Here is a 144,179-nt window from a genome sequence, read left to right as displayed (position 1 = left end):
ATGAAATGAAGCACCAAAATCTAAAACTCATGAATCATCAATACTTTCTAAAAAAAAAAGCAAAGCATTCTCTTCGGATTTGTTACTAACCAGATTTGCTTCCTTGTTCCCTTCTGGTTTATCTCCTTCATTGTTCCTTCGAATTCAACAATCTTTCTTCGTGTGCCCTAGTTTACCATAGTACCAATAAGCTCTTGGCCCTCTAGATTAAGACCTCTTCCCCTTTGACTTTCCTCTTGATTTCTCACAATTTCCAAAATTATTTCCTCTCCTAGTCATTTTGCCTCTACTTTGTGCATTCAAAGAACTTTCTGATTTAGATTTGGCCTGAGGTTTTCTTATGAGTTTCCTCACTTAGAATAACACAATCACATCATCAAATTTTAGGGTATTAGATCCAAAAATTATATTACTCACAACCATTACCAAGCCATTCCATCTTTCAAGCAAAGAACACAAAATCAAGAGAGCCCTACTTTCTTCATCAAAATTAATACCCATGGAAGATAACTAGCTAGTAATAGTATTAAAATTATTCAAGTTATCTACAATAGATCCACCTTCTGTCATCTTCATATTAAATAAATGCTTCATGAGAAATACCTTGTTTGAAGCGGAGGACATTTCATATAGTTTTGCTAGGGTTTGTGTCAACTCTTCTATCATCTTTGCTTTTGTATTGTTAAATGTCACCGATGGTGTCAAGCATAATCGAATGCTTCCAAGTGCCTTTCTGTCTAAAATCTCTCAATCATTATTTGTCATAGTTCCATGTTTCTTGGATTTTCCTTCCACCGACTTCCATAAGTCCTTCTAATAAAGATAGTCCTCCATTTGCATTTTTCTGTAACTGAAATTTTTGCCCATTAAACTTCTCCACCTTTATCTTACCCTCATCTACCATCACTCCCACTCAACCATGAGACCTTCCTACTTTATAAAAAAATGATGGTCTAGCTAAAAAATGACAATCTGAGCTTAAAATTAAAAAATCACGACTATCTAGTTCTAATACCACTTGTTAGGAATAACCTCAGACATAAATTATAGTTACATGTAAATATAAACAATATCAAAAAATAATAGATCACACATAAGAGAACACAAGACACCAAGATTTAACGTGGTTCACCCAATCTCTAGGATACATCCACCAATAGCAAGTCCAATATTATTATTATCTAGTTATTACAATCCACAATCCATTACAAATCAATATCACCACAAGAAGCTGCAATATCACCATTACATTATGAAATCCTTAAGCCTAAGCTTTTTTATATAAGCTTTTTATCACTTACAAAATTAGAGCTAGAATAAGTCATCCAATAGGAAAATAGCAACTGACACCTTTTACAATATAAGGTTATTTTATACAAGCAGCACACCATGACCCCAAAGGGGTGATGTCCCCAAACTTGCATAGAAATAATATGGGGAGAAAACTGCACCAGATAAACATCTGAGTTTGATTAGGCTCCACATCACAATAGGTACTGTATGATCTCAAACAATATCCACTATTATTTTCATGGCTTTCTCATTATTCTCAATCCATAGATTTTTCTTTGGACCATCTTTTGGTTCTTCCTTTTCTTCTTTTACAAAGGATTCTAATTTTTTTCTCTTTTAATAACATCATTATTCAAAGTTTCCATGATTCAAAGTTGTCAACACCTGTAAGGTGGTGATCGAATCTTAACATGTTTGTCATTTTTGAAGAATAGTAAGAGACTACAACTCAATGTGAAAATTTGATCTCTTATACTTAATAAGATCTCTCCTTAACAAGGCTCTGATACTATGTAAAGTTTCTATCAGATTTCAGAATAATGTTGACCGATGCATGATTTTATTTGCAAGCTCAAACTCTAATGGCAATGGATCTGATTTACTTCAGAATGTATGTATTACTCTATTGTAATATAAAAGAGATGTTCTTAAAAGTGTGATGCTTATGTTCCTTCAGATATGCTTGCATTAATAGATTATGGTGCTTAGCAAGCTCAAGAAGATTGAACATATATATGCCAAGGAAAGGGTGTGAGAGTGAATGGACATGTCTTCAAATGGAGACATGACCATTCACTCACATACCCATTTGATGTTTGACAATCATACCCGCTCAGTAGACATAACAAAAGTCTAATCATATATCAAAGACCATAATGATGTTGATTCAATCGTAGCCTAATAATAATAATTATGCAGATCAATATTGATCTAAATGAATAAGGATCAGAACATATCTCGATTATTATGGAGATACGGTCTTGTGTGTGTGTGTGTGTGTGTGTGTGTGTGTGTGTGTGTGTGTGTGTGAACATCGGTCTAGATGCAAAGATCATCATATGTAGAATACAATTCAATTTGGATTATAAATATGTATGTATATGTATATATCAATATGTAAATGATACTGGTGTGTGTGTTTGTATATATATACACACATGTATATATCATTGATCACAGATATTGTCTGACCAAAATTACATACTTTAACAAGATTTGACATGTCTGGTTCACGAAGAGGATAGATTCATTTTAAGATTATTTTATTTGTATTCATCAAAATTGAAATGGTGATTAACTTAGAAAGAGTAGTTGAAAACCTTTCTTGGAAAAAATAAATTTTAATGTTGACTTTTACAACAAATAAATAAACAATATTTATTTAAATTTATTTAATAGAATAATAGAATGGTTAATATTATTTAAATATTTAATTTATGTAGTTTATTTACAATTATGCAATTAAAACTATTTGCTGAAATGAAAGAATGTAGTTTATAATACTGAATTATAATTCAATCCAAAAAGAATTGTTGGGGTTATTTTGAAACATTTAACTTAAGTTCTATAATATATTTTGAATGTAAATCACTTTGAAATGAATTCAATTCAAATACTAACTTAAATTCAATAATATGTTTTGACTATAAAATAATTTAAAAAGAGTATTTAAATTCAAATATTAAACTTAGAATATCTAATAATTGTTTAATGTAAATTAATTTAAAACAGATAATATCTATTTAAAATAAATCTTGATGACCCGATTGGAGAAATAGTGATGATATATTGATTTCCATAATAAATTATACTAAAATATTGGTCAATTTAATTTATCTTCATATTCATGTTCCCATAAAAGTTGATCTGTTGGATTTACTAATTTATATAAATTAAAATTTTATAATTTTGAATTGATCTCTATTTAGGGGAGCACAACACCTTTTCTTCTCCTATGATTTCACTTCATTTTCTTATCATACAAAGAACATATTATGTAAACATTACCAACCATGAAGTTATGTTGTCCAAATAGCTGGATAATGGTGTGGTTAGTCTTTCAAAGGCTTACCTTCTCTCATCAATTATCTTAAAGTGGGTGAAAATGGAAACACAGATAAATTTAACCAATGGAAATAATATATATTAAATTTAAATGAAATTATAGAATTAAAAAGTGTAATCTAAAAAAAATTAGAAAATAAAAAGTTAAGAAAATTAGTGGAGGGTGAAGAGTATAGTAATATTTTTAATGTTTGTGTTTGGATACTTATGTATTAAAAATAGTCTATTGATATTTTTGAATAATTTAAAAACAGTTTTTGAAGGGATCTGAAACCTTTTACAACTATATGAGCATAAAGATATTCAACGAAAGCCCCAAGAAAAAATGTTGTCAACAAACACAAAGTAGCAACCCAAGACAAACCAAAGGAATAATGCAAAGGACAACGCTATTCAAGACCAAAAGAAATTGATAGAATAGATGAAGAAAAATAGAAATCCTAATCTGCCCAAAGGTTTTAAATCTAGGAGCCCACATTCTGTATAGACCAAGGAAAAAATTAGAATTTTCTCTTGCCTCCCTTCTTCTAGGAGTGCAATGTCATGTCAAAATGAGGAGAGGACTTATTATGATGTTTTCCAACAACTAGGATCCACCCTTCCTCCACTATAAAAGTCTTCTCTTGCCAATCCTGAGATACCAAACCTTGAGACCCCAAGATCAAAGCAAGACAATAACCAACCACAATAGAACTAGCAAGAGAGTTCTAGAAAAAACCACAATGGGACCCTCCATTAGAGGAATGAAATTGTAATGAAAAATAGTAGAATCAATGACCGAACTAGCCATAATAGGACCAACAAAATTGATGTTCTATGTTGTAGGAGAGACAATGAGATTATGTTAGATAGAACTAACAAAACTCACAATAGCATCATGCCTGGTAGTGCCAAGAACAACAAATATCTTAGCGTGATCTAGTCTTGCCTCCGTTAGCAAAGGAGAAACACCAGATCCATCATCACAAAATTAAATAGAGAGACCAACATGATCAACACTCCTACCACATGTAAAAGAATTTGAAGATGCATTGAATAGCATGGAGCTAGCTAGAGCAATACAAACAAAACTACCAAGAACATACAACAACATCAATTCCAGTTGGAGAGCCACCAACAAAACCATCACTAGAAGACACAAGACTCATAGAGCCAACATGCAAGATTCCAGTAGAAATAGAACCAACAACAATAAGGTTCACATCTTTGGGAGACTTCTGTGCAAAAATCTAGGAAAATCTCTTCTTAACAACAACCTAATATTTCAAAGAGGTGCCCTTCCACCAAGAAATATTTTTTTTGTCTTATCCCTCTAATCCGCAATGGGCCGCCAAATGACCCATTTTAAAGCACTCCCTCGATCTGAAGGGGAGCCCTTCATAGTCTAAATTTTGAATCCAATATCCTTTAAAATCATCTAATTTAATCATTTCTAGAAACCCCTTAGAGATTTGCATCCCTACCAAGATCTGTGCATAAGTAGAATGCATAAAATTAGATGACTCATTACCCACCATTAAGAAATCAACAAGAGAATTTCCTATTGCTTCCAAAAAGGAGTCAACCCAATGATGAAGAGGAAGATAGGTAGGAGTCACCCATATCAGAAACTTGGAAAAGTATTCAGAAGAGGGGGAGAAATTGGGGTGTCACAATTTCACCATGAATGCAAAATGATTTTTCCAAGCGAAAGAATGATTGCACAAAATCAACTTTCTATTATGAGCATTTTCAAACTTGGCAATAAAAAATACCTTGGCCATAGGGAAGATGTGAACAGCACCAGATAAAATAGGTTCCCACATAAAGAAGATCCACTTGTTCAAAGCAGAAGACTCAACTAGAAACCTTTAAAATGACATATTACAACATGATAAGAAAAAAAAAAGGAAAAAAAAGGAGGTAGACCTATTGTCTTTCACCACATTCTCCTCCAAAGTGTTGTGGATAGGGTTTGAAATAGGGAAAGTCTCTTCACTTTCACACATACACCACCACCAATCTATATCCCACCTAAAAGAGGGGCAAAAGACCCAGTCTAGATCTTACATGCAGACAACAAGGTCCCAACAAATAGAGAAGCTCCAACATATGGAAAAGGCCCAACATGAGGCAAATTTCCAGTGGGTAGAACCCCAATTGAATCCTAACTAGTAGACAACAAGGATCCAAAAGTATAAGATGGCCACTAATGTCCAACAAATGGAGAAACTCCCACAAATGAAAAAACCCCAATGAAAGCAAGATCAGACAAAAACACTCCAACTAAAAACAACAACCTAGGAGATGAAAAAGCACCAAAGGATGACAGAATCCCATATGTTGACTACAAAACCCCAACTTAAGCACCATCAAATGAAAACACTCCCACTAAAATAATTAGTAATGATCTAGTAGACAATGAAGCACCAGTGGATAATAGAACCCCATCTACAGAAAGCACAACCCTAATTGAAACCAAAAATACCAAAATAGACGATGAAGCCCTTGCAGAGAGCAATGCCCCAACTAAAGCGCCAATAGATAGCATAGCCCTAACCCTAGTGGAGCACATGTCATAAAGATTATAGCAAAGCCCTAATTAAGTAGTTTACTAATGCTATAAAATGTTTATAACATTATGAGTGAACAATAGAAAATTGAATAAATAAAAAATTAGAACTTTGATTGATTATAAATATGATTAGTATTTAGGCAAGGGCCCACAAAGCAGTGATAAATTGTGAGCTTCTCATCGAAGGTCTTGGGTTTGAATCTACTCAAAATTAGCACATAATAATAATTAATATTAACAATAATAATAAATGAATGATAAATAATCTAGGCTTCAGTCGATTACCTATAAAAAAATATTATGATTAGTATTTAATAAAATATATAAATTTAGTTTATCTAAACCTTTGCTTTATGCTTTTTGAAGCGACTTTCTATGGTTTGTTGGGGCACTAAATTCAAGTGCTAGAAATTTAGGTTTGGAAAGTGTTTTGGCCCATATGTTTCAAGTGAAAATCCTTTATTTATCACACTATTTTTCATCCTTCCTTCTTAGTTCCTTATCTATTATCATGCCTTGTCTCTTTTGGCTTGTAGAAACTATAACAGTCGTACCATATATTCTTGGATAGATAAGCATGTCTATGTTGTAATTAGGAATGTAAAGTGCTTTCACTTCTACATTTGAAATCTCACTTGATTGTTTATGTTCCTAAAGAAATCATAAATATTAAGGTGACTTCTAAATTGAGCTTTGGTGCATTTGTTGATCCCTAGCTCAAATATTGGTGCTAAAATGAATTGACAAAAAGTAATAGATATAAAAACATGTCAAAATTAGATCAAATCTACACATAAGTGATTGAAATGTTATTTGATAGCACTATTTATGGTAAAATATTGTGACAAGTATAATGCATATGGAAATGCCTCACTCTAACCAAACAAGCATGTGAACATGATAGAGCTTGGAAATTGTATCAATTAATGCCTCAAGTAAAATCATTGTCTATATATTGTAAATATCTTATTACATGCTCCTTACACTATGCTAAGGATTTAGAAGTGGTTTCTATATATAAAACATATTATTTCTTGCTTCACACAACTTACCAAAGATGTATTAGCCTCGACTTTGGCTCTTCCATCATTTATGGCTGCAACTATGTCTCTCCTACACCTTAAGAGGTACTTTTATTGTCTACATGTTCATAAACTTCACTTTATCTAATTTATATTATGCAGTATTACATTTAAATATATTCTACAATTGATCCTCTTCATATTTTCTAGGATCGTGTGTAAATGAATTCAATAATTTATGATGAGGTTGAAACCATTGCAAAATAGTTGAACATAACATTACTCTCTATTGAACTAAAATGTGTGTGATTTATATGTAAGTTTGAATTAAACATTGCATTATCTATCTCAATTTTATTTTAAAGAACCCTTTTACCGAAACTATCTCTTCCTCAGCCTAAAATGCCCACCAAAGAAGAAGACAAGCAATCCCAATTAAGCATCATGGTTGATGAAGCAAAAAATGAGGAGAGAAAAATGAAATTAAGGCTCAAAGGTATAAGACAAGATAAGATAAGATAAATTTATTAATGTCCAACAAGAGACCAATGAGGGTTTGAGGGACTGGAAATAGTACAAAGGGCAAACGAAAGCAAGGGGAGCACCAAATGGTGTCCGCAGAAAGAACATGAAAGAAAAACAACAAAAGAACCAAGAAAAAGAAATAAAAATAGATAAGAACTCCTCGCAGGTGAGAAGTAGTCAAAAATGGAAAGGTAGACATTAGGGAAATCAGGTACTCTGGAAGGTTGCCTCCGAGGTCTACTCAAGGGATGTTGTTGAGTGTAATCTCTTCATGGTCTCACAAATCTAGTATGAATCGAGATAGTGTAGAGAGGCCACTTTGATCCAAGAACAATAGGAATGAAGAAAGAGGTGATGAGTTGTGTAGGAGTCGATGTCGAGAAAAGATGGAGCTATATAGTGTGCTTGCGATGCCACATGGTCTCCCAAAGGTAGAGTACAAAACAATGCTAGCCAATATATTTGAAGAATGAGGAAAGAGACCAACACTCTTTGAAAAATAGTAGAATCTCCTCAAATCTCATAATAAATGGGACAATGAAAAATAAAGTGACACTCGGTCTTGACCTCCCCAAAGTGACAAAGCTAAAAAATCCTGTCCTCCCTACCAATCTGGTGATCAGTTTGAATATGTAGCTGATGAGATCCCATCCTAAAAGATCCCAAGGAGATGTGAAGAGTGTGAGTCCAATGATGAGTGAAGTACTAGGGACATAAGATGATCCCATCCTAGATATCAAGAAAGTGCTCATCATAGAAGGCCATGTGCAGATGGAGCCCACCTGGGGATTCCTCCATGTCATGATAACATTATATCTGTAGATGTCAAGTCTAACATGCTCATTCAACTCTCGCTGAGGTGGAAGAAGATGGGTAGGAGCGTCCAATGAAAACTAGAAGGGGGGAAGATGATCCAAAATAATACCAATTGAGCCCAAGAGAGTAGAGACCTAGGTGTAAAAACAACAAGACCTATGACCAAAGTCTGAACCTACAACCTTCATAGAGGAATAGTAAGCCAAGTAGGAATATCTATGATGATCGTTGAAGGAATTAGTGAAGCTCTAGAGTCAGTGAAGACACCAAACTAAATCAAAGATGGTCCCCAATCTGAAAGGGTGAGCACCAAACTCATCCAGAATGATGTTGTGTGGTGTGAACTGGTGACATTTGATAATGCACCAAAGGAAAAGAGTTTGCAGTCAAGAAGAGACATCTTATTTGTGGTCTGCTAGAAGTGGTGTTGAAAGCACTATCACTCAAGAATAACAAGGGAGTCGAGCCCCTTGTTGACTCTAGACTACATGGCTAGCCGGTCTCAGGCTGAATTGAGGTCTAGAAAACTTAAACCCCAAGTAAGTATATGAAGATGAAATCTTGATCTCGGTACCTTAGAAGTAAAAATGGAGATCTGATGTCCTTAAACAATTGAAGTCCATAACCAGAGTCTTGCCTAGATTTATAACTAGCTCACGAGAGTTGCAGAAAGAGGCCAAGCCATCAAGGAGCCATTGAAGACCATCGGGAGAAGATGTAGCAGAACCACATCATTAGCAAATAGGAGAATAGAAATCAATACCCAATGTAAATAAATACCATTTCCAGGGAGCGAGCAATCATAGAGAAATGCTTCAAGCTCGTTGATGTAGATGCCAAAGAGAGTGGGGGAGAGAGGATTATTTCACCCTAATAGTGCTATGGATAGGATCAAAGAAGCCATGTGAAGTACTGAATCTTCCCACAACACACTTGTATAATCTCATAATAGTTGTAAGAAGAATCTCTGAGATCCAAATGTCCCTAAGATACTGAAAGAGAGTTTCCCGAGGAACGGAGTTGAAGGCTTTGTGGAAGTCAACAAAATAACAATAAACTTTTGTTGAGTAGTGGTGAGCCTCCTCAATGATGGCCCATAAAATCAAAATGCAATCAGTGGTATCAAAATCTATAAAAAAAACCCAACCTGACCTCTAGCCTGATAATGTCATTGATCAAGCTCATTGGATAAGATGTCGTTCAACATAGTCACATAGAGTTTGGTGAAGGTATGCCCAACCATGATGGTCTTGTAGTTTCTAAGGTTAGAGGCTTGCCCAAATTTATGGACTGGATAGATAATATGTTGTGACCAAGAGTCAGGGAAGCTGACACAAACCACTAAATTAAAGAGCACTATAAGAAAGGAACCCAGGTTAGAGATACCCAACTTGAAGAATTCAGATTGAAATCCTTCCTCATTTGGAGTTTTGCTACTATTCAAAACTCTAACTACCTCACTAATATGGAAAAGGGAGAAGTGGTTACAATGGGTGGGGGAGAGGATGAGATGGAGAGGGGGTTGGCCAAGAATATCATAAAGGGTGGAGGTGTGGGAGGTAAGGGAGTGAAGGTCTAGAGTAGAGGGAGGGAGGTGACGAGGAAACATGGTGTGCCAAAAGAGCTTTGGGGACTAGAAGAACATGGCACAAAGAGACTTACACTGTAGTAAAGTGAACTTCTATTTCTTATGGCGAAGAAAGCGATGATAGTCGAGCCTCAACTGAGAGGAAGAGGAGGAAGAAGTAGTGGGTGGAGTAGAGCAAAGAATGCGATGAAAGGATTTGTAGCCCTCATCAAACCACTAGGTCATGGGGAAATACCTATGAGTAGGGCAAGGAGTGAGTGAGGAGGTGTAGTAGGTAATGGAGAGAAGGACAGACTCCCACAAGGTGGATGCAAGTGAGTGGAACATGGAGGTGATTTCCTTGGAGTTAGTGAAGGGGTCCTAGGGATATCTTAGATGATGGATGAAGAGCTTTGTGTCACCATCAGAGAAGAAAAAAGAAGTGTGAGCATGGGGGAGGGAAGAGGGGGGCAAGAAGAAGTAGATAACTAGGGGGGAGAAGGTGTTAGGGGTCCCCAAAGGGTGATGCTAAGGAAGGCATGGTCAGCTAGAGGAAGGCGAGGGATGGTAAAGCGAAAGATGAGAGGGATGAAGGAGGCAGTAGAGAGAACATAGTCAACAATGCTAGCAGCACCACTATGTGGCCAACAAGTGAAGAGTTCAGATCTAGGAAAGCAAGAGATCCCATTCAAAATCACTAAGTTAGAAGACTCACAAAGTTGTAACAAATTATGACTATACCTATTGAAGGGCCCCTAAAAATCCTTGGAGAGTAGAAGCATACCTACAGAACCAGGATTAGAAGCAGTCGTACACATGGGATCATACCTCTGATCATGGAGAGAGGTTGTAGGTCTCTAGTTCACACATAAAGTCTCCCAAAATAATGATGTCCCCCATGGTAGAGAATCTGATAATGTGCTCAAGAAGGTCCTCATAGGGGTCCCCACCCTCAATGCTATGAACTACATAGTATGAAGATGTTGGCGAGAAGTAGCTGACATCAATATAGGTATCTCTATAGAGAAAGGTTCCTCAATTAATGCAAATCCACATGAATCTAGCATAGTTTTCAAAGTGAACCAAGGAAATTTTACTAAAAAGGTGGTCCAAAAAAAGACAAGTGACCCCACCAGAGCATCTGACCTCATCTCTAAAAGAGGAGAGCCATTGATAGCCAAAAATACTAGGAAGAGGATGCATGGGGCTCTCATGTATCTGTGATAAAAGGGTCAGCATAACCAATAGCATCATTAAGTAAGTCAGGCATGGACCAGAGGATACCATTACCGTTCTAGCAATTGAGCCATAAAGAGCCTGTGCTCAACTGTCATTGAGCTAATCATTTGGCCTTAAAGCCCACCCTCAAAACCCAACCTATAAAAAAGGTGTCATGGATTACTACTTTAAGATCTCTAATGATCGCATATTTACCCTCTTGTCTTGCTGCCATAATGAAGGTACGAGCTTGCTTGAGCTCTGCCACCTTTGATTGGGTGAGGTCCTCATCTAGGCAGATCTTAGGGGAAAGAGAGAATAACTTTTTCTTTTCCCTAAGAGACTGTGATCTATCAGAGAGGGAGAGGAACTAGATGAAGAGAGTACCATCAGGGCCTAACCAACACCTATCAAGAGTGATGTTTGAAATGTCCAACTGATCCTTGAGGAAAGAGTATCCAACAGTAGAGGGATCATCAATGGAGGAGAGACCACAGACTTGTAAGTTTAGTTCACAGGTCTACCTGACCCACTCATCATCCATCTTCCCTTGTACAAACTTCTCAATGCCTGAAAGGGGAGCCTCAACTGCAAAACTGCATAAAGAAGCCCAAGACTTCACCTTTAATTCAGTCTTAGTTAACAGTGAAGAATGCCTATCGACAATCTCTAATTGTTTCTCCTTGATAGTGTCTAACTCCTTGAGCCAGATGGTAGTAGATTCCAGATTAGCCTTGAGGCTTGTATTTTCAACAACTAGAGAATGCACAATATCTCATAGAGTGTGGTTCTTGGATTCCAACAAAGCCAACCATTTTGTGATTTTAACATAAAATGAAGTTGACTGAGCAATAACACTTTGTAGGAAAACATTAGTAGACTCCACTCTAGTCAAGTGATCAATGAGCTACTGGAGTGTAATTGGATCAAAAAAGGGTGCCATGGATTATAAAGAAGGAAGATACACCTGCAAAAAGAAGGTACCCCAAGAAGCTCACAACCTTACCATAGATTAGGCATTCTGTCAAATAGTTTATAGATAGTTATCTAATGCACAACCCTAGCTCACGCCAGAGTCCATGGGACATGGAAAATTTTCAAAAGATACTATAGAAGACCACATGAGCAATGACTCATGGCTCACGGGCAATAGGGTTATAACAAAGCTCGACTCATGGGTGACAGCTCATGGGAGGCATGCCAAAGTTAATGTCGTCAAGAAAAATGGCTCCAACAATGACAAAAACACTTTCACACTACTGGAATAGCATGATTTGATGCCATTGTTCAAAAAGTTCATTGAGTGGCCCACAATGTTCAGATCTAGGTCCACAACAAAACTAACAGCTCCAGAGGTCACAATTCTTCACTGCAAGATTGAAAACTCCCATAGCAAGCATGACAAGGCACAATCATGGCACAACAGGAAAAAGCATGCCACAGCACGAGAAGCTCACGACACAACACTAGAGTTGAACACTAGCAAGAAAGGGCACTGTAGCAAGCTATTGAAATTGGGGAACTATCAAATGTAGTAAGCAACAAGGAATAGATTTTAGCTATGGTGCAAATACTAGATGGAAATTATTTTTTCATAGCCCTAGCAAATAAACTTGAAGGTGACCAAGACCAACACTCAAAGTATTGTGGCATGGTAATGGAGTACATTATGGAGTACCATTCAAACTTTGAGCCTTTTTTCTCTCAAAAAGATGAAATGACTTTTGAAGAATACTATGAAAAAATGATAGAAGATGGGACTTGGGTAGACTATTGTGAGATTTGTGCAAGACTCAAACCAACATTCATGTGCACCACTAGAAGGGCCAAGTATACTAGATCTACAATTTTGAGAAGAGATACTCCCACACTTAATGTCTCATATCATGATGGAAATCGTTGTGGTCCCACAATGCACACCCCATTCCCTACTAGGAATGGGGACCCCCTACCTTTTCAGATCCCTGGACTCACAATTTTGGATATTTAAAAAATTCAAAGAGTCAAAAAGTAAAAATTTGAAAAAATCGAAAAGGCCAAAATATGTATATATATATATATATTGAAAAAATATAAAATTTTAGAATTCAAAATTTTAAAAAAATTAATTAATTAATTATTAATAATGCACTCATGCACCACACATATGTGTGGGGTGCGCACCACCCACGGTGGTGTACGACGCGCACCTGCACGCTTGTGCAGAGGTGCGCCATGTACCTCATGGGTGGGCGCAGCTATAAAGCCCCCCACATCTTCCAAAATTATTATCCTTTTCAACACTTTGTTGAACTTTGAAGTGTTCTTCACAAAGGTGAGACCAAGTGACATTTGTGCAGCATGCGCATTTCATGTTGTGCCAAACAAAAAATTCTCCTCACCTAAGCTTGTGTGCTATGCCCACATGTGGTGCTCTGCACTTTTACATGTACCATGCGCCAAACACAAAACCCTCCACACCCGCGTGCATGCTCTATGCCTCCAAAACCTTACCTCCTTGCTATCACAAAAAACATAAACTTGTGCATGCCTTGCTCCATGTAGGCACTCCAAAACAATGTCATGCACCTCCGTCTACCGCGTGCGCTCCAAAACGAAAAAACGCACCCTTCTTCTATCATGTTGCATGGATTTTGTGCCATGATTGTTAAGTGTTACACGTGTCACCATATACTTCGCACATGCTCACTTTCTTGTTTGCCACCACTACGCGCCTCACAAACCCTAACTGCGTGTGCCACCTCGCGTCAAGCACACCACATAGCGGTGCCCACTCATCTATCTCCACAACCTAAAAAACATTAAGTAAAAAATTTAAAATTAATAAAAAATAAAAAATATATTCAAAAATAATAATAAAAGGACCCATCTTTTAATTTTTATTTTCCATCAATAGTTAATTAAAGAGTAATTGAATGCTTTTACATTTGTTTAGGTTTTCATTATTTTGAGCTAATAAATGTCTTTCCTATATCATGCAAATTAAATGACATCCACATCCGGAGAGAAAATGGCACCAAAGCCCATTGTGTTCAAGTTATAGGGCATGCCATTGAAATCAAGGTTCCATGATGATCATGCAAAAATCAAAGATACCAATCTAGAACATATAGATTTGGGAGAATCCTCAAAATCTACACAAACCCACAAAAAATCTACTCATAATATCCTATTTGATTCATTTTAGGTTGGTAATCACGGTTTCGCATCCAATATCAGTGTAGTCAGTAGAATTGATTATGACATTAGCTCAACATTCTGTTTTTGAAGAGAGAGTGGTTAAGAGTGTAACTAGAGAAGTGGTCCTTGACCTCCAACCCAACCACATTGAGAGGGTCTTCCACCTCCCGAGGGTAGATTAGTTTATAAGACTCTCCTATGAAGTAGCAGAGAGGTGGTATAGGGAACACCAGAAGGAGGCGACATAAATTATCGAATCATCTTACCTCATTGAGAAGCCTCCTTGGGGTAGGATAACAATAAAGGTGGACATGACTCAGGGATACACGAAGGAGGATATTGGCTATTCCATCATTCTTTTGAGTAGAGTCATGTGTCCACCTACAACTGGCCACCTTAGCGCTTTCATGGTCAACTTTATTGAGACAATTAGTATAGCAAGGATGCCACTAAACTAGGCCACCACACTAAGTGAAAACTTGTGTGAGCAATCGGGGGTAGTTAAAGACAAGAAGAAGTTATATATGACTTCTTACATGATATATCTACTTGCAGCAAGGGAAAAAACTACCTTGGTTTGTACAAGAGAGGCAATATACAGGATCCAAATGCCTGGCCATACATTGTCTACCCTCAGCTAGTAAAGAAGTAGCTCTCAACATAGATTAAGGAGTACAGAATCATGAATGACCCATTCATTTTTGTGATCATCTAATTCATAGAAGTTGATTATGCAAAGAGGGTATCTGATGTGGCAATAACACAAATAATAGCTCTCAAGGCCTACTTCATCCACTTTAAGACATTCACATATCTGTGGGTAGTTGGTGCCACTGTTAACCCCAAAAAGCTCCCCAGATATCCTAGTGAAAAATTGGTGTTATTGGAGATTACCTAGTAGATTGAATCTTTATATGAGAGGGTGAAGAGACAACGAAGACCTTGTTGCACATGGCCCATGGTCATAGGACCATACCAAGTGATATAGAAACAAAATATTCCATCCTTTGAATGAGAATGGGAGAATTATCCCCTCGTAGAATACAATTCCCCTAGGCCCTACTTTGATAATATTGGGAGAGCAGAGAGTATGGCCGGTAAGGAGTTCCATCATGAAGATGTTGTTGAAGATCATTGGATGAACACAAAAAATGACTACGATGTCCGCATAAGGGACTATTGTAGGATGACTTTGTATCTAGTAGAGAAGGCTCTCAAGCTGAACATCCCAGAAGAAATAAGGCAACAAGATTCACGAGAGTTTTTGGACCCCCTGTTCAACTCGAACAAAAAAGTAGAGAGGCCCTTCATGAATGTCGAGGTTGACAGGGAGGAGGGCGATGATATTAATCATCGGGTGAGGCATGTTGTTAGAATGACAAAGGATTGGATCAAGAAGCCTTTTCAACTTGATCCAATTCCTAACACCGTGATCTTTCATGCACAAGCTTGCCTAGAGAAAGGTAGAGGGAAGAAAGTTACAATTCCTAACTTTGCGGCCTAATCTCCCATTAGGCCAAAGACAGTATACCAACTTGACCGCCCAATTGGATACTATCATCCTCCAAATAGGAAAGGAAAGAACAAGAGGAAGAGGCCCTCCCCTCAAAGGATTCAAATAGAATAGGTCGAAGCACAAGCACCTTCCTAGCAGCAGGAAGAGAGTGTGCAAGGATCCAAAGATACTAGAGCTACTCAAGTCCAGGATAATCCCCAATTTCCTCCCTTTGTGCCTAGCCAATTAGAAGAGGGAGAAATTCGGCAAGTTTCCATTCCTCCTTCACAAGAAGAGCCAGCATCCCCTTCTACCTCCACAAAACCAAAGAGGATCAAGATCCAAATGAAGAAAAGGAAAAGGGTGACTAGGAGAATGGTGCCTTTTTTTGTTTATTACTGAGACCATTCAAGAAGGAGAAGAGGAGGAGGAAGACGAGATAGATGAAGAAGAATAGTTACCCCTGCAAAGAAGCACCTGGCTAGCCAGAGCCATTAAGCAAGAAAGGAGAAGTACCACGGGCGTATTATCATCCACCCAAGTAGGACCCTTGGAAGTCTATTCTTTAGAAGATGAAGTAGAACAATGGGTGGATGAGCAAAGTGAAGAAGGTGATGACATTTTCAAAATGTTAGATTTTGATTTTATGCCAGTGGGAACAGAGCTAGTTGGGGATAAGATCAGGGATACCCCTATAGGTGAACCTCAACAAGAAGACTGGACATAAATACCACCAAATTCACATGGTCTTGATCTTACTCCCCCATCTCCACCACAAATCACAGTGGTAGATAAAGGCTCGGTTACTCCTCTACCCTTGAGTTTAGAAGAGGAACAAATTCAAAAATCATCAAAAGGGGAGGAAATAGAACAAATAGCAATCAATGAAGTATCGAAAGAGGGACAAATGGTGGAATATTCTCAACCACCTTCCCAAGACATTGAGGTGCAAACTGCAAGTGTAGACACCTAAAAACCTTTAGAAAATAAAGTATTTTTATTTTCTGAAAAAGTCCTGATGACATCATCATTTATTAATTAATTAATTACTTAATTAATTAATTAATTTTTATGCCATTAAATCCCTTTATCTTAATTAAAAATATTTAATTAAGGAATCCCTCCCAAAAATGTTTAAATCTTATTTAAACATTATTTCTTTATTTATTAATTATTTAATTAATAAATTGACCAAAAATCCTAAAATAAATAAAAAAATTATTTTTTGCCCAAAACTTGGCCAATTTTCTTATGACCAATAACCTCTTCCAAAATCTTCTAATCCTTCTTTAATTTCGATTAAAGGCTAATCTCATCATTTCCTACCCCTAACCCCAACTCAAAATATTTAATTAAAATTAAATATTAATCCTCATGTTTATTAAAAAAGTTTTAATAAATATCTCCTCAACCCAAACCCTTGAAATAAATAAAACTTTGTTTATTTCCTAAAAATCTAATTTATCCTCATCCTAAGAAGTTCTAGACTCTTCTAGAAAGTCTTCATCCTCATCCTAGGAAATTCTAGACTATTCTAGAAAGTCTTTATCCTCATCCAAAATCTAGACTCTTCTAGAAGATGTCTTTAAACCTAATCCTAATCCCCTCCTAACCTTGTCACATTCCCTAAACATGGGTTAAAACTTACTAACCCAAGCCAAAGTTAACAAATATCTCCTCCTTCACCCACCCTCATTAAATGCCATCCACTTGCCTATCCCTAAGCTAATCCTAAACCATCCTAATCCATCCTCTAATCATTTGCACAAGCCTAAACAAGCTTAAAACCTTCCTAATCAAGTCCAAGTCGAAATTGCTCTCATCACCCTCAAAATATCTCAAGCATAAAACTTTATGAAGTCCACTAGGTCATAAATGACTCTTACAAGCCCTTTTATTGCTCTTACAAGTCATTATGAGGGTCTTTATGAAGATTTTATCCCTTGAGCCTCCTTTGTTGACTCATCCTTCCCCTTTCCTCCATCCTCTCACCATGTGACATGTGTCACTCCTTGATTGGTTGTAAGGAAGCACAATCCATGTGCTCTCCTCTCATGCAATCTAAGCCCTCCATGAGCTTTTTCCCATCCTTGCATCCTAGCCCTTGATCCCTCAAGCCCTTTGCCTATTTAAGGAATCCTCTCCCAAGCCATTTTAACACAATCCATGAAGTAAAGTCATAATGCCATTTTGAGAAGTCATTTTACATCCAAACCATACACTCACATCCAAATTCCAACTCCATTTGAAGCCCTTTTTGAAGCATAAGCTTGAGCATACATCCTATCTATTTAGACAAAGCCACTCAACAAGAGAGCTTCTCATTGAGAGAGTCCATTAATGGCTCATATTCTCAATTGAGAGTTCATCTTAGTCTATCTTGAAGTTTATGAATTTTGTTTAGTTTGTAGAAGCTTTATTTAAATTTGGTTTCTATTAGCATACTAACATTGCTCATATACAGCAAGGTCTACTAAAACAGAGGTCGTAGAAGAAGAGCCTTCGCAGAGGAAAACAACTCCAAGGAGGAGCGATAAAGGGAAGGAAGTAGTAGAACATACTCCTTCATCCTCGAGAGGCAGGTCTTTGGCTGAGCACATCCCAAGGTAGCTCCAAAAAGAAATAATGAGGAGTACTAGACCTCAATTTTGTGCTTCAGAGGAAGACATTTTTGAAATTGCAGAGATTTTGAATAAACCTGAGTCCCCATCACACGAGGCAAGATTGTTGGCATTTGTCACCAATACACAGGACCAGAAGTTGTTTGTGCAAGTGATTGTTCCTCCTGAAGACACAGATGTAGAAAGCCTTGGTCCTAAAGATTATAAACTCAAAGAGGTTATGCTAGGAAGACCCACACATGATACAGCCTGATTGATGGTGACCATGGGAATCAAAGAAATCCTCAAGAGCATGGAGCAGGAAGAGGTTGAACTGCAAACACTTCAAAGGCAAAATGAGATTCTAAGGGGATATTTGGCAGAAATGGTTGGTCCTCTAGATCCTAAGCACCCCGAGGAGACATTGAATACCATACTCAAAGAAGGGGGAAGTGTATAATCAGACCAATTTCTGAAAGCTTCTCAACAGTGACGAGAAAGTTTTGAAGAAAAAAGAATTTTGATAATTTAGGGGAACCTAAAGTTACTGCATGCTACACAAGAGAATGTGAATAAAATGGTAGTGATTTTGAAGAAGGACTTTAGCAGTATGGATGAAGTAAGGGCCTAGTGTAAGGACTTAAAAAAAATTTAAGCCAAAAAAGGGAAAAGGTACAGAGTTTTGATAGATGTATATATAGGGGAAGAATTGGATATGATTAATGATTGGATAGAGAAAATTGTGAATAGTAATAAAGTGATGGAAACATTATATGTGAAGATCCATAGGCTTAAGGACCAAGCTTGAGAGCAAATTATGGAAGCAGAAAAGCATTACAGCAATGCTTGCTTGGATATTTTTGAAGATGAGGAATGAGAGAAGTTATTGCCTGTAAAGATAGTGGTAGATAATTTTAGGAAGATTTTTGTGGATGCTATTGATGACAAAGATATCCAGCAAGCCTTCAAGATTGAAGAAGCTTTATTAGAATTGGATACCAAACTCGAGGATTTTTTTTTATACCTGAATTCAGGTAGACAATTAAAGACATAAGGTCAAGGAAAAATACAAGGCTTTAAATTTATTGGATGTAGCTAAAATTATTGAGATTATAGAGAAATTCAAGGGCAAACATCCAAACATAGCTTTGGGATGAAGGGGAAATAAACCCAGAGGCCAGAATTTCAATTTTGACACTTAGTAAAATTTTGAGATTTTGGACCATTTTCAGTTGCGTAGGTCCGTAGGTCTGCAGCTTCACAGGTGTGCAATTTCAAAAATTCCACTGATAGTTAACTACCAGTTCCAAAAATAGAGCTTTCCATGCATCGAAAATGCATTCTGATGGTAGTTTAACTATGAAAAATGCCTTATGAAGGATTAGCTTCCAATTTTGGCACTTCCAGACACTTCCACTTCAACTTAGAGCTTTCTCCTTCTTTCTTCTCTCATAATTCTTTGTTTTTCAACATGTAAAGGCTCATGCATCCAATTAATGAATAAAATATGAATGGAGTCCTTCTTAGCACCAGTTAGATTGATAATTTGTATATAATTAATTTGTTTTATTGATTAGAAGCATTTTATTTCATGAAGATATCTCTTACTCTCAAAACAAATTGAGGAGATGATTTCTTATAAATACTCCATTGTAATATGTAATTGGGGTCATCGTTATTTTGCAATAAAATTATGATTTTGGTGCTCTTATTTGGAGTGTAGTGGTTCTTGCTTGAATGTGTCATATTTTTGCGAATTTTGTTCATGGAATTGTGATTGAGCCAAAGGTTTATTGCTTTGTTTCTGGTTGTGCGATCTTTTAGTTCTCGTGTTTGCTACAATTTGATGAATTCCACTGACATAACTAGCTTAAGAAGAAATCATCGAATTGTGCCTGCATAACTCTCTATCTCACATGAGCGCACTTTTCATGGCCTTGCAATTTGATGAAGAGTGAAATATCATACAATTACTAAAATTCTCGCCAACGATTGCATCAATGGAATTGAGGAAGTGTTGCTCCTACTTTTATTGGTTACCTACTGATTTCTTTGAAAGCTTAACTCACAGACATGTTGTTTTCTAGAGCTTATGTCTGTTAGGATTTCAATTCCATGTTATTTTCTTAAACTTCTTGTTACCTTATCTTTTTTATTTTCTTTATTAACCCCATTGTTAGAATAGGATTTCATACTAGTTGCACAGTTAGATTGCATTCATCAAAAAATAAAAATACAGAAACATAGTTCTTTTTTTATTGTTTTTGAAACAATGTGCAGATTATCCATTTTATTCGAAGTCAAAATGAACCAACAAAGGCCTCCTCATGAACATTCACATTTATCTTTGACTTAGCGGATTCTAGTAGGTCACAAGATCACCCAAAACCTTGGAGTCAATTCACAAAATCAACTTTTCAAGAGAGGAGTTCACAAGAATTCCTGCCATTTAGCATCATGTAAAACAACACTTCAACATAAGTGGCACTAGAAGGAAGGCCACACTTTTGATTCTCAGAAAAGGAAGTAAAAATTATCAAAGTTTCAAAATTCTGCACTTTTTGCAAAAATTTACGCTTCGCACAGGTTCAAATTTTTTTTTGAGTTTTGAGGTGCACAGGTGCGCAAGTACATAGATCTGTAGCTATGCAAATTCACTGGTGCACAAAATTTAGTGAGGTTAGAAACTGTACTTTTACAGAGGTGCACTTTTTCCAGAATTGATGCAAACTAGAGGATTCTGATCTAGAATCCCCATTTTAGCGAGTGTTGAGGTCTACGCCAAGTGCACCCAAGTTTCTTAAGCTTACCCACTTCCACAAACCACGTAGTGATAAGGGAATACCCCAAATTCAACCACTTTCATTCAAACTTTCATCATCTTCTTCAACTCCACCTCCACTCCAACCTCCTTGTGGACCACCACATATTCCAATAGCTACACGTCAACATCCACCGTTAAGTCTACCAAACCCTCTGATGGCCTTTTTCAAAAATGTTGTACACTCGCCAATAAACTTGAGAGGTGCACTCCATGAACTCCCTAAGAATCCTAAAAAGTTTTTCCCAAGATTCATCTATGGTGAGACATGAACTACCGAAGATCACATCAAGTATTCAAAGAAATTTGCAACTGCAAGCAAGTTGCTGATGAGGATGCGATTCTTCGTTTATTCCCCTACTCTTTGGGGAAAATTAGCTTTAATTGGTATGCTAATTTGCCACCTAGATGTATTGGAGATTGGAATACTTTTGAAAAATTATTCCTGGAACAATTCAAAACATTCATCAACCCAGTTGTGATACACCAACAATTCATATCAATCAAAAGGGATCAAGCTAAAACAATTTCTCACTTCAACCATCGCTTTCATATGGCATATCACAAGCTAGAGGTGTCATACACTATAGCAATTGAAGCCACTATTCAGATTTATCTGAATGTTATGGATCATCTTACTACTATTTTCTTGAGAAGACTTCCTGTAGTAGATATTAACACATTGGATAAAGTCTTTGTAGAAGTGACTACCTTCACTAAGCAAGCTAATCCTAACAGAGGAGGATTAATGCCTCCAACTCCAGCTATCAAAACATTACCAACATACCCTACCAGAGTACCAATGATGCCTAGTCATTTCATACTTGTGAATCCAGTTCCATTATAATAGGCAGCCACTTTGCAAAGTTCTGCTCTAACGTATCTAGGGTTTGAACCTCTGAAGGCTACCTTCTTTGAGCAAAAGGCATCAACACCCACTGAAGTAGACAATGGTTTTGTTTCTAAATTTGGTCAGATGAAAAAGACTATGTCCCAAATGAATAACAAACTAACTTGTCTACAGTTGTCACAAGGACAAAACAACTTCCAAAGGAACAATGTTGGTCCTTACTGTAGACACCTAAAAACCTTTAGAAAATAAAGTATTTTTATTTTCTGAAAAAAATTTGATGACATCATCATTTATTAATTAATTAATCATTTAATTAATTTATTTATTTTTATGCCATTAAATCCCTTTATCTTAATTAAAAATATTTAATTAAGGAATCCCTCCCAAAAAGGTTTAAATCTTATTTAAAATTTATTTTCTTATTTATTAATTATTTAATTAATAAATTGACCAAAAAACCCAAAATAAATTAAAAAATTTATTTTTTGCCCAAAACTTGGCCAATTTCCTTAAGACCACTAACCTCTTCCAAAATCTTCTAATCCTTCTTCGATTTTGATTAAAGGCTAATCCCATCATTTCCTACCCCTAATCCCAACTCAAAATATTTAATTAAGATTAAATATTAATCCTCATGTTTATTAAAAAAAGTTTTAATAAATATCTCCTCAACCCAAACCCTTGAAATAAGTAAAACTTTATTTATTTCTTAAAAATCTAATTTATCCTCATCCTAAGAAGTTCTAGACTCTTCTAGAAAGTCTTCATCCTCATCCTAGGAAATTCTAGACTATTCTAGAAAGTCTTTATCCTCATCCAAAGTCTAGACTCTTCTAGAAGATGTCTTTAGACCTAATCCTAATCCCCTCCTAACCTTGTCACATTCTCTAAACATGGGTTAAGACTTACTAACCCAAGCCAAAGTTAACAAATATCTCCTCCTTCACCCACCCTCATTAAATGCCATCCACTTGCCTATCCCTAAGCTAATCCTAAACCATCCTAATCCATCATCTAATCATTTTCACAAGCCTAAGCAAGCTTAAAACCTTCCTAATCAAGTCCAAGTCGAAATTCCTCTCATCTCCCTCAAAATATCTCAACCATAAAATTTTATGAAGCCCATTAGGCCATAAATGACTCTTCCAAGCCCTTTTATTGCTCTTACAAGCCATTATGAGCGTCTTTATGAAGATTTTATCCCTTGAGCCTCCTTTGTTGACTCATCCTTCCCCTTTCCTCCATCCTCTCACCCTGTGACATGTGTCACTCCCTGATTGGCTATAAGGAAGCACAATCCATGTGCTCTCCTCTAATCCAATCTGAGCCTTCCATAAGCTTTTTCCCATCCTTGCATCCTAGCCCTTGATCCCTCAAGCCCTTTGACTATTTAAGGAATCCTCTCCCAAGCCATTTCAACACAATCCATGAAGTAAATTCATAATGCCATTTTAAGAAGCCATTTTACATCAAAACCATACACTCACACCCAAATTCCAACTCCATTTGAAGCCCTTTTTGAAGCATAAAGCTTGAGCATACATCCTATCTATTTAGACAGAGCTACTCAACAAGAGAGCTTCTTATTGAGAGAGTCCATTAATGGCTCATATTCTCAATTGAGAGCTCATCTTAGTCTATCTTGAAGTTTATGAATTTTGTTTAGTTTGTAGAAGCTTTATTTAAATTTAGTTTCTATTAGCATACTAACATTGCTCATATACACTTACAACAACAATTATGGCTAAAATTATAACAGGAACTTCAGTAGAAACAACAAAAATAATGCAAGAAACAACAATGGGGGGAACAACTTCAATCCTCCTTATCATAATAATAGCTTCTAAAGATAGAACTGACCATGGAACACTCGGCCAAATAATGGAAGCATTCCTACCGACAACAATAATAACAATGTTCAATATGCAGATATTAATCAGCATGACAATAGTCAGAATGCATCTAACAATGATGGCTCATATTACAATGGGAATCAAGAGATGACTCAAAGCTCACAAGCAAATGGCAATGCTGTTAGATTAGGTGAAAAACTAATCTCCCAAGAACATCTGCATGCATAACCCTGTCACATGGATGAAGCAAAGAACAGAGGCTAGGAAAAATCAAGGAGGCCAAAAAGCCAGATCCATCTTATGGACATGCAAAGAGCAATATCTCATATAATCCAATAAGTGAATGAATAAAATACAAAGAGGTGAATCCTTATAAACGAATCATGAAACCTGAAAAGGGAAACTAAATCCTAAAAAAGCTAGGTTGCACAATATAATTAATAAAATATTAATTATATGCACCTACAAGATAGCTTAAGAAAACAAGAGTAATAGGCAACTTAATTAATTATACCAAAGTGATTTAATTAATAAGTGCGAACAACTAATTACTCTAACACCCCCCCTTAAGCGAAGCTTGGGAGGAAGCTAACCTAGCACAACTATGAAAGAGAATTGGGTCCCGACAACAAGGCCGGATTAGGTACCCAATCACAAAAAAATCTCTATAAAGAGGAGAAATAGAGAAAATCACATGGGAAAAACCCTACTCCAAAAAGAGATAGCAAAGAATGTTCCAGAAGAAGGAACAAAGAGATCAGAAGAGAATCATTGAAGCATGAAGAACTGCAAAAATCTGTCAAAATGCTAATCTGTAGAACCTCCATGGAAATAGAAGGCACGAACCATCAACCAAAGATGCATAGAATAGCAATATAACCTCCCCTTAAGGCAGGTGAGCTGACAGGCAGCTGAAAAGATGGGCCAAGAATCTCCTACAACACAGGAGCCAAACACATTGAGAGTGAGGTATAAAACACCAATAAAGGCACGCGTCATCGACATTGCATGAGGAATTAGAGAAAGAGGGCCTATAAGTGGCAAACAACTATCCCCCCATGGCACTTTATAAAATAGTGCGAGTACAACGAATCACAATGATGAAAAGGATCCTGAAACGCAAGAGTGGCACTTTATCTCAGTGCGTTGCATAAAGATGCTTACAATGAATATCAAAAATGATCAGAAAAAACATAAGGCTGAAACAACAGAAGGTAAAGCCCAAAACGAAGCAACTGAAGCAACAAAATCGATCTCCGGACCTAAAACAAACAGAATATCCACCAGAATGCTAAAATGAAAAATACTGAATAGGATGTGCCTAGAATAGAATCTGGAACAACAACCAGCATCAATGGAAAGAGCATAGAAAGATCTTTCCAACGATATAAAGAAGTCCAAAATTGGAGATCGAAAGCTCAAGATACGCCTCCCGGAGTGTAAAATAGAACATCCAGCTTTGACTGTCAAAACAGGCAACCAAACTGCATCAAAACTCAAAAACACCTATACCATCATCTCCATCTCGGAACCATCTTTCCGGCACTTTTTTTGGATCAAAAAAATACGTCCGTATGCTTAAGTTATGGAGAAAAAACCAACAAGGCCTCTGAAAATGCAGGAAAAATTATTTTTTTAATAAAAAAATAATAAAAAACTTAAAAATCCCCAAAAAAAATGCGCCACCCATGGAGTGGTAGCTGAGCGGAGCTTCTAGTGGCCACGGTGGTGGGCTGGGGGCGCCACTGGCGGCGAGGCCGCTGAGCGGCGGCGGTCACCGGAGCCGCTGCGGTCAGCAGACCGCCAGCGGTTTTACCGCAGGCGGTTACCACTAACCGCTAGCAGTCTCTGTGACCGCAGGCAATTTTTTTAAATTGCTGCAGCAAATAAAATGTCATTTTTAAATTTATTTATTTATTTTTTTGTACTTTTGCGCCTCGATCTACGTGCAGGGGGCCGTACAGGCCTGTTGGACAAAAAAAATTTTGCCTCCCAGATCAACAATGTCCAAAATGGACAAAATTTATATGGATTCTGACTGCAAACGACCTTCTGAATCAAATGGAAGTGTCCGTTTGAGCCCAAAGTGCCCCCAAAAAAAATGTTAAGTTGTCCGTACGGCCTCCCACTGCTCCGAAAAATGCAGCTTCTAAAACACTTCAACAAACCACGAACAGCGAGTAGCAAGCTTACTCTGATACCATGTTAGATTAGGTGAAAAACTAATCTCCCAAGAACACCTGCATGCATAACCCTGTCACATGGATGAAGCAAAGAACAAAGGCTAGGAAAAATCAAGGAGGCCAAAAAGCCAGATCCATCTTATGGACATGCAAAGAGCAATATCTCATATAATCCAATAAGTGAATAAATAAAATACAAAGAGGTGAATCCTTATAAAGGAATCATGAAACCTGAAAAGGGAAACTAAATCCTAAAAAAGCTAGGTTGCACAATATAATTAATAAAATATTAATTATATGCACCTACAAGATAGCTTAAGAAAACAAGAGTAATAGGCAACTTAATTAATTAAACCAAAGTGATTTAATTAATAAGTGTGAACAACTAATTACTCTAACAAATGCTTCTCCTATACAATTTAATGCTATGCTACTAGAATACTATGATTCTACACATAATAGGTGAGTAGAATAACCAGCTAGCAAAGAGTTCTCTTTTCCATTCAGTCAGGAACTTGATCTTCAGCATGAAGAGGTGTTTTCTTTCCATAATGAGAATTGAAATACATATAATCTGAGAAATTGAAAGGAACCTTTGATAGATGGAATTCCTCCATCTTTACAACCAACTCCTCTCGATCTAAGAGCGAGTAAAAATCTAGCACCAATTAGGCCACCATATGGAGGACAACAGAATCATAATCAAGTGAATGTACCAACAATATTGAAAAACCCCGCTTGGTCTACTGAAAAGTATAATGTTGTCGAAGGCTTGAAATGAACCAAAGCAAATGTGTCCATGTTTGACATGTTGCAAAATTGTCCACAACAGCAATAAGCACTCATGAAGAGTTTGGATCATACAAAGGTACCCCACAATATGAATATTGTCCCTCAAAAGACAGTGTCAACAAGTAAATGTTGCAAAAGCAGTGCCCACTATGTCTAAAGACAAGGTTGAAGTACCCTCATTTCTACTTAGCATTAGGATATATGGAAAGAATCTCCACAATTTCTTGATTGATTTGAGAGCCTCATGTAATGTCATGCCACTATCAATAGCACAAAGGTTAGGGGTAAGTCCTCAACCCTCCAACCAGATAGTGATATAGTTGGACAAAACAGAGGTGAAAGTCATTGGCGTATTGAAAGACGTTCGAATACAGTTCATAGTCGATCCTTAGATTCAAGATATCATTGATTTACATGTAGTTGACATTCCAGAGATGTATGGGTTGCTCCTAAGTAGAGAATGGACGAAATGCCTAAGAGGATGGTTTTCTATGGATTTCACTCAGCTTTGGTTGCCATGGAAGGGATTGAACAATCAAATCAAGATAGATGCAAAACGCAAACTAAAAATGATGGTCACAGAATGCAATGCTCTGAATGAGGTGGCCTTCCTCTAGTTTGATTTGGGCTCATACAAAATGATGGAATTTGATATGATTTCCACCAAAACATCAAGAAATCAAGATAAAGAACTCAAGATATCAATCCCAAAGGATGAGATCATGACACAATTCATAGACAACATGGTGACTAATTTGCAATGCTTGGGAGAAGAAGCTGATCCTAGTATCTTACTCCTCATAGGATTTTTCTGAATACACAAAGTTAGTCACTCTAAATTTGAATGCTCATCATGCCAAGAAGTAGTTGCAAAAGTTTTAACACATATGATGCAACTCAAGGATAATCAAATTTCAGAGGGACTCGTGGGAGATCAAAGTCATATAAACTCAACTGAGTCAACAAAGAAGATCGAAGAAGAAATTGAAGATCTAAATTTATCATATAGTGATACCTCTTTAGATGGTGGAGGTTTATCTTCTCCTCCCCTGGGTATGATCAAGATTCAAAGAAGAAGACGGTATGTGAAAGGCCAAGGGTGGACTTCAGTCGTTGTTCATCCTAAACTCAAAACAGATGAAATTAAGGAATTGATAGAAGAAATTCAAGACAAACAAGAAAAACATAGATTTCCTCTATCAACATGTTACAGAGGAGAATCATCAAGTCCACCCCACGAGAAGTTGCAATGTGTTCCCAAGAAACAATCTGTTAACTCTCAAGTGAAAGAGAAGTTAAGAACAAAAAAACACAAGTTTAGAAAGCCCAAGGAAGATCCAATTTGGACACTTCGCTTTGATGGTTCCAAATGTAAATTAGGGGTTGGCGCAGGTATAGAATTGGTTAACCCAAAAGGTAAGTCTTTTTATGCAGCATATCTATTATAGTTTAGATGTACTAACAATGTTGCAGAATACGAAGTGTTGATCCGAGAACTTCTCTTTGCACTCGAAAAAGGAGTCACGGCCCTCATAATCAAAGGAGATTCTCAGTTGGTTATTTGGCAAGTAAAATCATTATACTCTTGCAACGAAAAAAGACTACTTTCCTATAGGAAGAGAGTATGGGATTTACTAGATGATTTTAAAGCTTTCAACATAAAGTCCATTCCAAGGAGGAAGAACATGGTGGCAAATGCTCTCGCTATTTCAACAAGTGCATTACAACCAGTCGAATGAACAAAGTTGAAAAGATTTTCAATAGAGTTGGTCGTTGTCCCATATATTCTAGACAATATTACAAACTTTCATGTCTTTCAGGATGATCAACACATACTTGAATTTATCATCTGCAATGGTCACTTTAAAGGTCAAGAAATTGATGACAATCCGGATGGCAAACCTGAGGAAAATGAACTTGAAGATGAAAATGGGATCTTGAATTTAAAGAATAACATTATTCCCAAGGGGATGGTTGAGTTAGAACACATTTTTTATCATGATGAATTAACACTTAATAAAAGAACGATCCAAGAAAAAGGGATCGAGGAGTGTGATGAATAAAACTTAGGAACTGAAAATGATCCAAGAATGGTCTAAATAGGGAAAGCATTCAATGCACAAGAAAAGGAAGAAATGCTCAAGTTACTTACTAAGTATAAAGATGCTATTGATTGGAGATACGAAGAATTAAAGGCATATGACCCTGAGATTATAACGCATGACATTTTGTTGAAACCAAATGCCAAGCCTTTTCAGCAAAGACAAAGGCTTGTTAATCATATCATTGAACCACTGATAATTAAAGAAGTTAAGAAGTTACTGGATGCCAAGATCATATTCTCCATCTGCCATTCTACTGCAGATGGCATCTCAAATTGGAGAAGAAGACTGGAGAGATTTTCCTTTATGTTGATTTTTATAACTTGAACATGGTATCTCAAAAGGACAATCATCCTTTACCCTCACTTGATGAGGTTCTACAAATTGTAAATGGTTCAAAAATGATGCCTTTCCTAGACGGATATTCAAGATATAACCAAGTGATGGTTGATGAAGGAGATTGACTAAAGATAGCTTTCACAACTAAATGGGGAACTGTTGCCTATAGGAGAATGCCTTTTGGATTGACTAACGTAGGGGCTACATTTTAGCGAGCCATGGATGAAGCTTTTAAGGGATTGGTAAATAAGTGTATAGTCATCTACATGGATGATTTAACCATCTTTTCAAAAGATTGAAACACTCACATTGCAGATTTAAGGCAGGTATTCAATAGATGTCGTAGGTATGACATATCTCTCAATCCCAAGAACTGTTCATTTGGGGTCACTAAAGGAAAGCTCCTGGGTCATATTATTTCTGAAGTCGGGATCTCTATCTATCCTGATAGAATCAAACCTATTCTAAAGTTGTCACCTCCCCATAGTCGAAAAGAACTAAAGTCTTTCTTCAGGAAGATAAACTTCGTGCGAAAATTCATAAGTGGATTTGCAAAAATAGTTCGTCCCCTTAATGATTTTCTCAAAAAGGGGGCTAAGGCAGAATGGGTTCCAGAGATTAAGAGATCATTTGAAGATATCAAAGTGGCCATTTCTATGACTCCAATCTTAGTAAGTCCTAATTATGAGTTACCTTTTAAGATATATTCCTTTGCTTTGGAAAACTCTTGTGCTAAGATCCTGACACAAAAGAAAGAAAAGGAAGATGAGAGACCAATTTCTTTCATGAGTTGCCCTCTAAAGAATGCCAAGTTGAATTACTCAAACCTTGATAAGTAGTCTTTTGCGTTAATCAAGGCTGTGAAGAAGTTCCATCATTACATACTAAGAAGTAAGGTATATGCAATTGTACCTGATCTAGCAATAAAGATGCTTTTGATGCAGAATGAACTTGGTGAAAGGAGAGGTAAATGGATGGCCATACTTCAAGAATTTGATCTGGAAAATCAACCTATGAGATTAGTCAGAGGTCAAGGGTTGTCAAGGATGATAGCTGATAACCAAGACGAAAATGAAATGAATTTAAGTTTGATAGTGAAACAAATGAAGATGATCAGAACAAAATGATTGTATCTCAAGTTGATATTGGTCAAGGTGTGGTGACATACATTTGGTATCAAGATATTGTTTATTATCTACTACAGGATCAATGCCCTATTTGGATGAATAGTTTGCAATGTAGGGGACTCAAAATGAAATGTGACTCCTACATGCAACACGATAACAAGTTATATAAAAGGGATTATGAAGGGATTTATCTAAAGTACTTAAGCCGTGAGGAAGCAAAGGAAGTCTTAGAACATTTTAATGACAAGTATGACATAGGACATTGTTCAGCAAAAGCAACGACTCACATGATTTTAAGATCGGGTTATTTTTGGCCCTCGATATTCAAAGACACTTTCGAGCATGTATGCTCTTGCCATATCTGTAAAACCAATGCCAATAGAGAAAGAAACCCGGTGATGCCATTACAGCTAGTGTACGAGGTGCACCCCTTTGCAAAGTGGAGGCTAGATTTTATTGGTCTAGTTAATCCACCATCATCAACTAGACATGCATTTATTCTCACAGCTACATATTACTGCACATGATGGACGGAAGCAAAAACATTCAGAAACTATACTGCTAAGGTGGTAACAAACTTCTTGGAAGAACACATTGTTACCAAGTTCGGATTGCCATTTGCCCTAGTGTGTGATAATGGGTTTGCTTTCACATCAGTATTCCTGACCCAATGGGCATTTGAAAATCAAGTCATTAATAAGTAGGAGATAATTTCCACAGCAAGTCAAATTATGATATTGCTATCAGGATTTCACTGTGTGATTTTTGAGTCAAACTCATTGACCCATATTTCATTAGTAGTGATTCAACATGAATCCATCTCTCATGAGAATAAATGGAACATTTAACACTCATTGGATCTAGGTGATGCTCACAGGGATGAAGCATCGGGACTTCCCAGGAGGTCACCCATCCCAATACTACTCCAGCCTGAGCGCACTTAACTACGGAGTTTCCTACATGGTTAAACCCAAAGCTTGCAACCCCATTTGCAAAACCTTCACCGAGTGTTGTGCCTTATGAACCATTCATTAGAGAGCCCCTTAAGCTCATGAAATATGGGTCAATGAGTTTGACTCAAAAATCACACAATGAAATCCTGATAGCAATATCATAACTTGACTTGTTGTGGAAATTATCTCCTACTTATCAATTGATGAGCTTAAGGGGCTCTCTAATGAATGATTCATAAGGCACAACACTTGGTGAAGGTTTTGCAAATGGGGTTGCAAGCTTTGGGTTTAACCATGGAGGAAACTTCGTAGTTAAGTGCGCTCAGGCTAGAGTAGTACTAGGATGGGTGACCTCAACTACTCATGAAATATGGGTCAATGATTTTGACTCAAAAATCACACAGTGAAATCCTGATAGAAATATCATAATTTGACTTGCTGTGGAAATTATCTCCTACTTATCAATTGATGAGCTTAAGGGGCTCTCTAATGAATGGTTCATAAGGCACAACACTTGGTGAAGGTTTTACAAATGGGGTTGCAAGCTTTGGGTTTAACCATGGAGGAAACTCCATAGTTAAGCGTGCTCAGGCTAGAGTAGTATTGGGATGTGTGACCTCCTGGGAAGTCCTGGTGCTTCACCCTTGTGAGCATCACCTAGATCCAATGAGTGTTAAGTGTTCCATTTATTCTCATGAGAGATGGATTCATGTTGAATCACTACTCATGAAATATGGGTCAATGAGTTTGACTCAAAAATCACACAGTGAAATCCTAATAGCAATATGATAGCAATATCATAATCAAGTCATTATCAAGTTCTCTTCAAATTATTACCCGCAAGGAAATGGGGTAGCAGAATCTAGGAACAAGAACTTGATCACAGTAATAAGACGAGTCTTGAAGGAAAACCCTAGAGATTGGCATACACAACTAAAATATGCCATGTGGATAGATCAAGTTAGAGTCAAGAATGCTTTGGGGACTTCTCCATACTTGCTTGTTTACGGACAAGAACTAATGTTCTTGCTTAACCTCCAGATTCCTATTCTGAAGTTCATGAGTGGATACACCGAAGATGTTGACAAAGTACAAATCAGATCGATGAATCTTTTAGAGACGAACAAAAAATGGACAACTGCATTAGAGCACATGGCTAAACATCAAGTTGTTGTGAAAAGATGGTTCGATAAGAGAGACACAATAAAATCCTTCAGGATTTCTGACCTAGTTCTACTATGGGATAAGGCAAAAGAAAAGCCAGGCAGTCATACCAAGTTTCAACACTTGTGGATGGGTACTTATCAGATTGTGGAAATCCTCAAAGAAAACACTTTTAGGCTCAGTTCCTTACAGAGGGGATTTCTTCCCTTTCCCGTAAATGGGCAATTTCTGAAACATTATTTTGAAGCCTAGAAGAAGCAAAAAAATAGTTGGGTTCTATTTCTACAATTAGTTAGATTTTTATTTCTGCAATTAGTTAGGCTTTATTTTTTGCAAGTGTATTTATTTTCTACAGGAGTGTTTTCTTTCAAATTTGCATCAGTCCCAAGGGGTAAGGTGCACTTGAGATTTTATCTTGAGATATTTCACTAACCACTCTTTGGTTCCAATTTCAGAGAGGTATTTCTTTGTCAAATATCTGGACGACTATTTGTTTTATACAAATTGAACAATGGATGTTGCTTACAAAAGTAGGGAGACTTTCAGTCCTAAGTTTAGAGTTATGAACCAACGAGCTCTCAACACTTTGCAAACTTAAGAATCAACCATCTTAGATGTTTTTGAATTAAGGTCAAAGATAGGAAAGGACGATTCAAACTCCAATTGGTTCAAACAAGAGGGGTCTTCTCGAAGGGTTGCTAAGATCATTATTTGACGTGAGAGTTTCTAAAGTTCTAAAAGAGGAATGCAAGGGATGTTCACAAAAGATCGAATCCAAGAAATGACACTGATGTCCTGGCTACACAGTCTAAGCGTAGTTAGGATACATAAGATAATTTATTTTATTTATTTTAAAAGGACGGTGTTAAGACTGAAGGATTCTAAAAATCTGACACATCAAAAGATATGTTTTCAAAATAAAGTATCAAGTATCCAAAACATTGCATCATCAAAGAGTGACATTGTGAACTACATGGAACGATTATTCAAAATTTGCCAAAAGTGTAAAAGAAGGTGACATCTTGCTAAGAGCCCTTGAATTGATTCTCTCATTTGGTCAAGCAAATGATCGACAAATAACCTTCCTAAAGATTTTTTAGAATGAGCTAGGAGGAGTGGACGGTTGTTTCTGAGTTGTCACAAAACTTTGATAGACTACATCCTAAGACGTCAAAAAGAATGAATACATGAATCACACACTGAGATTAAAGGTTTTGGATTTTAGAGTTTTGAATACAAAGTCATCCAAAATACACTTGAGCTGTTCGGGGTTTCGTTGGTGTTTGACACACGTTGAAAGGATATTTGCTGATGAAGAAATGCTTTTGTCATTTCTTACTTTTTTCGAGGCTATTTGTTGTGGCCCCACAACGCATGCCCCATTCCCTACTAGGAATAAGGACACCCTACTTTTTCGGATCCCCGGACTCACAATTTGGGATATAAAAAAATTCAAAGAGTCGAAAAATAAAAATTTGAAAAATCAAAAAGGCCAAAAATAGATATATATATATAATTTGAAAAAATATAAAAATTATAAAATTCAAAATTTGTTTTAAAAAATTAATTATTAATAATGCACCCGTGCACCACAGATGCGCGGCATGCGCCGCACGCTTGTGCTAAGGCACGTTGCGCACCCCTTGGGTGTGCCCAACTATAAAGCCCCCCCCCCCCCCCCCCCCCCACATCTTCCAAAATCATTATCCCTTTCAACACTTTGTAGAACTTTGAAGCACTCCACACAAACGTGAGACCAAGTGACATCTAAGTTAGCGTGCACATTTCATGCCGTGCCAAACACAAAATGCTCCCTGCCTATGGTTGCACACTGCACCCGTGCCCATTGTGCGCACTCTATGCCTACTGCACCCGCGCACGCCGTGTGCCAAACACAAAACCCTCCACACCCACGTGCACTTTGCACCTCCAAAACCTTACCTCCCCGCTGCCACACAAAACATAAACTCGCACATGCCTTACTCTGCACAGGCGCTCCAAAACGGTGTTGCATGCCTCCCTCTGCCACGTGCACTCCAAAATAGCACCGCACACCCTTATTCCACCATGTTGCATGGGTTTTGTGCCACGCACATCAAGCACTGCATGCGCCACCATAAATTGTGTGTTGCACAAACCCTAACCACGCACGCGACCTCACGCCATGCACTCATCCGCCTCCAAAACCTAAAACCTAAAAAATATAAAGTAAAAAAAAAAGTAGAAAATTATAAAAATTTTATAAAAATTTTATAAAAATAATAATAAAAGGACCCACCTTTTAATTTTTAATTTTTTGTCAATAGTCAATTAAAGAGTAATTGAATGCTTTTACATTATTTTTAGGTTTTTATTATTTTGAGCTAATAAATGTCTTTCCTGTATCGTGCAAATTAAATGGCATCCACATCAGGAGAGAAAATGGCGCCTAAGCCTGTTGTGTTCAAGTTCCAGGGCATGCCATCGAAATTGAGGTTCCATGATGATCATGCAGAAATCAAAGATACTAATGTGGGACATACAGATTTGGGAGAATTCCTCAGAATCTACAACAAACCCACAGAAAGATCTGCTCAAGTTATCCTCTTTGATTCATTCCAGGTTGGCAAGCGCAGCTTCACATCCAATATCAGTGCAGTCAGTAGAATTGATTATGACACTAGCTCAACATTTTGTTTCTGAAGAGAGAGTGGTTAAGAGTGTAACTGGAGAAGTGGTCCTTGACCTCCAACCCGACAACATTGAGAGGGTCTTCCACCTCCCGAGGGTGGATCAGTTTATAAGATTCCTATGAAGCAACAAAGAGGTGGTATAGGGAACACTAGAAGGAGGTGACAAAAATTATCCAATCATCTTACCTCATTTAGAAGCCTCCTCGGGGCAGGATAACAAGAAAAGTGGACATGAATCGGGGATACATGAAGGAGGATATTGGCTATTCCATCATTCTTTTGAGCAGAGTCATGGGTCTATCTGCAGCTGGCCACCTCAGCGCTTTCATGGTCAACTTTATTGAGACAATCAAGACAGCAAGGATGCCAGTGGACTAGGCCACCACACTAAGTGAAAACTTGTGTGAGCAATTAGGGGTAGTTAAAGAGAAGAAGAAGTTCCATATGACTTCTTACATGATATATCTACCTGTAGCAAGGGCGACACACTACCCCAGTTTGTACAAGAGAGGTAGTATGCAGGATCCTAATGCTTGGCCATACATTATCTACCCTCAGCTGGCAAAGAAGAAGATCTCAAAACAGAGTAAGGAGTACAGAATCATGAATGCCGCATTCATTTTTGCGATCATCTAATTCATAGAAGGTGATTATGCAAAGAGGTTATCTGATGAGGCAATAAAGTAGATAACAACTCTTGGGGCCTATGTCATCCACTTTAAGACATTCACATATCTGTAGGTAGCTGGTGCCACCATTAACCCTAAGAAGCTCCCCAGATATCCTAGTGACAAACTAGTGTTACTGGAGATTTCCTGGCAGATTGAATCTGCATATGAGAGGGTGAAGAGAGAACGAAGACCTTGTTGGGCATGGCCCCTAGTCACAGGACCATACTAGGTGAAGCAAAAACAAGATATTTTGTCCTTTGAATGGGAGTGAGAGAATTATCCCCTTAAAGAATACAATTCCCCTAGGACATACTTTGATAATATCGGGAGAGTGGAGAGTCTGGCCAGTAGGGAGTTCCATCATGAAGATGTTGAAGATCATTGGATGAATGCAACAAATGACTACGATGTCCGCATAAGGGACTATTGTAGGATGACTTTGTATCTAGCAAAGGAGGCTCTCGAGCTGAACATCTTGGAAGAAATAAGGCAACAGGATTCACAGGAGCTATTGGACCCCCTATTCAACTCAAACAAAATAGGAGAGAGGTCCATCATGAACGTCAAGGTTGATAGGGAGGAGGGCGATGATATTAATCATCAAGCGAAGCATGTTGTCAAAATGACAAAGGATTGGATCAAGAAGCCTTTTCAACATGATTCAATTCCTAACACCATGATCTTTCACACACAAGCCCACCCAAAGAAAGGTATAGGGAAAAAAGTTACAATTACTACCTTTGCGGTCTAGTCTCCCATCAGGCCAGAGACAATATACCAACTTGACCGCCCAGTTGGATACTATCATCCTTCAGAGAGGAAAGGAAAGAATAAGAGGAAGAGGACCTCCCCTCAAGGATTCAAACAGAACAGAGCGAAGTGCAAGCATCTTCCCAATAGCAGGAAGATAGTGTGCAAGGATCCAAAAATACTGGAGCTACTCTAGTCCAAGGTGATCCCTAATTGCCTCCCTTTGTGCCTAGCCAATCAAAAGAGGGAGAGAGTTAGCAAGTTTCCATTCCTCCTTCACAAGAAGAGCCAGCATCCCCTTCTACCTCCACAAAACAAAATAGGATCAAGATCCGAATGAAAAAAAAGGCAAAGGGTGACTAGGAGAATGGTGCCTTTTTCGTCTGTTCCCAAGACCATTCCGGAAGGAGAAGAGGAGATAGATGAAGAAGAACAGTTACCCCTACAGAGAAGAACCTGGCTAGCTAGAGCCACCGAGCAAGAAAGGAGAAGAAGTACCATGGGTGTATTGTCGTCCACCCTAACAAGACCCTTGGAAGTCTCTTCTTCGAAAGATGAAGTACAACAACAGGTGGATGAGCAAAGTGAAGAAGGTGATGACATTTTTAAAATGTCAAGTTTTGGTTTTATGCCTGTAGGAATAGAGCTAGTTGGGGATACGATCAAGGATACCCCTACAGGTGAACCTCAACAAGAAAACTGGATGCAGATGCCACCAGATTCACAGGTTCCCAATCTTACTGCCCCCATCTCCACCATAAATCATGATGGTAGATAAAGGCTCGATTACTCCTTCGCCCTAGAGTTCAAAAGAGGAACAGATTCAAGAACCATCACAAGGGGAGGAACCAAAACAAATGGCGATCGATGAAGTATCGAAGGAGGGACAAATGGTGGAATATTCTCAACCACCTTCCCAAGACACTGAGATGCAAGTTGCAAGGTCTACTAAAATAGAGGTCATAGAAGAAGAGCCCTGGCAAAGGGAAACAACTCCAAGGAGGAGCAATAAGGGGAAGGAAGTAGCAGAACATGCTCCTTCATCCTCAAGAGGCAGGTCTTTGGCTGAACACATCCTGAGGTGGCTCCAAAAAGAAATAATGAGGAGTACCAGGCTTCAATTCCATGCTTCAGAGGAAGACATTTTTGAGATTGCAAGTATTTTGAATAAACCTGAGTCCCCATCACACGAGGCAAGACCGTTGGCATTTGTCACCAATACACGGGACCAAGAGTTGTTTGTGCAAGTGGTCATTCCTCCTAAAGACACAGATGTAGAAATCCTTGGTCCCAAAGATTATCAACTCAAAGAGGTTATGTTGGAAAGGCTCGCACGAGATACAGCCCGATTGATAGTGACCATAGGAATCAAAGAAATCTTCAAGAGCATGGAGTAGGAAGAGGTTGAACTCCAAACACTTCAAAGGCAGAATGAAATCCTAAGGGGATATTAGGCCAAAGTGGTTGGTCCTCTAGATCCTAAGCACCTCGAGGAGACATTGAATACCATACTCAAAGAAGGGGGAAGTGTACAATCAGACACATTTTTGAAAGCCTATCAACAGTGGTGGGAAAGTTTTGAACAAAAAGGAATTTTGATAATTCAGGGTAACCTAAAGTTACTGCACACTACACAGGAGAACCGTGAATAAAATGGTAGCGATTTTCAAGCAGGACTTTAGCATTATGGATGAAGGGCTTGGAGTAAGGACTTACAAATTTTACAAGCCATAAAAGGGCAAAGGTACAGAGTTTTGATATATGTATATACAGGAGAAGAATTGGATATGATTGATGATTGGATAGAGAAAATTGCGGATAGTAATAAAGTGATGGAAACATTATATGCAGAGATCCATAGGCTCAAGGACCAAGCCCAAGAGAAAATTTTGGAAGTAGAAAAGCATTACAACGATGCTTGCTTGGATATTTTTGAAGATGGGCAACGAGAGAAGTTGTTGCATATAGAGACAGTGGTAGAGAATTTTAAGAAAATTTTTGTGGAAGCTACTAATGACGAAGATATCCGGCAAGCCTTCAAGACTGAAGAAGCTTTGTTAGAATTGGATACCAAACTCGGAGATTTTGTTGATACCCAAATTGAGGTAGACAATTATAGACAAAAGGTCAAGGACAAATATGAGGCTTTAAATTTATCGGATGCAGCTAAAATTACTAAGATTATAGAGAAATTCAAGGGCAAACATCCAAACATAGCTTTGGGATGAAGGGGAAATAAACCTAGAAGCCAGAATTTCAATTTTGCCACTTAGTAAAATTTTGAGATTTTGGACCATTTTGAGGTGCGCAGCTTCACAGGTGCACATTTTCAAAAGTTCCAGCGACAATTAATTGCCAATTCCAAAAATAGAGCTTTCCATGCATCAGAAACACATTCTGACAACAATTTAATTCCGACCAACGCCCTATGAAGGATCAACTTCCAATTTTGGCACTTCTAGACACTTCCACTTCAACTCAGAGCTTTCTCCTTCTTTCTTCTCTCATAATTCTTCGTTTTTCAACATGTAAAAGCTCATGCATCCAATTAATGAATAAAATATGGATGGAGTCCTGCTTAGCACCAATTAGATTGATAGTTTGTATATAATTAATTTGTTTTATTGTTTAAAAGCATTTTATTGCATGAAGATATCTCTCACTCTCAACACAAATTGAGGAGATGATTTCTTATAAATACTCCATTGTAATATGTAATTGGGGTTGTCTTTATTTTGCAATAAAATTATGTTTTTGGTGCTTGCATTTGGAGTGTAGTGATTCTTGCTTGAATGTGTCATATTTTTGTGAATTTTGTTCATGGAATTGTGATTGAGCCAAAGGTTTATTGCTTTGTTTCTAGTTGTGTGATCTTTTAGTTCTTGTGTTTGCTACGGTTTGACGAATTTCGTTGATGTAACTAGCTTGAGAAGAAATCATCGAATTGTGCCTACACAACTCTGTCTCGCATGAGCGCACTTTCCGTGGCCTTGTGATTTGATTAAGAGTGAAATATCATATGATTACTAAGTTTCTCACCAATGATTGCATCAGTGGAATTGAGGAAGCATTTCTCCTACTTTCATTAGTTACCTACCGATTTTCTTGAAAGTTTGACTCACAGACGTGTTGTTTTCTATAGCTTATGTCTGTTAGGATTTCAATTCTATGTTATTTGCATAAACTTCTTGTTACCTTATCTTTGTTATTTGCTTTATTAACCCCATTGTTAGAATAGGATTTCATACTAGTTGCACAGTTAGATTGCATTCATCAAAAACAAAAAATACAAAAACATAGTTCTTTTTTTATTGTTTTTGAAACAGTGTGCAAATTCTCCATTTTATCCGAAGTCAAAACGAACCAATAAAGGCCTCCTCATGAACATTCACATTTATCTTCATCTGAGCGGATTCCATTAAGTCGCAAGATCGCCCGAAACCTTGGAGTTGATTCACAAAATCAACTTTTCAAGAGAGGAGTTCGCAAGAATTCCTACCGTTTAGCATCATGTAAAACGACATTGCAATAGAAACCACTACAATAGTTTGTGTTTCATTAATATAAAAATGTTAATGTTTCTTGCACCCATTCTTTGGAAGACAATAAAAGTACAACCCATTGTGACAAAGAGCCTGTAAAGTTCATTATCGATGAAAAATGGTGTAGAGATGTTGCAAAGCTTGTAAAACTTGAGAAGAAGATAAATTGTTGAAACAATAGGATGAACCTCAACAAAGGAAAAGTCTAACATGGTGTATTCCATGGGTACCAAGGAAGAGATAATAATAAAGATAAAAATTATCTTACCAATGTTTTAGTGTGCTCAAAAAATGTTATGAGCAAATTCGTTATTTTAGCACTGCAATGCCATCATATATATATATATAAAACACTATCGGCATAACCCTTGCACCCTAGAAAGGTGCAAGTGTTAATTTATATTATTTGACTATTTAAACCAATTGTTATCCATTTATTCTAAAATTAAATCAATTTTAATTTACTCTATACAAATATTTAAAACTCTAATTATAAACGTACATTCAACCTTAAGTTTCTCCCTTTTAAATCCATGCACAACTAATTCACTAAAATAAATAGTTAACCCTTATCTTAAAAACTCACTAAAGAGTCTATATAACACATTTTAGATTATTTAAACCAATAAATATCATTCACTCGTCCCAAACAACCTAAAACACCCTAAAGTAAAACCTATATTATTTTGATCTAGAAGAAAACATCTATAAATCCAAGTTATTTATTCATTTCAAAAAAAATAAGGATCATAAACTTGACCAATACAAGAGGATTGCAAGAATCCTTGAACTATATCTTTTGCATTTTGAACATTCAACGTCAACAGAAGACTGTTCAATTCAAAATGAAAGATGTTAATATTACTTCTTTTTTTACTCTACCTTGGATATACATTATACATGAGAACAATTAAAATAATTACATTATTTGATAAGCAATAATATAACATGCATAATGGCAACAATAAGTATACCACTCCAAAATATCAATGCCAATATCTTGGCCATCTATGTCAAGATTTTGGTCATCCTATTATACCCAACTTATAGTATTAAAAAGCATTCAAATTTTGGAAGAGAATTTTTATAATATTTTTTACATTAACAGGGAGAAAACAAGATCACCACCTTGAAGGGCAAAATACACACAAGCAAGATCCAAAGATTAAAAAGGCAACAATAATGGATCTTTGTTGTCCTTGGACCCCATACATCAATAAGGTCTAGAGTGACATTTGAGGCAAAACATCCTTCCAAAGTATCCTCCTTTTTTCCCTCGTCTTTGTGAAAAGGTGAGATTTTCAAAATTGGGTGGGGAAACTATTTGGATGAGTTAAACAAATAAAATTAGGTTTTGCACTCACATCACTACATTCAAGTATATAGAAAAGTCTATAAATTTTACAAACTTGAAGCACAATAACCAAAAATATGTAGATTAATATTTAGTGTTATGTTCTAAGATATATATAAATAGATGTAAGTTTTTATAATTGCAATATTCAAATGCATTTGTATTTGTCTTGAATTTTTTTTGTATACATATTTTGATAATATATTTGTCTTGTGCAACTTTATGTTATAGTGTAAGTCAACCCAATCAATTACAAATAAAAGTATATATATAAAAACAATTGAGCACGTGAGTATTTGAACAAGAAATTCAACCTAATGCCAAAGATTGAATGTTACATAGTCGAAGTGATATTGGAAGTAGTTGTGTGATTTTTATAAAATCATCTCAAAAAAATTGGTAACCTCATAATTATCATAAGCGATTGCTCAACTAAAATCAAGGCCATTTGGAAGCCTTGATGAGTGGGGTATGCAAAATTGTGCACCTTACATTACTCGAATTATCTACAAGGGCTCACTTTTAGATTGAACAACTAGTCTTGTGGTTCTTTTCAAATATGAAGGAAAAGAAAGAATAAACATGCTAAATAGACCAAAGTTCAAACTTGAGCATTTCACGATTGATCACAATATAAATTGTAGGCAAGTCATTGAAAAAGTTTAAGAGAAAAGGAAGAAGCATTTTGATGATTTCAAAATAATTATAAGTGATATAATTGCTAGTAAGGGTGCTTGTTATCGCCTACCATTTATTTTTGCCTTACAAAAAAAAAGAAAAAAGTTAAACATAATGAGGTCTCAGAGTCCATTTGGATTACTTACATTCCCTTGAACAATTATTTTAGTTCAATGAGAATGCAAGTTAATATTAACAAGATGAATGGATAGTATTCTCAAATAAAAGAAAACATGACCAACATAAATTTTATTTTAAAAGTTATTTATGAAGAGATTGATTACAAATACCTTAGAATATACTTCAATAAAAAATTAAGTTGAACAGATTATAGAAAGAAGCAAACATTAGGACACATATGACTACTCTTATGGCTATACACCTGCTATTGATTACGGGACACTGACTACTCAGAATTATGGGATTGGACGACCATGAAAACTTTGTTTGGTTTGCTGGTCACTCCGGTTATTCTATACGGATGTGAAGTGTGGGGCGGTAGTATGTCCAAACAGAAATGGCGGCAAGTAAAAAGAATTCAAAAACACTTTATCACATGCAATCTTAAAGTCAAGACCACAGTTCCGTATGAAATCCTTTTGGCGGAGGTGGGTTCCTTTCCATTAGAAGTCGTCGCATTGATCCGAATGCTAAGCTATTTAAAGAAAACCCAAGGTCTAGAAACACATCGTTGGCCCAAGTTGGTCATAGAGGGAAAACTTGTGAGGCGGAAAAGCACATGGATGAAACAAAATGACAAATGGATGCAAAAATGGGATATCAATATCCAAGCTTGCCTGGATAACATTAAAGAAATAAAAAAGTTTGTCAATGAAAAATTTCGCAATATTCTGTGGACAAGACACATAGGGAGGAAAAAATCTTATTACATTAAAAAATTTAATCCCACTTCTACTCATGATGAAAAGGCCTATATAAAGGCACCTATTAACTGGAAAGCAAAAATGTTGATGGCACAAATTAGAACTAGTTCACATCAGCTGCGATGTGAAACTGGTAGATGGCAAGTTCCAAAGGAAGAGTGGGCAGACAGAACATGTTTATTCTGCAATATGGGAACAGTGGAGACAGAGCAACACTTTGTCATGGAATGCTTGGCTTACAACGACATCAGATCTGATTATACAAAAATTCTGCAGAACAAGGACTTCAACTATTTATTTGAGGAAGATCAAGTGAAGAGAACAGCGGATTTGATTATCAAAATTCAGAGAAGAAGAGACAAGTTAACCAAAACTTTGCAACTGACTAGTTTGGCTCCTGACTCGGGAGGGCGATTGCATGGGTCCCATAGACTACTTTAGTCTCGTGGACGTCATTAAAATCTATCATATCATATCATATCTCAACTGTATCTTTATTGTTGATGAGTAATCATGGAAAGTAAGATAACGTTGCAAGAACAAAATGAGTAAGCCCAGTAATTTATAACTTTTCAGTTCAAAGTGAACTGCCATAAATGGAGCACATGCACAGGAATCTATTGCTTCGCAAACTTTTAAATTATTCAATACACTTAAAACATTCAACCTAAACACGTAGAATGACGCACTTAACACAAACATCAAACAATCATGAAATTCGAGTATATCAGTAAAAGGCTTCTTGGTTTTTTCGAATAAGAATTAAAAATAGTGAGAGAAACTCTCTTAATAATACACTGAATGCATGAAACACACTTATGGAGCATTCGTCTGCAAGATGCGTCTCTAGTTATGAACAATAGCTCGTTATTGGCCAATGGCCTATAGAAACTCAAAATCCGATCATAAAATACACTCATAATAAACAATATGCTTTGGCAGCTAGTCCAGATTCCAGACATTGCTCTTATTTTCCACATACATGTCGAAAATTGCAGAAAGACATTTGAATGAATAACAAATTTATGCTACAGAAGATTAAACCGCTCCCAGGAAATAAATTGACCATCATGAAAACCGTCAACTCTGATTTCTGGTTGTCAAGAAGAAATATTAGAAGTGGCCACCGACAATAAGATTATGTTTTGTCGGAAAGATTACATATAGTAAAAATGCAGTAACTGTGGATTTTCACATTGCAGAAGAATTTTTATTGCAACACAGCCAGTAGAGCATGTTTCTCCCGATCTGATAAGTCCTGGAAAAGAGTAAAATGGAAAATCTAAAATGTAAGCGTAATTACAATGTAGATGTCCCGAATGAGATTATTCAAGACATTAACGAATATGTAAGACAAAAAAACTATACTGGTTTGTAAGTATGAAGCTATGGGTAGATGAGAATCACAAAAAGCATGCCGAAAGTAAAATAACGAATATAGAAAAGTAAAGCACATAACCTTGACAAATTCAACCGATTTCAAAATTTGAATAATTATCATAGATAGATTAAAATCAACTTGCTAAAAAAGCCATAGCAACTATAGCGTTTATATCATCTTGGTGTACACTGGCATCATTGGGTTAGTTACTAGTGATCCTCTAACTGGGCAAACTTGCTGTTGCCCAAGCCTACTTAACGTATTGAATGCTGAGATTGTGACATTGCTACATACGGCTTGGATAAAGAGCAGCTTGGTTCGAAGAAAGTAAGCTATTTTCTTCAATAAGATAAAAGCAGTAATAAGTAAAAGTGGAGAAAGGAATAAACTGAACCGGGTATATCAACGGACTAGAAAGGAGAATATTTATGGTTACACCGTTGCAGCACTACCATAACTACATATAACCCACAATAGCAGTGACCATCTTAGACTTGGGAAAAGAAAGGGGAATTTCAGTTTAATGTTTACCAATTGTACAGCATATATTGGGACTGATACGTGGAGGTTTACACATTACCACGTATTGTGTCAATGGTCCAGACTCCAGTTTATTGGTATTCCATGGATCATAGTTGTACCAATAACTTTCAAACCAACGGTGCAAATTCATATGCATTAACATCAAACAATGTAACAGGTTTACAAGTTCATAGGATTGGATTAGACCAGAATTGAGATTGATTCATTGAGAGAGAAGCGTAACAGGTTTTCAACTTCATAGGATTGAATTAGAGCAGAATTGAGATTGATTAGTTGAGAGAGAAGCTAACCAAGAGCAACTTGAACTTCTATAAGTTTGTTAGAGTCCGATAAAGTTTGTGGAAGTATAATATAATGTTTTCAATAAAATTCCATGTTCAATTCTTAAAAGATAAAGAAAGTAAACCTTGAAATTGTGGAAAATACATCCTCTATCAATAACATTAATCGGAATACTAAAGAAAAAGGGTATTCTTGCAATTCATGTCAAAATGAAATTTTGCATGAATGTCATTTAGAAAATCGAACAATAGATTATAATAATCATCTTGTCATCAGTCATCCACTCAGTTTACAACTAGCTACATACCAAGAACAAACTAAACTAGATGACTTTCAGGTGAGAAATGTTTACCTGGAAGAGAAGATCAAATAATTGGCGATCAGTTTCAGAAAAATTCTTGAGGAAGTTAACGATGTAAGATGTGAGATTGATCTGTAAAATTAACAAACTCACTCTTAATAGCTCACAGAAATAAATGACATAATCTCAGGATACTCATCTGTCTAGTATCTATCCAAAAAATGAATTTCAGAGTTATACCTCATTAAGAGGATCCCCTGCTGTTAAAGGATCATCCTGGAAATCATCATCTTCAACCTAAAATTCAATAAATTTATTATGAATAGAGCATTCTTGCTCAAGCAAATCATGCATTCAGACTTTACATATTGAGAAAAAACTGGAAAATTGTCACAGTACCTCCTCATTTATTATATGCTTCATAGCATCGATATCTTTATATGCAGATCTTCCATTGGAAGAGGTGTTCAAACAGTGTGTGACATCGGCATTGTTATCATCTTCCTCATCTTGCACATCTTCCCATTCATCATCCTGCGACAGAACACATCAGAATTCCTTTTTGGCTTCCTAATCCAATCCAAAGAAAGATCACTAAAAACAACACTACTTCTAACTTCCATGCACCTCATCATCTTCAACCAAGTTTTGCTCCTTTAATTCAATCAGCATCTCTGCAAGGAGAGAGAGTATCTAGAACAGCAAAAATAGCATCAAATCAAGGACATGAACAACATTTGAGAAGAGAAAGACATTAAATTTGAATAAGTCGGATGGGGAAACCAAGAAACATAAGAGATAGTTTTGGATTACATTCCTGAAATTCATTCTAAACAAAGATGTGCTTATCAAATAATACAAAAGGCTGTAGTTTTTCTCCAAAACCACAGAAGAGGAATACATGGGATCGCTATAAAGAGACTGAAAATATATATATTTGATCATATCCACAATTAGAAAGTAAGCTGGAGAATCTATATAACATGGCAACCTAAGAAAGTTGAGGAATTATACCTTGGCAGGAAGAGACATTAATGACCACTGATCTGGAGCCAATTTAGCCCTCGATCGAGTAACTATGCCACTTGTACTTGACTAAAAATAAATATACAGATATTATATTGTTGTTTGTGAGCTGAGTAAAAGAAACTCAAGAAACTCCTATGCATTAAAAAGAAATTACCTTAATCAGGTGGCCTTGAACATAGACCTTTGCCAACTCTGGATGTCGTGAAGCCAATATTAGACACAAAGCAGTAGTAGTGACCTTGATTTGATAAGTACCATGTATTTCACCTGTTGCCAAAAATAAGCAACAAAAAAAACTTTTACATAATAACAAGAATGAAAAATAGCAAGGCAACTTTACAAGGGATTTCCTACAAGAAAGCACGCGTGAGAATAATAGAAAATATATAAGCCTAAAGAAAAATCAAGTTACTGTTTGTTTACGAGCTGATAAAAACTTAACCTTTCAAGTGTACATTTTTTACGTTGGAAAAATCAGATTTTGGAGCTATTTAATTCTGATGGAAAATTGTAGGAACAACAGCTTTAGGAACAAAATCTATGTCACCCCGAGTTTTTGCAACAGTATGGGTGTCCAGGATGGCAAAAAAAATTGTCAATATTGGGGGAGGAGGCGGGACAGCCATATAAATATTGAGAGATTTAAAAAGATACACTGAAATTTGCAAATATACATGTCATTCATATGAAACTAAGCACAGAGCATGTCATTTAAATATTATAGAACCTTGACATACACCATTTCAAAACTCAATATGTATTAAAATTTAAACTCGTCTATTACGCATTCATAAAACAGTTTCAATTGTCAATATGCATATTAATATGGGAACAAAAATTTAACAGTGAACAATATCATAGAAATCTGGAAATCTATATATACCCAAAGGCTAGAAGGCTGCCATAAAGTTTCATCATCATGTTCAAGATCAACATATAAAATAATATATGCAAAAATGAAGCACACTGCTGCTCCTATTCTGCTTCTGCCATCATGGTATCAAAATCAGTGTCCACAAACTCATATTTCTTATGAATTTAAAGATGTTCTCTGAGGCACAAATTCATCCAAAATAGCAGCAATTTGTGCCTCTAATTAAATTGCAAAAAAATAAGGTTATAACAGTTTTTTTAATAGTTTAGTGCTTTTATGTCGGGGATGGCCGACTGTCCTCAGTACGGTCGAGGGACATCTTTGACATCCCCAGTTATACTGGGGACGGTTGGCCAGCCCCCCTTTTCCCTGTGACATCCCACCATTTCCGAAATGTCTTGGGCAGTTTTTTAGTTTTCGGGGACGTGGGGGGAAATCCCATAGCTGTCCTCCTGTCTCGGGGACGTCCCCATTCTGGAAACTCCGGGGTTTTGGGCGTGAACACATCCCCGGGTAATATAGAACAAAACAGAGATAACCCCGATTGATTCCATTCCCATCATTTGTGATAATAAGAGCCATCAACATATCAAATAACACAGTTTTGCACTCAAGGACAAAGCATATTTCATTTATCATTTCTAAAGGAAGCAAGTCCTGAGCAGAAAAGTTGGTAGTATGTTGCTACAACAAAGCATATTTCAAACATCTTCACAAAGCCTCTTCGAAAAGAGAATTTCACGTACGTGGGAGAAAAGAGAATTTCACGTACGTGGGAGACAAAATGGAAGTAATGTCAGTCTTATCCATTCACTAAGTTCTTCAACTGCAACAAGAGTTCGGGGGTTGATATTCATTGTTTCATTCAGTTAGCCATGTACACCCTGTGCCATTGATGTTTACAGGGAAGAAGCTGACTAAGAGGAAGCAATGCAGTCATGGGGTGCATTTCAATAAAGGAGAGTTGTATGTCCCAGCTACATTCAGATCATTTTTTCAAGGTTACCATCAATGACAAAAGAGGAGATTGTTGGAATTGTTGCTATTGATGTCAATGGCAGAAATAAATGAGATTTAGTATAAATAAAATTTAATGCAGCCCTTCATGCTGGCCAACCCTAGGAGAAATAACTGTCAAAATACGGTGCTATTCTGCTAAATATTGGAATATTGATTAAAATGAGGTTCATCCCCTTGTATACAGTTTGGAATCTTTGGATGATGAAACTGAATAATCATGCAAAAAGATTCACATGACATGACTCGCCCTGTATGCTATAAATAGCATACTAACATAGTAAACTCACTTTAAGTCACAGAGGTGACTTTATTTCAGAAGCCTGCCTTATCTTCTAATAATCATTTGACATTATTCTAATACCTACTCTCAAGGCTAACTAGGGGAAAAGAAAAAATAAAATATATCAAACTAAAAACACCCTAACTAGTGAATTTGTTATTCTTCAGAAGCTTTGCTTTGAGCTCAGACCATACACCAAGTAGAATTCTATCAAGCTGCCTTGAACCCTGATAAGGTGCAACTCTTGAGATGAATTCCCAAGTTCCCGGATTACAACCTCCTAACTTCCAAACCACTGATTTCCCCAACAATTGGACTACAACCCATGCAATGCTAGGCTCATATAGCTCCACCAAGTTGTCTCATGACCCTTGTAAGGGTATGACTTCCAATATCCACCAGCTCTCAAGCCAACTAAGCAACCAACCATTATGAGCTTTGCCTACATTGCCTTCTGACCTATCTTCTGAGCACTACACTTCTTAGAATACATGCAATTTGTTATTCATCCCAGCTCCAGTCTACTCAAGCAATGCAATTAGAGAATCTTCATCATGGCAACGTGTAATGGCCTTAGCTTCAAGAAGTGCCTCTACATATTTAACTTCATGATACCCATAGGCAAAGTGCATGGCTGTCCAACCTACCAAACCAATTCCATCTTTGTTGTATCAAGTAAGAGGACATTCTCTAATAACTCAAGATTACTAATACTAGTTCCAAGACAGAAATTTTAAATATATATATATATCTTTGTATGTATACTCATACTCTTGTTCAAATTCCACTTCATTGCCCCAATCATTTAGAGCAGCTCCAAGGAAAGGGGCACTAATGCAATTATCAGAATAATATTGCTCGTTGCGATAGTAGGAGTCCTTGGATGTATTTATATCGTTATTTCATTTAGTCTGACTCCATTAGCCTTGTTATACTCAGCTTCAGCTGCGATGTCTAATACAAAGGTTGTCATACCAAAACACATGCACAAATGCAAACCAATGCCATCAAGTTCTTCAACTTAGGATACAATCCTACAAAAATTCGAACTGGCCATCTCAAAAACCAGCTCACAAATCAGCCCTGATTTTAAAAGCCTATTATTGTGATCACCAAAAACACTAGAAGAAGTTGATAAACCCCTAGGAGCAGGTTTGAAAATATTATATAACTCTTGAAAGTACCTGCATGAATGTGTCCTAGCCATGGGTAAAAAGCTCCTCATATATAAAATAAATGATGATTTAAAACACAAAAAATGCTGTCTTCAATCTGAAACAAGCATGATCTTTATAAATATCAAATAACAGCAACAGAATTTTTAACATTTAAAAATCTACAGTTTTCAAATAAACTCAGATTCGTCAATGGGCTTTCCAAACATTCACAAATTTCCTTCCAAAATACCATTCATGCATTAAAAACCCTCAAATTGTCTCCTGTGTCTCTAACAAAAAAACTCCTTTGTACATGACCCCTTGCTTTGATACGGTGTTGTGAAAACAAATTGGTCAAAGCATTATTAAAAAGAAATGGAAAACAACATTATTTTATTAAATATGAAGATATCAATTAAGATAGCACCCATCTCTTTAGTAGAGTCTGGAGGATGAAACCAAATAAAGATGCAAAAGGATAAACATGACATTACACACCATGAACACTAAAAATAGTAGACTCGTGCGTTACTAAGATGACTATATTACAAAAATAGGCCTTCTCCTAATCATGATTTGATGTTATTCCAATACATATGCCCAACTCAACAAGAACAATATTTTTAATGGGTTGGTGGCTCCTTAATCCTTTTTTAAGTTTTGAGAGACCAATTGATGAGGTGTCGGGAGCCCTATATTAGTAAGCACAACTTCTAACTAGAGAATGTGATAAACAGCATGGCCACTACAATTTAATTAGTATTTTGATGGCCATATTGTTGATTTTGTCAATATTGGCACTGCCTGTAAGGTACGTGTTTTCCAAAGGCAGAAACCCCTTATATATATATATACAGAGAGAGAGAGAGAGAGAGAGAGAGAGAGAGAGAGAGAGAGAGAGAGTCCTAATTATTGTTTTTATATGTATAATTTCCATGAATTATTATTATCTTAAATTCTCACATAATAATACTTAGAAATATATAAATTTATATCACATTTTATATCTTACATATAATAAATATTAAATATATATTTATATATATCTACAATAGTATTATCTCAAGGTTTATTCAACTAAAGCTACCAAACATTTAGACTCCCTCTTAGCTAGGGAGGATAAACATAGTCCAATAACTTCTGCAAATACAAGTGATAATCATTTGGAAGTTGTCACTTTCTCATGATCTACATAGGGGTAGGCGCATACACACATGAAACCAAAAGTTACATGAAGTCACCCCAGATCCTGCCATGTGGTGTTGTCATGACATCTGCCTTGAACCATATCAGCAAATAAGGTTTTCACCTCAAACTTCTCTCTCAAAGAGAAGAATGTATTAAGAGGGATTGCACTTAGAACTTCTTCTTCACAAAGAAACACTAAACTTTTGACCTCTATGTCAAGGTTACTTCTAATAAAGTGTCAAAACACCCTCTGAATCTGAGTTTTGATCTCCTCATTCAGAGTTAACTCTAATGAAGTGTCAGATGTCAGATTCTCTCAAGTTAATTGAAGCATATCCTCTATCTACTTTCTCTTTGTCCAGGGTTGCCTCTAATGAATTGCCATGCTCCCTCTTGATATAGAAGGATACTCATAACCTCAATCATTGAAAATATTCACTTCAAGAGTCGCAATCTATCTAGCATGATCATCAGATGACTAATGAATTTTGCATCAAAACTTATTTGGAGCTATTGTCATAATATTGAGTTTTGCACAATATTTGGTAGCGTGTAAAGTACCAACCTTCTTACCCTAAAAGTGTTAGAAATATTAAATTCTACTTAGGACTAATTTTCTCATGTCCGTCATAAGATGTTTCTAGATTTTTAGGTTTAGGTATTTTGGCTGTGTCGGCTGTAGTACTTTCCAGAACTATGTAGATATTTTGTCTTGTCAGTGAATGCTAGATATTTATAGAATATTGTACAATGCCTATCAAAGAGGCACTATGTATTCATTTGAATCATCACGGTGAATGAAATACAATCTATTTATATTGTGCCGCAGCACATTCTGTTTAGTGTTTCCATTTTCTTGTGCCTCTGCTCATCCATCAAACAGCAAGAACGTCTCCAGAGACAAAGAAAAAGATAAAGGCAAATAGCTCTTATAGTGCATATAGAAAAATAAGAGAGATTTACTATATTAAAAATACAATACTTAAAATTGTACTCAAAAGAGAATACTGATCTCATGTAGTCAATTGATAATGTACTCCAGATGATTTCTTCAACTATTGACTTCTTACAATGCTTATAACATTCATGGTATTATTATTTACCATATCCAATTCAATATCATATTTTACTTTATATTGCTTTTATACATCTTCCTCCCCTCTTGTGATTACCTTTGATTTGCTTATAGTTCCCAACTTGGAATTGAAACTGCACTCATAAAGATTCTCATACATACTACAGATTCGGTGAGATCTTGATAGTTTTATTTACAATAGTACATGTACTCCTTACTCAATATCATTTAATATATTTCCACCTTTGATATATTGCCAAAATATTTCATATATTCCTCTATCCTAGTGTGTCTTTTCATCTAACGATTCCTCTCTATTATGTAGCTAACTACGTATATTCTATTGTGTCTTTCACTTGCTTGACAATCTTTGAGTTTGTAGTTCTTATTATAACTACATCATAATTCTCATCATAGCCTTGAAATATAATTCTCTCTGGTTTGCTGCTTTTATTTTCCTCTAAATAATATTAAGCTGTTGATCACTTAATCATTTCCTCCTTCACACATTTATTAATTTATATGTGGCTCTTCCCTTAATGTTATACTTTATTATATGCTATGATCGGGAGTCCTAATTCGCATGCAACCCTTCATACATATGAAAATCATTGTCGGACTATCCACCTTTCCTGGTATGACCAAGAGTAATTATATTTTATCTTACCTTATTCATGTGGAAACCTCCATGCCTCCTAATTGTCCAATTCCACACTCAATAACCACTTCAGGGTGTGGTGATATTTCATCAGACTTTTCAAGTATCACAATAAGGAAGTGTTTTACTCTGTCTTCGGTTTCTAACAAGGAATTGATTTTCACATTTTCATATTACTTATCCAGAGTTTATATACGAACTGTAATTACTGTTCTCGACAATTGCTACTTTCTTTGTATTTGGTCTTGCACTATAGTTGTTTACTGTGGTTCAATGATTTCTCATTAGCGCCAACTCTCTCTCTATGAATTAAATTTGCAGACAATTAGTATAATAGTTGTTGAGTATTCGCTAGTCAGCTATTCTTCATTTCAAAGCAATCTATGGTCTTTTCCCTGATCTTATGCCGACTCCTACTAACAAATCCCCCATATTTCAATCCTCTGTATCATGCTTGCTTACCAAATCGTATGTTTGTCCATGTTCAATGCTTGCTTCAAATATTACTGTCTTGGACATTTGTGAATTGCTCACTTGATACGTTCAGGCTAATATGAACAGTCAATTTCTAATCACTCCTGTCAAGGCTCGATTGTTTTAATAACATGAAATAATGCCCATACATTGAGAGGGGCCCATTTAAAACATTGAATCACATCAATTACTAGAATGATTGCAGCCAAACAAATAAACCATAAAAATTCAATTTAATATTTTGATATCTGAAACTCTTCTCCTTTGCATTGCTAAATTTTACTGCATATAGATTCTAACAAAGCCGTTAGTTAAAATCTTTATCTTCAGGATTTATTGACTTGTAAATATCAGAACCTGAAACAATCCTTATGAATTCATCTCTAATGAAGACATACAAATTAGGCATAAATGTGAACTTCTGATACCATGTTGATTTTGCCAAGTTCACTGCAAATATATTCACACTGCCTGTAAGGTATGTGTTTTCCAAAGTATACGTGTGTGTGTGTCTATATATATATATATATATATATATATATATATATATATATATATATATATATATATATATATATATATATATATATATATATAAGTATTATTATGTGAGAGAATTTAATATAATAATAATTCATGGAAATTATATATATATTAATGTGTGTGTGTGTGTGTCTCTCTCTCTCTCTCTCTCTCTCTCTCTCTCTCTCTCTCTCTATATATATATATATATATAATTTCCATGAATTATTATTATATTAAATTCTCTCACATAATAATACTTAGATATATATAAATGTATATCTCATATTATATCTTACATATGATAAATATATATATGTATGTATATATATCTACAAATTACAATAGCATTATTTCAAGGTTTATTCGAGAAGCTGCCAAACATTGACACATATACTTGTCCTTTAAGCAATCAAGTGGGGCACTCTAGGAAGAAATAGCTTGCTCAAAAAGTAAGTATTTAATAAAATGCGCATGGTATTCACTCAAACCGTATTATAATAGAAGGCCCATATTAAAGAGTTCTGAGATAAAAGAAAACTAGTAGCAAGTAGAGCTTGGACAACTTCAAAACCAACAATCTGCTCACACTTGGTCTTGAAACTGGAAAGATTGCTTCAGATACGATCTGTTGAAATTTACTATTATGACTTCATTTGTAATAGCAACCTCGATCATGAAAGAATTTTATTTTATGCAATCAATATATTGTTACTCCATTTGACTTGTAATTTGGAAAAGATTTGAACATTTTTCTGCGTGCTTTCTTGGAAATTTAAGATACTGATAACAAATTTACATCATTGTTTTTAGAAATTTAAGATTCTAGCATCATCTTTAGCACATGCAACCATAGACAATAAGATCTAATTAATAGGCTAAAACATGATAAGCTTGTGAATAATATTGCACTCTTCACCTAAATGTTCCTTAAAAGATAAGTAATCCAAAGAAGTCAACTGCAATATTTCAAGAAAACTGTTGTGGGCCCTTCAGAAGGCCACAAGATGTATGTTCAGTCACTTGTAACTTTTCAATATGCTGTTTTAGCTCTGTAGTATACTAATGTTTATCCGCCTGGCATTAAGGAAAAGATATTTTCATTAAACATTGAAAATTGATGAAGGCATAGAATAAGCATACACTGTGAACAAATTCTATAAATTACTCACCCTGTTGTTTGGTCCATTCTGACATTACATAGCCTAAAGAGTTTTCATAACCTTTGACTGAAATAGTCATCAGTAAATCAATAAAGTGACCAACATCTGGAGAACTCATATGGACCTGTAAGCATAAAAGTAGTATAAAGCCATTGTACAGTAATCTATACTAGAAATGAAGCACATATATACTGAAGAATATAAAACAAATTCGGAAAACCTGGCATACCAGTCTGGCAAAGACAAGCAATAATGAGTTTTTCAAGCCTGCAATCTCTGAAGTTTCCATTCGCCGTACAAGAGCTACAACAAGGTCTCGAAGGTGCTGTGCCATGTATGGTGACAAATGCAAAACAAGCTGTAAAATAAAGCTCCCTACAAAGAGTGATCCAGAACTCTCCATATTTGGGCTCAAAAGTCTACAGTCAAAATTTATTATCAGATTCAGGATCAAGTGGCTATTTACTTGAAAAATTATTTGTCTAAGATCAGAACTGAAATTTTTCATTGTATGGCAAGCACACATTTTTCTTGAGCACCCGATATAATGCCTCAATACAAGATTGAAAAATAGCAAGATAAACATTTTTTAATACAATACAATGATGGCTCAGGTTTCCTCCCTAGCATCCCATTTGCATCAACAACAGTATTATGTACATTTAAACTGTTGGAACCAATGCTTTTATGTTTGTCTCGTGGTATCTACATCCCTTTCTTTTAACAGCTTTTATAGTTGCTTGGATAGTGATTTTTTCCACCAATAAGTATTTAGTATCTTATATCAGAAATTATTTACTTTGGTAGAGTTTTCGAACCTGGTAAATAAGACTGTACCTCATTTATATGTGTATCAACAAATTTTGATTGGATAATAAACCTTCATTTACAACCTGTGCATTTAATGCCAACTTTGATCTGAATCATGAATCCATAAAAGCCATTTAAATACTACTATATGACAGACTACCATTATGCCACTTCTTTAAGTTCATTGTAGAACTCTCGTGCCAATTATCTTCAATGCTATTACAGGGGAAATCGAACATTGTGATCTAAATCTGATTATATGGCAAACTTCAGGGTAGCTTTGCCATGACAACATTTTTAATTTCAACAAGTTGTCATTAATAAAACATACTTTTCATATTTAGAACCTTCTCTAAAGATCTATCCCTGAGATTTATGAACTACAAAAGTATGAGCCATATTACCATTTAAGAAATAACTTGGCAATTCCATTTATATCCACTAATTACAGGAATGGAAGATCCTAACAAGGGGAGCAAGAGAAAACAGTAACACCCTAGGCAACCTAGAAAAGATCAGTACATATGACACAAATACAGAGCATTATATCCATTCGCATAAATATCCATATATAAGCTACAATATAAAAATATCTAAATGATTATAGATTTAAATGCATTGGCATATGGTACTATGCACGAACAATACATCCAATTATTTGCACAACAAACATACACATACACATATAAACAAGAATAGCATTTACAATTCCTAAAACAAAACAAAGACAGATGAACGTGCCACTGTATCTTTGACACAGAAAACAGCTGAATTCAACTTTATCTTACAAAGACCATTGGATGTATTTTGGTGCTTTTATCGGACATGTACTATAATCAATAATAATCTGCATCATGACACATTTTTCTTAAGAGTCAAGTATGCCACCACCTTGCAGTTGCGTCAAGAAGCATCTTCATGGTAATGCTGCTATCACCAGCCCAAGTCAACAACGCATCTTTTCCCCATAATACAAAAGAAGCCAGGCATTCTGTCCCATTCTGAAACAACAGCAAAACCAACAAATCTCACAAGAATAAAAATGGGGATCAAAAAAGAAAACCTGAATAGGCATGAATTCAAGAATAAAATCTTATTAAAAAGTTCACAAAATAAGCTGGTAAAAAGCGGATTCAGTCCTCACCTGCAACTCACTATGATCATCACTTTGAAGAATTATTGACACAACAGAAGAGAAACAAACATCATGTATGATTTTCACAACATCAGATGGTGCATTCTGTATCAAGAAAAGGCAAAAAAAAGTCAAATAAGAATCTAAAAGGTAATAGTGCAAGTATTGAAAATAGTAAACATCCTGCCCACAGATTGACTAAAAATACATGGAAAACTTTGAGGATACGTGCAAGACATGTTGATGGGAGTAATACATGGTTATCCCAAAAAAAGTGATGACTCACTTAAACATGTAGAGTTGTTTCAAGAAGTGGGAAAGAATAAAACTGTAATCCAAAATAAACTGGAAATTTGGTTCATAAAAGGTAACAACCTTCAACAACATGGTGAGAAGATCCAAGGTGCCGGCAACCAATCCTGTTGGCTGCTGTTGCGGCTGTCTCAAACAATATAACACCATGGTAAAGTACAAGAGTAAGCCACATTATCTTGTTAAAAATAAAGCATCTCTAAGCAATATGCTCAAGAATTGCAATGTAAATTCACTTAACTGTAGCACGCCATTAATGTGATAAGAATTTAACTTACATTCGCCAATATAGGGCCAATACAAGGCAGAACCCGAGAAACAAGAGGATGCACGCATCCTTGCACATCCTTGATAGCCTGTTGGAGAAGATGAAGAGAGTTATGGATTTTTCAGAATTATGTCAATCCATAAATAAGAAACTACTGTTGCCTCACAATGTGCCTTGGGATTCGCATTGCAGATCTTAAATGAATTCTTTCAATCTATTATAGAAATTTAACAGTGATTAGAAAAATCAATATTGAAGACAGAACAGGTGAGAATCAGAAAAACATATCCCATCAGCAATAATATTGAAAAATAAGAATTGTTTGGGAGGTTTCAGCTTATGCTTCAAATCATGTTAGCAAAGTCTTTCTTAGGATTGGTTCAGCAAAGCAACAGAGATAATATTCATGAAAATATTAAATTGTTGGATTTCTCAATAAAATGGAATAAACTACAGTCAGACCGAGCTGCAATAATAGCAACTTTTTTCTAGATATTTGCTACTGTTTCAAATGTTAGGCAGTTTGAATATATGTTTTCATTTTGCCTGCTCCATTTTTAATATTCTTTTACCCACAATGTGTTTTAGAGGATGTTGGGGTTAGTGTAACATTTAGGAAGGAAAATTTGTACTGATACTTTTCTCCCTCTATTAGCTGCAGTTATGAATACTTGAGAAAGACAAATACTTTCCAAAATAAGTCATGGCTCGACAACATTCCCATCTTAACCTCCTATCAGCCTTCCAACTTGCCATAGGCTTCTTGTCCAGCTAAATTATGGCTCTCAGTCCAATTTCGCAATTCTAAAGAATTCCAAGCAAATCATTGACAACAATTTGTAAGAATGTTATCACCAAAATTGGTTCTATTACAAAACTTACTTCTCATGTTATCAAGTGTCAACTGAATTTTTCTCTAATTAAATGGAAAAAATGTACGGGTAAGCTATGGAGTACCCATCCCCGAGACGTCCCCACACTGGGTACTCACGTACCCAAGTACTCCCACCTCCGTCATTCCGCAACCACACTGCCACTGGAATGGGGACTTGGATTTCTATTTGAATTTTGATTTTTGAATGTTACTATTGGGTATGTAGTATGTTACTATGTTGAATGTTCAATGGTTCTAGTTAATGTTGCAATTTTGCTATATTCAAGTATTTTAATTTGGTATGCTCTACTAAAACATCATTTCACAACAAGCATTTCAAGTTCTATACGTATAATATACAACACCCCTCCCTACCCCGTCCTCCCCTTGCGGCCATCCCCCTGCTGTCCCAAAAATGAGGCCCATTTTCCCCATCTCAGAAACTTGTCCCAACGTACCCCAGTACTGGTGTTACATTGGTAATTATGTGATTTTGTCACATTACCAATGCCAGGTTAGATATCCTATTTGTAAAATTGCCAGGTTGTCATGTTTAGGTCTAGCAGATTCCTCAACGAAGTAATATGAGTAAGCTCTCAAATTGATAGAAAAATAGGATGGAGGGAACCTCAGATGATTTGGCACCAACTATAAATTAGCGAGCATCAAAAAAATTCTTGCTGCACTTCACCCCACTGGCATGTAAGCCAAAAGGCAAGAAGGAAGAAAATATAGGTTTGATCACCAAATCCAGTATGGCAAGGATCTTCACAAACCACACCATGAAAGAAATCATCAAATCTCGTTCATTATTTCATTGATTTGAAATAGTTGAACCAAGGAAAGATTACACTCTAAATGGTTATGATGCCATGAAAGTGCACAAGGTGGAGATGACTTTTGAGTATTAAGCAGGTTTACCCCAAGTTTTCAGATAGGGATAGCAAGGAACGGACAAGTTTCCGAGGCACCGATTTATTTGCCAATTTTGGTGACAAGAGATGAACAAGAAGATAGTTACATAAGTGAAGAGAAATTTTCTAATGCATAACACAATTAGAAATGTTCATAGGAAAACACAAATAAAGCATGCATATATACCATAGAAAGGAGACTCGGAATCAGCGCAATCCGAGGCAACGATTTTTTTGCCAATTTTGGTGACAAGGGATGGACAAGGAGATAGTTACATAAATAAAGGGAAATTTACCAATGTAACACCGGTACTTGGGTACGTCGGGACAGCAGGACAAGTTTCTGGGACAAGGGGAAAATGGGCCTCATTTTCGGGATGGCGAGGGAACGGTTAGGGGACAGCGACAAGGGGAAGACGGGGCAAGGACAGGTGTTGTATAATATACATATAGAACTCGAAATTCTTATTATGAAATGATGTTTTAGTAGAGCATACCAAATTAAAATACTTCAACATAGCAAAATTGCAACATGAACTAGAACCATTGAATATTCAACATAGTAACATACTAAATACCCAATAGTAACATTCAAAAATCAAAAATCAAAAATCAAATAGAAATTGAAGTCCCGATTCCAGCATCAGCATGGTTGCGGAATGGCGGTGGTGGGGGTACTTGGGTACACAAGTACCCGGTGCGGGGACGTCTTAGGGACATGTACTCCGAGGTTTGGGAGGGGGATGCGAGTACCCGTGTAACACTGAAATTTATAATAGATAACACAATTAGAAATGTTCATAGGAAAATATGAATAAAGCATGCATATATACCATAGAAACGAGACTTGGACTCAGCGCAGACTCGGCAAGGCTGACCTGACAATGATATGTACATTATAGAACCTTAACACATAATATTTGTTTTCAGGAATCAGAATTCATTGTTGACACTCAATATGCATTCAAAATTCATAATTCATTGTCAAAATATTATTAATAAATAATAATTAATATGTGATCCCACTAAACTAGTTCCACAAAATCATTCAACAACTGTGTGCAATCATATGCCTTTCCTTTGGCATACCATGGTTACAGATTTATTCTCTTATTCCACAGTTGTGCTTTTTCATTCCACAACTTTCTGCTTTGAATTACAGCTGTACTTTCTTTCTACAGTTATATGCAATCATACATTTATTCACTCTACAGCTCTATCCAATTGCATGATTGCCCATTGTTGGACAAAAGTTATATTTCTATGTTCTCATTCTGAAGGTATATGCTTTCTTTCTGTGGATGATAGTCAAACTCTGGTTCATTTTATAGCTGACTTGCTCATTATACTGTTATATGAAGCACAAAAAAATCCATTGTCAGTACTCATAACAAAAATAATTCTTTTTTTTTCAATGGCTGCCTGGCCAGGGATGGTGGGAGACGTCCTAGATGTCCCCTAACTGTACCGGGGACAACTGGATGTCCCCAGTGCCAAGCAGCATCCTCCCCAAGTTTCTGGGATGTCTCGAGGAAAAATATGGGACGTCTAGGGGACATCCTCATACCCCAGGACATCTCCAGAACAAGGATGGGGTTTTTCTGACCCAGGGGCATGTCCTGGGTGACATAGGTACTAAGTAAAAGTGCCTTTTTTAGCTGGTGATATTTAAGTATAGTGGAAGGAAGAAGCTAAAATGCATTACCAGCATCAAAGACTTAGAACTGTCAAGTAATTTTATCTTTTCCAATTAGCTATACTGAGGAGATTATGTGAGAAAGTGGTTGCAGTGACTGAAAAATGTACAAGGTAAGGAATGAATAGCATTTAAGTCATAGTTTCACACATGTTAAATGGCAATGCCACTTACAAGCAACAATTAAAATGGTGAGGGTGGTCAAAAGTTAAAGTTAAATGAAAGGAAAAAAACATAAGTACAACTCATCTTTTTAAGATGACATCAGCACTTGAAGATAGCATTTCAAATGGTCAAGATGGCTTTAACTTGTAGCAAACATCAGCCATTTCATATACAAATCATTTTGCTCCTTTGATATGGTTATGACACCCGAAAAGTATGATAGCACTGGTCATGACGGCTCAAAAGATGACCAGCTGAAGACCTGATCCATTCAAGCTCACATCACATAACTAAGGTTGCATCACCACTTAAAAAATGTGATTCAAGGACCAGCCATGGTTAAAATGCATGACCGAGTATCAAAGACCACAACATTAAGTGATCTCACATTTCTAAAGCTGGTCATAACTTAGTGTTCAACAAATGCAACTCAATTGGCCGAGATGTTAAGAGTGTGACCGTTGGAGATTCACGACAAGATTAACTCAATGTTGCAACCCAGCTGGTTATAAATATCAAAAAACGCAACATAGACAATTTTGCATATTTCTAGAGGGTGTGCCAATCCCTAAGAGTGTGTAAGGTGGCAATGGTGACTGAAATGTGTGATAAGAATCATTCTAGACTTTAGTTATCAAATAAAAGCATATTATCAAAGTTAAACAATTAGAAAGGAAACAGCAAGAAAGCTCCAAGGTGTATGGGGAAAATGAACAAGCTTCCTCCATTGTTGGTCTTGTTATAGCTCTCCCTTACAGAGTAAACATTAAATAATGTTATTCACCACTCCTGAAGTATTCATCCTTCATTTTCTCTTATTGGGGTTTTCTTCAGTGTGTTACCATAGGTTTTAGGGTTTTGTTTTATTGTATTGTCTTCCTTAGTCCTTTTTGAATTGATTTTGTGAGTTTCCAACTTGCAGTCTTCTCGTACTAGGAGGTATCACAGTGGTGTGGAGTGTAATGGAGGAAAGGTCAAAAAAATTCATCATGGCAAAATTAATGGAAGAAAAATTGTTCAGCAATTTAGGAAATCACATTGAGATACCTTGATCAACGGTGAGAAAGAAAAGATCTCGCTGGAGGCAAGATTTCAAGTGCAAGAGAGAAGTGATTGATCCTTCAAGGGAGATCTGCAAATTGGGATATAGTTTGCTCTCCTAAATTAAATTCCAGAAGTTCTTTACATTTTTTATGAAAAATTGAGTAGAATCTTAGAAAAAATTTAGATTTTTTTAAAACGAGTTTCTTTCCCTTTTTTGAAATTGCAAACCTCCTTAAGTTTTCATAAGGTTTTCTTTGCAGATTTTAAAGGATTTTCTACTGAGCGCAAGGATCTTCTGCCTCAGAACTATGCATTTTGGAGAATTTGTTTGCCATGTTCGGGGACTTACATGTTTACTCATGGATGTAGGGTTTTCTGATTTTTTTCTCACCAAAAATGAGTTTTCTGAAAGAAAAGAATCATGAAAACTTTCTATCTCATTTCTGGGTTTTGCTCTTTTTATTCCAGAAAAATTGTGGTTTTCTTTGTCATAAAGTTACTATATTTTTGATGTTTTTTTAATCATGGGCTTTTATGCATTTTTACCACGGTATGAAGATTTTGACAATTTTTAAAAATTTCCACAAAATCATGGCATCTTTGACAAAATATTCTGACATTGTTTTGTGAAACCGTAGTTTCTTGTAGAGTGTTTTGTGTTGCACCTTGGGTATCTTCAGTAAATGTTTTTGACGATTTTTTTATAAAATCATGGATGTTGTTGCTTTTGTCAATTTTTGGCAAAATCATTGATTTTCAGAACTGTTGTGGTTTTTGAAGCTCATCTCAGCATCTCTAGTTCAAGGGAGGAATAGCTTTGTTACTCAATGGTAAACTAGGTCATATCCAAAAGTTTTGCTGCACCAAGGAGGGTCTCAGCAGCAAGCTCATGTCGTAGAGTGTTCTGATTAAGAAGAGGCACCCTTCTATGCATTTATGGCCAATGACTTGCAGATTCAATCTTTTGTGGGGTAGTTAGTTAATAAATTGACCGTTAAGGGAGGGTATTAAAATGATATTGTATTATTTACCACATAGTGGTTATTTAAGTCACTTAATGTATCTAGTCATTCAAATAGTTAAGTATACTTCTATTTCAGTTCTTAGTTAACAATTGATTATATTAGAAACATTATCTTTGTATTTCCTTAATTAAAGAGCCCTTGTCTCCTTTGTAATTATTCATTTTTCTTATTGGTGTAGACCACTCCACACTTGCCCTTACTTTCTCCAGCTTCATCTTCAATTCATCAGCAAGAATTATAAATCCCAAATAGACCAATTATGTTTTGATGTTTATCAGCAACTTTTTTCAACCTCTGAAATACTTCTCTAATATGCTGCAAATGTTTCTCCTTATCTTACTAAAAATCAAAATATTATCCAAGTAGACTATGACAAACTTACCCACTAATCGCTTGAAAACTCTATTCATCAATCGGATGAATCTGCTTGCTGTGGTGTTCAATCAAAAGACATGACTACCCACTCATACAATCCTTCATTAGTCTTGAATGCAATATTCCATTCATCTTCATCTTTGCTTCTGATCTGATGGTATTTAATCTTTAGATCTATCTTGGCGAAAAATAGTTCATCACTCAAACAATTCATGATGCCATCCATCTTGGCAATGGAATCTCTATTTAATAGCGATAGCTCGAGTCTGTGTGCATCGTCCATTCTCCATCTTTCTTAGGTGCTAATATTGTTGATACCACACATGTACTTAAGCTTTCTCTTATTGATCCTTTCCTAATCACATCCTAAACATGTCCATTCAACTCCGTAGATTTTTCCCTGTGTTGCTTTCTTTGGCAAACTTGGTCCAAGTATGAGATCTATATGATGACTAATGATGAGGATTGGTGGTATTCCTAGCACATTTTCTGATACAATATCTCAAGAATTTGTCAAAAGTGAAATATGTGGTTCTTCCTTCTTTGCAATGGCATATTCTACTTGGTTGTCACACTTCTTCAAAACTAAAGCAAAACACATATTTTCATGTTTCAATCCATCCACAAATTTTCTTCCTTTGCAATGGCATATTCTACTTGGTTGTCAGACTCCTTCAAAATTAAAGCAAAACACATATTTTCATGTTTCAATCCATCCACAAATTTTCTTCAATCTACTAAACATATTTTAGCATTACAACACACTTCTCCAAAGGAACCACAATATACTTCTTTCCATTCAAGGTCATCATATAGGTATTCTTTCTTTCATCATGAATAGCCTTCCTATCCTACTGTCATGACCTCCCCAACAACATATGACATGTATCCACTAGCATAAAATGATTGTATAAAAACTTTCACCAAGCATTGTAAATTTATAAGTATCTTATGACCATCTTGTATCCGTGTAAGCATATATGGGTTTAGATGTTCTACCCTTTCTCAATTCAACTTTGTCACCATCTCTTCTATCAATTATAACTTTACAACATTTGCCTCTTATATACATATTTTTGTAAACAAACTAATCATTCGCATTGGTTATTCCATTGTATCCATTTGCAAAAGGGCTCTTCACATTATCAATGACTTCAAATGTAGTGATCCAAAAGGTTCTCCATCTACATATGCAATCCTTGCACTGTTCTCTCATCTTTCTTTAGTGCTTACCTGATGCCATTCAAATGCTCAATGTCATCCACATCTGAAAAAAAAAAAACTTTTGAAATGCTTCTTGTCAAATCTTCCATTTGTCCTTTGATATCCATCATTGTGGTAGGTGGCATTCATTTTTCAATCATTGCAATAGAAACTTGTCAGCATTTCCTTGGAATTTTCACTCAATTCATCTATGGCATGTACTTCTTGCCTCGCAATGCCTCTCATGGTGTTGTGGTTTATTCAACTTCGAGCAAAAATTAGTAGGCTTCTTCAATGCTTTCCCAATTCTTCTTGGATGTTTGTTTTGAGTCTGTTTATGTAACATGTTGATTCTTCCTTGCAAGCTTTTCTATGAACAGTCTTAATGATCATAGGATCTTTTTAGTCCACTCCTTCATTCTTCTTTCTCTTTACCTTAGGTTTTGCAATCTTTTCAACATTTTTACCTTATAATCAATAGGTATGAATTGATTTTTCAACTTTGTCACCATTCCATCTTGCTTTTGATTCTTTCTAATTAAACATCTATCCACCAAATGGCAACTTAAATTTAGCAAATCTGACCCTTTTTGAATCATCAATTTCCTCATACTCAAAAAATTGTTCAATGTCTTTTATTCAATCAATTAATTCTTCAAGATTCAAACTACCAAAAAAATTTAAAAAATTCAACTCACTAACTTGTACCGATTTTGGAGATGGCTTTCTAGGATTTTTCCATTCAAACTTGGGGTTCCAAGTCCATCATCACTCTCATCTGCATGTCTAGGATTTAAAACTCTCTTCCTATCTTCTTCTACACCATCTAAAAGGATCTTTATGCTCCTTATCATGTCTATTGTTTCTTCCAACCTTCTAGCAAGCATTCTCTGTGGTGGCTTTTCCTTCAAATCTAGTGCAATTGTTTCAAGTTGGCAATTTGGCTACAAGGTTGCAACTGCCTCACAGTCAACAATTTGTCCACCATACAATCTTCCACAATGCATCTCACTCTCTCGAGATTAAAAACCTTGCTCTAATAGCACTTGATGGAGCCATGGATAGAGGGTCCATCTGATCATTCACTATCCAACTATGTAGCCTAAAGTTAAAACAATGGAAATATATTTACAGCTTACATAAAAAAATAAACTCAAAATAAGAATCAATTCCTGAAACAAACTCTCTTACTTCTTAACCAACTTCTTTCCATAACTTTTCAACAACATTTATATATCAGACTATCGTCAAATAAATTTCAGAGATGTTTGCATATCTGGTTCAAACCATAGCAATGATGCATGTTGGCCACATGTCCCAACTCTCAATACCCTGTGAAATGTGTAAATCAGCTTGATCCTGATGACAAGGCTTCAAACGTTAATGAATCAAGTTGTTGGTCCCATTTAATAATTGCTCTACTCTCAATTTGTCATGGGATGCACACTTGATGTCACACAGTACAAAAATGCTCTGCACATTTCATCTAGTGAATCTTGTACTACCTATTATGTACCTTTATCTTCTACTACTGATATCTTTCTGGAAACTGATTCAACTATCCAAAAATTTGTATGTGTTGTGTATGGCAGGTCATTAATGCTTTGTTCTATTCCACCAGCCAAAGAGATGTGATGTGGAGCAATGTGGTATGATCTACAAAGTTCCTCCTGCATTAATTTGTCTTGCAATGAAAATAGAATGTTTTAGTAGTGGGGAGCCTAAGGAATTGCTAGTGAGAAACAATACTCAACTAGCAATCCCCAAGAATGCTCGGCAATGGAAAGATTTGCACCCAGATGACATTTACTTTGATTAGTTTCCCATCTCCCTTTTGACTTTGTAATGTTTTCAGAGAATTTTAAAAGCATCTTAGTTGGTGACAGGTTATATCAAAGGGCAATTGTGTATATGAAAAAAGAAAATAATAAGGCTTGCAATTTTAAATCCATGTAGCGGAACTTACAATAGAAGAATAAGCCTTAAGCCCTCCTTCATGACTGTTCTCCAAAAAAATTGGGATAGTAAGCGCACAAAGAGTTAAATAATCAATTCAAATTTTGGCAAAGGATTCGTAATGCATTTCCTTATTCAGATCAATGTTGATACAAAATTCTATGAGAAGTGTGTTGGAATGATGGTTCTATTCGTTGTAAAATCAATCCCAAAAAGAGATTGTAGCACATTAATTAACTCCCAATATGTTACCAGGCACCTGAATAATTGTTTGCAATTGAATTTTAACCGGACTCATTGGTCCAAGGTTCTTAAAATTAATTGGTCCCATGTCGTTGAGCGAAAAACAAGGAACCACCCTACTTCACTTTTTCAGACATCAGCTATAAAAACAAAACAGAAAGCTCCCCTTGCTAGTTTGGAGAAAGGAATTTCACTGCTCATTATTCCATTTTGTGTTGTCATGGAAGTCATAAATTAAAATGGCAATGAAAAACTACTACTTTTATTAGAAAAAACATCAATAGTGAAAAAAGACACGTTTGTGGTTATGACAAAACCCATTTATGATTCTATGTGCATTTTTTTATTCTGTGATACTTACAATTTTATATCTGCATTCCTATTTATAAAATAAAAGAATACTAGGATTAAAGTCATTTTCTCTATGAAAAAATACTTCATAATCTTCAGCGAAATTCAACAATGGGTAATAGATATAATCCTTCAATACTATTGCAATCCTTCGATGCTATTGAACTTCACGTATAGTGTTAATTTTGTATTATTCTTCTGTGATAATTTTGTATTTTCCCCCCTCTTGGTCATATCACATCATCCATCCAATCCATAAGGTCGAGCTGACTTCAAATCCCAACTACAAGACCATCACAGTGGGGTTTATATTCTCTAAGTTATACGCCATAGTTCATAATAGGGGTCAAGCGGGCTTCCGACCAAATTTTCAGACTATGGAATATATCATGACTCTTAGAGCTATTATTGAGGAGGCGTGTCATTGTTCATTGAAGGTTTATTGTTGCTTTGTGTTTTTCCACAAGGCATTTGATTTTTTTCCCAAAACAATCCTATTCCAAAGATTGCAAAATATTCGCATCTTGACAACCCTCTTAAGTGTCATCATGAGACTCTATGAGATTGATGTTGGTCGCATTAGGACACCCCATGGGATGTCTAACTGTATTTGGACTCTACATTGACAAGTTAAAGGAGTTCCTTCAAATGCACTCCCTTCCTAGTCATGGCTGTTACTTACACCTGTACTCACCCAAAAAATGATCATCAAGAACATAAGCCCCCTTTCTATCAATTTTTGCATATTTATCAATCACTTATTTTTTATCAAATCATCATTTTATTATTTATTCAATTATAACCTATACTTTGACCACCTTATCCTAAGTCTTTATTTTATTAGAACTTGCACCCTTTTAATTAAATAAATCCCCTTTATCATATGTGTGTACAAAATAAAGGGATCTCTAATTTACAAATAAATAAAAGGCATTTTTGTCTACACTTGAATTCACACTTTCCAAGGCAATGGAATCTCTCTCTTGCCTCTTATTCTCTTCCACACATTTTTTGCCTCTTAAACACAACCATTGACCTTGCCTCTCAAGACTCTTGTGCACCAAAGTCAACATGGGACTCATTCTCCACCCTTGGTTTTGCCTCTTTATCTCTATCGTCCATTACTCTTTAAAAGGAGGCTCTCTCCTCACTCTCTCAAATCTCATGTTTGCACTCTATTGTTAGTTGTCATTTTGCTCACTCACTCTACTTTACTTGCAATAGCTTTACTTGCAATTCTTAGCTTAGTTTCTCTTTTATGCATAACTTAGCTCACATAGTTTAACTAGAGATTTTGTAACTCTTTGTTAGATTAGATCTTGCATCTCATTTAGCTTTACTTGCATTTGCATTCCATACTTGTGATTCTTGGATATTGGCACTCTTGTCTCTACTCCTTTGAATCTTCCGTTCTATGGTGCACCTTGCAAGGGTTGCCTAACAAGGTTCATTTGAGAGTCACCATACTATCATTACATTCCTGTACATCATAGATAGGAAGCTATAAGCCACCTCTTGAGATGCTCTTCATCATTGGTATTCTTGAGAATAATGGTCTATTTCTAGAAGTGTGACACTATTTATACATACATTTTTAGCACCCACCGTGGAGCTCGACTCCTTTGTTTAGCTCATTTTCTCTTACTTTTGTCAGATTTTGCACTTGCAAGTTTTGAATTTTGTTTTGTAGGCATCAATATCGTATGACACTTTTTGTACTGTAGTACGACACTTCTTTCTATTGCAGTACGATACTCTTTTAGTTTTGTATATCGTACTGGCACTCTTCCAAGAATTTATATTTCTCCTACACTTTGTAGATGATGTGGTCCTTATGGCCTCCTCTTCCAAAGACCTACAAAGACTCCTTGATAGCCTTGACTCTTTCTGCATACTACAACAAGTAATGGTGAACCTAAGAAAGACCAAGGCGATGTTCTTCAACTGTCTTAAGACCTCTCACCTCCAATTTTTGTTCAAGCAAGGAGATCAAAATTCCTTCCTCATACAATTATCTGGGGTCAGGTTTTCTGGGCCTTGCTTTAGTTTGTCACCAACAATTGAACCTCGTATCAACAAGGGCTATGGTTCTCTTGCCCTTGTTGAGAGACAATGATTTGGGGGCTTTCTTTACCAGAGTTGAATTGGGCTTTTGTGGAGCAGGTCCAATCTCTTTCGCTTAGACATATTCTCAGATTTAGTCTGTATAAGCAACACATCACTGTTCTTGCAGAGTTTGAGGCCCATCCTTTTAGGCTTGGCACCATTTCTTATTTGGTTTGGTTTCTTATTTGGCCAGAAATATTCTTATTTGGCCTTTTGCTCCTCAAAAGCCATTACCCGCTCAAACCCTACTAGTCAAGCTCACTTTTGGTTGGCTCAGGTGTCGACTTTGTTGGGCTCTATTGAGATTGATATTGATCACCTTCCCCCTTTCTAGTACTCCCTAGATGCCCTGTCTCATCTCTTGTCTTCCTAGCAAGAGTTGAACATGCATATTAGGGCAGACTTCTAGAGACAATATATCCATACTACTTGGACCTATCTACCCAAGGTACTTCCTACTAAAATGTTGTTCTACATGGAGCATTTTCTCGAGTTACAGAACAGGATCATTGTGTGCTTGGTGTACTTGTCTCAGGATTGGTCTCATGCTCTCTATATCTCTCTCGGTCCTTTCAACGTTGGTTCCCATCGGCTCCACATTCAAACCAATCACCATTTGGCTAGGGAGAACAAGATTTGTCAGCTTTATGACTTGGAGGTGGCCGAGACGAAGACTCACTTCATTTTCCATTGTCTCATCTACTACAAGGTCAGAGAAAGATTCTATTGCTCATTCTTAGAGGCTCACTTTCTCACGACCTTCTTCACGTACACAGATCAGAGATGCCTTTTTCTCTACCTCCAAGAGACACGGAGGCTCTGAGACCACACCCTACAGCAGCTCCTTCCCCAGAGATCACAGTCCAACCAGCTCATCACCTCTTTTTTCATGGTGATTTCCCTCATCCATGATACCAAGAGTACATTGGATCAGTCTAGGCCTTTGAGGGCTATGAAAAAGCGCAAATCTACTTCCGTTCATCAGCGGCCTTCTTCTACTACTATCATTGGGAGTTCTCAAAGATGGCTTGGCATTTCCTGTCCTACTGCTGATCCATCAATTCATGATTTGTTCCTGGTGGATCGGACCAGCCAGTTTGCAGGGTTGCTTTGTATGGTGGCTTCTTCTTGCTTTGGTTGTTTGGTACTTTGTTTTTGACTCTGTCTTCCTCTAGACACCATCTAGTGCTCCTACTCTGTACTGAGTTGCTGCTATGTTTCTGGCAGTCCCCTAGGCCCTTTGTTAGTCTTTTGTTGGACATTAGTAAACTTATCTTATCTGTTGTGGAATTGTGGTCTATTAACCATAACTTTTGACTAGACCTAAATTTCATCCTTCAATCTAGCAGGTAAACCATTTGCTGTTCAAGCGTCTTTCAGCAATTAACCATCGCATCAAGCAACCAGTTCTTCATTACAAGTTCTTCATAGAGGGAATAAATAGGAAAACAAAACTGAGATATACTGTATTAAATTCTTTCTGACAGACTCAATCAAGAGGTTCAATTTTTTATCATTACTTAAACAATATCCAAAACACTTTGAATTTAACACCCTTGTTGATAAGGAAATTAGATAATAGTTCAATCAGAAGGACAAAATCAGTAAGAACATTAAAAATGCAACAACCATGCAATTCAGATTCACTGTATTAAATTCTTTCTGACAGACTCAATCAAGTGGTTCAATTTTTTATCAGTACTTAAACAATATCCAAAACACTTCGAATTTAACACCCTTGTTGATGAGGAAATTAGATAATAGTCCAATCAGAAGGACAAAATCAGTAAGAACATTAAAAATGCAACAACCATGCAATTCAGATTCATTTCACATTACCTCTAAAACTTCCACAGCATCAATGCTGATAAAAGGATCTGAAACATGTTGTGCCCATATATCCAGAAGCAAAGGTGAAATAACAGATTCTACCATTACTGTTGTCTGTTGGTCTGAAACAAGAAAAGAACTATAGAACTTTAGTGAACTCATCCATAGCATGACTCAGGTACAACCATGAAAAAGGATTTTACAAAAATCACAACCAAGATGATCATTCCAGACCTGCTTTTACTGCTGCTTGCAAAGCCTCCAAAACCAGATGCAAAGTTTCATCCGAAGCCTGCAAAAAGAAAAACATAGTTAATGAGAAATTCAATTTTTATAACTGTCCAGCTTACAATTTAAATAAAAGGATAAAAGTCAAAAACACTGTCTTTTTGGCTATAAATTCACCTCCTTTAAGAGGGAGGCAATCGCAGAAAAAACAGCCATCATATGTGGACGTAAGATCTCTGCATTTGACCGAGGAAGAAGTTGCGACAATGCTCTACAAGCACCAACCTTCACTGCTGGAGGCCTGTAAGCCCAGAATTTCTTACTTGTATTTCCAATTCAAACCAATATCCACATGACTAAATGACCAATCAGCATGTAGCAATTGCAATACAGAAAAACAAATCTTCATACACATCTGATGCCAACACCCTCATAGAAGCATAAACAAATTCCTCCTGCCTTCCTTTACTAATCTGCAATGAATTTTAAAGATGTTATCTGTCAGAAGAAACTTTTACAAACTTTGTACCAAATTGACAGCCTTTTAATGGCAGCTAAGACGAGATAAACTTGGAAAAATTACCACTGAAGAAAACTTGGAAGCAGCCCAGAAGGCACGCGCATTGAGAAATGGATAGTTTGCCATACCTGTTAATGTATCATGGAAAACAGAAAGAGAAATGTATTATTAGCAAAAAAACAGATAACTGTAAGGTGAACTTAACTAAATGGCTATGTTTTAATTCAAATCTCACCTGTTCCTATATCATGTTCAAGTATATCATCAAGAAACGCTTCTATATCAAACTTGAGATTACCTTCTAACTGCCAAGTGCACAAACATCAATAGATTACTCCAAGACTCTAATCTCTGGCATACCTTAATTAATGTTTTGGAATGATGATTTTATAATTTTGATGCACATTATCTATACCACCATGAATATCATTTCCACAACTCAAGGAAATAGAATGAATCAAAAATGTTGTACTGTTTATTTGATAGCATTTAAAGAATGGCTATATCTAAAAAATTGCTAAGCATGCATGTTAGAAAAAAAACCTGCTGTTCATCTACCAACTCTGAAATTGATCCAAAGGCAAGAATTGCTGCTTCCCGTAACTGTCAGAAAACAAACAAATAATGTAATTGACAATTCAGGTTTCAACATAGAAAAAGCTGATTTCATACAAAAACAACTAAACAAGATGTAACCAAAATATGTATTAAAGAACTGATGGGAAACAATTCATAAACACAAATCGATTCTCAAACAGTATGGAACAGTGACAAAGTATTCCAAAATTATATTAGTGAAAAACTAATGTCACAAACATAATTCAAATGACTAATTCCTAAATATCTACAAGTTGTGCCTTTTAGGGGACTCCCAAGACTAACAGGCTGATTACCATCTTTGTGCATTGCCACTAGAGCTCTCCAATCCCTATATTCTCACATCAATTCTTATTGTTAATGACCATGTAGTTCCCCAAAAATTAGTCAAGGTTCCATGGAGAGGCACATGTTACATGTTTTCTCTGAATCTCTAACATTCGTCAGCCTTATTGGGAATATCTTTCTTCCCTGTAGGATTTTTTATTTTTGCAAAGTATGCATCTTTAATGAAGGTCATTTTCATATGAACATCCTCTACAGTTCCCAAAAATCATATGCAACCAAAACACTTATTACATCTGAAAAGAAAAAGACATGACTGAAGCTACGTGACCTTGAAATGAAATTGATCCAAAAACGAATCTGATATTTGTTGTTTATCTTAGGACTGTTGTAGATGTAATAGCACTGCCATAATGTCTGGCATGTACTTTCCAAATGGTAGTGTCCTCTTGCAATTGTATGTCGAATAAACCATGAGAAGAGACATGTCCCTTTATGAGACATGTCTATTCATCAATTAATTAATTTAATGGCAAACTTAATTATATATAGATATATATAATTATATTAATTTCTCTTTGATCTCACAGGTTTATCCTACTAAAGCTACCAAAACATCAACACTCCCTCTTAGCTAGGGTGGATTAACACAAGACACATATTACACCATTGGTAATATTAGGTATGACAAATTTTAAAGATATCTTGATCGGAAGATATCCACCATTTTGATATCACATATGATATCAAAAGTATTGGCCTTAGAATATCATCATGTGATATTCACCAAAACTCTAAGTAATGGTCTCCAGAATATCAACACTTGATATTCACCATGCACTCAATAAGGCAATGGTCTCTAGAATATCAACATATGATATTCACCATTTTGATATCACATTTGAGTATTGGTCTCCAGAATAACAATATATGATATTCACCAAATACTCTTTGAGTAATGGCCTTTAGAATGTTGAGATGCAAGATATTCACCAAGTACGGTGAGTAATAGTCTCCTAAACATCAAGTTGCATGATATTCACCAAGTACTCTGTGTAATGACCTCCAAAACATCAATTTGCATTACATTCACCATGTACTCAAAAATGTTTATAAGGTATGTGCACACGCATTCTCATATTATGTACCATATAAACATCCACCATGCCTGTGTAATCTATCATGATCTACATAGACATCATAAGATATCCATCATAATAGAAAATTAGGTTATAGTAAGATCGTCACCTTTCAATAACTTCTACAAATACATGTGATAATCATTTGGAAGTCGTCGATTCCTCACGATGTACACAGGGGATAGACCAATTAAAATCACAGTCACGAGGTATATGCATGAATCGCAATCCCCTTGACTGCTATAATTTATTGATCACTGAAGAATCCATCACAACATGGTTTACTATCTCTAAATCAATATGATCAAAATCACCAACGGTTGACTAAATCATATCCTCCATCTGCTCCCTCTCTTTCAAGGTTTCCTTTAATGAAATGTCAAGCTCCCTCTAAATCTCAATCTCCCTTTTCCTGCAATAAGATTCTTGGAGGAAAGATCAAGGCACATAGCTCTTATAATAAATATTGAAATAAGAGAGACTTCAGTGGTTAGATGAATAAAATACTCTAGGATAATAAATTCTCATTTGTAAAAGTTGCTCCAATGAAAGTATTCTAGTTAAATACTTTACCTGATGTATTCCACTTAAATACTTTACCTGTGTCCAAATTCATTAGTTGTTATCTCTAATGTGTTTTCAACACGTGACGAGGATTGTGTGGTTAACACCTATAATCAATAATGAAGAAGTTGGCCACGCAATCATCTATTAAATTGCTTTCTTTAATCAGTTCATGATAATCGATTCTCTGCATAGTAATGCCACCAATCCAAATTGCTTTTTCAATTTTATTCTCGATTAATTCTTTAATACTTGGAGGGAAAAATGCTTATTTCATTCATTGGCACAAGATGTCTTTTACCCACGTCACCACTGTCCATGTCTAGAAAAGGGTCTGATCTACGTGGGGAATGATTTGCGTATAGTCCCTTTTTATTGTCGTTGATATGCCTTAACACATAGTAGGCCACCATGGAATTCTTTCTACCCAACTCACATCCACTACAGGGGATGAGGGTTTTTACATCCCAAATTTTGCCCTAATTTTTTATTTGATCATAATTGATGGATTAACAAATTATTCATGTTCATGTGAAACATGTTAGTTAATTATATAGGTTGTAACAACTGCTAACAGATTATTCCTTTTTCCTAGTCATGTGAAACAAGTTAGTTAAATTATATATGTTGTATTAGCTGTTAACAGGTTGGTTTTTTTCTTGATCATGCGAAACGAGCTAGCTAATTAAATATGTTGTACCAACCAATAGCAGATTATTTCCTTCATATTCATGTGAAATGAGTTAGTTAATATAGACATTGAGGAAAATAATCAAGTAACCTATAACTGTCATTAGATGATTGACAATGATTTTGATTAGAATTAACGATAAATATATTTTTGAATTAATGTCTTGGTGAGAATGTATTGTTTGGGTGATTGCAGGAAGAAGACTGAGGAGAGGGGAAGCATTGCTAAATGAGATAATCGGAAGAGGATGGTCGATGGGTTCAGTCATCAAGATCGATAGGTATGACCTAAGACTACCTTGGAAAGAATACTAAGACATGACCACAGGTTGCATTATAGGACAGCATGAGCTATTAGGAAAACAATAAAATAAAAACTTTAAATAACTTAAATTAAATATAAATCATACCTTGGAAGATTTTTTTTTGGCAATCTCTTATTTAATCATTATCATGAACTCTTAAATACAAATATATATATAAAGATGAAGTGGCACCAATAAATTATAATTATATAATCTATTGATGTCATCTCATCGATACACATATATAAACATACATAAGGGCTTATAATAATGATAAAATAAAGATTGAACCCTTCATCTTTTAATTCATTTCCCTCCTTGTTTCATCTTTTCAAAAATTCAAATTTATGAAGTAATCAAAAGAAAAACTTCTTGGTAACCAATGGTAGCCAAAAGGTCACGATTGACCATTAAAAATCCATCTTTGAGATTGTTTGAGAACAACCTCCTCACTCCTACAATATCTTCCTTCCAAGAATTCTGCTACATTTTTATTTTAACCCTGAGATTTCCGTCCTTTTTGTAATCCATTTTTACCTCTGCAAATCCGAAATTGTCTTTCAGATTTCATTTGAATCCGCAGTACCAGAACTGTCTTCAAACCTTACTTGGCAGGGAAGGGCGAAGAGAGAGAAACCTGAAATTGGAAATCAGGTTATGCACTTCTTGACTTATTTTTCAGTTGGCTTTTTATTTCCATATTCTTCCAGTCTGAAAACAAAATAACAGTCTTATAGAATTCGCATTGCCATTCCTAAATCCTTGAAAGCTGTATTGGATATTGAGCCGGATGTTTATTGGAGAGTATAGTCGAATTCGAAAGTCCTATTCTTGTTTACAATGATAAGTCAAAGAATCTGTAGACGGAATATTGAGACTTCAAACAATCAGTAAATCATTATCTGATCTCATGCATATTCTATCTGGTACTTTATATTTCTTCCTCAATCTAAAACGAATTAATCTTTTTAGATGGTTAAGACTGAAATGTTAAGGTTAGTCCTTTATGCCATCAGCTGATATATGAAGTATGTATAATTTCTTTTCAACTTAACAATAATACTCTAAGATCTCATCAATAAATCAACCTTTGGAACAGAGATAATCATGTATATTGGAAGGTATCCAAATGTTGCTATCTTGCATGGAATTAGATTACAGTGACACCAAGGAAATTCACCTAGCAGAAAGGCCAAAGATTGGTGAAGAGGTGTAAAATCTAACCTGCAATCAAAATCAAGAATGAAATTAGATAACTAAGAAATAAAATACATATAATAGCTCATGCATGTCCTAATGATGAAACCTGTTGTCAAGTCGAGAGGTGGAGATCGGGTTTATGAACCCAATTTGAAATCCTTGGCCAAGGTAGAAATAGGGAGATGTGTCGATCATGAGATCTTTTTTTGTTTGTCTAGATGCTTCAGTTATTTAGTAATAACTATTGGGGCACTCAAACCACCAGATGGCTCAGATGGCTAGACTCAAGAACATCCCAAGCTCGATCCCGAGGTAGAGGGGGTCATTCTATTAAAATAGGATGTGAGGGGATAAGTATGGTCCGCTCCTCTCACCAATGCCAAGGCTTGGACAAGAAGATAAAGGGAACACTTCATCATTTGTGTATGTTCTTTTACCTTTGAAAACATAGAAGCAAATGGATTAGATTCATATGTAGGAATATATTAAATGTTTAATCTTATAGTTGCTACTTTATTTACAGATGAACATGTTAGATTAACAACAATGTGATCATTTATTATTTCCTTTACATTCGTAGATTTTAAATTTACGAATAGTTTGAGTAGTAGTTATTTCTTTCTAGTTATAATTAGTTAATGGTAGTCATTGCCACATGATTTGGAATTAGTTGATAGTTAAATTTTTATTTCACAATGTTTATGAAAACTGGTATGTTACAAGGGTGAAGGAGATAGTGAATAGCGATGTATTTTGGGGTGATGCAAAATACACTATCTCTTTCATCACTCCAATTTTCGAGGTCATCAAATATGGGGATAGGGAAGCAACTACTCTTGGAGAGGTATACGAGTGCATTGATGCTATGCTTAGCCAGATGAGGGTAGTTGTGTGAGAGAGGGACCCCAGTTTAGCATTTTACATTAAGCAGATTTGGCCTATTATTCAGCATAGATGGGACAGCCTCAACACTCATTTACACACGAATGCTTATCCATTTAATCCGAAGTGGTACATGCCTAGGCCTAGGAGAGTTACACCACTACATGATGATGAGTAATCTATTATTAATTTAGTACACTTGCACTTATGAATATTTTATTTTTTTAATTTACTGATTTTAAATTTTGAGTTTCAAGTGAAGGAAGGATTCTTCAAGTGCATTGATAGGATGTATGACATTGAGACAGTAGGGAAAGTTTGCACTGAGTGGTCCAAATTTGATACTCTTAGGGGCTATCCAGCTAGAGCAAAGGCTGACATAAAAACAATGGCACAAGAGAATCCTATTTTGTGGTGGAACTATCATGGACCCAAATCAACAACTACCACACTAGCCATCTGTCTCCTATCTTAGGTTTCTTGTTCTTCAACTTTAGAACCTTTACTTTTCACTTTCAATTTCACTTTAAATCTTAGTCATGAATTTCAAATTCAATTTTCTGATTTTCATACTAGTCATTTGATTACTATCTTAGGTATCTAGTTCTTCAACTTACAAGAGGAACTGGTCTATTTATAACTTCATCCACTCTCTTAAGAGGAACAAACTTACCTCTGAGAAAGTAGAGAAGCTAGTGGTTGTACATCTTGTCTTGTGTATCAAATATCGCAAGACACGTGTGTACAAGGAGAGCCTTGCAGCACAATAGGATATAGAGCCAACAAAACCCTCGCAAGTTGATGAGGATGCAGATACTTCTGATGCAGGTTGGTTGATATTACTCTCGCAGCTCTTACCCTCGAAGAGGCTAAGAGTTTGGAGGATGAGTTTGTTGAGCCTGAACCTCAGGTTGACATGGATGATTAGAGGCCTCTAGGCAGCCTCTACTACATTTGGCAGCCCTTGGGCCATTAGTACTTGACATTTTGTATTTTGATTTTGTAGTTTGTACTTGCGACTCCAAAATACATCACTCTTCACTATCTCCAAAATTTCCGCTTTAATGTCTCGAGACGCAAATTATATGGAATACTTACACTTAAAATCAATCAAACAAAATTTGTTTTCACCTCATAGAAGGAATTTAGGAGCCTAGGTTAGTATTGCCACACAAGACCTTTCTCCTCAAGCTGTGAGACTTAAAAATTCAAGTGATACAAGCTTTGTGCGAATATATCTATTCATTACTATGTGATATTCTTTCTATTGACCATTCCAAAAAACAGATATCATTAATGGACTATTCGTTCCTTTCTTATTAATTGACTTATCTTTTTGTTTTATATCTCCTCCTATTTGATTTTTCTTAAAGATTACCCAAACACCTATTAAAAGATCACTATTTGCATTTGCAGAGCATCGAACAATTGAGGAAAGGGCTAACTATATCACGATTCTCACTCTCTATGTCGCCTTAAAGGTACACTCCTAAACAAACTAGGAATAACCGTCAATAATGCTTAATGTGATGTCTCAAATACTAGACATTTTGTGTTCTGCAACAAAGGTCTGTCAATGCCTACCTCATATACCCCAAGTAATAAGGCCATTGTAAATACTTGAAATTGCATTCATATCTAATCGTGGGTGAGGTTGCCAATTCTCAACGATTTTGATGATTCCTAAATTATATGAGTGCATCAAAATAGCCTATGAGCTTAGTTAGGGCTTATAAAAGTTTGGAAATTGGTGTGACATAGATTATCAGAACTTTAGTATATCAATATTTCGTTTTGGAGTTCCCAAATGGCAAGATGATTCCAACTCGAAGCTTTTACAAATTTTTGAACTATGTTGAGGATGGTTCTTAACTAACATATTGCCCAAAAGTGAGTATCATCAACAAGTTAGAGATTAGGACCGAGCAATGATTTGAACCATAGTTTAAAATATCTGCAGTATACCACCAAAAGCACGAGATGCTCTGGAAAAAGATTTAAACGCCAAAAAATTCAGCAACGGTATTTGCTTAAAATCGCAACGTGAAATTGTAATTAAAATCACGTGTTAAAATCGTGGATGACAAAGTCAACACAAAACAACAAAAAATTAGGTTTGAATGAAAGTCATTCATGTCATTGCATAAGGATTTAGGTTTGGGTTTTTAACATTGTCATCTTGTCTTGTGTTTTTAACATTGTCGGACCAAGGGATTCCGTAGCTCCAACTTCCTACCACAAACTAGGTGATTTCCACGTTCCTAGCTATTGGCCGCGGACTGGTATGACTAGTATCCTGTTTGGGACGGTGATGACGATGGTATTGGAGCAAAATCAATAGAATATTTCACATCCGTTGCTTCCTAGTTTTCTTCCAAGTTTTGAGGAAGTGTAGATAACGATTGCACAAGCATGGACTATTATTTTTTTTCCTAATGACTTAAGTTGTGCTATGCATTCAAGTTTGAACAATCCAAATTCTAGATTGGACATCATTTGCATTTGAACAATTTGGTGCAGAGCACGCATGCAAGGACAAAGAACAAAGGGTCTACATCTTCATCATCCACCAGGATAGGCATCATCATGATTGGATTTGTGATTAGTCATATTAGGTCTTGGTCAGTTGTAGAGGGAAATGCATCAAGATGCTTTATAAATCTTGTTTCCATTTGTCCTATTTGACCCTTAGTTATGAGTTTTTTATTTAAGTTTGGTTGAATAAGGCAAAAAAAGGTCTAATTTATGGTTTTAAATATGTTCTTGAACTTATCTTAGTCATTTAATAAGGTTAGGAGTCGGGTTTTGTTGTTTGAAGCAAAACTGCACTTCTAAAAACTTTTAAAAGTTGCTTAGCAACTTTTTGACAAGAAGTTGCAAAACTTGCAAAACGACCTCCAATGGCCAAAATGTGGTTGTAGCCGTTGGAGGAAGGCTATATTAGGCATGTTTCATCTTTCTCAAGTCAGAGAGCACCATTATAATGAAGGACCTTTTGAAATCAATAAAATATACCCTATTTCTATGCAATTTATGGTGTAATTGCGATTGGTACGGATCTGTACTGATGTTCTGACACCTAGAAGTGACATGGTCTAATAGAGGGGAGAGTTGACATGCTGTTAGAGTTGGTTTGAAGTCATTTCATCAAGTAGGAAGTAAGTTGTGTTGATACTTGTAAAACTGGTCCGCCAAACCCTTGAAACTAGGGTATTCTTCAAAATAGGGCCATAACTTGACTTCCCACTAGTGGATTTGTACGGCCACTTGAGGGCTCAAGTTAGGATGATGACAAATCAGATTCCAAAAGCACAGACTCAGAGGATGGAGTTTGCTATTTTTCCTTCCTTGCCTTGGGCTAAATATCTCAATGTATTTAGCATCTAGCGAAAGTGTTTGAAGGATCAAATGATTAAGTGTTGATCTGGCTAAGTGATGGTGGATTTGGTGTAGTTTGGAGTCAGGCCAGTTGTTGGCAACAGCATTTCAATCCCATGAACCCATTTTAGAGTAGTTCATTAAGAAACCACACCTGATTAGGCCTATTAGGTTTGTGAGTCTTAGGATCATTCTAGAATGCTAAAATAAGGTCGGAGTCTAAAACCTTGTAGTCTATAAGAACTCCCAAAAGGGTATTAGAATCCATAATTCATTTACCAAGTCTTAAGAGAAATATTGAGTTGTTTGGGAATATCGGGTTTGGAGGCCTAATTGGGACTAGGCCTAAAAGAGCAATTTTCTAGTTTTGGAGAGTTGGTGATTGGTGAAGGAAAGTTCTTGTTGGATCTTACTAGGGATATCAAATTGACATTATAGACAAGGAGCGAGAGTTTCATAAACCTTTGTAACCACACTTTTGGTAATCAAGCAATTTCTCAAGGAATTGAGCAATATTGCAACCTTGTGAGAGAAACCATCTTTTGTTGCTATGTCTCTGCATCAAGTGGTATCAGAGTCAAGTTGATTTTGATTTAGGAGTATACATAGGACAAGATGGCTGAAGGTGAAGAAGGGGACAGGGAGATCCCTTTGAGGATGACCAATAGGGAATTGGCCAAGATAATAAAGGAGCCAATGGCAGAAAGTAGAGCAGTCAGGGCTAAGAATAGAGCCATGCGAAGAGAGGAGATAATGAAGAGTCAGAGGCAGAAGAAGTGGAAGAAGATCCACCTAGACTAGCAGACATGCCAGAAGATCAAAGGGCTATGCTTGCAGCCCGAGAGAGGGTAGGGAAGAAGGACCAAGGAGACCTACCTATGTTCCATAGCAAGTTGGAATCAGAGGAATGCATGAACTGGTTGGAGGCCCTTGAAAATCACTTTGAATTTGATGATGTACCAAGTTGAAGGGACCAGCCCTTGGTGGAACTTCCTGCAGAATGAGAGGGCAGAGGAAGAGAAGGCAGTCATATCAACTTGGAAGAGGATGAAGGAGGAGATCAAGAAGCAATTCATCCCAGAGGACTATGAGATCATGGTCCACAAGAAGCTGTAGAATCTGAAACAAAGAGACCTAGATGTAAGTACCTACACTCAAGAATCCCATTCCTTATCTTTTAAGGCAAAAACATATGAAAGTGAGAAACAGAAATTGGCTAGGTACATAAATGGTCATAAATACAGTATTCAAGATGAACTCACTCTATTGTCTGTGGATTTTGTTCATAAATGCTTTCAATTAGCCCTGAAAATTGAGGATAAACAAAAGAGAAAGGGAGATCAGAATAACAGCAGAAGAGGAAATAACTTCAGACAAAGGGGCAGATTTCAAAATAAGAACTTTAACAAAAACCAAGGAGAATCAAGTAGCTCAGACCAAGAGAGGGACAATCCACCAAGGAGCAACTCTAGAGGTGGCAGAGGTAACAATAGGGGGAGATTTGGAGGCAGAAATCAGAATATCTTCACAGGGAAATGCTTCTCCTGCAACCAAGTTGGTCACCAATCCTTTAGGTGTCTAAACAAGGCAAATACTCGTGGAAACAATCAAAGAGGTGATAGGAGGATCCAATTGACACAAGAGGCACAAGAAGATGACTGGCAGAGCACAACCTCCTACCATACCACACAATCAAGGTCTGTTGATCTAGAACAAGGTGAGTGCATAATGTTTAATAGGACTTTCTTAAAAGAACCAGTTAAGGAACCACAACAAAGGAAGTCTTTATTTAGGACTAACTGCAGGGTGAATGGGAAAGTATGCAAGGTTATTATAGACAGTAGGTCTACTGAAAGCCTAGCATCCACTGAGATGATTAAGAAACTTGGGCTCAAAATCATCTCTCACCCCACACCTTATAAAGTCTCTTGGTTAAACAAAGAGCAACAAAATGTGGTAGATGAACAATGTTGGGTAGATTTCCAAATAGGAAAAGACAGAGATAAGATTTTGTGTGAAGTTGTAGGTATGGATGCATGCCGTCTCCTTCTTGGAAGGCCTTGGCAGTTTGATGTGGATGCCCAACATGGGGTAAAAACAAATGTTTATACTTTGACCAAAGAAGTGATGTCCTATTGGTAGGAGAGAAGGAGTTCTTAAAAATCCTTAAGGAGAAGGATACACCCTGTTTTGCCATTGTGGTGAAACCAAAATCAGAACCTAGGTTGAAGGCGAAGAGTCAAGAACCCTTAAGGATGGTAGGACCAAAGGAAGTGCAGGAATTTCTGCAGCAGTAACAAGGAATAGTAGCAGATGAGAGATCAAATACCTTGCCACCCAAGAGAGAGAGATAAGTCATTGTATAGACTTGATCTCAGGTGCCACACTACCAAATAAAGCTGCCTATAAATTGACTCCAGAACGGAACACTGAGATTGCAAAACAAATTCAGAGATTACTAGAGAAGGGATTCATTAGGAAAAGAATAAGTCCTTGTGCAGTCCCAGCAGTGTTGGCTCCCAAGAAGGATGGTACATGGAGACTATGTATAGACTCTAGAGCCATTAACAGGATAACAACAACATACAGGTTCCCTATGCCTAGAATGGAGGACCTCATGGATTGCTTAGGTGGAGCAAGCTATTTCTCTAAGATTGATTTGAAGAGTGGTTACCACCAGATAAGAATAAGGGAAGGGGATGAATGGAAGACAGCCTTTAAGACCAATGAGGGCTTGTTTGAATGGGTAGTCATGCCTTTTGGCCTCTCAAATGCCCCTAGTACTTTCATGAGGCTAATGAATGAAGTCCTCAAACCCTTCAAAAACCTCTTTCTAGTAGTCTACTTGGATGATATCCTAATCTTCAGCAGAGATGGAAATGAACATTTGATCCACCTAGACATGGTGTTGAAAAGGTTACATGATGAACATCTAAAGATAAATTTGGAAAAATGCATGTTTTTGCAGGAAGAACTAATCTTTCTTGGTTTTGTTATATCTAAAGGGCACTTGAAGATGGATCCCTCAAAGGTGGAAGCTATTCTAAACTAGCCTTCTCCAAGAGCTGCAGTTGAGGTGAAAAGTTTTCATGCCCTAGCAAGATTTTATAGGAAATTTATAAGGGATTTTAGTGGAGTTTGTGCACCAATGATAAACACTATCAAAGTGAGGAGAAAATGTCAATTTGTGTGGACAGATGAAGCAAATAGGTATTTTGAATACCTCAAAACAAGGGTGGCCCAACAACCGATTCTAGTGTTACCAGATTTTCACAAAGTGTTCACAATTGAGTGTGATGCAAGTAAAAGCCATAGGAGATGTTTTAGGTCAGCAAGGCAGGCCTGTGGTCTTTTTCAGTGAAAAGTTGAATGAAGCTAAGCAAAAATACTCCACTTATGACTTAGAAATGTATGCTATGGTCCAATTACTCAAGAAATGGAGAGCCTACCTTTTGCCAAAGGAATTTGTTGTTTATACTGATAACCATGCTTTGAGCTTTTTGAATAGGTAGGAAAAGTTGAATCACAAGCATCTCAAATGGGTGGAGTACTTGCAGGCATTTACTTTCACCATCAAGCATAAAAATGGGGTGACTAACAAGGTAGCAGATGCCTTGAGTAGGAGAAATCTTACCATTCAAGAGATCCAATTGGAGAGTGTTGGCATTTCAGTACTTAAAGACATGTACCAAGAGGATGAAGATTTCAAAATTGCATATGAGGTTTGTCTAGAGCTTGGTGACAGGTATCACAATGAATACTCTGATTTTCTCATTCAAGAAGGTCTTCTTTTTAAAGGCAGTCAGTTATGTATCCCTAAATGCTCTTCGAGGGAGAATATAATAAAAGAAAAACACTTTGGCAGTCTATCAGGTCATTTTGGCCTAGATAAGACTATTGAACTAGTAAAGAGATTTTATTATTGACCTAAAATGCAGTCACGTGTTAAGAGATTTTGTGGAAAGTTGCACGTTATATCAAAGGGCTAAAGGAGTTCCTTCTAATGTAGGACTATATACACCTCTACCAATACCTTCTAAACCTTGGGACTCTGTAAGCATGGACTTTGTCTTGGGTCCACCCAAGACCAAAAATGGTTTTGATAGCATTTGTGTTGTTGTAAACAGATTTTCAAAAATGGCACACTTTTTGCCATGGAAGACCACTACTGATGCCTCAAGCATTGCAGGGTTGTTCTTCAAGGAGATTGTGAGACTCCATGGACACTTTTCAAAGACTTTGCGGAAAAGGCTAGGAACCAATCTTGCCATGTCTTCAACATACCATCCACAATCTAATGGTCAGACTGAGGTCACAAACAGATCACTTGGCAATTTGCTTAGATGTCTAACCAAGGATTATGGAGCATCATGGGACACTATACTGCCTCAAGTAGAGTTCTCAAATAATGACTCAACAAAAAGGAGAATTGTATGCAGTCCCTTCCAAATTGTCTATGGGACACAGCCTAGAGGAGTCCTTGAACTTAGAGAGGTGCAGAAAATCGGGCAGAAAAGTGCATTGGCTGATGATTTTGCTGAAGTCATGAAGGATATACATCAACAAATCAGGGAAAGACAAGCAGACCACTATGAAATACAAGCAAGCAGCAGATGTAAAAAGGAGACATGTGCAGTTCAAGGTGGGAGATTTGGTGATGGTAAATTTGAAGAAGAAAGACTTCCCAAGGGCAGATACACAAAGCTACATATGAAGAAGATTGGCCCATTAAAGATTTTGAAACAATGTGGCCCAAATGCATACAAAATAGATCTTCCACCTGATATTGCTCTCTCTCCCATTTTCAATGTTTTTGATATTTATGCCTATAAGTATATCAGTACTAATGATTGTGCTGCAGGACAAAGTGAAGTTGAATCTAAGGAAGCTCTCAAAGATTTGCCAATCCAAACCCCACCAAGCATTGAATGCAGTGTTGACAAGAGGATAAGCAAGCAAACAAGGAGGCGTGTATTATGAATACTTGGTAATGTGGCAAGGCAAAGCCTTGGTGGAAGCCACATGGATGACAAAGGATCAGATTGAAAAGACTGGAGCAAAGTTTTCCACCATTGCAACTCAAGAGACTTGAGTTCAATTGGCCAGAGGAGTATGGTGCAGGGCACCCATGCAAGGACAAAGAACAAAGGGTCTACATCTTCATCATCAACCAAGATTGGCATCGTCATGATTGGATTTGTGATTAGTCGTATTAGGTCTTGGTCACTTGTAAAGGGAAATGCATCAAGATGCTTTATAACTCTTGTCTACATTTGTCCTATTTGACCCTTAGGGATTTTTGCTTTAAGTTTGGTTGAATAAGGCCAAAAAAGGTCTAATTTATGGTTTTAAATGTGTTCTTAAACTTATCTTAGTCATTTAATAAGGTTAGGAGTCGGGTTTTGCTGTTTGAAGCAAAACTGCACTTTATTGCAAAAGTTGCTTAGCAACTTTTTGACAAGAAGTTGCAAAACTTGCAAAACGACCTCCAACAGCCAAAATGTGGTTGTAGCTGTTGGAGAAAGGTTATATTAGGCATGTTTTGTCTCTCTCAAGTTAGAAAGCACCATTGTACCGAAGGGCATTTTGAAATAAATAAAATATACCCTATTTCTGTGCAATCTATGTTGTAACTGCAATTGGTACGGATCTAAACGGATGTTCTAACACCTACAAGTGACATGGTTGGATAGAGGGGAGAGTTGACAAGTTGTTAGAGTTGGTTTGAAGTCATTTCAACAAGTAGGAAGTAAGTTGTGTTGATTTTTGTAAAACTAGTCTGCCAAACCCTTGAAACTAGGGTATTCTTCAAAATAGGGCCATAACTTGACTTCCCACTAGTGGATTTGTACGGCCACTTGAAAGGATCAAGTTAGGATGATGACAAATCAGATTCCAAAAGCACAGACTCAGAGGGTGGAGTTTTCTATTTTTCCTTCCTTGCCCTAGGTTAAATATCTCAATGTATTTAGCATCTAGCGAGTGTGTTTGAAGGATCAGATGACTAATAAGTGTTGATTTGGCTAAGTGATGGTGGATTTGGTGTAGTTTGAGGTCAAGGCACTTGCTGGCAATAGCATTTCAATCCCATGAACCCACTTTAGAGTAGTTCCTTAAGAAACCACATCTGGTTAGGCCTATAGGTTTGTGAGTCTTAGGATCATTCTGGAATGTTGAAGTAGGGTTGGAGTCTAAAACCTTGTAGTCTGTAAGAACTCTCAAAAAGGTATTAGAATCCATAATTCATTTACCAAGTCTTTTGGAGAAATATTGAGTTGTTTGGGAATTATCGGGTTTGGAGGCCTAATTGGGACTAGGCCTAAAAGAGCAATTTTCTAGTTTTAGAGAGTTGGTGATTTGGTGAAGGAAAGTTCTTGTTGGATCTTAGTAGGGATATCAAATTGACATTATAGACAAGGAGTGAGAATTTCATAAACTTTTGTAACCACACTTTTGGTAATCAAGCAATTTCTCAAGGAATTGAGCAATATTGCAACCTTGTGAGAGAAACCACCTTTTGCTACTATGTCTTTGCATCACAATCCAAGTTAGCAATTTTTTGTTTCAAAATATATGTTTATTGATTTATAATTTTATTAATTAGATGATCATTTATTTGATATCATTGTTTTTTTTTTTTTTTTATTATAAATTAATAAATAATATTTCAAAATTTTATTTAAATATTGAACTAGTTAAAATTTAGATTAGATTAATTATATTTTTTATTTTATATAAATTGGTTATTGTAAATAATATAAACTTTAAACAGTAAAAATTATACTAAATTACTAATTATTAAAAAAATTAAAATATATCGAATCTTTGGGAATCTTATAAAACTAGTTGTTGCAATATTAGCCGATATGAAGAGATGGAGCAGCTTGAAGTTAAAGAGGTCGATTCAAGTCGTGAATCTTCTTCCAGTGACGATTTAAGAGCAAACTACAAAAAAAAAAAAAAAAAATTCAACCATCATGAATAAAGAAGCGTATCAAAGAAACCAAAGATGACAGCCACAGAAATTAGAGTTTATGGCGAATTCCAAAGAACCTCTAGTTCGGAAAGCCAAAAAACCTAGCGACGAACAAGGTAGGGCAAGGAAGGACTTTGATCTCCACCCATCCTCTACTAAAAATCCAGCAAAAATCAACTTCGTTGTTAAAGCGTCAAATCCGTTTGCAATCCTGGATGAAACATACGGATTGGAACATCTAGACAAGCAACAAAACAATCACAAAGCGAAGTCAATCGCAGAAGTAAATCCAATAAACAATGAAGAAAGAGCAGGGCATCAAACATTGAAGACACCAAACGGCAATGTTAGCAGCCGATCCAAATGGTGCCCTAATCAAGTGTCTTTGGCTCCTTCTTCCCATGCCAAGATTTATTCTATTAAACATTCGCCTACAATTTAGATTGCAAATAGAGATCCCCGCCCGATTATCTTCTCAACATTTAGTCTAGATAGACAAATCCATTTTTTCAACCTCACCAAATATGCAATTTTTAATAAAAATACCCTTTTTGCTCAACAGACAAGCTTTCTAGCGGATCCCCTTGTGGATCCCGATTCCCTTCTCAAGAGTTACCCCCAGAAGATTGAGAACTCTAGCATCAATCCTCCCCCCTCCACCCCTAAAACATATATTCCACCACACAAAAGGATTGCGGACTCCAATCCCTAGCCCCATTCTGCTTTTCCACCCCTTTCTCCTTTTACCCCTATCCCAGCCAAACCTGAAGAAAAGATCATCATTATCAGCAATCAAGATAGCGAAAAACAATGGTAGGAGTGCTCAAATGTCAATGTATTTGCATTTTGGAACGAGCCTAGATTAGAAATGCTCAATCTTATTACTTGGCTTGAAGTTTTCTACAAAGATCAGGTAAGTATTTCTCACCATTTTGACAAATTGCTAAACATTCACTGTAGGGATAAGTTTATTAAAAAAGATTTCCTCTATGTATCTGATTGCTTCTTCAAAGGATATGCGATTAGATTCTTTGAGTGGTTTCCAAATTGTAAGGAAGATAATTTAGATTTCATGATTCCCACCTGGATCACCCTTCAATCCACACTACCAAAATTAATGCATATAGAAATTATTAGGAAAATAAGTTTTTCAATTGGAGACTTGATTGTATGAGATGACTCTTTTAATTTTTGTAATAACATTCAACTTTTAATTAAATGCAAAGCAAACACCTCGAAGATCAATCCCATTAAAGTAATTACCAACAGATCTCTCGATAAACTAAATTTTCAGAGATGGGAAGGCAAAATCTCAAAAATTATCAAACTAGATGATGAGAGGAAAATAACATTCAAAAAGCTTCAATCTACTACAGATCTCACTTCTACCTTCTACATGATGAATATTAGAAATCAAAGATTACAGCAAAAGAAATCCATTATGGAGATTAATAAGATAGAGTTTCATCAGAACACAGAAATGAAAGTAATTTTAGAAAAAGAGTTGGGAGAAATAAGAGGAGGTAAGCCAACTAAACCAATCCTGGTTTCAAAGGATACCAATTGCCCTCTACACACAACCAAGAAAGTTCAGGGATTAGATCTTAAGCATTATCAAGAGAACATAAAGGGAAAAACTCAAAATACAGAGCTGGAGAATCCCCCTTTATTAGTTAAGGATATAGGTTCTAGTAATATGACAGTCTTGAGGGAATCACAAGACACCAAGCCTAATAAGAAATTCCAGCCTAAGCAAGATGAGATAAACTGCAAAGAACCTAGTGGAAGATTCACTGAAACCAACCAAGCTATGGCCAACATAAGAAGACAGAATTCAGCAATCAGCAATAAAAAGTGTAAAACTAAATCAAAGTATGCGAAGAAGGGTAAAATTCCAAAAGGCCTAAAAAAAGAAAAGACATTTTCAGATGCTAAGCTTAGGAGACAGAATACAAAATCCTCCGGCAACGAAACTAATAGAATAGAAGAGATTGAAAATAGTCTACTATTCTCCACTAGGCCAATTTATGGAAGGAAACATGAAGACCCCACAGAAGCAGCCAAAAGAATCTATGAAGGACCACAGAATCTCTAATATCAAGGCAATAAACATGTTTACTAAATTTTGGCAAACTACTTCTGCAAGGATAGATTCTCCAGATCATAACCTATGTGAACATAAGGCAAAGGATAATGGACAGAGTGAGGCAAAAGGATTATTAATTCAAGATCTTCAGAATTTTTTAAATAAGGATATGGAAAAGATAGAAGATCAGGAAATGGTAGCGTTAAACGAAGCGGAGAAGGAATATTTGGAACTTTTATTTGAAGAATTGATCCAAGTATTCGATTATGAGAATCTAGACAAGAGCAACGAATCATAGAAGGAAGATCTTATGCAGCGAGTGTTAAATCTAGGTCGAGACAACTGTACTTATGAAGATCTAAAAAAGGACTTGAGGTTAATCGAGGAAGAAGAAAAGAACAGTCTAAACCTCAAAAGGCAAGAACATATATCACTAAAAGCACAAGGAGATGATCCTAATGAGTATAGTCCTACAGAAGCAAAAAACTACCAAATGGATAACCATTTAATCAAGGAAATCTTAGTAGAGGACAATCCGGTAACAATAGTATCTGAAATTACAGAAAGAGTAAATAATCAAACAAATTTGGAAAATTTGGGTTTATCTATGAACCAGGAAGGATTAAAGACTCCAAATTATGGTAAACTAAAATAGAAACGAGGACGAAAATCATTAAAAGAGTTAAGGGAGGCAGCAGGACAAGCAAAGGAACAAACTAAGATCATAGATATTCTACAAGGTGGGAAGGGGAAGAACCAAGGAACAATGAAAATCACTACATGGAATGCTAGGGGCCTAAACGCCCCTAGCAAAAAATGTTTATTAAAGCGTAATCTAACACTATTTGATATAGAGATTATATTAATCCAAGAAACTAAATTAAGCAAAGAAGGTCGTCCAAAGTTAGGCCAGAGATTAGGAAATTGGAAATTAGAATTCAAACCATCACAAGGAGCCTCAAGTGGATTGGGTATTATCTGGAACTTACGGACAATCAATATAGAAGACATAACCTCCTAGTTTCCAATACTAAAACCAATCTACAAATGATGATTATTAATGTTTATGGGCCAACACAGACAATAAACAAATTATCAATTCGGAGAGAGATCAGCACTTTCCTCAATACACTACAAAATGAGAACATCATTATTGGGGGAGACTTTAATGCAATATTAAGCAGGGAGGAAAAATATGGAGGGATAAAAACAATATCCAGAGCTACAGAAGAGTTCAAAGAATGGACAAAAAGGAATTCTCTCATTGACATTCCAACAAAAAACGGAGTGTATACATGGAATAATAGAAGACAAGATTTCAGTTACATAGCAGAAAAATTGGACAAATTTTTCTTTAAGGGAGATTTAAGCAAACTGAACAGAGAAATCAAGGCAGAAATTCTACCTATGGCAAGATCTGATCACTTCCCAGTTAAAATGGAGATCACGAAACAAATTAAGCCAAGCAAGAATCCTTTCAAATGTGAAAAGATGTGGTTTATGGACAAAAACTTTATGAACAATATTCAAAAATGGTGGCAAGAAGAACAATTTCAGGGATCCAAGATGTTTTGCTTTGTATCCAAACTAAAAAGCATAAAAGAAAAAATACTAAAATGGAATAATACACAATTTTAAAATATATTTAAAGAAAAGTTAGACATAGAAGAGAAACTGGAAAAACTAAACAAATAAGTTATCAAAAAAGGAATGAATAATGAAACCTATCAACTAGAAAAAAAATATCTACTAAAACAAGAAGAAATACTAGCTAAAGAAGAGGTATACTGGAAACAAAAATCTAGAGAAGATTGGTTGGCAAAAGGAGATTGCAACACGAAATTTTTTCACAACAGCACCCTCCTTCATAGAAATCATAACAACATTTCAAAAATTAAAAATATGCAAGGTGAATCGACAGAAAATCAAGACGATATAGAAAAAATCTTCATGGAATACTTTAAAAATATCCTTAATAATTATGATTCTTCTAATAGATTAGAACAAGAAGAAATGTTAAAAACTATACCTAAGGTGATTTCACCTGACGACAACATAATCCTCAATAAACCATTTACCTTGCAAGAAATTAAAATAGCTCTTTTTTATATTAATCCTAATAAATCACTTGGACCGAATGGATTTCAAACTTTGTTCTTCCAAAAATGTTGGGAGATAATAGGAGAAGATTTATGGAAAGCATTGGAAGTGTCAAGGAACGGAGGAACTCTATTAGCAGAAATCAACCACACCTTCTTGACTCTCATACCCAAGAAAAACAAGTGTTATTAACCATGAGATTTAAGACCTATTGCTTTATGCAATACAATCTATAAAATCTTCTCAAAAACTCTAGCAAATCGTTTAAAAAGCCTCCTGCCTAAATTAATATCAGAAGAACAAATACGATTTGTTCCTAGGAGATCTATCCTAGATGGTATTTCTATCATCCAAGAAACAATTCATTCAGCAATCAAAAACAATGAAGCATGTATGCTACTAAAATTAGATATTCAAAAAGCTTATAACAAAGTAGACTGGAGATTCCTTTGCAAAACTCGAAGCTTTTGATTTTTCGAAACAATGGATTAACATCATCTTTCAATGCATCTCCACCCCAAAAATCTCACTTCTCATCAATGGTACCCCAAAAGGTTTCTTTAATATATCTAGGGGGCTCAGACAAGGTGATCCTATTTCACCTTTCCTCTTTATCATCCTAGTAGAATCCTTTGGAAGAGCAATCAAATCTACAACTTCAAGATAAAATTTAAAGAGTAAAAGTCACTAAAAATGTGGAAAATACCACACACCAGCAATTCGTTGATGATACAATTTTAGCCAGAGCAAGCACTAAGAAAGAGGCGGATCATTTCAAAACAATCTTAAATAATTATACAAAAGCCTCTGGCCAAATAATCGATGCAAAAAAATCAGAAATATTTTTCTTAAATACTCTAGCAGACAGAGAAGACTATATATGCAATAAACTAGCATTTAAAAAGGGTATCTTCCCTTTCAAATACTTAGGAATTTATGTAGATAAAGGTAACAAAAAGAACCAAGGATGGGAGCAGACCTTGGAAAAAATAGATAACCAGACAAAAGCATGGAAAGGGAAATGGCTAACAAAGGCTGGGAAAACAACAAAAATCAAGGCCGTATTATCAGCTCTACCTATTTATCAACTCTCATGCTTACAACTACCTAAGAACATAAATCTAAAAATCAAAAAGAAATTAAGAGACTTCTTTTGGAATGGCCTAGAAGATAAAAAGAAGGCAACATTGATCAGCTAGGAAAAAATATGTAGGCCTAAAGAAGTAGAAGGATTAGGCATTAAAAACCTAGAATGGCAAAATGAAGCGTTAGGAGCAAAACAAGAATGGAGAATTTATCAAGACAAAGATAGCAAATGGGCTAGAATTCTATATAATAAATATTTCAATGCAACAGACAACACTTCATTATTTAGAACTACGAATCCTCCCAGAGGTTTGGCAGCATGAAATTTCATAATAAAGTGTCATCCCATCATAACTAAATATACGACATGGGATATTGGGAAAGGTGATAAAGCATTATTTTGGGAAGATTCTTGGAATGGGGGTCCCCCCCCCCCCACCTTGAGTCCGTTGTTGTAAACCTTAACACCAAAATTCACTTAAAAACTTTATGCTGCAACAAAGTTAAAGATTATATCAAAGAAACCCAAAGCATCACGGAAACCTCCTGGGAGTAGAAACCCCTAGTCAATTGTGGCCTAAACCAAACAAATCAAGAAACCCTTGAAAACATTTTGAAAGATTGGCCAATCATAGTTAAAAATATGGAAGATAGACTCATCTGGGCAGCATCTAAAGACGGAAATTACAAAGTAAAAGAAGGATATAAACAAATTACAAACTCGCAAAGATGGGAATCATTAAATATCCCGATGAATCTTTGTTGGGATCCAACAGGGCTTCCCAAAGCTAGCATCTTCCTATGGGCAGCTACCCAAAATAAAATCCTTACAACGGACAGAATTAGAAAATTGGGAATTGAAGGCCCATCAAGATGTATTCTCTGCAAGGAAGATTCTGAAACAGTAGAGCATCTACTATATCAATGCAAATTTGCAAAGGAATGTTGGATATGGCTCAAATCAAAACTCAATTGGACAGCCCCTCTTCCAGAAAAATGGCATGATCACTTAATAGGATGGCCAAAGACCTCAGACAAGAAAGTATATGGAAAACTCTAGAACATCACCCCAACAATACTAGTCTGGGAGAGATATGGAAGAGAGAAATTGGTGAATCTTCCAAGACAAAGAACTAAACTTTCTATCACTTTGCAACAAAATTGAGGCTACTATAGTCGAGGTAATAAATAGCGACATAAGGAAAAAGATGATAGAAGAAGGATCATTTTCAGAATGGGATGCAAAAATTAAAAAACACTGGAAACCCCTAATCAATCCACCCCTAATATATAAGAACAATAATGCAGCTAGAAAATAATGCAAATGGGAACCCACCACAGAAGGACTAGAAGAAACTGAATTTCGATGGGGCTTGTAGAGGCAACCCTGGCAAGGCAGGAATAGGGTGTATAATTAGGGAAGAATTAGGGAACTGGCTAGTAAAAATAGCAAAACCTCTCAGAATTGTTTCAAATAACATGGCAGAACTTGAAGCAGTAGAAGAAGGTCTAAAAATTTGTATCAATCTAAAAATCAAGAAAATTATAATCAAAGGTGACTCCCATATTATCCTAAACGTGCTTAGAAAAGGGGCAACTCCAAACTGGATATTAAACTCCCAGTTGGAAGCAACATTAACACTTTTGGAAGAATTTGAAGAAATTAGATTCTCTCATATATTTAGAGAAGGTAATGCTGAAGCTGATAATTTAGCAAATAGGGGCACAGATGGAGAACACTTACTAATTTTCAATCATAACTAATTCATAATTTTTTCAGCTTGGAAGTTCTCCGATGTATACTCTGTTAATATTAATTCAATATCCTTCCTTAGTTATTCTCTACTTGTTTAGCATCTGTTTTGGTATTGGCTTCTGGAAGGTTTTGTTTTTATGCAAGCTCAGGTGTCGTAAGTTGCTCTCACAGATTCTTAATTAACTTGACGAATGCTCGTTTCTCAATCGAATAGGGTTGGGCTCGGCCTTTTTGTTTAGTAACTTTTTTTTGTCTGTATATGGACACGAAATCTTGATATTTGAATAGATCAAAATGTACCCCATTTTTTAATCTTTTCTGTCACTCTTTGCTTACTCTCAGCTGGGTTTCATTAATTTAGACCTTATCTCATTAATTTAGATCTTATCACTACAATCAAGCATGCAATTCAGTTCTAGCTTGCTCACCCCTCACCCCGTAATCTTCAATATTTAAAACTAAAACTATGAAGGGTTTTTGTGGCATGTTTGGATCTCTCCATATCTATCACCCACAATAGCTATTAATTGCAAATCAAGTAATAAAATTAAACATCAAAAAAGAAAAGAAAAATAAGCATTACTTCAACATATTAAATCATATGTAGGACAAATACTTAAAATTCAGCTCGGAGACATTTCTATAACATTTTAGAGCATTTAGCTAATCCATTGGCAGTTGGGACTTCTCATTTTTATCCTTAGGTTTTGATAGCAACTTTTTCTCTTTTTAAATTAGTCCTAATCAGGCTTTAGCTTTTATCATTCTAATTTTATTTATGCTTAACCCTCTTGGCTATTAGTTGTTGTTGTTGTTCCTTTACCTTATCGACAACTTTCTAGTTTTCTCTCCATGGATGGTGCTTTCTCTAGCACACTTGGACCCTCTTCATAAGGTTTCCCGCTACTTTGAGCATTACGACATTAAGATGTACTTCTCTCACTGGGGAATGCCCTTTTTATTATATGTATAATATAGGACTTTGGTCTCAAGCTAGACTAGAGGTTTTCTTTCTCCGTTCTTTCCTACCAATGCTTGTCAGAACGAAGAATTTTTGTAATTTTTTGCTTATCTAATCTAATATAAGGCTCCGGCCATTTACCGATCAAAAATAATAATAAAATTAAAATATAAAATTGATAAACAGTATGAGTAAATAGTAGATTATTTTCTAATAATTAATTGTAATATTGTATTTATTCTTGTTCTATTATAATTTAAAATTAATAACAGTAAATACTAAAAATAGCAGTGTTACACCAGTATAGGGGTACTTTGGGATGTCGGGGCGAGTTTTCGAGACACTGGGAAAATGGGCCTCATTTTCGAGACGGCAAGGGGACAGCGACAAGGGGAGGACGGGCCAGAGAAGGTGTTGTATAGTATACATATAGAACTTGAAATGCTAGTTTTGAAATGAAGTTTCAGTAGTTCACTAGAACATACCAAATTAAAATACTTGAACATAGCAAAATTGCAGAATGAATTAGAACCATTGACATTCAACATAGTAACGTATTACATACCCAATAATAAAATTCAAAAATCAAAACTCAAATAGAAATTCAAGAACACATCCCAATGGCGACATGGTTGCAGAATGGCAAAGGTGGGGGTGCTTGGGTACTCAAGTACCCGATGCGGGGACGTCTCGGGGACGAGTACTTCAAGGTTTGGGAGGGGGGTGCGAGTCTCCAGGTTACACTGAAAAATAGTAAGTGTACAATATAAAATTTTATGAAGTTCATGAAATTAAAACTTTGTATATTGTATTTATTTAATACATGGACACGTTGAATGTATCCATTGCCATAAGCATATGACTTCAGGCATAAGCCTACTGAAATACTATCTTGTGAAGATTCCATGCAATGATATTACATGATGTAAAAAATGTTTGGAAGAGATTACAAGAGAGGTTTTGACAAGCCTACAAAAATATGCACAAAGTAAGGCAGAAAAAAGAGGACATTCAAGGTCATGGCAGCCCCAATGGGGACTTTTAGTTCTACAGGATCAAAAATAGGTGGAAAGGGTTCTTCTAGTTGGGCCTCGGATAAGAGGATCGGGAAGTACGAGTGGGTCTCTATCTGACTTTTGGGTTCCACGTAACACTCTTGGTGCTCAACTTGGCTTGCTAGGCACTGCATGGAACAAAGAGATGCATGAGAAGACAAAGGTGGCAATTACAAGCTTTTGGATCTCCAATGATATTCCCTTCAATGCTTTATGTAGTTCATATTGCAATCAAGTGGTCACTTCAATTTCTTTGTCTAGTAAGGGGTTCAAGCCCCCAAATCCCTATGAGGTGAGTGGATCGTTGTTAGATGATGAGGTAAGAAACACTCATCAGCTTGTGCAAGAGCAAAGAAAATTTTGGGAGCAGAAAGGTTGCACTATTATATCTAATGAGTGGACAAATAGCAGGAATAGGATGCTCATCAACTTTATAGTTGCTTCAGGAGGCAATTGGTATTTCTAAAATCAGTAATAGGAGTGGGAGTGGCTAATGTCATCCAAATTGTGACTAATAAAACAATTGCGTATGTGGCAGCCAGTAGACTTATGATGGAGAGATATCCTACATTATTTTGGAGCCCTTGTGTTGCCCATTGTCTTGACTTGCTTTATTCAAAAGCGCTTGAATGACTTAGTTTATGTGAAGTGCAACCTTCTCTTGCATGAGAAGAAGGTGAAAGGGTAAGCTTCATATGAAGCACTAGACTTGGATGACATTGATCCATATTCAGCAGATCAGATTGCTCCTCCTGACGATGAGGATGCGAATGCAGATGTGGGTGAACTTTTATTGACAGATGAGCAGCTAGCACATGAGGAGGAACATGAGCTTGGTCAACCATTAGAGGCTTTTTGAGAGAGAAGCAGATGACTAGGATGCAGATGTGGTAGCACATGAGGAGGAACATGAGCTTGGTCATTCATCAGAGGCTTTTGTCAAGCATGAGGCACCTATTAAGGCACCTGTTGAGTACTTCAACACCACCCACCCAGTAGCAACGATCTCTTTTGAGTTTTATTCGTAGACGCAATTTATGATTACTACTATTAGTTTTCATTGATACTGAAACTTGAACTTAATATGTATTCAAAAGTAGTAGTTTCATGAAGTTTGACTTCTATGTATTGAACTTATTTATATTCAGATGTTGTACTTTTTTTTGGTATATGATTCTAGCACTATGTTAATCTACTATGTTCTACTTGCTATAAATTATCGTTTAACTAAAAATTTTGATTGATAAATGGTGGATATCTCAAATTATTATATATTCTACAAATTTGGTGTATATATGCATTTTTTAGAATATTTTAAGATATTGTATATTTCCAAATGTTCCATAAAAGTGCCAAATTTTTTTGCCGAGTTTTTGCCAATTCAAAGTTTTTCAAAAAATTTGAGTCGGTCAAGATGTTGCCAATATCGAATTTTTAAACTATGATTTGAACCGTTAGAAGTTTAGAACACAACCAATAATATACAAGTTAGGTCTCACTTAAATTAGTTTGAGTCATTTTGACTGCGATTAAATTGCTTCATCTCTGATGTCTCAATTTCTCTATTAAGTGTGAATATGGACTATTTGGAATGTTAACTGGGTGTTCCTCCATTCCTCATTTGTCCTTTTCCACTACTTGTTTATGACTTCTACATTTGCAATTAGATATGATACCATGTTATTTTTCTTAGGACTGCTACAGATGTAATATCACTACCATAATGTCTGGTAGGTACTTTCCAAATGGCAGCATCCTCTTGTATATGTACGAGGAATAAACCAAGAGAAGAGACATGTCCCTTCATGAGACATGTCTGTTCATCAATATAATTAATATAATGGCAAACTTAATTTTATATATATATATATATATATATATATATATATATATATATATATATATATATATATATATATATATATATATATATATATATATATATATATATATATATATATATTTCTCTTTGATCTCACAGGTTTATCCTTCTAAAGCTACCAAAACATCAATAATATTAACCTAAAAATGAATTAGAATACTTATAACAGCATAAAGACAACCCTAGATGAAAACCCTAGCAAAAGATTAAAAGAGAGCTTGAAAGTGTCTGCATCCCAACGAATTTGGCATGTGCTAAATTAAAGTCTATCTCATAAATGATAAATGTGCTCCTAAGTTTAGGTAAAGAGAAAAAAGTAATACAAGACCTAATTAGATAATTAGTTAGATATGTCTTAACTACTCCAACATGTCTAATACAATGAGTTCATAGGAAATTTTTGGTAAACCTGCAACAAAAGGATGAGGCAAATATATGTGATTGAGCCCTTGTTTAAAAGCTATACAAGAAAGGAATCCACTGGAATTCCCTCTAGCATGCTAATCTCAATCAAAAGAAATTGTTGGTGAGCTTTTGATGAAATCGTATCCTAGGAAAGATTACAATAAACAAGAAAGTCATGACAAAGAGAAGAAGGCAAATCATAGATGTCACTACTAAAGGGAACTAATATTAGTTGATAAAATTGTTGAGCACCATCGCGAAAGAAAATAATGACCTTGAAAAAACCACAAAAGGTTAAAAAAGTTGTTGAAAAGGAATGTAGATAGGTCAATCTAGAATCAATTGTAGAGGGTAATTTTACAAACAACAAAACACAAAGATCAACAAAATAAGGAAGAAGCGAATGAGGGAAACAAATAAATTCTACAATATTTGATTAAGTGCAAAGACTAAGAGGATGAAAAATAGATTCTAGGTCACCAAACAAGATCTATGCAAAAAAAGAAATCTTTGGTGATTGCCACCCATGATCTAAAGGCACAACCAAAAGCACAATAACATAAGACAATCAATATGAACAAAGAAAGTATATTGCTAACAAATTGCATGTGGGCAAGGATGGGCATTCATTTGTGTGGCCAAGAATGCAAGCTAGGTGCATAGGAATTTGTGCAAATAACAACTTGAGTATTTCAAAGAGTGACATTTTACCAAAATTGGATTCTCTAGAGGTAATTAGATGCAGAAATTACTTGAGGTGAACATGTAATTGGGTTCGAAGAATGTAATTCCATATGTTGGGAAATGGATGGAATATGTATTGACTTGAAAACATGAAAGGTGAAAGGATGTGGATGCACTTGCATTATTAAATAAGATTCTTCAACTTTCTTCCAAAAAAAAAACAAGCAAACAAACAAACAAGAAAACTAAGTACAAAACAAAAACATACCTCTCACTATTAGCTTAGACATGACAAACTACAAGATGTTCTTCTACATGCAATTTCGTTTTTAGAATTTGGAGGATTTTCAATCATTTCAAATGAGAAGATTTCATCCTATTTAAAGGAAAAATGCAAAAGATATAACATGCCTTTGAACAAATGGACAAAGATGAGGCATATAATGCAACATAATAGCAAAGTTAGCAAAAACACAAGCAAAGTTGAAATCTTCTACTTGCTTGGAGCTCAATGAGCCAAATGTGGAGGGAAAAGAAGTTGAAATGAAAGAGTGTTCTCCGAAATTGGACTCTCCAAGTGTATTTGCATGAAACAAGTCAATAGCTTTTGACCATTTCAAAGTTGCAAATAGAGGTCAAATGCATGGACATTTTTGCATGTGGAAGGCAAAATGCAAGTTAGAAAACCCTTGTAAAGCAAAACATTTTTGCTTGGAATGCCCTTCTTATGCATTTACATGAAACGTTTTTAATGTTCTTGACAAAAAAACGTGGTTACCATATGCATTAAAATGCATTTCCTTGCAAAAATGTATCATGGAAATGCAAATTTCTGGGTGACTTTGGTCAAAATGTACCCTTGGAATGCATGTGCTTGATGCATTTTTAGAAGGAAACGCCCAAAAATGTGTTCTTCAAAGGCATTTGTATGAGTTTTTTATGCATGGTCGGACTCTAAACATGCATTTGCATGTTTTATTTCGCCTTTTTGGCTGGAAATGCATAGTTGGACTCTCAAGATGCAAAGACACAAGTTATTTTGTCATGAAATGTCAATGTTTTGCTTGGTCGAACTCTTGGGATGCAATAACATACGTTATTTTCTCTTGCATTTACAAGTTAAAGCCAAACACATTCCTCCCAATGCAAAATTGCACTCTCTAGGTGCATTTGCATATGTTATTTTTCCTTCTAAGTGCAAATCACACTCTAGAGGAGGCATTGGTTGTCATGTTGGAGAGAGAATGCATGGGCTGGATGCAAATTGCACTCTCCAAGCTACATTGCATGCAAAAAATGTCATGTACTTGGACGTTTCTGGCTTTAGAGTGCAAAACAGGGTCTTGGAGGGTGATTACATGAGTTTGTAGTGCAAAATCGGACTCTCCAAGGTACATTACATGTAACATTCATTGGCTGGAAGTGCATTTTACATGCAAATCGAACTCTTGGAAGCTCATTGCATGTTTTAACATGTCAAACAAATGTATTTTTGAGCCAAAACTGGACTCTACATATGCATTTGTGTAAACATGTAAAATGACATGTTATTGAGTTTGCACAACTTAAATGACCAACTAAGCATATGACTAATTGATTTTTGAGTTAATATTACTTAAAGGGGTCAAAAATAATATTTATACTATATAGTTTATATATGATGCGAAAATATTATTTTAAACATAATATTTCACATAGATGTTTTAAAATAAAACATTAAGTAAAACTCAACATTAAATTAAAACTATGTAGTGACAAAATCACTTAAGTGAAAAATTAAAAAGCAACTCAACATGAAAATATAACATAAAGTGCACTATAGTCAATTAAGTGATAGAGTAACTTAAAAACATAACATATAGTCGATTTATGTTATATTTTTCAAAAAGTGAACCTCAACTATGAAGTATAACATTCATATTTTAAATATGCGATTGCATCTAGAGAGTCCACTCACTTAACTTTATGAAGAGTTTGTAGTTTGCATTCTGATTTATATTTTGCTATCGCTGCTGGTGCTAAGCAGCTATCTTAGATCTAGTTTGATGCATACATCTGATTATTAATTTATTTAAATAAATCATATTTGGAGAGTCTTTGGTGCATTTTGGTGTTATAGTGTTAAAGACTAATTATCATTGTATGCAGAGGTTTGTAACAAATGGTGCAAAGTTGTTTTATCATTTTCAGAACTGATTTAAAAAGTTAAAAGCATAGTTTGCAAACTCTACAAGTACTCCCCATGTTGCCAAGTACTCTCTCTTTGTTTCTGCTGGGTGAATACTCAACTTTAACTCTCGTGTTTTTATAGACACATAAAACCATGGGTAAAAATGTCGATGAAAGTAAAACTCTAGTTAAAATGTGTTTTTTGCATGCTATTTTTGCAATAAACCATGCATTTTCTCTTTCAAGGTGTCAATTTTAAATTGAATACATTTTGTGATTAATTTTTACAACAACATCTCTCAAAGAGATTTTAAGTTTTACTTCTTTCTTAGTTGCTGAGTTTATGCCAAGTTTTCATCGAGATTTCTCCGTTGAGAAGTTTGGGCTTGCCAAGTTCTCTCCAAATCTGAGTCTGCAAACTATGGTTAAGATTTCAAAAAGCTATTATTATAGAGCAAGGAAACCACTACACTGAAAGCTCATAAAAATGATGCTGTCAATTGGCACAAGGAGTGGGCAATCATGGCAACTACTATGTCAAAAGACCAAACTAATGATGAATGGAAGCTGCAAGCATTAAGATAGGGGCTTTCATCCCACCAAAATGCCAAGACAGACCAACCATCTCGTGGACATGTAGCTCTTAGCCCCACCATCTTGTGTGAGTATATGTTTGCCAACAAAACAGAAAAACATCTACTGAGGCTTGGCCAACATACAGGGTTCATCCAGCACAGATATTACATAATATATTTTCAACCTATCAATATTATGAGCCTAAAATAACATGCATAGAGACACCACATGAAGTTGGGGACTTTAGTATACTCGGCACAACTCCATCTTGCTCCTACTACAGATTTTAAAGTTTAAACGGCAACATAATTCTTTCATAGGCAGCCATCTATTTATCAAGCTTGCACTAATAGAGGAAATAGAGAGTCCATAGACACACCAATACTGGAACTCAATAGGTACGTTCATAAAATTTTGCATATGATGCAAACAAACTATAAGAAAACGTCATTCCTATGTTTATAAAAAATTTAATGTGATGCAAACAAACTATGAGAATTTCTCTAACCAATGAGAACTCTATTAGACCTCGTAAACTGTGTATGGACAGAAGAGGAAGGTAAACTAGGAGAGTTCTTGAGTAAATATTAAAGGAAGTCCTCAATGGACTGTTCTCACTAATCAAGGTTTAAGGAATGTTGAAAGAAATGATCATGATGGGAAATATTCATCTTCTACATAAGTATTGAGCAACTTGTTAGTGAATGGGTATCAATTGCAAAGGTTGCAACTCTTTCTCTTGGAACGAGGATACATGGGTACAATAGCAAAGGGCTTTCATCTCGTGCTTGGGAAAACAAACTGCATAGTAAATAATTGTTTGGATTGGCAATACTTGTTGCTCTACAAGTTGGTGGGGCGCCCATGAAATTTTTGTTAAGGTAGTACAAGTGGCTAAAGAATACTCTGAGGTAGCATGACCCAACAACTATTCAGCGGTAGCAATGTAGTACAGAGTTTGGCATAACTAAGACAGTTGGAGAAGCGTCAACTACTGCAAAGTTTCCAGTTCCTGATTCTATCTGAGTAGCACAATGGAAGCAAACTACATCATGATGAGGATCAAAGGTTGGGAATATAAATCTCTAAGTTTATATGGGATCTTGGTAATTATGTATAGCATCCTGATATGCAATTGCTTGAAGATGAGCAACCATGGGATGGATCTACTGTACTGTTCCTTCTTCAATGTAGCCACACTTCAAGCAACTGCAGGCAGCAAGTGGTAGTTATGATTTGTTATTGATGCGAACCACAGTAGGGTTAAAACTGACCTGCTAGCATAACATTGAAACACATTGCAAAACTTTGACACTTATTTTGAGGTTATTTTACAATATATAACAGAATTCAATATGTTGCATTTTGGTTATCTATTGCTCTATGTTTAAACGTTATATATTTTTCACAGATAAGCACATATGTCTACTCATACTAAACTTTCCAAAATATCCTAGAGCCTCATCAGCACTAATGTGGTTGATCAAAATATGAGTTGCAAAATTATTTAAGAGTTGGTTCTTTTATCATATGTAAACTTAAATATCGTTAGAAATGCCTGTGACTGTGACATGAGAACAGTAAGCATCTAAGGTTTGGAAACAAACTACTCATGAAACATGGGTCAATGAGTTTGACTGAAAAACTACACAGCTAAATCCTGATAGCAATATCACAACAAACCAAAATGTTAAAAAATGTCACATTACTCTTGATTTCGTATAATTCTAAGTGCAGAAAAATCATCTATTATTCAAAGCACTACTACAAATTCAACAGCCTAATTTTATACAGTAGTTAAAATAAGTTCCTCTGTGGAATTATACAGAGGGCTCTGGAAAGTGTTGTTTAAAATGAACAAGTTTAGCCTCGGAAATTCAAAAAACTATTCTAAAACTTTTATCTCAAACCTAAAAGCTATAATAACACTCCAGCCAAGTAAACAAAAAAGAACAAGTTATGTAAAGACATTGCACCTTCCACCAATTTAGGTTACCAGCAGCTTTTGCCTCAGTTGCCTCTCCAATACGCTTTTTTACAGCATCTACTATAGATTGAATGCCAACAAACTCATATGCACCAATCAGTTCCTCCAACAAGAGAACACCTGATATCAAAATTGTTCAGATATTGATTAAGATGATATGAACCAAACTGTTCAAGAAAACATAAGCCGTTTTAAATCCAAAGATCTTGTCAAATTTATGCATAGTTTTATAAATGAATTTCCCAATTTTTTTAAGGATTTAAAAGCACCTTCCACATTTTTTTTAAAGTATGTTCCTAACATAAAATGATTCACATAAAATTGTTCAAAAGCTGACTAATCATTTTCTAGATCAACCACCTTAAAAAGATGGTGATCTGGATGTTCTTTAGGATAGTTGAATTCAAAAATCATATATTATGCTAACATGTTCAATTTCTTATAAAAAATGACAATGCTGAAGAGAGAGAAAAGTTGTTTCACATAAGTAGGAAACATACCACAATGGAAATGAATACCATGCAAACACTCAGTATTTATCCTAGAAAGCCTCAAAGAGAGAGAAACCAGGTTTTATGGTGGCAAACCCCTACCACCATATTAATTGCAGAGAATCACCAAGTATATCATGTTGTTTGCATGCAAACTACTCCTTGCTCCTTTAATGGCATTCAAAATCGTCTAAGCCTCAAAAATTCATTATGGACAGCTAAATTCTTCTTTCTTTGATCAATACAACTTTGCTTGAATCTTCCTATATATTTTGAAAATTAATTGCTCTATTTATACAAATTTTATAGCAATAACATTCTTCCTGGCCCTAAAAGAATTCCCATGAATGTTGGAAATCAAAAAGGCATTTGTTCATTTCGAAGTTCTGAGTTAGATAGTCAAATGACACAAGCACAGTTGCAGAACAGTCCTCTATGTTTTCTACACAAACTATTATGTTCTCTGTCCAAAGTCAAAATACATTAGTCTTTATGCCCCCATTAACTTTAAAAACACAAATAGATTTTTAACTGCTTTATCTCAGATGTTTGATTGATTATTGCATTAATTACTGCACAATTCGCCCTTTCTAAAATCATTAAGCCAATCCAGCCAATGATCATTAAATCATTACTCTAACCTCAGCAAGCATGTAAGGCAAATGAGAAAAGAATAGCATATCACCATGAACCTACGCACCAATGCATACCATCACACATTATTAGCTTCAAAAATGTGTGCCTAGAATATACTTCTTAGAGTTCTACAATAGAAAACCTGCATCTTTCCTTGTAGTTGGGATGTCTTTTAAAGCATATTATGCATTCAGTTAGCTATGTCTGGAAAATTCCAGACACAAATCTGTGAAGGAATTGGATCAAATAAGATTTTTAAAAACATATATTTTGACTACGAAGCATTACTGAGAAGCATTAAAGAACTATTCTACCAAAGGAACTCTGAGACCAGACAAAAAGATAACTGATGTTTTAGGGAGGAAAACATAAAAAACAGGGTCTGATAAGAAATCAAAACAATAACAAGAATAATTATAACTCACCAGAAATACGACAACTGTACATAACATCATCTTCATCAGCAACGTATTGGTTAACATCTGACAACCAAGTTTGTACCTGGAGTATAATTTAATAATTATAGTAAACCATAAAAAAATTGCACAAATATAGTGAATTCTAGATTGACATACCATGTGAAATTATTACATTGAAATTAGAAATCTAAACATGATGCCTGATTTCAATATTAATACAGAATACCCACCTGATCCTCAGTTATTTGCATGAAGGCAATCGTATAATACACCAGATCAATTACATTATTCTTTATAACCTGGACATGGCATGCACCTATAATGAACAAAAGAAAAATTGGAAGCCCAACTACTATTTCTAAAACTGTAAAACATAGTAAAATAAGAAAAATTTGATCAATACGGCACATACCTTTGCCATTTTGGTATTTCCAACCACTGACAGTAAAAACTCAAACAACTGCAACACATCAATTTGCCACAAGCAATATTCATGAATTAAATGAACATTCTCAAATACAAAAGCAATGTAACTAAAATAATTTGTGATTGCTGACATAGGTGTCAAATGCCAATATTTTTTATATACAATTACAACACTCTTTTCCATTTTTTAAGTTACAAATTCTAAAAATTTCAAGACACAAAGTTATGTTATTGGTGGTAAACATGACATACTAGAATAAGTGGCAATGGACAAGTAAGCAAATGACAATATCTAAAACCTAGTAATAAACACAATGTTTCCTAGTTTGCCAAATATTCCAGACATTTGGCAATTAATTCATATACCAGCTCAAAAATTCACATTTACGAAAGAAATTCTTTAACAATATAAATAAAAAGAAAAATATTTGATAGGCTTACAATCAAGGTCACTGGGAGACGGGGAGACTTCGAGGTCTCCGGTACTGGTACTGGTACCGGTACGACAATTTTTCAAAAATAGGAGATGGAGGTACTTGGAGACAACAATTTTTTTTAATAGTTAAAAGAGTCTAATACTAAATAGTAAAATACTAAATACAAAATAGTAATACTGTAAAACCATAAAACTGAAGTAAATAATAATAGTAATGTCACATTAATATAGAGTCAAATATTTCAAAACTCACATAATCACATTACTGTATCTCATAGTGATACTTGTTTTCCAAATATTGCATATGATTGTCATCATATCAGATTGATATCGCTGAGATTATCATTACATATTCAAATTTTAAATTCAAAAAAGTATAGTTTGATGCTAAATTGCCGATATGCAAATAAAAATGAACAAACTTAGTACAGTAAACAAACCAGAAATCTATCTAGTACTAGTATGTTGATGGTACTATCATCTACTCCACAAGGTTGTGATCATCCATCTCAAGGTCTTCAACTATCATGCTCTCAAAATGATTTAAATTGTCATTGGTCTTAATTTTTCCATCAAGAAACATTAAAATGAGGGCTAAAATACATAAAATAATTTTATTTTTTATTTTTTACATATATTTTTTATTAGGAGACTTTGGGGAGACTTCACATTTTGAATTAGGAGACTGGGAGACCTCAGGAGACTTCGTCATGAAGTCTCCAACCTTTTTTGAGGTCTCCGGAGATGCGAAAAGTCTCCGAGATGTGTCTTTTAGGGGGGAGAAGGGTCTCTAGGTAACCATGCTTACAATGTTATCCACATAATAAAGATAGAATATAAGAAAAGCAGCTAGTTACACAAGTGTGCAGAGATTCCAAAACACATGCAACAATGCTAGATCCTCTATTCCATACTAACAGCTAGGAGGATAGAAAGAAAAATAATGCTAATATTCACGTGACCAAAAAAGATCAACAAGGTTCAAAAACAGAAGTTGTTTATAAAAGGTACTAGGATCTAATCCCACTGAAAACTTAGCACTAAAAGAAGAAAGGGAGGGTAAACCCAAAGTGATTAAACCCTGCGACACAAAATATGGTTCAAGCATAAATAGTCCTGTGAGAGGAAACCCAACACTGCCAATTCTGTAAGTACAGTTACTGTTTTGGGAGGAGTAACAGGCCCAGGAACTAACATGATACGTTATTGACACATATATAAGTAAACACTAATTACACTGGAATTGGTATTCATCAATACAATAACTAAATTATCCCATTAGATCCACAAACTTCATCAAACAACTGATAACTCAATCAGTAACAAAGCTGTACTAATGAGTGATATATTGGTTATGTAAGCACCATGAGAATTTGACAAGTGTCATTGCATTTGTGTCCCAAAGACTGTGGCAGTTTAGCCCATTTTGTATAAGATGAGAAAGAAACAGTAGAGAATGTAATTTTCTTTTTCTCAACACTTGCAAGCCCTTTCGAGCATGAAAGGACACCTCAATCTTTTCTTATTCACAATAGGCATAAGCTCATTCAAGCAGAATAATCTGAAAGCGGCTTTTAAGTTTTCAAGAGTTCAGCTCACCGAAGAAGCAAGATTTGTCGGTGATAGTAGGACAAATGATTAGTATGCTTTATGTAAGAAACTTTCAACTACAAATGGCCAAACAGTTGAGAGGAAGCTGAGCAATGACCACTTCCAAGTTAAAACTTTCATATAAATTGTCCTGTGTTTTCCTTTGACTATTTCATCTTAGCACAAACATAATGCCACTTTCTTTTCAAAAACAGAAGATAACATTAATTGAATTCAATATTATTAGTCTGAAGGATTATTCTGGTAAGACATTGTACATACCAGTAAGTTTCCAATGAGTATCAAATCTTGAGAGATAACAGATCAAAAATGAATCTAAAAATGTCAACACAACATACTGGTTTGACACTATTGCAGAAGATGGATTTATGCAGGTGAAGGAATTATAATAAGAAAGACATGATAGCTTCTGTCCAGACAGAGGAAAAATATAGAATATGAGTATTGGCTAAGTAAGACAAATCTAAACTCAGTAAGGGCAACAGTTCTGAAATTCGAAAAAATAAAAAACAATATCTACATCTCCATTTGAGTAACAGAAAAAACACATAACAGTAGAATGGATATCAAAGCGTTACTGGTATAAGTGGAAAGCCACTTATTAGAGATACAAAGGAAACAGATGGAATGGGAGAACCAGTTCCAATCCCAAATACTACTGTTTTACATACCAGTGACATAACTTCGTATTGATACAGAAGCAGAAGAATTCATCTATCACAGGCTTGTCCATCGGAATATGGCAGAACTAAAACATTAACAGAAGAGAGCCAGTACAGCCACTGCCATTGTGGATTAAAAAGTTTGTGAGTACTTAAAGAACCCTAAGAAACAGATACATATTTCAAATCAAGAAGATTGAGAACTTGATGTAGAGTTTAAAATGTCATAGTAGTAATATACCCACTAAATGGCTCTATATCATTAGTGCCAAGTCAGCAGAAATATCATATGTCACGAAAAATAAGTTCTAACATGCTCTCATAACAAGCAGATAAGCAGCAAGTTGTTAGGAAGCTATATACAAGAAAATGTCTGGCAAATATACAACTGCAAAGAGCATCTACAATAGATATTTGAAAACCGAACCTATAAGACAGAATCCTCATCAGGCGTTGTATGATCTCCACAGTCTGTATGTATAAATAATAAAAGTGATGGTTTTCCTTAATGTAGTCGCCACAAGAAAACATGCAATCAAGCACTTGGAATGAAATTTAACCTGAGAAATGCTAAACCAATCCTGGAAATTTGGAAAATTTAAGCCAGCTATAAATATGGAGAAGTGATTTTAATATATAGATTTTGTACAGTACCTGAATGATAAATGCCTCAAGACTTTGATCGCCACCATCTGAGTCAGTTCGCCCAGCGTAAGAATCATCCTTCCCTTGAACTGATGCCAACTCATAGACCCTAAGGCAGGAAACAAAGGTCTGCCACAGTGGCTCCAAAACAACTGTAGAGAGGCAACACTATTTTAGAAATAATTGACTTGGAAGAAAGATTTTGCCCTCTCTGTCATGAGATTAAAAAAGGTAACAAAGAGAATTCTAAAAGATGTCACAGAACTATGATCACCAAAAATTTAGTTACTTGTCACCTGAAAATTTGGATATCATTAATTTTGGAAAACTCTGAGCCATCTGTGTTAATGTCTTTAAAACCTGATAAAATGAGTTGCTTTTATATCATGTGGAACTTCAAGAAATTATTTATGCAAATTAAAAAGTTGCATCAAATTATTTAAATTTTCTGAATAGCTTACCTCCATCCTTAGACTCCAGTCTTCTGGATCTTCTGAAGGTACTGGAGAAGATAAAATAAATGAGAATTGTTCCAACCATGTTTTCAACATTGGCGTCATCAATTCCCTGGTTTCTAGCTACATTTCAAGACAGGAATTGCATAACAACATTAAGGTTGATAATCTGAAGACTACCTTGGAAGCAGTATCGAACAGACACTGGACCCTTAGCAAACTGTTACCAACATATGCCATAATTTGCTAGTTGAGGATTGTGAACAAACATACCTCGAAAACTCCACTCATTACTCCCAATGTAGAAATGCAACTATGAAGGATTGCCAGAGCTCTGCGTCGCATAGACAAATCATATACCTTGACAACAACAAAAAATCATCAGAGCAGGTTCAAAATAGATGAAAATCACATCAGAAAGTAGAATGAATGAAAACGTATGCATATTTAATGTCCATAGCCACTACTTGTAGAAAAGCATAACTAGTATAAAAATCACAGAAAATTGGGTAGGGAGAAAAAATGAAATAAGAAAAAGTAATACACCAACTCACATTTATAGACGAAACAATTGTGTGTAAACATGGAAATAGAACAGGTACTAATTTAGGCAAAAGCTTATCATCCAGATCCCCAGAAAAAAGGGCCAAACATCTTAAAGCGCCACGAACTGCCAAGTGAGAGAAGCTATGTTTCAAACAGCATGCAATAAGGAGAGCCTACAACCATATATTGATTGGAGCTTTCTAATTCAAAGAGCAGACAAGCACAGAATTGCATCTCACAAATCTTTGTAATTTAAGAGATGAGAAAAAAATCTGAAGCATACGCGGAACATAACAGATGAGGATAATAGTGAAATTTAAAATTGATTACCACTTAATTTTAAATCATGTGCTATTTTCTTAAGAAGAGAGCCAACACCAATAATTAGGTATGATAATATTGCTAAAAAAAAATCCAGAAGCCAATATATACAATAAAATATACATACCACCATTCATATTTGTTTGATCAGTTATCAATTTCAAGAGTGTTGACATTAATTCTGGCCATTCTTCTGGCCAGTCATACTGTGCAATAGATGCCACTGCCATGCCAACTGCCGTACAAATCTTCCGATGAGGATCATCCAAAGATTGCAGCAAAAGATGTCGGATCACAACCTTTAAATAAAGTGAACAGGAATATTCTCAGCAGAGGTTAAAGTTGAATATTTCTGCATCCCAAATCTCATAGGAACAAATGAAATACAGAACAACACTCTTGGAATGCAGCTCATTACCACGAAAACAATAATAAAACAAGTGAAATATATTTCAATCTACAATTAGATCTTCAAATTGCAAGGGAAATAAATAACATGCCAATGAAGTTTGCTTAAAAGTAGCATCCAAAAAAAGCATTATATCCAAGGTTGCACAGGGACAGGTGTACTTCCAGTATGGGTACAGGTACAACTATTCTTCAAATAAGGGACAGGGGTACTTGGGTACCTCAATTTTTTTTATGTAATTTAATATTTTACAGAAAATTTGTAAAAAATACTCATAACAATTAGTTTCAAAACAAGAATGATGATAAAGTTTGCAGATGTAATGTATTAATTTCAATTTCAGATTCACAATATGTTTGTAAATTGTAATAATATATATGTAAATATTTAGATGCATAACAGAGAAGGCAATATAAACATGAACAAGATCATAAATCCTATAAGAATGGCATATTGCAAATGGTAAACTTCGGACTTAAACAGAGATAAAGTTTACTGTTAGTCAATACTGTATCAAAGTTTCAAACTGATTACATGTTGAATAAAATTCGATAAACAGCAAACTGATATGCAAACAAAAAGCTGAAATAAAAATAAGAAATCTTAATCAAGGTCCTTAGCTATGATGCGCTCCACTGAGTATCGGGTACTTGGGTACATGTACCCAATACCCGGTAAGTGTCCCAAGGGTATGGGTATGAATACCCATGCAACTATGATAATATCTTAAGTTACTATTGTGGGTATAGTGATTCGGGTATTCAGGTAAATCAAAATTGGGATTGGGTTTTGGGTATGTTGCGACACAATTCCTATTGAAATTTCAGCATTCCACAGGAATGCATCAACCCTTACACTTCCCAAATGTGGGGACAGCAACTCAAGAGAAACATCCCCCTACCATTCCGCTAGTATCACCAAGTGACATTTCTAGGCCATCTCCTCAAGGAGGGGATGTGCCCCCTCAAAGAAGGAACATTCCTAGAATGCCCCTTTTTAATTTTGGGGACATCAATAAGATGCAGGACATCCTCAAGTCTCTTAAGGAACTCCTAAGCACACCAAAAATTCCGAGTGTCCCTAGTATCATTCAACTCAAAACATGGGCTTTATAAAAACTAGCACTTGCATCTAGAAGAGGTGCAATGGTTACACTGATAGCAAGATATACCTTGGTTAATTTATAGGACTGAAGCAAGGAAAAACTGTGAGTATTATCCTTCTCTTTCTACCTCTCCTCCTTTTGTTAATTCTTCTCCTTGTTAAAGCTGTAGCCTCAATCGAATTGAAGCATATAGTAGATCATATTGTATATATGTTAATAAATGTATAGCTGTATTACATACATACATACATACATATATGACTGCATATACATATAACTGCACACACACACACACACACACCTAAAAGATTAAGTTTATATGATTTACTATTTGTAATCAGATCAGTCTTTTCCTTATCATCTAATATCACCTGATAACATATCAAATATGTCCGAGTAGCATCGGATGTTTTCATCTTTGTTTCCGGTGGCACTTAAGGCAAGATTATAATAAACAAGTTGTTGGTAAACAGATTTGTTCTTCGTTGAATATGACTCTTGAATGCCCAAATTATAAACAATATCTGATTACAAACAGTTGAAAAGCCACTTATGGATAGACTAGCTTTTCTCTGAATTGATAGGTACAGCTCCCTATGGTAGATTTGCAGTGAATTATGTTTTATTTCTAAGAATCTAAACTAATATGGGGTGTGTTCTTGACCTGAGAACAAAAGAGGTAAAACCAAGCCAGACCTGAACAAGATCTAACTTGGGCAAAAAAAAGGACTTCTGAAGAATTGATTAAGTTTATGAACCCACACATCTTGTGAACTCACAAAGCTTAATAGCATAACAACTAATATTGAACTGAATTAATTAGAATCTAAACTACAGAGAAGAAGTTAGCTAAAGGGAAAACGTTTAAGGGGTTCCTCTTTGAACATGCAATGACACCACTTATCAGATATGTTCACTGCCTTGAAACAGGGGAATGAAACTCTGTTCTTTCCTTGCTTCAATCCAGATTAAAGAGAAAACATATAGCTACAACTAATAGAAATGGAACAAAAAATAGTTGATACAAAATACCATTCAATTAACTCTGCAAAATCAAGTACTTCACACCAAAAATTTGCCGACCTTTTATTAATCTTTCAATTTCATACATATAGGATTTTGAGATGACCGTTACAATAGAAGTTCAATCAATTTATCTCCTCAAAGAATGACAAATGGCAAGAAACCAGTTTGTCGTATTGCAGTAATTACATAAGAAAGTGAAAAGGGGGCAGAATGTGAATCACTTCGTCTTCTTGCCCTTTTCTGCTTTTGTTTTATAGGCCTTAGCAACAACTATGATTGGGATCAGCTCTTCATGCTTAGGCACATGTATATTGGTGTATCTCAAGAGCCACTTAGAATGCTCCCTAGCAACTCCTTCACAGCATTCAATTGATTTGGCAATTCCTCCATGGCCACGTGTATGCATCCGCTAAGTTTTTGGAGTTCCACGACTCTGTTTTGATTACTAGAAGACACATCAATCAGACTATCTAAGAATTTGGAGAAATTCTCTTTCATGACGTTTATCCCAATGAGTGCTTTCCCCTAGCCACTAATCTGTGAATCTGAATGTAGCCCCTTCATGAGTTCAAATCCTCTATCTTGGGTCTTCTTCACTTTATCCTTTGTTTCCTTAAGTCCTTTTGGCAAGATTTTTGCTTCTACGGCTTCCTTTCCCTTCATTTGGATGACCATCTTCAGAAAAAAAATACAATCCTCACACTTCATTCTCTCTCCGACCAGAGTATTGCTATTTGCTAAAATGTTATCCTTCTCTGTTTCTAATCTTAAGATAACATTGCCAATTTGTTCTATAATAGCGACTCCCTCTAATTTGAGCTTCCCAATCCAGTCTTTACCAATTTGGCCAAAGTGCCTATCTTCCTGAAGTTGAGAGATAAGGGCTTGAACTTCGGCAACAATAGGATTTCTTGTTACTGATACTCCGGAGATAGTTGCCAATGGAGTGACATATTGTCTGATGAATCTATTCAACTCTTCTATCTCAGCCTTCATCCTAGCTTTTGACAGCTTCATGTTTTCCAATTGTCCCTTAATTACTTCATTGGTTGACTTCCACAAGCCAACCTTGGTGTCATGTCTGGCCTCTCCAAGGTCCACCGAGTGCAGGGTAAAATCATCAACAGTCATATCTTCAATTCTTCCTTCTTTGTAGGGCTTGGCTATCTCCATTGTTAGGTGCCCTGTTTCTGGATCTTGCCCAAGTATAGATAGTTTTCTACTTCTTTAACTTGGTTAATGCAAACCCAGAATGAACTACAAGGGATATGGTATCCTTCGCAAGGGCACTTTCATCTTTCCTTTTTCTCTTCCTCTCCAAAGTATCCTCTAACTAGGAATCAGTGCCTATCACTTTGTAGGCCGTCCCAAGTGATTCTATGCTAAACATCTTCTTAACTGGAGTGATTGTCATCATAGTTGAAGAGAAGGGATTCTTCGGGCCCTGAGAAATGAGCTTGGAAGAGCTCTGGCCTTTGTCCACCTCTGAGGTTTTCTTCGTTGCCTCATCAGATTCAATAGATTCACTACTACTACTCTTTCCATCTCCCAAATCTACTATCTGTATTGGGAAGCCACTTGGTTGCATAAGTGTAGCACTTACTAGCGGAATTGGGCTATGATGAGGAAAGGAGACTGGTGTAACATGGGGAGAGGGAACTAGTGTAACATGAGGAGAGGGAACTGGTGTAACAGCACTATCCTTTGGCTCCTCTGTCTTCTTCTCTTTAGCACCAGTTTGGATTCCAATAACTAGAAGGGAGCCATCATGACAAGTCTTAGCTATGGGAATGCTCTTGTCTAAAGGTTGGTCACCTCCTCCCAAAGGTTGAGCTGGTCCTTGAGTGATAGCTAGTGTTACGCCAGGTGTAGCACTCTGGAAGGAAGAGGGACTTGCAACTACTGGAGAAGCTTGAGTGGCTGCGCCTTTACTCCAACTTCTTTTGGCTGTCCATTCAACCCACTTCCCAGTTCTTTTGATGATTCGGGCCATCATAATGTCTAAATGTTCCTCAGCATTCTCATAGGGCTCTGAACTGATAGGAGTGTTCCTTAACTTAGTCAAATATGTATTACTATACATATTTTGCTCATCATCCTCCAATCCTTCAACATCAAGATTGATATTATATGTTTTTATTTGCTCCACTGTGAGCCTGGTGAAAGCACGATCTCAACTTTCAAATTCATCTTTACAATCTGCCCAATAGTCTTCAACAATGGTAATGTGTTTGATCACACTCCCAATCTGCAAGACATCCCTAGCATATCCATTCGGATCAAACATAGGTCTCAAGACCTCATACATCTCCAATTTGTATGTCATCTTGAACACTTTGAGCATATTCTTTGCATCAAAGCAAGACTCGCAATTGTAAGCTCTTACTTTCATAAGGAACTCATATCCCTTATTCTTCAAGCTTTCGCTTAGCACATTCACCTGGACCACCTATCTCACGATCTCTATCAGCACGATCATGTCACTCGAATACCTAGGCATCTTCAAGGGGAATCCATCGAAAGCTGCAAGAAGCAAATATGAGAAAGATAAGAATTGGATAAAATAGCTTCCGAACTAACTAATAGCCGCCATTGCCTCCCGACTGAATCTCCTCTCCAGGCATCCTTGGAGTTCCCTGCGAATTCTCATTGTGAATGCGTCATTAACTTTGACATACTCCGCATAACTATTTTGCAATTGCAAACATGGATAAAACTCATAACACTTCACATCATCAAGAAAGTTTTCTATTCTTGGAAGGCCTGGCCATAACTGTAGAGATGCTACCATGTAAATCAAAAAGGAAGACATATAGAAAGTATTGTAGAACTTCGCGGTGCTGAGAGCCTTGGAAAGATTTTCACTTACCTCGTAGGCCCAATCAATATATTATGTATCTGAACAAATAACTTGTACTAGAAAGAAATACTGTTCAACGAAATTTAAAGCTTCTACCTCACCTTTTAGTCTGTGTAGGAGAACCAAAATGTCTACAATCTCAAGTTTGAGATTAGTAATCTTATCTAGAATTTTTGGGACCTTACTCTTGGTGCTCCCCAACTTTTGAAACCAGGACTGCATAATTTCCTTCCTCCACACCATCTTCTTTGTGGAGAACTCAGAGACTGCTCCTCCTACCGTCAAGTCCAAAAACTCCTCCAGTTCTGGAACTCGAAGGCAATTCACCACAGTTTGCCTAGCAATGGAGACTAATACTATATGATCAAGTAACACAATTTGTCTGGTATCTGGACTGTAGTGATTTATGCATTCATAAATCAATTCTGGAGCTTGGACTGCCACTAGGAAACCAACTGCCTCTACTAGTCCACTTCCTCAGAGCTTCTCAGTTATGGGATGAATAGGCTCCGACTTCAGCCTTCTTTGGAAAGCTTGCATATCATAAAAACGGAGTGAAGTATCTGTAAAATTCTGCAATGTGGACTTGATTCCATTTAGTCCATCAAACCCTGCAAATTTGGTTGCCATTCTGTCTGAGAATGAAGTAAATTGAAATTTCAAATTTAGATGAGGAACAAGATATTGAATTCGCAAATACAGAATATTTGAAAGCATTGTGCAATTTAACAGCATAACAGTTCAAGAAAAAGCGGTAGTTTGAATAACTGTTATGTTGCCATCTATATAGGAGTCTCAATTCATCCGTTGATCTTCAGGATTCGCGCCACACGAACGAATTAAAGGATAAATCCATTGAAACAGTAAATGCAGGAGCTTCTAACGGATATTTTGGTGTCTTTTCACTGTTTTCTTTGGCCCAACGGTAACTTTCCTTTCTCTCATACTTGCTTTTCTGTTTTCCATTAAGTTTTAGAGAATTATGACCAGAGTACCCCATAAGGAAATATCCGCCTAATTGAATTTTGCTCAATATACCTTTCCCGCAATGGTTAGATTGTTTCCATTATCATCTTAAGATGTTTTGTGTGTAATTCGTGGGCCCAATCTGCTTACCAAGTTGATTTTCTCTTGAATGCGAAAAATCGTCCTCGTGGGTTGAAAACCCACTGAAGAGAAGACGATTCCCATTTTTTCGCCCAAGCTTTCCTTTAAACTTTATTTTTTGAGTTAATATTTCCTTTGCGTTTGGAAAATCTTGAAAGTACTGCAAAAGTCGAAAAGGGGGCCCACCTCCTTGTTTCTTTCCTTTACAATTACCTTTGGCGAAAATCAGACTTCATGGGTTAAAGCCCGCCGAGGAGAAGTCAACTTTGAGTTTTCCACCTAAGATGATTCTAAGCGCTATGATGAATCTTGAATGTTTCCCAAGGTAGAATATTGTAATGAAAATAGGGATTTTCCATAAAATAGCTCATTATCTTCTTATATAGGCCCTTAAACATCATTTATTGCTCTTCGCAAAAAATTGCCTTCATGGGTTGAAAACCTGTCGAGGAGAAGGCGATGCTCGATTTTCTGCAAGCTTCCTTTTGTCAATGAAAACATGATAAGCCACGAACAAGCCCAGCTTTGTGAATAACTTTTGCATGTTGCAAGAATCCCCATCGAATTAGGTACTAAGCTACCCATAAACTCACAACATCAAGGAAAGCCACCCAGCCATGAAATGTAGGAGAAGGGAAAGATGGAAAATCCAATGGAGACTCTTTTCACCTAAGGGAAATTAAAACTAGACCTAGACATACCTAGGCTTAACTAAGACACAAAATTTTCCACTTTTGCAGAATATTATAGGGTGAAAAGTGGGGCAACACAAGTCATGTCACATAGGGACATGACCCTATGTGGCAATAGCCACGTAGAGTTATGTCTCTACGTGACATGACTTTTGAATACCCTGTTTACCTCTGCTCACTGCTGATGGGAAACAATATCAATATCACAGCAATATTAAGTACCTTCAGCAGCCAACAAACAACTCCAATCTGCAGTCTTCGATCAGTATTAAGACATTACATTCATATTATAGCAGAAGCATTATATATCAGTTTTGATTATTTAAATTGTTCAAAACTGTCACATTCAATATTTGATTCAAACCAAAGTAAGGAGACTTGAACCCAGCTTAGACTCGGCAAGGGTAACTCGACCTATGACCTAGCTCGGACTCGCCTGTGACTTGGCAAAGTGATAAAACCCTTGAAATTTAGAGATTTTTTGGATTTAAATTAATTCCATGCACTCATTATTGAATAAAGATTAAAGACACAATAACATCATAAAATAGAAGGTAATTTGATCACATAGATAACATACATCGATTATGTACCTACAAAGGCAATAAATTTAAAAATCAGCCGAGTCACCCAGCCAAGTCAGCCAAGTCAGCTTAGTTGACCCGCCGAGCCAAGGTCACGGGTCATTTTGACCCGACTGAGGTAACTTGACTCGCTGACTCGGACAACTCGCCTAACTCACAACAAGTCTCATTACTATGATTCAAACCCACGGTTATTCACATCAGACCTTCAGTCAAACATCATTAGATTATTGCTCCCTTACTCTATCAAGGATCCTATATTACTTTACACTCCTACCCAGACGACTCCTTCACCACCTTCTCCTCAATCACCTCTTTCTTTTATTCCCTACTCCTCCTTCCCTTCTTTTTTTGTCTCCTTCCCTTCTCTTTCTTCTTGTTCTCATTCTCTTTCTTCTCCTCACCCTTCTTCTCCTTATCCATTAAATCAAAATTTAACAAAACATAATATATAAAAAAAAATCGAAGTGGAGCTCCAAACCTATTTATTTGATATACTCTAGTAGAAGTTATTTTTCTTAAATATAAATAGTATTAGCTTTAAAATTTATATTATAATATATAAATTTCTCATTGTAATATTAAAGATTTGTATATAAACAATTTCTTTTGAATTTTAATATTCTTACAATGAAGAGACCTCAAGATAAAATTAAAATCAAATTAATTTTAAAATGTTTAAATATAAAGGTTATTTTTTGAAATATAGTATTATCAAAACTAAGAAATTGCCTATCAAAAATAAAAATCATCTAAAATCGCATTATTAATTTATATATGGAATAAATATAACACATAGAAATACATCCTTAAAAAATATTAAATAACAATTGTATAATTTATTGTAAAAAATTAATAAATCAGATTAAATAATATTACAAATTAAAAATAGTTTATAAATTTTTTACCTCAACCTATACATTGAACTTAGATTTATATCAAAAATTATAACTCCAAATGTTACCGTTTGGGCAAGTTTGTGGAAAGGAGATTAAAATGTATACACAAGCATTTTTGCACAATTAAAATTATAAAATTAATAATGAAAAACATATGTGCATATAAATTAAAAGGATAAATTTTTACAGACAACTAAAAAAGTAATAAATTTCAGGTTTGAGAATATATGGATTTTCAATGGGGACCTTCTTTGGCATACAAAACCGTGATAGTGGCAACCGCTTTTCCCAGCTTCAGATATCTAGTCGGAAAAAAATTATGTGAGTTATCACTTTTTCTGTTTAAAGTCCCCTATATTATAGCCAAGTAAGCATGTTGTCACCTTGCAAGTGTCACATCACTTTCAAATGGATGTATTTTGTATTAAATTTAGAGATTTTGATATCAATTTTTCTTGCAATATTGTTAATATGCTAAGTTACTGGTACGAGTTTGGGTTCGAAGAACCAGTTTTGCTAGTACGGCAAAGTTTGTGTTCGCTAGTACAAAAACAAGTAAAAATTTTACATTTTATGCAAACTAAAAAAATGAATTAAGATTAGAATGCCACACGGTATAATAAAAACAACAAAAACACTATAAACTTGTAATCATAGCATCATATCAATTATCAACATCAAAATATTAATATAATATTGAGTTCAAGTGTCATTGTTTTGACTTTCAACAATTAGAACTTTATACTTCAATAATCTAATGGATTATCTAAATCTTAATCTTCTTCTTCTTTTTATTCATCAAAGGCATTAGTTGATTCACAAACAATGCCGATGTCGTTGGAATTAGCTGCACTAATAACATTCTAGCTTTCCAAGTTATCAAATGCTTAATACTTTTTCATTTTACAAAGAGCTTGTTTGTTTGTAATTAACAACCTACTTGAAAAATGTTTTATAAGTAGTTTGCAACTCCCTTCACGTATTGAAGATATTGTTTAATATTTAAAATATGATTTATCAATATACGAAGCTTCCAATTAACCGAACAGGGGTCATGATCAGCAATTGCAAATAAAAATTTCACTGGAACAAATCCTGAGGGCTAGTTTAATTTGATGTAATAAATATCTAATCTTCAGCTAATTCTGTTTTGTAATGCTAAAAATATTTATTCAGATTCTGTAATAATCATTTTCTGCACTAAATTATAGAATGTCTCCCAACAGAACTCTACCTAGTTTTCACTCAGTCTGCCTGGGTCTGCCCTGGTTTAGCTTGGTGTAACCAACCTGCCTGGGTTCAACCCAAGTGGAACACAACAGGAAACCAAGACCAAGACCAAGGCTTCAAATTCACCTAGGTCGAAGGGCTGGGGGGAAGAACTAGGCAACTAGGTCAATTTTTTTTGTTTCGTACTGGCATTGGCGGTGCTACTTTCCGAGGCTTTGTGTTGATAGTATCTCGATGTCTCTAAGCCGAAAACGAGAACATGATTTGAGTCTTGGGTCATAAGAGTACAGTGTGAAGGAGAAGAAATGGTTAATATCCATCGAATTTTCATTTTGGTGGGTATGCATTTCGTAGGTTTGACATTTGTTACCAACTTTTTATGTGCTGGTTTTAATTTTCTGATATGAGACATCACCACAATCGGTGAAAGTCACCACTATAATAGCCTATCAGCTAATAATTAGAAATAGCAAGTACTTGAGTCTTTTAAGTCTGATTTTATCATTCTCATGGCTAAGTTTGATCATTTAATGGTCCTTAGATTGCTTATTCAATTAACAACTTCCTTTGGACGGAATTTTTAGTATTCATTGCATTGAATTCATGGACTAATTCAAGGATTTATAGGTCTGAAAATTTATTGTTTTGTTTAAGTTCCTTTAGACCATACTAACTTTGAGCTTTGTGCCAAGAATCATGTCTGGATCAAAGGCAAGGATTGTTGCAAGCAAATGAATTAATGAAGATGGAAGACAAGTTCAAGATCAAAACCCAGGATAGCAATGAACGAGTACTTGCCTAAAAGCAATTGGGTTCAAAAAACAACACGTCAGGATAATACACTTCAAAGTTGGGGCAAAGGAAGAAAAATTCAAGTAGGTTTACCTCCATTTGGGAGATCAATGATCAAAGAAGGCACAATCCATCTCACAGCCCATTCAAGCAATAGGATACCACATCAACCCCAAGATTTTCTTCTCCATTCATTTCACGAATGCTAATAGATAGGTTATGGAAGCTCTTTTAACACACACTGAGAGGACGATGAATTAGAAGAGCTTATTGATTTGAATGAAATTGGTCTCTATAGTGATCAAATCATGCAGGATGAGGGGCCCTCCTTGTTTAAAAGGACAAGATAGTTGATTTTGAGAGATTGAACAAGAAGGATCAGGTTGTGGAGAAGCAGAAAAATCTTGGTATAGTGCCTCTCTCATTTGATTACTGTAAATCATCCTGATGGATGCAACCTTGATGTTCTTGTTTGTTGAGTGATCACATTGGAACCCATGGGTAGTCTACACCCTTGGGGTGATCAAGTGATCAAATCATGCAGGATAAGGGGCCCTCTTGTTTAAAAGGACAAGATAGTTGATTTTGAGAGATTGAATAAGAAGGATCGGGTTGCAGAGAAGCAGAAAAATCCATTATAGTTATCATAATGCAATCTTGGTGTAGTGTCTCTCTCATTTGATTACTATAAATCATCCTAATGGATGCAACCTTGATGTTCTTGCTTGTTGAGTGATCATGTTGGGACCCATGGGTGGTCTACACCCTTGGGGTGATCTGATTTATGTAGTTGCTTCAACTAAATGATTATGCTTTAGGCTAGATTTATGAGATTATGATGTATTAGATGGTTTAACTAAGGTTTGTGCGAGTGGTTACCTGGATGTATATGGTATCATGATTTGTTCCATGATTATCCCTAAGATGTGAACAGTGGTTGTATTGTGTGTCACTTGGTCTGCAGCAGCTGACTTGGTTTCTGCAGCAATGTTGAGCAGTGTTGACTCTTATGTTTGACCATGTTGACTTATGATATTTCGACCATATCTATATGACGGTCCTTTATGATGTTATTTGGTGCATTCTACATTTGAGGTTTATAATGTTACTACAGGATGATTATTTGAGACCATGTGATATATTGTCCCTTATATGTTGTTGAGTATTCAATTGATATTTCCATTGTTAAATGCTTAGAATAATTGGAAAATGAGTTATTCATATTGGATTCATGAATTATTGTGCTATGGATATTTATCTTGTTCTTACAGTAGATTTATACGATGATTCAAATTGATTATTTAAATGGATTACTTAGATGGTAATGATTAGATGCTTTATTACGTGAATATGTGTAATTGTTGCTTCAGCTATTACATATTGTGCATATACACTCGATGTTGTTTGTTTACCATACGGGACCTATATCCTTGGCAGTGGCACATGGAGTTAGTGATTTAGCCTTTCATGTTGAGCCAATGTCATCCTTGTATGTGTGACGTATCTTTATATTTGTTATTATTAACCCTCGGATAATTGGTAAATCCAAATTCATAATGCATTATGTGAGTAGACCCGTGAGTGTCTGTGCATTTGGGATTCCCTAGTTGTCGGGAAATATATTAAATTAATGCTGATTTAATTGGTTTGGGAGATTTTAGTTAATTGATATAATTATTTTATTTATCGGCTAATTTGTCATAGTTGAATTGGAATTGCCTAATTTAATTTGGGAAAGGGCTAATTAGTTTATTAAGTGATTTAATATTCTAATTTATAAGTCACTTTAGTAAAAGTGCTTATATTAGGCAAAAGCAAGTTTTCATTTTCACTTCTCACTTTGTTATTTCATGGTTTTGGAGAAATCCCTCCAAACCCTCTTTGGAGCTTTATATTGTTTTGCTCAATGTAGGAGTTTAGCTCAATGAATCTTCGCAAGATCGGTATCATTTGATTCGTGTCAGGATTGCTCCACTTTGCCAAAGATTTTACCCAATTCGGCACGGTATTCATTTATTTCTTTTGGTTCTTGGTTTTTACCGAACATGAGAGGTAGGGCTTTCTGATCTAAATAGTTTTACTTCTCGTTTTCGATTGCTAAATGTTAGGGAGTGGAGAACTAGTGTCCCCTCCTTCTTTACACAATTCCATCACCTAGTTGGATGGGGATGAGCATTTCTTGATCATAGGTTTTTTGTAATGCAAGTTTGGACATTGTTATGCTTTCAAAAAAATTTGCGTGTATGCCTAGAAGTCAAATTTTATTTGATTTTCCTTAGTTTGGGCATGATTGTGAAATGGGTTTTCGACTTCATTGAATTCCAAGTTGTTTTTGGCATCGCCTCATTTTGTGTCGTCCAATTTTCACATGTTGCCTTGATTGTCTTGATTAGAGTTTTGATTTAGTAGCCTTTGCTACAACAAGTAGGATTGTGGAATCAGAATGGTTAGAGAACGTTCCATAGTATTTTATTTCCCTATCCAAAATTGTCTTTTCATATTGTTTTGATGGAGTTGTAAACCTTACCAGATTTGTCAGATTATGATTCAAAGCTTGGTTTGTGAATTCTATTGGACCTTTGGTCTTTGGACCATATCTAGAGATGGGTTTTCAGTTTTATTGGTATTTGAGAAGTTTGAATTTTGAGGATTTTCCTCTTGCCTTGTTTTGTGTCACTCTTATTTTATTGGGATTTTGGCGGCATTTGTTTAGATTATGGAAATGGATTGTATTCCATGTTTCCTTTCAAGTCACGCTTTTGCTTTATACATTAGGGTCTGTGTCAAATTTGTACTCCTGAATTTAGACCAGTTGAGTGAGATATTTGTACTTTGTGGACATTGAGATTCGTGTTGAATCCATTCTCCCAAATTTAGGTCAATTGAGAGAGTTATCTTGTACTTGTATCATTTGTGGCATTTCTCATATCCAACCCTTGCATGTGCGTATGATGAGATCTTGCGAGACCCAAACTCCTAGATATAGGTTGGTTGAGAGATTGTCCATTTGGGGGTTGAGTTGGGAACTTGCATTCCTATGAGTACTAATTGTGTGATGAGCATGGGTATGTAGGGTAGACATGTGGAGTGGCTTCTCTCATGTACCACGACCTAGAAGATGGCCAACAAGGTAACATGAAGAGGTTTAAACAAGTAATAACCAAAATTAATGAATGGGATAACAAAACTTAATATAAGATATTAGATCTCCCCATCCGGACGACAGTCAAGCATCCCAAGGGAGCAGGAGGGTAGTATGTTCGAATGACAACCAGCCTTCTACTGAAGCTAGTACGAGGGCACGGTGTGATGACCACTTGAAAGATTTGAGTGTCGCACCCTATACAACTTGAGCTTTCCAATTCCAAGCAATTACACTACACTAGAGTTCCTACGTAGTTGTCCTATAGTGGGTCTAACCAATGACCTAATGTGCTGTATTGTCTTCATAATCATATATTTGTTATCAAACTTTAATTGGCATGTGTGTGAGCCATGGGTGATTGTCTTATGTGATTGTAAACGAATCACTATCTTCATCAGCACAGCAAGTGTAGGCCCGAGGGTACCACGTGGTTGGGAGGCATAACTACCTATACCACTATTGGGGACAAATGTATAGAGATGGTTTGCTTCCAGTTTTGAGGCTCGAATTAGATGTTCCTTTGGACTCTTTGGTTATCCGAAGTATGTTCGATGTGGTTTATGCTTCCCTTTGATGCATTTGATATCATGTTATGCGATGTTGTATCTTATTGTTTACGTAGTGTTTTATTACCATTGCTATGGATTAGAGATGTTCTAGGTAGAATAGCTTGTAGATGCTCTTGATGTATGGATTCCTTTGGACTTATGTTGTTCTTATTGCACATGTATTTGGTGCTTATTGCTTTATCATGTTGTGGTATATCATGGCTTAAAGTAGAGATTTACCTTGTGATTTAATATGTTAGATCTTTTGATCCATATCTAATACTCCCCAGTGTGAAGGTTTTACCTTGTTTTCTTACTCCTTTGCCTTTATGTAATGTCATCCTGACGTCATTTTGGAGTGCATTTTGTCGTACGAAAATGCATTTCGTCATATAACAAGTGCATTCTATCGTTTGGGAGCGCACCAACTCATACAAAGATGCACTAGTCTCTTACAAGTCTGGTAGTGAATTGTCTAGTTTATGTAGTTTGCTCGTACAAGAGCCAATCTTGGCTCATACAAGAATTCAAGTTGTTTTGTCGTACGGCAAACAATGGATGTTTCCATGCACTTCAAGAAGATGCAATTTGTACTATTGGATACCCCTTTGGGCCCTCCATCTTCCTAGATCTTGACAAATCGGATATCAAGTTTATTTGGGAAAAATGACTTTGGGATTCCCATCGTGTTAATTGGAATGAACTTGTATGTTTAATCATTTAGGAATTTGTACACTTGGTTTTAAAATGAACATCGTATGATTAACTCTAGTAGATGGAAATGTTTTGCATTAGTAAGTAATGAACACTTGGGGATCTTTGGTTGGTTGATTAGTTATGTGTCTTCAGTTGTGATCTTTTGATTATGGTATGCTTGTATTTATGCTTTAACTCTACAAAAAAATATGTTAGTCTATCTTTATCCTTGTTTCCAATAATATCCAAGCAGAGCATTACGCTTGTATTTTATTTCTAATCAAATATAATAGAGAACGGGATGAGAGGCCCTCCTGTTTACAAAGGACAAGATAGTTGATTTTGAAAGATTGAATAAGAGGTTGGGATTGTGGAGAAGCAGAAAAATTCATAATAGTTATCAACTAGCTATTGTATTTTCATAATGATGCAATCTTGTACTTTATTTATATTCAAACATCATAGAGAACAGTTCCCTGGCGTTCTATGGACCTATATGATCATTTCGTAGCTGAATTTTAATGTTTCCTAAATCATAATTTTTGGTGAAGTTTTCTTCAAAAAGAACACAGTATTTTTTCTGTAATAAATCAACACTGACTTTATGGTAATACACTTAGTGGCATAATTTTATGCACCCACCAGCATTCACCAAGATTTTATCCTTAATTGAATTCCAATATTAGTGATGGGGTATTGGGTAAACCAAAAATATTGACAGAATAGTGACATAAAAATCTAACCAATTATTACAAGGCAATTGTTTCTTTGCCTGCAAATTATAGGCATCTATATTACACAAGAATCTTAAGGATCTATGTTGATTTCATATGGAAACAAATTTAAGATCTTCTGACATTTGAAATTCGGATGTATTGAACCTGATAGCCTTGTACAATACTCCATACCATAGTACAGAGAATTTTTTTCCTGGGAACTACAATATCAGATATTGTGTTCCCGGGCAGTTTTAGGATGGATCTGTGGTATCCTTTGCAATTCCACTGGGTACCCATACTCAAAACATCCCATGCCCAAAACATTTGTACCTACTTTCAGGCAGTTTCCAGGCCAGTACATTAACAAGAATAAAATCCTATAAGCCTACAATCCAAGCATATTGAAAAATAAATTATTTGCCTTCTCAAAGGATGCTTAAAACTAAACTATGCAGAAATCAACAAAGAAAAATGCAAAATTAGAAGAAATAGAAATTGATATAAAAAAACTTAATCTGCACTTCCATTGAACTCAGAATCACCTTATCTGCTAGTATAACTGTTGGAGGGACATAGTTTTCCTCTCCTTCTTGCCAATGTTGTTTTACATACTGTTTCAGCAGAACTGCAGCTAAGTAAAAATGTAGCGTCAAGGCATTCCATAAGTAGAAAAACATATAACAAGATTCCTTGACTGTAGCATGTACTGTGCATCATGTTTAAAACTAGTTTGTCAGCAGCACATAGATGCCTCATCAATGTTTCGAACACAAAACTCATAACCAGGGCAAATGGACAAACTCACCTATGTGAAAGTTTATTAAATCAATCGGTCATTTATATTAGTATATAAACAGCAATAGAAAAAGACTGCATTAAAATTATCAAAAATAGATAATATTTATATTGAAGGATATCTGTCGTAATCCCAGTGGCAGCCCTCTGTTTACAGTGATCTTTGCTAAAGCAACTCCAAATCCTGCAGAATAATCAAACGTTATAAATCAGACATAATGTTTTGACATGTTAAAGAACAGCTTGCTCTCACAATTTTTAAATTAACCACCAAATTGATAGCACATGGAAATGACAACCAAGAAAGAAGCGTGCAATTTTGAAACATTAAATTAAAAACCAATGATACCATGTAGTCTCTGTGATGTCCCCTTAAGTAACCAGACCTTGTACAAATGGGTACACAAATGCCACAACTAAATGAAACTAGCAACTAGTCCGATACCACTGATCCAGAGCCAATGAGTGATCTTGGGAATAACACACTAAAATGACATTTAATGTGTTATGAGAACAAATATTATGAAATTTAGCAAAATTTTGTTCCTGATGATGCATCACTGTGTATGACCCAAATCACAGATCTAAAAAAATCTTAACACATTTTTTCCAAAAACCACTTTTTCATTAAAATCTATGAAATGTGGAAAGTTTACCTCCAATAACAACAACAATCAAAGAGCCTCAAAGAGCCTAAAAAGAAAAATAAAGGAAGAATTGAACATGATATAACTGTAATGCATGATTATAGTATGAATCTGCGAGTTCTGTATAATGATCCAAGCAACTGGAAACTTAGATGTATCCACCAAATTGAAGCCAATCATTTAACAGATACATATTGCTTTGAATAGGCTTGAGAGTTACAAGAAAAGCAACTGCTCACCTTCCATAGGTTCATATTCTTCATTCAATCATTGTCTAAATATATGCATAACAAGTACCCTGAATAAGGTTAACATTTGGACTAGAACAGATATGACAAAATCAGCTATGCAGTTCTGAATATGTGTGCTTGATACCATGAGAAAAACAGTGATGAAGACAAAACTTGATTTCGATTACTAACATGACAACATAATATGATCAACTTCAAGTTCTCCTGGATCACCCGACCTAAATAAAGTTGAGAGAAATCCAGATCGACCACAAGAAAATGTCATTTACTCCATCAATTTATCAGTCTCTTCTCTTCATAAAAGTGACCTCTATGGCATCCCAAATCACACCCAAACACCCCCTATGCTATTGTCACACCTTTCTACACAAAATTGTGAGAGGTTAAGTGCAAAGTCCTATGGTGAAAGAAAGAAAATCCTGTGCAGCCAAAACTAAAATGTAGAACAACATAATATGGAAAGTGCTTTCTAGCAAAGTAACAAGACTCGCCACAAGTTGGGCAAGTCAGCGAGTCGAGTTACATCAGCCGGGTCAAAATGACCCGTGACCCTGACTTGGCGGGTCAACTGGGCTGACTCGACTGACTCACCTAGCTGACTTGGCTGACTCGTCTGATTTTTAATTTTTGTTTTCATAATTTTCTTAATACATCTAATGTTTACCTTTGTACTTATGTAATCAATGTATGTTATGGATGTGATCAAATTACCCTCTATTTCATGATGTTATTATGTCTTTAAGCTTTATTCAATAATGGGTGCCTAGAATTTCTTTAAATCCTCAAAAATTCTAAATTTCAAGGGTTTTGTCACTTTGCCAAGTCACTTCTGAGTCATAGGTGAGTCCGAGTCGGGTCACGAGTTGAGATACCCTTGCCGAGTCCGAACCAAGTCTGAGTCTCGTTACTTTGTTTTCTAGTATAACTAATAAGGGAGAAAAAGAAATGTGGGGAGAAATTACCGAATGAACACAAGGTATAGTCCCTTATTTACACAGCTATATTTCAATGAAATCAAGAAAATAATTATATAGCCCATATCCCAAAATATGGTCATCGAAAGGTATACCACAAATTAGCAACTCAACATTCTCCTTAAACCCAACTTAGACAAGGAAAAGAGGCATTTAAAACCCTTGCTCAAACATCTCCTTAAAAAAGTTAACACATTGCATGGAGGAATTAATAGGAAAGATGTTAAAAAAGCAAAGTGTCTAACACTAACATCCTACTTAAGAAGCCTAACAAGGCAATCACCAAATGCTACAAAATGCAACATTTGGATGAACAAACCCCCAGGGTGTAGTCTAAACTCCAAACAGCTAAGTCATTGAAAGGCATTAACAAGGATAGCAGGTCTAAAAGGCAAGCCACCAACACAAGGATTATTGGGGAGAGTGGGGTGGTACCTATTACGGTGTAATAAACTAAGGGATTCCAAACTACTATGATTAACAGAGAAAATAAAAATATAATGTTAAGGTGTAATAACCTAGGGGCTTCTAAATTCCCCTGGGTAAAAGAGAAAGGAAAAAAAGGAGAAATTAAACATTTGAATGAGCTAATCCAACAAAGATTTGCATCTCACAACCATTGAAGTAACAAAACACTCAATATTGTTCAAGATATAAACTTACCAAAACCAAAGCATAGTTTTTCTTTAAGACATAGCTTAAGATGAAACATTTTTTCAAAAATAGTACACGATAATATTTCACAATGCATTCTAACACTAGGAAAAAATACAAGTAACAAAATAAAACAAATCTTTGTGCAAAATTAATCTGCTAGAATCAGGTAGCATTAACTACAAATGCATTATTAAAAGTATAACATGCTTAGATGAAACAGTCTCACAACCATTGAAGTAACAAAACATTCAATATTGTTCAAGATCTAAACTTACCAAAACCAAAGCATAGTTTTTCTTTAAAACATAGCTTAAGATGAAACAATTTATTCAAAAATAGTACATGATAATATTTCGCAATGCATTCTAACACTAACAAAAAAATAATAGTAACAAAATAAAAAAATTCTTTGTGTAAAATTATTCTACTAGAATCAGGTAGCATTAACTACAAATGCATTATTAAAAATTAAAAAGTATAACATGCTTGGATGAAACAGTCTCATAATACAAATATACTAGGACAACATCAATAATGACAAAAAGCACCACTCCCCTAGAAGCCCAAACAAAATAGAAAGCATTAGTAGTACAATGACACGTTAACCAAAAGCCTATAACTAGATTAGATTCTCTCCTTCCTAGGGGGTTTCTTGAGTGGGTACCATAAGCTACTCTAGCCTCATGGACGTTAATAAAATCTTTCATTTCATTTCAAAGGTTGTGATATTGCTATCAAGATTTAACTGTGTGATTTTTTGAGTCAAACTCATTGACTCATGTTGCATGAGTAGTGATTCACACATGAATCCATCTCTCATGAGAATAAATGGAACACTTAGCACTCATTGGATCTAGGTGATGCTCACAGAGGTGAAGAACCAGGACTTCATCACCCATCCTAGTACTACTCTAGCTTGAGCGCACTTAACTACGGAGTTTCCTCCATGGTTAAACCCACTCTACTTACAAACCCATTTGCAAAACCTTCACCAAATGTTGTGCCTTATGAACCATTCATTAGAAAGCCCCATTAAGCTCATCAATCAATGAGTAAGAGATATTTTCCACAGCAAGTCAAATTGTGATATTGCTATCAGGATTTAACTGTGTAATTTTTTGAGTCAAACTCGTTGATTCATGTTGCATGAGTAGTGATTCACACATGAATCCATCGCTCATGAGAATAAATGGAACACTTAGCACTCATTGGATCTAGGTGATGCTCACAAAGGTGAAGCATCGAGACTTCTCGAGAGGTCACCCATCCCAGTACAAAAGGTGTTACCAAATTCAAAGTTGGCAGGCTGATTTTATACTTTAACACAAAAAGCAAAAATCTCTCAACACCATATGCACAATTGATTTGATATCTAATTTTGATACCATAAAAGTTAATATGCATACCAGTGCAAAATAACTTAGACTCGCCAAAGACTAAACTAGCTTTGGACTTACTAGCACTCAAGCTCAAAGGACTCATTAAGAACTCAAAGTTTTGTAATCCCAGTCAAACCAAATGCACCATTGAAATCGTGCTATAAACATAAGTTAAAAGACTAGGTGACCAAGGAACAAGAGAAGCACCTATAAAGAACTCAATCATCAACTCAAGTCCCTCTATACAAAGAGGGTTCTTGGCATGAAATTTATTACAATAATAGATAAGTCCTCTACTATTAGTTAATGATTATCTTGTAAATATCTTAAGCTTTAGTTTGCTTTCGTTTTTTGTTGTCTCTAGAATAGAATGTTTCTATTCTTTATGATTGTTTCCTAAGAAAACATCGTCTCATTCATTTGTATAAATTGACCTTTCGATCTTTGTTAATAACAAGCAAGTATTTACCAATTACCTCGTAATATGGTATCAGAGCTAATACTTAAATTTTTTTGAAAAAAAATTATAATTTCTTTTTAAAATTATTTGTTTAAATTTTTTCAAAAAAATTTAGTCGATTTTCTCTAAAACCCACCTAGGGTTTTCTGCCTGGAGAAATCTCAAGCTAGGGTTTATTATCAAAAATCGTTTTATTGAAAATCTAGCAAAATCATGGTTGGGACTGGACCAAATTTTTCTTGAAAACTACGACTAGCAAATCACGTCTTCAGTGTAACCCGCGATTTGTTGAAGAAATAATTGCGATTTGCTGCTGTCTAAACTCGCAATTTGCAAGGTTCAGTAACGAGTCCAATCACTGCTCTGCAAATCACGAAAACCAAACACACAAGTCATTTTTTTCGGAACAAAAACGTGTAGTTTTTTCCTAATCTTGTGACTTTCGGGCATCAATCTTCAATCTCTTTGCCATCCATGCAAAAAAAGTCTCAGTTCTGAAGAAAAACGGGCATTTTTGACTTGCAACACCATTTTTTGTTGTTTTCGACCTCCATAGCCACTGATTGATATTTTGCTTGAAACCCTAATTTTTGGGGTCGGAAAAAAATTTTGATTGCAGATCCTTGGTGGGTTTTGCGAGAGCTCAACTGGGTTGTCATTTTTTGGGTGTCTCGATTTTTGTGCCTCAATTTTCGAGCTAGCAAATCCAAAAAACGACAGCAAATTCCTTTTGGGTTTCCCGAGCTCTCTTCTAGGTCACTCTTTGATTCTTCTAGGTCCTCTGTATGTTTGCCTCAAAGAACGTGCCTTCACAGATTTTCACGTTTTTTCATTGAAAAACATGCCATGGCATCTATGACAAATATTTTGCTCGAGCATAACTCCAAATTCAATGGTCGCAATTATGGAACCTAGAAGCAACGCATCATCACAATCTTTGAATATCGGAACACCGATCAACTTGTTCTAGGTGTTACGAAGCGTCCGACTTCTCTAGAACTTGATCAAGATACATGGGATCTGAATAATTAAGAGGCAATAATGCTTCTCAAATTATCCATGGCTGATGATCAGCTTTCTCAGATTCCATCCGGCAAGACAACTACTGAAATTTGGACACACCTCAAAGGTCTTCATGAGACTTCCAACAAGAGCAGAGCCTTCTTTCTAAAAAAATTGTTTTCTATTATCATGGATAAGCGCACCACGCTCTAGGCACACCTGAATCGGATTCAAGAAATTCGTGATTAGCTACCTGCCATCGGTTGCAAGATGGAGGAAGAGGGTATTGTGGTAATCACTCTTTGCAGTTTACCAAAATCCTATGAGCATTTTATCGAGACTCTCAACATAACATCTACTGGTGTTGATCTGAAATTCACTAATCTCTGCACCCTGCTGCTTCAGCAAGATCGATGGAAACAACAATTCAGTAGCAGCTTCAATTCTACCTCCACTAAGCAAGCCTTTGCTACAAGATCCTTTTAGAAGGATAAAGGCAAGTTTCAACAACCATCTTAGCAGACGTCTTCTGCTCCAACATCCGATGGTACCAGAAAGAAGAATATTCAATGCAACTACTGCCACAAGTTTGGTCACATGAAGGTTGAATGTCGGAAATGCTTAGGTGCCCAATCTAAGCAATCAGGTTCGCAGCCCAAAGCAAACAGTGCAGAGCACACTGAACAGGCGAAATCTGCCTTTTACGCCTTCATGGCTAAAAGACCTGTCGATCATGTGAAGTCGTCTGCCTGGTACATTGATTCAAGTGCCTCTCGCCATTTCACTCACCGCAAAGACTGGTTTACTGACTACTAGCCTTGTTCAGATTCTGTTATTTTAGGCGGTAGAGAAGAGTGCACGGTTGTCGGTAGAGGCAACATTCAGATTTAGTCTATTGGGAGGAATCTCATATTCCTTGAGGAGGAATCTCATATTCCTTGATGTGTACTACATTCCAAGGATGGAATTAAATCTACTCTCGGTCAATCAGTTGTTGCGACATTCTCCACACTAGGCAATCACCTTCAGTTCACATCAGTGCACCATCATTGATCGGGCGACTAAGTCTATTGTTGCAGTAGGTCTTGAGGATCATGGTCTTTTCAAGCTTACTGATTCTGGTGATTCTCAAGACTTAGCTATGGCTGCTCGGCGATCTTCTGTCAACACACTTTGGCATCAACAATCTGGGCACTTAAATGTGCATTATCTCTCACAACTTGCTCGAGATGAGCTTGTTCTTGGATTGCACAGAGATTCAGACTCAACACCTTGGAGTTTGTGATGCATGCCAGGCTGGGAAGCAACATCGCACACCTTTTACCAATGACGATTCTTGGCGAGCTTCTCAGGTACTTCAGCTTGTTCATGTCGATATCTGCGGCCCTATGGCCACTCCTTTTGTTCTTGGGTCCAAATATTTTCTGTTGTTTGTTGATGATTTCAATAGAAAAATGTGGGTGCATTTCGTTAAAAAGAAATTAGATGCATTTCCTGTATTTCAGAAGTTTAAACCCTTAGTTGAAAAAGAGTCTGGGAAATCTATTATTACTCTTAGATCAGACAATGGGGGGAAATTTTGTTCTAATGCTTTCTCCAGCTTCTTGGATACACATGGCATCAAACGACAATTAACCACACCCCACACGCCACAACAGAACAGTGTAGTTGAACGTCGGAACCGGACAATCACCAACATGGCACATTCCATGCTCGAACACAGACATGTTCCAAAGCAATTTTGGGCAGAAGTAGTTAACACTGCAGTTTATCTGTTGAACTGGTCACCCACAGTGTCGATCAAAGGTAAGACTTCAGAAGAGGCCCGGTCAAGTCGCAAGCCCAAAATCAGTCACCTGAAGGTTTTTAGCTCTCTTGCTTTTGTTTGGATCCCTGATGCTTCACGCACCAAGTTGGATGCCAAGAGTCAGAAACTGATGCTTGCTGGACATAGCAATCTTCACAAAGCCTACCGCTTGATTGATGTTGAGACATCTCATCTCATATAGAGTCGTAATGTAGTCTTTGATGAGCAGCGAGGACCATTCATGCCTGTTTCTCCTGTTCCTAATCCAACAGACCAGCCTATGCAGGCTCATGATTTGGGAGTTCAGCTTCCATTAGGTCCACCTGATGGGAGGGCTCTAGTAGCTCCTACAGCTCCAGCTCTTCCAATGATACCTGTACAGACTCCTCCAGCTTCTCCTATAGGATCACCTCACTTTGTAGATGCTTCACCTGAGTTTGATCCAGCTTCTTCTGATGAGGATCCTACTGATCAAGCATCTCCTAGTACTACTGTTGGTCATTCTCCTATCCGACCTAAGTGGTGGGCTAAGACACTTGCTGATCTTTGTCATGATGAGCTCATTGATGGGAGAACTGCTCGAAAAAAGAACAAAACTACATATTCTATTAACTTTACTCTTATGGCCAACATTCACAACGTGTTTGAAACTCAAGCATATTCTGAGGCTAAAGGAATTCCTCAGTGGGAACAGGCCATGACATCTGAACACTAGAACCTGCTAAAGAACAACATTTGGGTCGTTTCTGATCTTCCCCTAGAGAAGAAACCCATTGGTTGCAAATGGGTCTACAAAATCAAATACAAATCAGATGGTACTATGGATAAGTACAAAGCTCGTTTAGTGGCGAAGAGCTTTTCTCAGTGTCAGGGCATTGATTATGAGGAGACCTTTGCTCCTATTGAAAAGATGAGCACCATCAGATTAGTTCTAGCCATGGCAGCATAGTTTGGCTAGAAGGTCCATTAGATGGACGTCAAGAGTGCTTTCCTGAATGGTGATCTCCATGAAGAGGTCTACGTGACACAGCCTCTTGGTTTCAAGGTTGCTAGTAAAGACCATCAAGTTCTCAGATTGGTAAAATCTCTCTATGGTTTGAAGCAAGCCCCTTGGGCATGGTACATCAAGATTGATAAGTACCCCAGTGATCAAGGCTTCAAGAGGAGTTCTTCAAACTCAAATCTGTACATCAAGACTAATGACAGTGACATCATCCTTCTGGTTATCTATGTGGATGATCTAATCATCACTTGCAGTTCGGCATCTTTGATTCAGGGAATCAAATAGAACTTACGCCAGTCTTTTGATATGACTGACCTTGGGCTGATGCATTATTGCTTAGGTGTTGAAGTTTGGCAACAATCTTCTAGTATATTCATCTCAGTCCATATATGCCAGGGCCCTATTAGACAAATTCCAAATGCAGGATCGCAAATCTACATCTACACCTATAGAGAAAGGTCTCAAATTATTAGCGAAGTTTGATTCTCCTTCTGTTGATGATAATACATACAAACAACTAGTAGGCAGCCTCATCTACCTCTCTGCTACTAGGCCTGATATCAACTTCGCAGTCAGCTATATTTCACGCTTTATGACAGCTCCTAAGGCTGATCATTGGATGACAGCAAAGCGTGTACTTCGTTATGTGAAGGGCACTTCAAATTATGGACTTTTGTACTCTCGGAGTTCTAATCCTAAACTCGGTGGGTTCACAGATTTAGATTGGGCAAGCTTTGTTGATGATAAAAAGTCAACATCTGGATATGTGTTCAGTTTGGGATCCGGTGCAATCACATGGACCACCAAGAAGCAGCAAGCAATTTCTCTCTCTTCTACAGAGGCTGAATACAAAGGGACTGTTAAGGTAGGATGTGAAGTTGTTTGGCCTTGTCAGATGCTTGGGGATATGCAGATGTCACCAGTAGGACTGACTACTCTGTTTGTTGATAATGAAGGCGTTATAAAGTTAGCACAGAATCCAATCTTCCATGAACGAACCAAGCATTTGGATGTTCAATGTCATTACATACGACAGCTGGTGGAAGACAGAACTATAGATCTGCAGTATGTTCCTACCACAGATCAGACTGCAAACATTCTCACCAAGCCTCTTGGTCCTGATAAGTTTGTCAAATTCAAAGGACAACTTGGTGTGTTCGATAGATTAACCATTAAGGGAGGGTATTACAATAATAGATAAGTTGTCTATTATTAGTTAATGGTTATCTTGTAAATATCTTAAGCTTTAGTTTGCTTTTGTTTTTTGCTTTCTCTGGAATAGAATGTTTCTATTCTTTACGATCATTTCCTAAGGAAACATCGTCTCATTCTTTTGTATAAATTGACCTTTCGGTCTCTGTTAATAACAAGCAAGTATTTACCAATTACCTGATAATAAAATTTGTATGAGAAAAAGTAAATGACGAAAACTAAATGTTTGTGATACTAGTTTCCAAATGACAATTGAAATAATTGACTTGGTGTCATTGTGAAGAGGTTATGAACTTATTGGATAATACAAATAGAAAATTGCATGAAGTCACTGAATAATACTTTAATTTCTCTGTGGTCAATTGGATACAAGTAGACAACACAAATTCATGTTCAAGCCCCTTTTTCTTTGATATACTAGCAGTTCATTTTGTCAAGAAGTGTTTCCTTTCTCGTTATTTATTTATATTGTATGATTTTTACTTATTTTAGTATTCAACATTTTTATGCATTTTGATATTTTTACAGCCTTCACACTTTTTGGTATTTCTATGGTTTCAATCTATTGCTTCCTAGATTTAGTTTTCACTACTCTGATTTCAATTTTTGAAATTCTTTCTAACAATTCTAATTAGTTATTTTACATTTATGTACTTTTTATTCTAATTGCACTTTAGCCATTTAAAAACATTAGTCTACTTTCTTTAATTTTCTTTTATAATTTCCCAGAAGGTTAGCAACGTTGGTCGGTTGTAGTTTGGACCTAGAACCGGAAAGGACATTGGTGGCTGCTGCAAATGGTATATGTGACCATAATTGTGCATCTTAACTACTTTGATTTTGTCTTGACTGGATTGTCTGATTAGCAAATTGGGCAATACACAACACTTCTATAGAAGATCATTTGACTAATATTCACAGGAAATGAGAACAAAAAAAGCACATGATAAACTATTGCTTGATGAACTCAAGTCTTATGGTCTGGATGTCTTAAAAAAAATTATGGATGCAACTTTATTGAATGGACCAGTAATGATTAAGAGGTTAAAACAAGAGCAAAAATAATAGATTTTTGACAAATAAAAATATAGTGAGCATAATCTGCTAGGTTAGAACAATTTTCTTTAACACAATGCCCAAACTACAGATCCAGTCATTTTTTATTCCTTTTAAGGTGCCAAAATGCTGAAAGGTTTGAAACTGTCTACAGGATGCACAACTTCACATTTAAAAATAAGATTTTATAAAAACCAACCTGGCTGAGCAGATGCTTGTTTTAATGAATCCTCTGCAGATGACCTGATCTCCTGATTGATGTCAAGAGTTGCATTTAGACAGTTCAATAGCCACAGCTGGTCTCCATCCACTCCACCAATGCTATCCATCTTAACTGTCATTTAATAAACAAGATCCATTTTCTGTCAGCATTCAGCCCCACAATAAGAATACTCATTACAAATACCAATTAGACCTATGAATTTCTCTAAGAAAAACAACAAACAAAAACAAAGGAATTAACGTTAGCTTTCTCATAGCCTATCAGATATGGCTTCATTGTTTTTAATGATAAGCCAATCATTTATGTTAAAAAGACATCTTAAATTTATACTTTCATCAATCAAAAGAAAAAGGTAACATGTATCAACACTGAGTCTCAGAATCAACTGAACCAAGAAAAATTATCATGCTTCAATAACAAAATCAAAACCCATATCCTACATTATCTAAGAAACAGAAATGTTCAATCCAAAAAGCATTGATATTATCAATCGTAAATGGCTTCCTTACCATGACATATTTTACAATAACAAGTTTCCAATCATTTGTCATGTGTATAGAAGCTAAATCAATCTTTGGTCGCATTAGTCCATTTAAACAAAAGCAACACTCATGTCAGCATTAATCCTCAGAATCAACTATCATCACTTAATATCTCCACATTTTCTGATAGTAAAACTGTATTTTTTCTAAGGGCGCACAATTTGATCTGATAGGCATTGCCATTAGCAATATCCTGTCCTCTCAGATAATATCCATAATTGTTGTTCAAAAGATAGCAAGTTCAGTAACATGCATTGAAAATATCCGATATCAAGTTAAAGCACTGTTTGATCAGATAGACATTGACATTAAGGAGAATATGTCATATATCCAAACTTATTTTCTTCAAAAGCAGCAAGTTTATAATTCAGACCAAATGTTGCCATTGATATAACAACGATCAACAGGCAACTATGGACACTGGTTGTGTAATCCAATCAGATTTACCCAAAAACGTTTTCATTGCAAAAACTGCTTCCGTATGATCATCTGGACCAGATTTCACATACAGCAACATAGAAACTCTAATTAAAAATTAGAATCTGGACTCAAGCAATGGACAAAACGTGCCTATATAGAATAATTAAGCTTTCAAAAGATCAATTCAGCCATATAATGTTTTGCATACTCACAATTCTACATTAATTCTCGAAGCTCGTTGGTCAGAAAAGAGTTCAATCAGAGAGGCATTGCCATTAGCTGTACCATGTCCTATCATGTAGACAAATTTGGTTTATCCCCAAAAAACACTAAATCTAAAAACAATGAGCATTCGGCCCAGAAATTCACAGAAGTAGTATTACGAAACTTTAAAAGCTAAACTTAAAAATTCAACAAACGTGATCAAGTAGGATTACAGAAATTTTGAGCAATCCAAACTACTTGGGCACTTTTTATCGTGCAAATTAATAAAACCTTTTTCCTACTGGGAGAAGCATTATTGAATGAGACAGACAGCGACATTGATGTATCAGGTCGTATCAGTTATAACTAGAATTATTTATTTTATGAAAACAGCAAATTTTACACACATCCAACCCAAAGGCTTGCGTGCAGAGGCATTGATATTTTTTTAAGCTACCCTAGAGCACTGAACACACGTGATCTGAATAGGGTAAAACAGAATTTAAGAACTTCAAATGGCTTTAGTACTCAATTATATGTGTGTAAATGCGGCTTACCAGTAGGAAAAAACAATCAAAAAAACATTACAAGTAGCATGAGAAATACCACAAAACTATTTCAACAAAACAGCAAGTATTGAAACATCCTACCCAAAATTTAGATACACAAGAACTGACATCTTAAAAAATTGACTGAATTTCACCTGAGCATTGATGATCTGGATAGAGAAACATGGATTTTAAGAAAAAATTTGACAATTTTATTTGGATACTCACGCTTTTGTGGTCGACTATGGAACACTTGCTGTGTTGGAGTGTATCCAAATGAACAATAATCGTGTGCAATGGATCGGGAGACAAAATTGCTGTCCCAATGAAGAAAAGAGGAAGTGGATCCTCCGTTATTGCTTTGTTGTAAGGTTTTAGGGATAAATGCTAACGTAGGAAGTGATGCTTATTTGTAGCTTCCACTTTCCCGCTCATGTCGGCCAGTCTCCAGGTTAAAAGGAGTATGCGCGACAGAACCACGTAGGGAGGGACGGAATTGTTTTAGATATGTGTGGAGCAATGAAAATTGCGTACCTTCCTTTTTCCGGTGGAATTGATCACTGTGTAAGACTATTTTTTTTTTTTTTATGTGGAACCCAACCAATTATATCTTACCATGTCTTTGTCATTTGTTTTATTTTTTTGAATCAAATTTTAATTCTTACAAATAACTGTTCATCATTAGTTGAAATATAAGTGTAAAGAAATAGTTTTCTTGAGCCTAGTCTATGATGGGGTTTGGTGTTTCACTACTATAAAGAGTAGTGTGAGTGCTCCATTTAGTGATATGAGCTTGTAAATCTTGTAATAGTTATGGTTGGAGGTGATTATATATAGGGTGTGGTTGTTAAGGTGTGTTTATCTATCAAAAAAGAATTCAAATACGAATGTAAAATTTATATATCGGTTTTATAATTAGATATTTATATTTTAAATATTATTTTCATAATCTCATAATTTTCATCATCGCATATTTATGTGAGTCTAAGAGGCGTGAGAAAATGATTCGAGACTCTTGATCTGCCTCATTTTTACTCCCATTTCCTCTCTGTAATTTTCACGATTTTAATTATAATTATATTTAGTCTATTTCTATTTCACGATTTTAATTATAATTATATTTAGTCTATTTCTATTTTGTTTTTTCTGACATGTAAATGAACGTCAATTTTTTTTCTAAACGAAAAATGTTTGCATTGAAGATTGCTCCCACTATAGAAAGCCTCTCAGCTTAATTATAATTTTTTCAAATTAGGTTTTATAAATCTTTTTATGATTAAGTGTTATTAGTCTACTAAAATTCAATTGTATTTAAATTGAATGTTTGGAGTGTGTAGTTGATAATTACTCCTAATTGTTTAGAGTCAATCAAGAACACATCAATTGCTCAACTTTTTGAGTAGCAATTTGTGGAGTAGGTGTCCCTATAGATGCTATAATTTGTTGTTTATTTTTAAACACTATTTGGAAATAGTATTTTTATATTAAAAAGTTAAGATTCGGAAGCAAAGGAAAAAAAAATAGAATACTGTCGTTTTTCAAAACAAAATCTCAATAAAGTGTAAGTTTCGCACACATTTAATGCAATTCTATAGTTTATTTGCATTTATCTTCTATTTTCCCTCTATTTAAATAATTCATTTCATCTCATTAGACCTTTTATTTATTTAGAATTTATATAAATTGGTTAGACCTTTATTTCTCTTAAAGATTATATCCTAATTTATTAATTAATTAAAAATAATATTTAAAATTGGTCATATCTTAGATAATATTTTATACCCCCTATTAATTAGTATTATGTGTCTCCTCTTATTTTATAAATTGGGGTAGACCTTTATTGATTCAAATTAATAAGATTCATTTTTTTTAATCCTTCATTTACTTCTCGAATGAATCTTATTATGGTCAAGAATTTATTGCTCTGCTTTAAGATGGGTCTCACTTCATTTTAGGCACTGGCCACTTTGAGACCTCTATAAAAGGGAACCTTCTCATTTCATTTTTACATCAAGAATTCACACACAACATCGAGCATTCACAATATCATACATTCATAAGATCAAGCACTCGTGCTCAAGCTCTCAAGTACTTGAGCCTTTATGCAACTCCTCTGTTAAAGATCAAGGATTCAAGCATTCAAGCATTTGAAAGAATTTTATCTATCAAGATCTCCTTCAATATCCTTTGTTGCATCTTCTACATCCATCCATATTCATTTTATTGATCCAAATCAATTGGTGAAGTGAGCACACTATATTCGATTCGAGAGAACCTACCATTGCAAGGTGAATTCGTACATTTAGTTTACATTTCTACAATTCAATTATTTCAATTCAACGTTAATTCCTAAATTGGGGTTTGAACAAGCCCTCCCCCCCCCCCCCCCCCCCCGACATCAACAACAACAAAACCCCCTTTTTTACAAGTTTTAGATCTCGAATTGACTAACAGGTTACGGATTTGGATACCCTTTTGGGCTCTCTATAGAATTGTGAAATTGAATCAATGTCGCACACAATCAATTAGGATCGCAGTGCACCCCTAATGCTCCCAGTTCGTCCCCCAATTGATCTAGTTTGCCCCTGAATGCACCCAATTCACCCCTGATTAATCCAAATTGACCCTAATTGATCTAGGTTGACCTTGATTGATGCATTTTTACCCTTATCAAGGAGGTTGACCCTGGCATCTTGCTGAATGATTTATGGGTTTTGTCTATAGTGATATTTTAAATTGAGTTAGCAAGAGTTAGCCCTCTCAATGGTTGTTTCATAGCCCATTTTTCATATTTTTCACAAGGTATATCATTTTTCTTGTTTTATTTCAATGCACTTTATCATTGCTTTATAAATCTTAGTTCTACATTACACATCTACTTAGTTTATCTTCATAACTCTTGTTACATTAAGGTTTCAAGCAATTTTGTATAATTTGTCTAACACTATAACCATTAGATATTTGTTTACATTAGTGATCCTTTATCACTGGATTGGCACTAATCTTCCTAGATCTAGTTGCCTTAGAGTTAGAATCAAAAGGATTAATCCCCTTGACTCTATCTTTGATATGTGTAAGTGTGGTTATGCAATGAACTTAGGGTTTATATCCTTGATTCACATTTTCCCCTCAATAGCTACAATGCCTAAATTATCTATATTAGTATTCACATTTTGTACACTATTTTCTATTGTTACATCTTCTATTTCTTATGTATCTTCTTGTAGCTCTTGCATTGTTTTATCACTTATTACCTATTCTACAATTTTATCCTTCTTTTTATTAGTAGTATCATTCAAATACTTTGTGTTAGATAATAGAGGGGGTGTTTAATCAGTTATAACTAGTTATCCTACAGGCCTTAAAAACACTTTTGTACCAACTTCAAAAACTTTTAGATCAATAACTTAGCAACCACATCAAACATCATAAATCAAAATTATATGAACTTCGCATCAAACTATTATCTCACTATTTCTCAACATACAGAGTATCAGAGTAATCATGTAGCTTATATCGAGTTGCAACATTGAATAGTTGACATGAAATAAATATGCAACACAATAAGCATTCACACATTTGACACAAGTATTTAATGTGGAAACCTTGTAAAGGGAGAAACCACCTAGGAATCGACAACCCAAAAAATTTCACTCTTCTCAAGTGAGCTATGTTAGTAACCAACCTTGTTAAAGGTTACAC

General features: G+C 35.8%; 1 protein-coding gene across 2 annotated transcripts; it reads right to left on the bottom strand.

Annotated features, from left to right (window-relative positions):
* Positions 1 to 43,797: 43,797 nt before the first annotated feature.
* On the bottom strand, positions 43,798 to 141,036 carry LOC149566171 (ARM repeat superfamily protein). 2 transcript variants are annotated; one of them, XM_089819585.1, is made up of 34 exons: positions 140,706 to 141,036; positions 138,740 to 138,874; positions 128,215 to 128,276; positions 127,840 to 127,932; positions 111,613 to 111,784; positions 111,173 to 111,288; positions 110,892 to 110,978; positions 110,625 to 110,741; positions 110,460 to 110,523; positions 110,173 to 110,315; positions 106,796 to 106,843; positions 106,614 to 106,682; positions 106,390 to 106,465; positions 104,827 to 104,957; positions 72,618 to 72,677; positions 72,310 to 72,379; positions 72,138 to 72,202; positions 71,966 to 72,027; positions 71,732 to 71,855; positions 71,561 to 71,618; positions 71,336 to 71,448; positions 57,555 to 57,632; positions 57,340 to 57,402; positions 56,974 to 57,069; positions 56,721 to 56,830; positions 55,249 to 55,438; positions 55,029 to 55,143; positions 46,763 to 46,875; positions 46,594 to 46,674; positions 46,207 to 46,272; positions 45,979 to 46,113; positions 45,820 to 45,876; positions 45,631 to 45,711; positions 43,798 to 44,330 (listed from the first exon to the last, which is right to left on the bottom strand). In XM_089819585.1, exons 2-34 carry the CDS (start codon positions 138,867 to 138,869, stop codon positions 44,283 to 44,285), a joined length of 3,093 nt encoding a protein of 1,030 aa, XP_089675711.1. In that variant the 5' UTR covers positions 138,870 to 138,874; positions 140,706 to 141,036; the 3' UTR covers positions 43,798 to 44,282. The 2 variants fall into 2 exon arrangements, with proteins under 2 accessions (XP_089675711.1, XP_089675713.1); XM_089819587.1 differs by having other exon boundaries at positions 140,633 to 140,860.
* Positions 141,037 to 144,179: the final 3,143 nt, after the last annotated feature.

The sequence above is a fragment of the Cupressus sempervirens genome, chromosome 3 (genome assembly GCF_028749045.1).
Source record: "Cupressus sempervirens isolate cs-2001-9-10 chromosome 3, ASM2874904v1, whole genome shotgun sequence".
NCBI lineage: Eukaryota > Viridiplantae > Streptophyta > Pinopsida > Cupressales > Cupressaceae > Cupressus > Cupressus sempervirens.
Note: the sequence above shows the minus strand (reverse complement) of the source record. Positions and strands in the feature narration are given on the sequence as shown.

What these genes read in the sequence shown, in the direction of transcription:
- LOC149566171 (XM_089819587.1), bottom strand. Translation starts at nt 140,663, where the DNA reads ATGTTTCTCTATCCAGATCATCAATGCTCAG. An exon ending in GTAACCTAAATTGGTGGAAG is followed by an intron (nt 72,678 to 104,826) that starts GTGCAATGTCTT and finishes GTTTTCTGACAG; the next exon opens with TTACGGGAAGCAGCAATTCT. An exon ending in TATTTGATCTTCTCTTCCAG is followed by an intron (nt 44,331 to 45,630) that starts GTAAACATTTCT and finishes ACTCTTTTCCAG; the next exon opens with GACTTATCAGATCGGGAGAA.